This window comes from Lycium barbarum, chromosome 3, assembly GCF_019175385.1.
Source record: "Lycium barbarum isolate Lr01 chromosome 3, ASM1917538v2, whole genome shotgun sequence".
In the NCBI taxonomy this organism is placed as follows: Eukaryota; Viridiplantae; Streptophyta; class Magnoliopsida; order Solanales; family Solanaceae; genus Lycium; species Lycium barbarum.
Genome location: NC_083339.1, coordinates 3019602 through 3163780, shown reverse-complemented (window position 1 = coordinate 3163780; position 144179 = coordinate 3019602). Strand labels below are relative to the sequence as shown.

Below are 144179 nucleotides of genomic sequence, written 5' to 3'. Positions count from 1 at the left end.
GATATGGAAAGGTTCTGTTGAAGATGACATCCGGCAAAGTGCTGACTCTCAACAACGTCATGCATGTTCCATCAATTAGGAAGAACCTAGTTTCAGCCGCACTACTCGTGAAAAATGGGTTTAAGTGCGTGCTGGTTAGTGATAAATTTGTACTTAGTAAGAATGATATGTTTGTAGGAAAGGGCTACCTCACCGAGGGCCTTTTCAAACTTAATGTAATGGTTGTTGCCGGTATTAATGGAAAATCTGCTTCTTCTTACTTATTGGAGTCAAATAATTTATGGCATGTTCGTTTAGGACATGTCAATTACAAAACCTTGCGGAAAATTATTAATCTTGAAATATTGCCTAAATTTGAGTGTAATATATCTAAATGTCAAATATGTGTTGAATCAAAGTTTGTTAAGCATTCGTATAAGTCCGTTCAAAAGAATTCAAATCCTTTAGACTTAATACACACTGACATTTGTGATATGAAGTCAATACCATCTCGCGGTGGGAAAAAGTATTTCATAACTTTTATTGACGATTGCACTCGATATTGTTATGTTTACTTGCTAAACAGTAAGGATGATGCAATAGAAGCATTTAAGCAATATAAGAATGAAGTCGAAAATCAATTAAATAAAAAGATAAAAATGATTAGAAGTGATAGGGGTGGAGAATACGAATCTCCTTTTGCAGAGATATGTTTAGAATATGGAATTATTCATCAAACCACTGCCCCCTACACACCACAATCCAATGGAGTTGCGGAAAGGAAAAATCGGACATTGAAAGAAATGATGAATGCTTTACTAATAAGTTCTGGTTTACCGCTGAGCTTGTGGGGGGAAGCTATCCTTACAGCTAACCGAATACTTAACAGAGTGCCCCACAGCAAAACACAATCCATTCCATATGAACTATGGAAAGGAAGAAAACCCAACTTGAAATATTTCAAAGTGTGGGGGTGTTTAGCAAAAGTACAAGTTCCTTTACCTAAAAGGGTAAAAATCGGACCAAAAACTGTGGATTGTGTTTTTATTGGATATGCTACAAACAGCAAAGCTTGTCGGTTTTTGGTTCACAAATCCGACAATCCCCAAATTCATGTTAATACGGTAATTGAATCAGATAATGCTGAATTCTTTGAAAATATTTATCCGTATAAAATTGAATGTGAGTCGTCAAGTGAAAGATCTAAACGACCGCGGGAAGAACCAAAGGAAAGTACACCAAGTGAAAAGGATCCAAGGCGTAGCAAACGTCAAAGGACATCTACTTCCTTTGGACCAGATTTTGTGACATTCTTGCTTGAAAATGAGCCTCAAACATTTAAAGCAGCGATGTCTTCTTCTGATTCAGCATTTTGGGAAGAGGCAGTCAATAGTGAGATTCAATCAATCTTAGATAACCACACATGGGAAGTGGTTGATCTTCCTCCTGGAAACAAGCCTTTAGGTTCTAAATGGATTTTTAAAAGGAAAATGAAAGCTGATGGCACTATTGACAAATATAAGGCAAGACTTGTAGTCAAAGGTTATAGACAAAAAGAAGGCCTTGATTATTTTGACACATACTCGCCTGTAACAAGAATAACGTCCATTCGGGTGTTAGTGGCTCTGGCAGCCGTGTATGGTCTTGAAATTCACCAAATGGATGTTAAAACAGCTTTCTTAAATGGTGATTTGGAGGAAGAAATTTACATGGAACAACCCGAGGGTTTTGTGGTTCCTGGTAAAGAAAAGAAAGTGTGCAAACTTGTAAAGTCGCTTTATGGACTTAAACAAGCACCCAAACAATGGCATGCTAAATTTGACCAAACCATGTTGGCAAATGGCTTTAAAATCAATGAGTGTGATAAATGTGTTTACATTAAAAACACTCCAGGTCACGAAGTCATTGTTTGTTTGTATGTTGATGACATGCTGATAATGAGCAAAGAAATGGCAGATATAAATGCTACAAAGCGCATGTTGGCTAGCAAATTTGATATGAAAGACTTAGGAGTTGCTGATGTAATCTTAGGAGTCAGAATTCATAGAACTCCACAAGGTATAGCATTATCACAGTCTCACTACATAGAGAAAGTACTTGACAAGTTCAAGTACTTGGATTTCAAGATTGCCAGAACTCCAATTGATGTGAGTTACGCACTTCAAAAGAATGAAGGTGAAAGTAAATCACAAGGGGACTATGCGAGAGTGTTGGGAAGTCTGATGTATATCATGAATTGTACACGACCAGATATAGCATGTGCCATTAGCAAACTGAGTCGATTTACAAGTAATCCCAATTACACACATTGGATGGCAATGAAACGAGTTTTGGGGTATCTGAAACATACTCAAGACTATGCTTTGCATTATAATAAATATCCCGAAGTGATTGAGGGATATAGTGATGCAAATTGGATCACTGGATCGTCTGAAGTTAAATCCACGAGTGGGTATGTTTTCACAATTGGGAGTGGAGCAGTGTCTTGGAAATCATCCAAACAGACTTGCATCGCCCGTTCCACTATGGAATCTGAATTCATAGCTTTAGACAAGGCCGGTGAAGAAGCTGAATGGCTCCGGAATTTCTTAGAAGATATTCCATTCTGGCCCAAACCTTTGGCTCCTATATGTATACATTGTGACAGTCAAGCAGCAATAGGAAGGGCAGGGAGCGTAATGTATAACGGAAAATCTCGTCACATACGACGAAGACACAATACCGTTAGACAACTCCTCTCTAGTGGCGTTATCACGATTGACTATGTAAAGTCAAGAGATAACGTAGCGGATCCGCTTACAAAAGGCTTATCTAGAGGGGGAGTTAGTAGATCATCAATGGGAATGGGGTTAAGGCCGAGGACAAGTCATCATGGCGGTAACTCTACCTAGCAGACTGGAGATCCCAAGAACTAGGTTCAAAGAGATCAAACAAAGTTATGACTGACGGTTCAACATTGTCAAACAACTCAACCCATTCTCGGATGAAGACAATGTTCAGAAATAAGGATAAAACTTTATGGCTTGTTAATGAGTTAATAAAGCATTAAGATTTTTAATGATTATCTAAATCTGGCAGTGTATGACCAGATAATGTGGCTATAAGACCACATGTTTAGAAATCACCTATGTGAGTGTTAAGTGTAAGCCGCTTTAAAAGGGAATGATAGTGAAGGCCCATTCTCTATGCACTCATGAAACCAGGCGGTGTTCATGGCTGAAACGAACACAACCGTGAGAACCATAAATGGTTGAAGGTTGATTGTGTGATTTATGTTGTCTAGGTATACAACAAAGTTCGACGGTTCAAAGATATCAAATCTACCAATTGATCGAGTATATCCGATGTAAGTTCACTACGGAAAGTTCAAAGGGAAACCTACTTATCCAGATGCAGTCAATCTTCGCTTGTATATCACACTTGTCCGCGCATTCTTTTATATTATGGCCATTCCCCATTCATGTGGGGGATTGTTGGGTTTTTTGATATTGGTGAATGGGAAATGATGGGATGAAAAGTGAAGGGAATATAAAAGGTCCCTTTTTTTTTTTTTTTTTTTTTTTTTTGCTTTGGGAAATGTAAAAGGTTCCTTGTGCTTTGGTTAAAGCATCTGTCCCACATAGGAAAAAGAGAGAAAAAGAGAGGTGTACATATTACATTACACCTTCTCTAGTTGCTAAAAGGGTTGAGGGGGAAAGGACCCCACGCGCCGTCGTCGTCGCTCGCTCGGCTCGGCTTTGGCTTTGGCTTTGGATTTGGATTTGGTCAAATGATCTGATTGATTGATAATCTTTTTGGACCAAAATTCTTTTAAATTTTAATTTAATTATTAATTAATTAATTAATTATTTCCAGATTCTGACCCGTTAGTGACCCGGATCCGCGTGTCTGACCCGCGACCCGTTTCTCCCCGGATTAATTTAAATTTCCCTCCGTTTTTTTTTTTTTAAAACGTACATTTTCTGAAAGGTTGCAACCCTTTCTGAAAAGGTGCAAACCTTTTCCCAACCAGTGCGTTAATGGCTATAAATTCCAGTTAATATTCAGATTATTACTTACGAATTTTTCTGAAATCCTCTATTCTTCTACTCTTCTTACAAGTTTTCTTTTCTGTGTGATATACTGCCATTGAGTGGTTCGCCGCTACCAGAATTTGGAGTACTACTATTTTGGTAAGATAATCGTTCTATCCTGGGAGGGGATATTCCATCAACCTCGAGTACTGTGAGGGGAATAATTTCCTTAAGGACACACTTTGAACTAAGTGGGCTCGATTATGTTCTGAATATATTTTTTTTTTCTAACACTGTTTCTGTTCATTTGTCCATTTTCTGTAATTTACTGGTTTATAGTTTTTACAGATTGTGTAATCTGCTTTTACTAAGTGTTTTACAGATTCAGAAACTTTATTTAGACTTATACAGATTATTTTTAAACAACAATCTTAAGGAAATTATTATATAATATTATAATCTGTATTGTGTTTAAGGAGATTAAAACTTCTGTAGTTTTCTACTCCATATGAATATTAGTATTCTGACTTGAAGATATAAAAACTTCGTTGGAATACCAAAGTTCATAAGTATACTGCGATTTGAAGAAATAAAATCTTCATCGTTTAAGTTTGTGATTTAATTGCTATTCTAGTTTTATTAACTAAAACAGTTTGTCGATTTGACAGTGACAAAGAAAGAATGGCAATTGAGACTCAAACTCCCTCTGCGACTGGAACTCCCTCTGCGACTGGAACTCCTTCTGTGAACATTGCACCAGCGGTCACGCCTACAACCCGTGCTGCTGTGCCACCGGCTGAGAAACCTTCGAAGTTCACCGGTGCCAACTTTAAAGGATGGCAGCAGAGAATGTTCTTTTGGCTTACCACCCTTGGTATGCAAAAGTTCACCAGTGAGGACCCTCCCGTGCCTGCCGCCGACATGCCTGACAATCAGAAGTTCATGGTTACTGAGGCTTGGAAACAGGCTGATTTTTTGTGCAAAGGCTACATTTTGAGTGCCTTAGAAGATGATTTGTACAACGTCTACAGTGCAGTAGAGACCTCCAAAGAATTATGGAGTGCACTGGAAAAGAAGTACAAAACTGAAGATGCTTGCTTGAAGAAGTTTGTGGTTGCCAAATTCCTAGACTACAAAATGGTGGATGGAAAAACTGTTGGAACCCAAGTTCAAGAGCTTCAACTTATCTTCCATGACCTTATTGCTGAAGGTATGGTAGTGAATGAAGCATTCCAAGTGGCTGCAATGATTGAGAAGTTGCCACCCTCATGGAAAGATTTCAAGAATTATCTTAAGCACAAGAGAAAGGAAATGAAATTGGAGGATCTTGTGATTCGTCTCAAGATCGAGGAAGATAACAAAACCGCTGATAAGAGGTACCGTAAGAGTTCACCAATTGAAGGGGCAAGTGTCGTTGAAGATGCTGCTCCGAAAAAGAACAATAAAAGGAAGAGGCGTTCTGGAAAGGAGAAGTATCCTAACAAGAAAAAATTCAAGGGCAATTGTTACAATTGTGGTAAAGCAGGCCATAAAGCTCCCGACTGTCGTGCCCCCAAGAAGGACAAAGAGAAAAACAAGGGTCAGGCAAACATGGTGGAAGATGTTGATGACCTATGTGCAATGCTGTCCGAGTGCAACCTGGTTGGCAACCCAAAGGAGTGGTGGCTTGATTCTGGCGCCACTCGACATGTGTGTGCCGTTAAGGAAGCATTTACAACTTACACTCCCGCTGGACCTGACGAGGAGCTATACATGGGAAATACTGCAACAGCCAAAGTTGAAGGATATGGAAAGGTTCTGTTGAAGATGACATCCGGCAAAGTGCTGACTCTCAACAACGTCATGCATGTTCCATCAATTAGGAAGAACCTAGTTTCAGCCGCACTACTCGTGAAAAATGGGTTTAAGTGCGTGCTGGTTAGTGATAAATTTGTACTTAGTAAGAATGATATGTTTGTAGGAAAGGGCTACCTCACCGAGGGCCTTTTCAAACTTAATGTAATGGTTGTTGCCGGTATTAATGGAAAATCTGCTTCTTCTTACTTATTGGAGTCAAATAATTTATGGCATGTTCGTTTAGGACATGTCAATTACAAAACCTTGCGGAAAATTATTAATCTTGAAATATTGCCTAAATTTGAGTGTAATATATCTAAATGTCAAATATGTGTTGAATCAAAGTTTGTTAAGCATTCGTATAAGTCCGTTCAAAAGAATTCAAATCCTTTAGACTTAATACACACTGACATTTGTGATATGAAGTCAATACCATCTCGCGGTGGGAAAAAGTATTTCATAACTTTTATTGACGATTGCACTCGATATTGTTATGTTTACTTGCTAAACAGTAAGGATGATGCAATAGAAGCATTTAAGCAATATAAGAATGAAGTCGAAAATCAATTAAATAAAAAGATAAAAATGATTAGAAGTGATAGGGGTGGAGAATACGAATCTCCTTTTGCAGAGATATGTTTAGAATATGGAATTATTCATCAAACCACTGCCCCCTACACACCACAATCCAATGGAGTTGCGGAAAGGAAAAATCGGACATTGAAAGAAATGATGAATGCTTTACTAATAAGTTCTGGTTTACCGCTGAGCTTGTGGGGGGAAGCTATCCTTACAGCTAACCGAATACTTAACAGAGTGCCCCACAGCAAAACACAATCCATTCCATATGAACTATGGAAAGGAAGAAAACCCAACTTGAAATATTTCAAAGTGTGGGGGTGTTTAGCAAAAGTACAAGTTCCTTTACCTAAAAGGGTAAAAATCGGACCAAAAACTGTGGATTGTGTTTTTATTGGATATGCTACAAACAGCAAAGCTTGTCGGTTTTTGGTTCACAAATCCGACAATCCCCAAATTCATGTTAATACGGTAATTGAATCAGATAATGCTGAATTCTTTGAAAATATTTATCCGTATAAAATTGAATGTGAGTCGTCAAGTGAAAGATCTAAACGACCGCGGGAAGAACCAAAGGAAAGTACACCAAGTGAAAAGGATCCAAGGCGTAGCAAACGTCAAAGGACATCTACTTCCTTTGGACCAGATTTTGTGACATTCTTGCTTGAAAATGAGCCTCAAACATTTAAAGCAGCGATGTCTTCTTCTGATTCAGCATTTTGGGAAGAGGCAGTCAATAGTGAGATTCAATCAATCTTAGATAACCACACATGGGAAGTGGTTGATCTTCCTCCTGGAAACAAGCCTTTAGGTTCTAAATGGATTTTTAAAAGGAAAATGAAAGCTGATGGCACTATTGACAAATATAAGGCAAGACTTGTAGTCAAAGGTTATAGACAAAAAGAAGGCCTTGATTATTTTGACACATACTCGCCTGTAACAAGAATAACGTCCATTCGGGTGTTAGTGGCTCTGGCAGCCGTGTATGGTCTTGAAATTCACCAAATGGATGTTAAAACAGCTTTCTTAAATGGTGATTTGGAGGAAGAAATTTACATGGAACAACCCGAGGGTTTTGTGGTTCCTGGTAAAGAAAAGAAAGTGTGCAAACTTGTAAAGTCGCTTTATGGACTTAAACAAGCACCCAAACAATGGCATGCTAAATTTGACCAAACCATGTTGGCAAATGGCTTTAAAATCAATGAGTGTGATAAATGTGTTTACATTAAAAACACTCCAGGTCACGAAGTCATTGTTTGTTTGTATGTTGATGACATGCTGATAATGAGCAAAGAAATGGCAGATATAAATGCTACAAAGCGCATGTTGGCTAGCAAATTTGATATGAAAGACTTAGGAGTTGCTGATGTAATCTTAGGAGTCAGAATTCATAGAACTCCACAAGGTATAGCATTATCACAGTCTCACTACATAGAGAAAGTACTTGACAAGTTCAAGTACTTGGATTTCAAGATTGCCAGAACTCCAATTGATGTGAGTTACGCACTTCAAAAGAATGAAGGTGAAAGTAAATCACAAGGGGACTATGCGAGAGTGTTGGGAAGTCTGATGTATATCATGAATTGTACACGACCAGATATAGCATGTGCCATTAGCAAACTGAGTCGATTTACAAGTAATCCCAATTACACACATTGGATGGCAATGAAACGAGTTTTGGGGTATCTGAAACATACTCAAGACTATGCTTTGCATTATAATAAATATCCCGAAGTGATTGAGGGATATAGTGATGCAAATTGGATCACTGGATCGTCTGAAGTTAAATCCACGAGTGGGTATGTTTTCACAATTGGGAGTGGAGCAGTGTCTTGGAAATCATCCAAACAGACTTGCATCGCCCGTTCCACTATGGAATCTGAATTCATAGCTTTAGACAAGGCCGGTGAAGAAGCTGAATGGCTCCGGAATTTCTTAGAAGATATTCCATTCTGGCCCAAACCTTTGGCTCCTATATGTATACATTGTGACAGTCAAGCAGCAATAGGAAGGGCAGGGAGCGTAATGTATAACGGAAAATCTCGTCACATACGACGAAGACACAATACCGTTAGACAACTCCTCTCTAGTGGCGTTATCACGATTGACTATGTAAAGTCAAGAGATAACGTAGCGGATCCGCTTACAAAAGGCTTATCTAGAGGGGGAGTTAGTAGATCATCAATGGGAATGGGGTTAAGGCCGAGGACAAGTCATCATGGCGGTAACTCTACCTAGCAGACTGGAGATCCCAAGAACTAGGTTCAAAGAGATCAAACAAAGTTATGACTGACGGTTCAACATTGTCAAACAACTCAACCCATTCTCGGATGAAGACAATGTTCAGAAATAAGGATAAAACTTTATGGCTTGTTAATGAGTTAATAAAGCATTAAGATTTTTAATGATTATCTAAATCTGGCAGTGTATGACCAGATAATGTGGCTATAAGACCACATGTTTAGAAATCACCTATGTGAGTGTTAAGTGTAAGCCGCTTTAAAAGGGAATGATAGTGAAGGCCCATTCTCTATGCACTCATGAAACCAGGCGGTGTTCATGGCTGAAACGAACACAACCGTGAGAACCATAAATGGTTGAAGGTTGATTGTGTGATTTATGTTGTCTAGGTATACAACAAAGTTCGACGGTTCAAAGATATCAAATCTACCAATTGATCGAGTATATCCGATGTAAGTTCACTACGGAAAGTTCAAAGGGAAACCTACTTATCCAGATGCAGTCAATCTTCGCTTGTATATCACACTTGTCCGCGCATTCTTTTATATTATGGCCATTCCCCATTCATGTGGGGGATTGTTGGGTTTTTTGATATTGGTGAATGGGAAATGATGGGATGAAAAGTGAAGGGAATATAAAAGGTCCCTTTTTTTTTTTTTTTTTTTTTTTTTGCTTTGGGAAATGTAAAAGGTTCCTTGTGCTTTGGTTAAAGCATCTGTCCCACATAGGAAAAAGAGAGAAAAAGAGAGGTGTACATATTACATTACACCTTCTCTAGTTGCTAAAAGGGTTGAGGGGGAAAGGACCCCACGCGCCGTCGTCGTCGCTCGCTCGGCTCGGCTTTGGCTTTGGCTTTGGATTTGGATTTGGATTTGGATTTGGTCAAATGATCTGATTGATTGATAATCTTTTTGGACCAAAATTCTTTTAAATTTTAATTTAATTATTAATTAATTAATTAATTATTTCCAGATTCTGACCCGTTAGTGACCCGGATCCGCGTGTCTGACCCGCGACCCGTTTCTCCCCGGATTAATTTAAATTTCCCTCCGTTTTTTTTTTTTTAAAACGTACATTTTCTGAAAGGTTGCAACCCTTTCTGAAAAGGTGCAAACCTTTTCCCAACCAGTGCGTTAATGGCTATAAATTCCAGTTAATATTCAGATTATTACTTACGAATTTTTCTGAAATCCTCTATTCTTCTACTCTTCTTACAAGTTTTCTTTTCTGTGTGATATACTGCCATTGAGTGGTTCGCCGCTACCAGAATTTGGAGTACTACTATTTTGGTAAGATAATCGTTCTATCCTGGGAGGGGATATTCCATCAACCTCGAGTACTGTGAGGGGAATAATTTCCTTAAGGACACACTTTGAACTAAGTGGGCTCGATTATGTTCTGAATATATTTTTTTTTTCTAACACTGTTTCTGTTCATTTGTCCATTTTCTGTAATTTACTGGTTTATAGTTTTTACAGATTGTGTAATCTGCTTTTACTAAGTGTTTTACAGATTCAGAAACTTTATTTAGACTTATACAGATTATTTTTAAACAACAATCTTAAGGAAATTATTATATAATATTATAATCTGTATTGTGTTTAAGGAGATTAAAACTTCTGTAGTTTTCTACTCCATATGAATATTAGTATTCTGACTTGAAGATATAAAAACTTCGTTGGAATACCAAAGTTCATAAGTATACTGCGATTTGAAGAAATAAAATCTTCATCGTTTAAGTTTGTGATTTAATTGCTATTCTAGTTTTATTAACTAAAACAGTTTGTCGATTTGACAGTGACAAAGAAAGAATGGCAATTGAGACTCAAACTCCCTCTGCGACTGGAACTCCCTCTGCGACTGGAACTCCTTCTGTGAACATTGCACCAGCGGTCACGCCTACAACCCGTGCTGCTGTGCCACCGGCTGAGAAACCTTCGAAGTTCACCGGTGCCAACTTTAAAGGATGGCAGCAGAGAATGTTCTTTTGGCTTACCACCCTTGGTATGCAAAAGTTCACCAGTGAGGACCCTCCCGTGCCTGCCGCCGACATGCCTGACAATCAGAAGTTCATGGTTACTGAGGCTTGGAAACAGGCTGATTTTTTGTGCAAAGGCTACATTTTGAGTGCCTTAGAAAATGATTTGTACAACGTCTACAGTGCAGTAGAGACCTCCAAAGAATTATGGAGTGCACTGGAAAAGAAGTACAAAACTGAAGATGCTTGCTTGAAGAAGTTTGTGGTTGCCAAATTCCTAGACTACAAAATGGTGGATGGAAAAACTGTTGGAACCCAAGTTCAAGAGCTTCAACTTATCTTCCATGACCTTATTGCTGAAGGTATGGTAGTGAATGAAGCATTCCAAGTGGCTGCAATGATTGAGAAGTTGCCACCCTCATGGAAAGATTTCAAGAATTATCTTAAGCACAAGAGAAAGGAAATGAAATTGGAGGATCTTGTGATTCGTCTCAAGATCGAGGAAGATAACAAAACCGCTGATAAGAGGTACCGTAAGAGTTCACCAATTGAAGGGGCAAGTGTCGTTGAAGATGCTGCTCCGAAAAAGAACAATAAAAGGAAGAGGCGTTCTGGAAAGGAGAAGTATCCTAACAAGAAAAAATTCAAGGGCAATTGTTACAATTGTGGTAAAGCAGGCCATAAAGCTCCCGACTGTCGTGCCCCCAAGAAGGACAAAGAGAAAAACAAGGGTCAGGCAAACATGGTGGAAGATGTTGATGACCTATGTGCAATGCTGTCCGAGTGCAACCTGGTTGGCAACCCAAAGGAGTGGTGGCTTGATTCTGGTGCCACTCGACATGTGTGTGCCGTTAAGGAAGCATTTACAACTTACACTCCCGCTGGACCTGACGAGGAGCTATACATGGGAAATACTGCAACAGCCAAAGTTGAAGGATATGGAAAGGTTCTGTTGAAGATGACATCCGGCAAAGTGCTGACTCTCAACAACGTCATGCATGTTCCATCAATTAGGAAGAACCTAGTTTCAGCCGCACTACTCGTGAAAAATGGGTTTAAGTGCGTGCTGGTTAGTGATAAATTTGTACTTAGTAAGAATGATATGTTTGTAGGAAAGGGCTACCTCACCGAGGGCCTTTTCAAACTTAATGTAATGGTTGTTGCCGGTATTAATGGAAAATCTGCTTCTTCTTACTTATTGGAGTCAAATAATTTATGGCATGTTCGTTTAGGACATGTCAATTACAAAACCTTGCGGAAAATGATTAATCTTGAAATATTGCCTAAATTTGAGTGTAATATATCTAAATGTCAAATATGTGTTGAATCAAAGTTTGTTAAGCATTCGTATAAGTCCGTTCAAAAGAATTCAAATCCTTTAGACTTAATACACACTGACATTTGTGATATGAAGTCAATACCATCTCGCGGTGGGAAAAAGTATTTCATAACTTTTATTGACGATTGCACTCGATATTGTTATGTTTACTTGCTAAACAGTAAGGATGATGCAATAGAAGCATTTAAGCAATATAAGAATGAAGTCGAAAATCAATTAAATAAAAAGATAAAAATGATTAGAAGTGATAGGGGTGGAGAATACGAATCTCCTTTTGCAGAGATATGTTTAGAATATGGAATTATTCATCAAACCACTGCCCCCTACACACCACAATCCAATGGAGTTGCGGAAAGGAAAAATCGGACATTGAAAGAAATGATGAATGCTTTACTAATAAGTTCTGGTTTACCGCTGAGCTTGTGGGGGGAAGCTATCCTTACAGCTAACCGAATACTTAACAGAGTGCCCCACAGCAAAACACAATCCATTCCATATGAACTATGGAAAGGAAGAAAACCCAACTTGAAATATTTCAAAGTGTGGGGGTGTTTAGCAAAAGTACAAGTTCCTTTACCTAAAAGGGTAAAAATCGGACCAAAAACTGTGGATTGTGTTTTTATTGGATATGCTACAAACAGCAAAGCTTGTCGGTTTTTGGTTCACAAATCCGACAATCCCCAAATTCATGTTAATACGGTAATTGAATCAGATAATGCTGAATTCTTTGAAAATATTTATCCGTATAAAATTGAATGTGAGTCGTCAAGTGAAAGATCTAAACGACCGCGGGAAGAACCAAAGGAAAGTACACCAAGTGAAAAGGATCCAAGGCGTAGCAAACGTCAAAGGACATCTACTTCCTTTGGACCAGATTTTGTGACATTCTTGCTTGAAAATGAGCCTCAAACATTTAAAGCAGCGATGTCTTCTTCTGATTCAGCATTTTGGGAAGAGGCAGTCAATAGTGAGATTCAATCAATCTTAGATAACCACACATGGGAAGTGGTTGATCTTCCTCCTGGAAACAAGCCTTTAGGTTCTAAATGGATTTTTAAAAGGAAAATGAAAGCTGATGGCACTATTGACAAATATAAGGCAAGACTTGTAGTCAAAGGTTATAGACAAAAAGAAGGCCTTGATTATTTTGACACATACTCGCCTGTAACAAGAATAACGTCCATTCGGGTGTTAGTGGCTCTGGCAGCCGTGTATGGTCTTGAAATTCACCAAATGGATGTTAAAACAGCTTTCTTAAATGGTGATTTGGAGGAAGAAATTTACATGGAACAACCCGAGGGTTTTGTGGTTCCTGGTAAAGAAAAGAAAGTGTGCAAACTTGTAAAGTCGCTTTATGGACTTAAACAAGCACCCAAACAATGGCATGCTAAATTTGACCAAACCATGTTGGCAAATGGCTTTAAAATCAATGAGTGTGATAAATGTGTTTACATTAAAAACACTCCAGGTCACGAAGTCATTGTTTGTTTGTATGTTGATGACATGCTGATAATGAGCAAAGAAATGGCAGATATAAATGCTACAAAGCGCATGTTGGCTAGCAAATTTGATATGAAAGACTTAGGAGTTGCTGATGTAATCTTAGGAGTCAGAATTCATAGAACTCCACAAGGTATAGCATTATCACAGTCTCACTACATAGAGAAAGTACTTGACAAGTTCAAGTACTTGGATTTCAAGATTGCCAGAACTCCAATTGATGTGAGTTACGCACTTCAAAAGAATGAAGGTGAAAGTAAATCACAAGGGGACTATGCGAGAGTGTTGGGAAGTCTGATGTATATCATGAATTGTACACGACCAGATATAGCATGTGCCATTAGCAAACTGAGTCGATTTACAAGTAATCCCAATTACACACATTGGATGGCAATGAAACGAGTTTTGGGGTATCTGAAACATACTCAAGACTATGCTTTGCATTATAATAAATATCCCGAAGTGATTGAGGGATATAGTGATGCAAATTGGATCACTGGATCGTCTGAAGTTAAATCCACGAGTGGGTATGTTTTCACAATTGGGAGTGGAGCAGTGTCTTGGAAATCATCCAAACAGACTTGCATCGCCCGTTCCACTATGGAATCTGAATTCATAGCTTTAGACAAGGCCGGTGAAGAAGCTGAATGGCTCCGGAATTTCTTAGAAGATATTCCATTCTGGCCCAAACCTTTGGCTCCTATATGTATACATTGTGACAGTCAAGCAGCAATAGGAAGGGCAGGGAGCGTAATGTATAACGGAAAATCTCGTCACATACGACGAAGACACAATACCGTTAGACAACTCCTCTCTAGTGGCGTTATCACGATTGACTATGTAAAGTCAAGAGATAACGTAACGGATCCGCTTACAAAAGGCTTATCTAGAGGGGGAGTTAGTAGATCATCAATGGGAATGGGGTTAAGGCCGAGGACAAGTCATCATGGCGGTAACTCTACCTAGCAGACTGGAGATCCCAAGAACTAGGTTCAAAGAGATCAAACAAAGTTATGACTGACGGTTCAACATTGTCAAACAACTCAACCCATTCTCGGATGAAGACAATGTTCAGAAATAAGGATAAAACTTTATGGCTTGTTAATGAGTTAATAAAGCATTAAGATTTTTAATGATTATCTAAATCTGGCAGTGTATGACCAGATAATGTGGCTATAAGACCACATGTTTAGAAATCACCTATGTGAGTGTTAAGTGTAAGCCGCTTTAAAAGGGAATGATAGTGAAGGCCCATTCTCTATGCACTCATGAAACCAGGCGGTGTTCATGGCTGAAACGAACACAACCGTGAGAACCATAAATGGTTGAAGGTTGATTGTGTGATTTATGTTGTCTAGGTATACAACAAAGTTCGACGGTTCAAAGATATCAAATCTACCAATTGATCGAGTATATCCGATGTAAGTTCACTACGGAAAGTTCAAAGGGAAACCTACTTATCCAGATGCAGTCAATCTTCGCTTGTATATCACACTTGTCCGCGCATTCTTTTATATTATGGCCATTCCCCATTCATGTGGGGGATTGTTGGGTTTTTTGATATTGGTGAATGGGAAATGATGGGATGAAAAGTGAAGGGAATATAAAAGGTCCCTTTTTTTTTTTTTTTTTTTTTTTTTTTTTTTGCTTTGGGAAATGTAAAAGGTTCCTTGTGCTTTGGTTAAAGCATCTGTCCCACATAGGAAAAAGAGAGAAAAAGAGAGGTGTACATATTACATTACACCTTCTCTAGTTGCTAAAAGGGTTGAGGGGGAAAGGACCCCACGCGCCGTCGTCGTCGCTCGCTCGGCTCGGCTTTGGCTTTGGCTTTGGCTTTGGATTTGGATTTGGATTTGGTCAAATGATCTGATTGATTGATAATCTTTTTGGACCAAAATTCTTTTAAATTTTAATTTAATTATTAATTAATTAATTAATTATTTCCAGATTCTGACCCGTTAGTGACCCGGATCCGCGTGTCTGACCCGCGACCCGTTTCTCCCCGGATTAATTTAAATTTCCCTCCGTTTTTTTTTTTTTAAAACGTACATTTTCTGAAAGGTTGCAACCCTTTCTGAAAAGGTGCAAACCTTTTCCCAACCAGTGCGTTAATGGCTATAAATTCCAGTTAATATTCAGATTATTACTTACGAATTTTTCTGAAATCCTCTATTCTTCTACTCTTCTTACAAGTTTTCTTTTCTGTGTGATATACTGCCATTGAGTGGTTCGCCGCTACCAGAATTTGGAGTACTACTATTTTGGTAAGATAATCGTTCTATCCTGGGAGGGGATATTCCATCAACCTCGAGTACTGTGAGGGGAATAATTTCCTTAAGGACACACTTTGAACTAAGTGGGCTCGATTATGTTCTGAATATATTTTTTTTTTCTAACACTGTTTCTGTTCATTTGTCCATTTTCTGTAATTTACTGGTTTATAGTTTTTACAGATTGTGTAATCTGCTTTTACTAAGTGTTTTACAGATTCAGAAACTTTATTTAGACTTATACAGATTATTTTTAAACAACAATCTTAAGGAAATTATTATATAATATTATAATCTGTATTGTGTTTAAGGAGATTAAAACTTCTGTAGTTTTCTACTCCATATGAATATTAGTATTCTGACTTGAAGATATAAAAACTTCGTTGGAATACCAAAGTTCATAAGTATACTGCGATTTGAAGAAATAAAATCTTCATCGTTTAAGTTTGTGATTTAATTGCTATTCTAGTTTTATTAACTAAAACAGTTTGTCGATTTGACAGTGACAAAGAAAGAATGGCAATTGAGACTCAAACTCCCTCTGCGACTGGAACTCCCTCTGCGACTGGAACTCCTTCTGTGAACATTGCACCAGCGGTCACGCCTACAACCCGTGCTGCTGTGCCACCGGCTGAGAAACCTTCGAAGTTCACCGGTGCCAACTTTAAAGGATGGCAGCAGAGAATGTTCTTTTGGCTTACCACCCTTGGTATGCAAAAGTTCACCAGTGAGGACCCTCCCGTGCCTGCCGCCGACATGCCTGACAATCAGAAGTTCATGGTTACTGAGGCTTGGAAACAGGCTGATTTTTTGTGCAAAGGCTACATTTTGAGTGCCTTAGAAAATGATTTGTACAACGTCTACAGTGCAGTAGAGACCTCCAAAGAATTATGGAGTGCACTGGAAAAGAAGTACAAAACTGAAGATGCTTGCTTGAAGAAGTTTGTGGTTGCCAAATTCCTAGACTACAAAATGGTGGATGGAAAAACTGTTGGAACCCAAGTTCAAGAGCTTCAACTTATCTTCCATGACCTTATTGCTGAAGGTATGGTAGTGAATGAAGCATTCCAAGTGGCTGCAATGATTGAGAAGTTGCCACCCTCATGGAAAGATTTCAAGAATTATCTTAAGCACAAGAGAAAGGAAATGAAATTGGAGGATCTTGTGATTCGTCTCAAGATCGAGGAAGATAACAAAACCGCTGATAAGAGGTACCGTAAGAGTTCACCAATTGAAGGGGCAAGTGTCGTTGAAGATGCTGCTCCGAAAAAGAACAATAAAAGGAAGAGGCGTTCTGGAAAGGAGAAGTATCCTAACAAGAAAAAATTCAAGGGCAATTGTTACAATTGTGGTAAAGCAGGCCATAAAGCTCCCGACTGTCGTGCCCCCAAGAAGGACAAAGAGAAAAACAAGGGTCAGGCAAACATGGTGGAAGATGTTGATGACCTATGTGCAATGCTGTCCGAGTGCAACCTGGTTGGCAACCCAAAGGAGTGGTGGCTTCATTCTGGCGCCACTCGACATGTGTGTGCCGTTAAGGAAGCATTTACAACTTACACTCCCGCTGGACCTGACGAGGAGCTATACATGGGAAATACTGCAACAGCCAAAGTTGAAGGATATGGAAAGGTTCTGTTGAAGATGACATCCGGCAAAGTGCTGACTCTCAACAACGTCATGCATGTTCCATCAATTAGGAAGAACCTAGTTTCAGCCGCACTACTCGTGAAAAATGGGTTTAAGTGCGTGCTGGTTAGTGATAAATTTGTACTTAGTAAGAATGATATGTTTGTAGGAAAGGGCTACCTCACCGAGGGCCTTTTCAAACTTAATGTAATGGTTGTTGCCGGTATTAATGGAAAATCTGCTTCTTCTTACTTATTGGAGTCAAATAATTTATGGCATGTTCGTTTAGGACATGTCAATTACAAAACCTTGCGGAAAATGATTAATCTTGAAATATTGCCTAAATTTGAGTGTAATATATCTAAATGTCAAATATGTGTTGAATCAAAGTTTGTTAAGCATTCGTATAAGTCCGTTCAAAAGAATTCAAATCCTTTAGACTTAATACACACTGACATTTGTGATATGAAGTCAATACCATCTCGCGGTGGGAAAAAGTATTTCATAACTTTTATTGACGATTGCACTCGATATTGTTATGTTTACTTGCTAAACAGTAAGGATGATGCAATAGAAGCATTTAAGCAATATAAGAATGAAGTCGAAAATCAATTAAATAAAAAGATAAAAATGATTAGAAGTGATAGGGGTGGAGAATACGAATCTCCTTTTGCAGAGATATGTTTAGAATATGGAATTATTCATCAAACCACTGCCCCCTACACACCACAATCCAATGGAGTTGCGGAAAGGAAAAATCGGACATTGAAAGAAATGATGAATGCTTTACTAATAAGTTCTGGTTTACCGCTGAGCTTGTGGGGGGAAGCTATCCTTACAGCTAACCGAATACTTAACAGAGTGCCCCACAGCAAAACACAATCCATTCCATATGAACTATGGAAAGGAAGAAAACCCAACTTGAAATATTTCAAAGTGTGGGGGTGTTTAGCAAAAGTACAAGTTCCTTTACCTAAAAGGGTAAAAATCGGACCAAAAACTGTGGATTGTGTTTTTATTGGATATGCTACAAACAGCAAAGCTTGTCGGTTTTTGGTTCACAAATCCGACAATCCCCAAATTCATGTTAATACGGTAATTGAATCAGATAATGCTGAATTCTTTGAAAATATTTATCCGTATAAAATTGAATGTGAGTCGTCAAGTGAAAGATCTAAACGACCGCGGGAAGAACCAAAGGAAAGTACACCAAGTGAAAAGGATCCAAGGCGTAGCAAACGTCAAAGGACATCTACTTCCTTTGGACCAGATTTTGTGACATTCTTGCTTGAAAATGAGCCTCAAACATTTAAAGCAGCGATGTCTTCTTCTGATTCAGCATTTTGGGAAGAGGCAGTCAATAGTGAGATTCAATCAATCTTAGATAACCACACATGGGAAGTGGTTGATCTTCCTCCTGGAAACAAGCCTTTAGGTTCTAAATGGATTTTTAAAAGGAAAATGAAAGCTGATGGCACTATTGACAAATATAAGGCAAGACTTGTAGTCAAAGGTTATAGACAAAAAGAAGGCCTTGATTATTTTGACACATACTCGCCTGTAACAAGAATAACGTCCATTCGGGTGTTAGTGGCTCTGGCAGCCGTGTATGGTCTTGAAATTCACCAAATGGATGTTAAAACAGCTTTCTTAAATGGTGATTTGGAGGAAGAAATTTACATGGAACAACCCGAGGGTTTTGTGGTTCCTGGTAAAGAAAAGAAAGTGTGCAAACTTGTAAAGTCGCTTTATGGACTTAAACAAGCACCCAAACAATGGCATGCTAAATTTGACCAAACCATGTTGGCAAATGGCTTTAAAATCAATGAGTGTGATAAATGTGTTTACATTAAAAACACTCCAGGTCACGAAGTCATTGTTTGTTTGTATGTTGATGACATGCTGATAATGAGCAAAGAAATGGCAGATATAAATGCTACAAAGCGCATGTTGGCTAGCAAATTTGATATGAAAGACTTAGGAGTTGCTGATGTAATCTTAGGAGTCAGAATTCATAGAACTCCACAAGGTATAGCATTATCACAGTCTCACTACATAGAGAAAGTACTTGACAAGTTCAAGTACTTGGATTTCAAGATTGCCAGAACTCCAATTGATGTGAGTTACGCACTTCAAAAGAATGAAGGTGAAAGTAAATCACAAGGGGACTATGCGAGAGTGTTGGGAAGTCTGATGTATATCATGAATTGTACACGACCAGATATAGCATGTGCCATTAGCAAACTGAGTCGATTTACAAGTAATCCCAATTACACACATTGGATGGCAATGAAACGAGTTTTGGGGTATCTGAAACATACTCAAGACTATGCTTTGCATTATAATAAATATCCCGAAGTGATTGAGGGATATAGTGATGCAAATTGGATCACTGGATCGTCTGAAGTTAAATCCACGAGTGGGTATGTTTTCACAATTGGGAGTGGAGCAGTGTCTTGGAAATCATCCAAACAGACTTGCATCGCCCGTTCCACTATGGAATCTGAATTCATAGCTTTAGACAAGGCCGGTGAAGAAGCTGAATGGCTCCGGAATTTCTTAGAAGATATTCCATTCTGGCCCAAACCTTTGGCTCCTATATGTATACATTGTGACAGTCAAGCAGCAATAGGAAGGGCAGGGAGCGTAATGTATAACGGAAAATCTCGTCACATACGACGAAGACACAATACCGTTAGACAACTCCTCTCTAGTGGCGTTATCACGATTGACTATGTAAAGTCAAGAGATAACGTAGCGGATCCGCTTACAAAAGGCTTATCTAGAGGGGGAGTTAGTAGATCATCAATGGGAATGGGGTTAAGGCCGAGGACAAGTCATCATGGCGGTAACTCTACCTAGCAGACTGGAGATCCCAAGAACTAGGTTCAAAGAGATCAAACAAAGTTATGACTGACGGTTCAACATTGTCAAACAACTCAACCCATTCTCGGATGAAGACAATGTTCAGAAATAAGGATAAAACTTTATGGCTTGTTAATGAGTTAATAAAGCATTAAGATTTTTAATGATTATCTAAATCTGGCAGTGTATGACCAGATAATGTGGCTATAAGACCACATGTTTAGAAATCACCTATGTGAGTGTTAAGTGTAAGCCGCTTTAAAAGGGAATGATAGTGAAGGCCCATTCTCTATGCACTCATGAAACCAGGCGGTGTTCATGGCTGAAACGAACACAACCGTGAGAACCATAAATGGTTGAAGGTTGATTGTGTGATTTATGTTGTCTAGGTATACAACAAAGTTCGACGGTTCAAAGATATCAAATCTACCAATTGATCGAGTATATCCGATGTAAGTTCACTACGGAAAGTTCAAAGGGAAACCTACTTATCCAGATGCAGTCAATCTTCGCTTGTATATCACACTTGTCCGCGCATTCTTTTATATTATGGCCATTCCCCATTCATGTGGGGGATTGTTGGGTTTTTTGATATTGGTGAATGGGAAATGATGGGATGAAAAGTGAAGGGAATATAAAAGGTCCCTTTTTTTTTTTTTTTTTTTTTTTTGCTTTGGGAAATGTAAAAGGTTCCTTGTGCTTTGGTTAAAGCATCTGTCCCACATAGGAAAAAGAGAGAAAAAGAGAGGTGTACATATTACATTACACCTTCTCTAGTTGCTAAAAGGGTTGAGGGGGAAAGGACCCCACGCGCCGTCGTCGTCGCTCGCTCGGCTCGGCTTTGGCTTTGGCTTTGGCTTTGGCTTTGGATTTGGATTTGGATTTGGATTTGGATTTGGATTTGGTCAAATGATCTGATTGATTGATAATCTTTTTGGACCAAAATTCTTTTAAATTTTAATTTAATTATTAATTAATTAATTAATTATTTCCAGATTCTGACCCGTTAGTGACCCGGATCCGCGTGTCTGACCCGCGACCCGTTTCTCCCCGGATTAATTTAAATTTCCCTCCGTTTTTTTTTTTTTAAAACGTACATTTTCTGAAAGGTTGCAACCCTTTCTGAAAAGGTGCAAACCTTTTCCCAACCGTCCCACATAGGAAAAAGAGAGAAAAAGAGAGGTGTACATATTACATTACACCTTCTCTAGTTGCTAAAAGGGTTGAGGGGGAAAGGACCCCACGCGCCGTCGTCGTCGCTCGCTCGGCTCGGCTTTGGCTTTGGCTTTGGATTTGGATTTGGATTTGGATTTGGTCAAATGATCTGATTGATTGATAATCTTTTTGGACCAAAATTCTTTTAAATTTTAATTTAATTATTAATTAATTAATTAATTATTTCCAGATTCTGACCCGTTAGTGACCCGGATCCGCGTGTCTGACCCGCGACCCGTTTCTCCCCGGATTAATTTAAATTTCCCTCCGTTTTTTTTTTTTTAAAACGTACATTTTCTGAAAGGTTGCAACCCTTTCTGAAAAGGTGCAAACCTTTTCCCAACCAGTGCGTTAATGGCTATAAATTCCAGTTAATATTCAGATTATTACTTACGAATTTTTCTGAAATCCTCTATTCTTCTACTCTTCTTACAAGTTTTCTTTTCTGTGTGATATACTGCCATTGAGTGGTTCGCCGCTACCAGAATTTGGAGTACTACTATTTTGGTAAGATAATCGTTCTATCCTGGGAGGGGATATTCCATCAACCTCGAGTACTGTGAGGGGAATAATTTCCTTAAGGACACACTTTGAACTAAGTGGGCTCGATTATGTTCTGAATATATTTTTTTTTCTAACACTGTTTCTGTTCATTTGTCCATTTTCTGTAATTTACTGGTTTATAGTTTTTACAGATTGTGTAATCTGCTTTTACTAAGTGTTTTACAGATTCAGAAACTTTATTTAGACTTATACAGATTATTTTTAAACAACAATCTTAAGGAAATTATTATATAATATTATAATCTGTATTGTGTTTAAGGAGATTAAAACTTCTGTAGTTTTCTACTCCATATGAATATTAGTATTCTGACTTGAAGATATAAAAACTTCGTTGGAATACCAAAGTTCATAAGTATACTGCGATTTGAAGAAATAAAATCTTCATCGTTTAAGTTTGTGATTTAATTGCTATTCTAGTTTTATTAACTAAAACAGTTTGTCGATTTGACAGTGACAAAGAAAGAATGGCAATTGAGACTCAAACTCCCTCTGCGACTGGAACTCCCTCTGCGACTGGAACTCCTTCTGTGAACATTGCACCAGCGGTCACGCCTACAACCCGTGCTGCTGTGCCACCGGCTGAGAAACCTTCGAAGTTCACCGGTGCCAACTTTAAAGGATGGCAGCAGAGAATGTTCTTTTGGCTTACCACCCTTGGTATGCAAAAGTTCACCAGTGAGGACCCTCCCGTGCCTGCCGCCGACATGCCTGACAATCAGAAGTTCATGGTTACTGAGGCTTGGAAACAGGCTGATTTTTTGTGCAAAGGCTACATTTTGAGTGCCTTAGAAGATGATTTGTACAACGTCTACAGTGCAGTAGAGACCTCCAAAGAATTATGGAGTGCACTGGAAAAGAAGTACAAAACTGAAGATGCTTGCTTGAAGAAGTTTGTGGTTGCCAAATTCCTAGACTACAAAATGGTGGATGGAAAAACTGTTGGAACCCAAGTTCAAGAGCTTCAACTTATCTTCCATGACCTTATTGCTGAAGGTATGGTAGTGAATGAAGCATTCCAAGTGGCTGCAATGATTGAGAAGTTGCCACCCTCATGGAAAGATTTCAAGAATTATCTTAAGCACAAGAGAAAGGAAATGAAATTGGAGGATCTTGTGATTCGTCTCAAGATCGAGGAAGATAACAAAACCGCTGATAAGAGGTACCGTAAGAGTTCACCAATTGAAGGGGCAAGTGTCGTTGAAGATGCTGCTCCGAAAAAGAACAATAAAAGGAAGAGGCGTTCTGGAAAGGAGAAGTATCCTAACAAGAAAAAATTCAAGGGCAATTGTTACAATTGTGGTAAAGCAGGCCATAAAGCTCCCGACTGTCGTGCCCCCAAGAAGGACAAAGAGAAAAACAAGGGTCAGGCAAACATGGTGGAAGATGTTGATGACCTATGTGCAATGCTGTCCGAGTGCAACCTGGTTGGCAACCCAAAGGAGTGGTGGCTTGATTCTGGCGCCACTCGACATGTGTGTGCCGTTAAGGAAGCATTTACAACTTACACTCCCGCTGGACCTGACGAGGAGCTATACATGGGAAATACTGCAACAGCCAAAGTTGAAGGATATGGAAAGGTTCTGTTGAAGATGACATCCGGCAAAGTGCTGACTCTCAACAACGTCATGCATGTTCCATCAATTAGGAAGAACCTAGTTTCAGCCGCACTACTCGTGAAAAATGGGTTTAAGTGCGTGCTGGTTAGTGATAAATTTGTACTTAGTAAGAATGATATGTTTGTAGGAAAGGGCTACCTCACCGAGGGCCTTTTCAAACTTAATGTAATGGTTGTTGCCGGTATTAATGGAAAATCTGCTTCTTCTTACTTATTGGAGTCAAATAATTTATGGCATGTTCGTTTAGGACATGTCAATTACAAAACCTTGCGGAAAATGATTAATCTTGAAATATTGCCTAAATTTGAGTGTAATATATCTAAATGTCAAATATGTGTTGAATCAAAGTTTGTTAAGCATTCGTATAAGTCCGTTCAAAAGAATTCAAATCCTTTAGACTTAATACACACTGACATTTGTGATATGAAGTCAATACCATCTCGCGGTGGGAAAAAGTATTTCATAACTTTTATTGACGATTGCACTCGATATTGTTATGTTTACTTGCTAAACAGTAAGGATGATGCAATAGAAGCATTTAAGCAATATAAGAATGAAGTCGAAAATCAATTAAATAAAAAGATAAAAATGATTAGAAGTGATAGGGGTGGAGAATACGAATCTCCTTTTGCAGAGATATGTTTAGAATATGGAATTATTCATCAAACCACTGCCCCCTACACACCACAATCCAATGGAGTTGCGGAAAGGAAAAATCGGACATTGAAAGAAATGATGAATGCTTTACTAATAAGTTCTGGTTTACCGCTGAGCTTGTGGGGGGAAGCTATCCTTACAGCTAACCGAATACTTAACAGAGTGCCCCACAGCAAAACACAATCCATTCCATATGAACTATGGAAAGGAAGAAAACCCAACTTGAAATATTTCAAAGTGTGGGGGTGTTTAGCAAAAGTACAAGTTCCTTTACCTAAAAGGGTAAAAATCGGACCAAAAACTGTGGATTGTGTTTTTATTGGATATGCTACAAACAGCAAAGCTTGTCGGTTTTTGGTTCACAAATCCGACAATCCCCAAATTCATGTTAATACGGTAATTGAATCAGATAATGCTGAATTCTTTGAAAATATTTATCCGTATAAAATTGAATGTGAGTCGTCAAGTGAAAGATCTAAACGACCGCGGGAAGAACCAAAGGAAAGTACACCAAGTGAAAAGAATCCAAGGCGTAGCAAACGTCAAAGGACATCTACTTCCTTTGGACCAGATTTTGTGACATTCTTGCTTGAAAATGAGCCTCAAACATTTAAAGCAGCGATGTCTTCTTCTGATTCAGCATTTTGGGAAGAGGCAGTCAATAGTGAGATTCAATCAATCTTAGATAACCACACATGGGAAGTGGTTGATCTTCCTCCTGGAAACAAGCCTTTAGGTTCTAAATGGATTTTTAAAAGGAAAATGAAAGCTGATGGCACTATTGACAAATATAAGGCAAGACTTGTAGTCAAAGGTTATAGACAAAAAGAAGGCCTTGATTATTTTGACACATACTCGCCTGTAACAAGAATAACGTCCATTCGGGTGTTAGTGGCTCTGGCAGCCGTGTATGGTCTTGAAATTCACCAAATGGATGTTAAAACAGCTTTCTTAAATGGTGATTTGGAGGAAGAAATTTACATGGAACAACCCGAGGGTTTTGTGGTTCCTGGTAAAGAAAAGAAAGTGTGCAAACTTGTAAAGTCGCTTTATGGACTTAAACAAGCACCCAAACAATGGCATGCTAAATTTGACCAAACCATGTTGGCAAATGGCTTTAAAATCAATGAGTGTGATAAATGTGTTTACATTAAAAACACTCCAGGTCACGAAGTCATTGTTTGTTTGTATGTTGATGACATGCTGATAATGAGCAAAGAAATGGCAGATATAAATGCTACAAAGCGCATGTTGGCTAGCAAATTTGATATGAAAGACTTAGGAGTTGCTGATGTAATCTTAGGAGTCAGAATTCATAGAACTCCACAAGGTATAGCATTATCACAGTCTCACTACATAGAGAAAGTACTTGACAAGTTCAAGTACTTGGATTTCAAGATTGCCAGAACTCCAATTGATGTGAGTTACGCACTTCAAAAGAATGAAGGTGAAAGTAAATCACAAGGGGACTATGCGAGAGTGTTGGGAAGTCTGATGTATATCATGAATTGTACACGACCAGATATAGCATGTGCCATTAGCAAACTGAGTCGATTTACAAGTAATCCCAATTACACACATTGGATGGCAATGAAACGAGTTTTGGGGTATCTGAAACATACTCAAGACTATGCTTTGCATTATAATAAATATCCCGAAGTGATTGAGGGATATAGTGATGCAAATTGGATCACTGGATCGTCTGAAGTTAAATCCACGAGTGGGTATGTTTTCACAATTGGGAGTGGAGCAGTGTCTTGGAAATCATCCAAACAGACTTGCATCGCCCGTTCCACTATGGAATCTGAATTCATAGCTTTAGACAAGGCCGGTGAAGAAGCTGAATGGCTCCGGAATTTCTTAGAAGATATTCCATTCTGGCCCAAACCTTTGGCTCCTATATGTATACATTGTGACAGTCAAGCAGCAATAGGAAGGGCAGGGAGCGTAATGTATAACGGAAAATCTCGTCACATACGACGAAGACACAATACCGTTAGACAACTCCTCTCTAGTGGCGTTATCACGATTGACTATGTAAAGTCAAGAGATAACGTAGCGGATCCGCTTACAAAAGGCTTATCTAGAGGGGGAGTTAGTAGATCATCAATGGGAATGGGGTTAAGGCCGAGGACAAGTCATCATGGCGGTAACTCTACCTAGCAGACTGGAGATCCCAAGAACTAGGTTCAAAGAGATCAAACAAAGTTATGACTGACGGTTCAACATTGTCAAACAACTCAACCCATTCTCGGATGAAGACAATGTTCAGAAATAAGGATAAAACTTTATGGCTTGTTAATGAGTTAATAAAGCATTAAGATTTTTAATGATTATCTAAATCTGGCAGTGTATGACCAGATAATGTGGCTATAAGACCACATGTTTAGAAATCACCTATGTGAGTGTTAAGTGTAAGCCGCTTTAAAAGGGAATGATAGTGAAGGCCCATTCTCTATGCACTCATGAAACCAGGCGGTGTTCATGGCTGAAACGAACACAACCGTGAGAACCATAAATGGTTGAAGGTTGATTGTGTGATTTATGTTGTCTAGGTATACAACAAAGTTCGACGGTTCAAAGATATCAAATCTACCAATTGATCGAGTATATCCGATGTAAGTTCACTACGGAAAGTTCAAAGGGAAACCTACTTATCCAGATGCAGTCAATCTTCGCTTGTATATCACACTTGTCCGCGCATTCTTTTATATTATGGCCATTCCCCATTCATGTGGGGGATTGTTGGGTTTTTTGATATTGGTGAATGGGAAATGATGGGATGAAAAGTGAAGGGAATATAAAAGGTCCCTTTTTTTTTTTTTTTTTTTTTTTTTTTTTTTTTTTTGCTTTGGGAAATGTAAAAGGTTCCTTGTGCTTTGGTTAAAGCATCTGTCCCACATAGGAAAAAGAGAGAAAAAGAGAGGTGTACATATTACATTACACCTTCTCTAGTTGCTAAAAGGGTTGAGGGGGAAAGGACCCCACGCGCCGTCGTCGTCGCTCGCTCGGCTCGGCTTTGGCTTTGGCTTTGGATTTGGATTTGGATTTGGATTTGGATTTGGTCAAATGATTTGATTGATAATCTTTTTGGACCAAAATTCTTTTAAATTTTAATTTAATTATTAATTAATTAATTAATTATTTCCAGATTCTGACCCGTTAGTGACCCGGATCCGCGTGTCTGACCCGCGACCCGTTTCTCCCCGGATTAATTTAAATTTCCCTCCGTTTTTTTTTTTTTTAAAACGTACATTTTCTGAAAGGTTGCAACCCTTTCTGAAAAGGTGCAAACCTTTTCCCAACCAGTGCGTTAATGGCTATAAATTCCAGTTAATATTCAGATTATTACTTACGAATTTTTCTGAAATCCTCTATTCTTCTACTCTTCTTACAAGTTTTCTTTTCTGTGTGATATACTGCCATTGAGTGGTTCGCCGCTACCAGAATTTGGAGTACTACTATTTTGGTAAGATAATCGTTCTATCCTGGGAGGGGATATTCCATCAACCTCGAGTACTGTGAGGGGAATAATTTCCTTAAGGACACACTTTGAACTAAGTGGGCTCGATTATGTTCTGAATATATTTTTTTTTTCTAACACTGTTTCTGTTCATTTGTCCATTTTCTGTAATTTACTGGTTTATAGTTTTTACAGATTGTGTAATCTGCTTTTACTAAGTGTTTTACAGATTCAGAAACTTTATTTAGACTTATACAGATTATTTTTAAACAACAGACACTGGTGGCATAGTGGCGGATAACGCAAGACATGCAAAAGATACTACCACCGGTAAAATGGGCGAGTATGCAGATCATGCTGCGGAAAAGGGTAAGGACACTAAAGAATCTGCCGCAGAGAAGGCACAACAAGCTAAAGATAGTACTACTGGTAAAATGGGCGAGTATGCAGATTATGCTAAGGAGAAGGGTATGGCCACTAAAGATTCCGCTGCAGAAAAGGCAACACAAGCCAAGGACACGACGGTCGGGAAAATGGAGGAGACTAAAAATTATGCTGCAGATAAGGCCAAGGAAGCGAAGGACACAACAGTAGGGAAAATAGAGGAGACCAAAAATTATACTGCTGATAAGGCAAAACAAGCAAAAGACAGTACAACTGGTAAAGCAGCAGAGTACAAGGATTATGCAGCTGACAAGGCAAAACAAGCAAAGGATACAACTATGGATAAAGCGAAAGACGCTAAGAACACAACTATGCAGAAAAGTGAGGAGTACAAAGATTATACTGTTGACAAGGCAAAACAAGCAAAAGACAGTACAACTGGTAAAGCAGCAGAGTACAAGGATTATGCAGCTGACAAGGCAAAACAAGCAAAGGATACAACTATGGATAAAGCGAAAGAAGCTAAGAACACAACTATGCAGAAAAGTGAGGAGTACAAAGATTACACAGTTGACAAAACTAAAGAAGGGAAAGACGTTACGGTTGGAAAATTGACTGAGCTGAAGGATAGTGCTGCAGATGCGGCAAGTAGGGCGATGAATATGTTGACAGGTAAAAAGGAGGAAACTAAGGAGAAAGTGGCGGATACTGCTGAGGCGGGGAAACAGAAAGCTGAGGAAACTGCGGAAGTAACTAAGCAGAAGGCAGGAGAGACTAATGAAGCTGCCAAGGTTAGCCGCTTATAGCCCTTCTGCTTAGTTTTTTCGTTAGAATTAATTAGAATAAAGTTTTTGTTAGAATTTAGAATAAAACTATAGTATGTAGTATACTTTTATGCAAGAATGGTCGATAACAGTGGCTCTTTGTTGTACATTTGTTATCAATAAAATGTTGCACCAATTGCTCAGCTCGTGTGTTAGGGTGTCAGCTATATCCATCTTGATCGTATGTTACTGTTGGCTACTATTATACTCGTATTTGACATGCATTTTAATTTAAATTGTATGCGTAGACGGTGTAAATAAAATGTAACCCTTGTATGTTAATGGTTGGCTATCACACATTATCACATATAAGTTGACAGTATTAATATCTTATAATACTAGATAATTACTAGTAGTAGGAAAGATTGAAAAATTATAACGAACCTTATTCCCCCCCCCCCCCCCACCCCCCCCCTTTTTTTTTTTTTTTTGATCCTCAAAATCGCATGAACGTCCTTTATTTATTTTCTATTTCAATTTGAAAATTATGACAGGAGTGTACAGAAAATTTGTATGATAAATAGGAAGAATGAATTAATCAGCTGGACATAGAGAGGGAAAAAACTCTTCAATTTGATTAATTTGAAGAGTTCATTTCATTTTTAATTATGTGAACTTACAACTTTATATAATATGTTATAGCGAGTGAGCTGTCTTATTTTAAGTTTTTAGGTCATTAGCATCAACTTTGTCGAATGTTGCGATGCAAAATAATTTAGAAGTAAAATCTGTTGGCTATTTATTTTATCCTCTACATATTGTGGACATATGTTTAATTGATAGATAAATGAATAATAGTGTCATTTGCAGGAGAAGTATCATGAGACTGAAGAAGCAACAAGAAGAAAAATGGATGAAATGAAAATACATGAAACCGACGAGAATAAAGCTTCTACTGGTGGTGGTGGTCTTTTTGGTGTGCTTGGAGGTATGAAAGACGCAATTAAAGACACATTAGCACAAAAACACACAACCCATGAGACTACCGGACGAGGATCGAAGCTCGTGGTGGACGTGGACGATACACGGGGTGGTAAAACGGCGGCAACACTGAAAATGGCCGATCAGGTGACCGGTCAGACGTTCAATGACGTTGGGAGAATGGATGTCGATGAAGGCATTGCTGAAGTTGAAGCTAAGGACTCTACAGGGAAAAATGTGAAAGTGAAGTACTAAAATAGATTCTGATGAAGGATATGCATATTTTGCTGGATGATCTATTTTGGCATGTATTTTGTGCAACTTTTTAAGTGAACTTGGTTGTCTTTGTATTTGGTTTGTGTTACAAGTAGTAATTCATATTTCTGTTTTGTTTCTTGTGAGTACTTCTATTTAACTTCAAGACTTGAATTTAAATCCACATCCTTGGATACACACACTACAAGAACTATCCAAAAAATAAAAATTAGCTCACATTGAATTGTCACTAAGTAGTTTGTTGCTTGTAGCTTGTATAGCTAACAGATCACTAAATAGTTTGTTAGCTTGTAAGTTGTATGTAGCTAACAGAGTATTTGGATGATAGGTCGGTAATTTATCCCTAAATAGAATTATTAGCAATGATTTGCTAATTTACCCGTAAATAGGATTATTAACAATGAATTTTGTCCATAGTAGCGTTTAATTCCTGTTTTTCAGATATGACTAATAATTTTTTTCTTTTACTTCAAACTTTTATATTGTTGCAAAATGTTGGTTAATGGATATAGTGGGCGAATGAGACGTTAATTTTCATCTCAGAAATGTCGCGCAATGAACTTCTATATAGTACATGAAAGTTATTGTGTATAGGTGCCAAGTATGAATTTGTGTATATATGGTGTATATTTCTTGTATATTTATCATATATTAAGTATACTAACACCGGCAATAAAAAATTATGGCTAGGCGGACCTAAAAAATTTTAGGTACCTAGCAAAGATTCTAAACTTCCCTTGAAACTGTTATGTTACCAACATAACTAAAATGAATGGAAACTTACACAAATAGCTACCTTTTAATACCTTCTAACTAGTTATAGCTACAAGTTGAAGATTTACAATTCGTAGCTACTTTTGGCTGTATTTTAGTTGTATCTCGCATTTTTGAAATACAGTGAAATACAACGAAATATAACGAAATACAAAACACGTTAGAGTAAATTTAGGCTCTATTTTTGGAACATATTTTCGTAAAAAAATTCTGATAGAAAAAATAGGCTATATTTTTTTAACATAATATTCTTTTCCTTTTTAAATAGTGAGTCGTAAATCAACCCTATTTCACACAAATCACTGAAGAGTAAAATCAGGCTCTATTTGTGGAACAGTTTTTTTTAAAAAAAATTATGGGATTCAATTTAAAACTTTCCATAAATCACGCATAACGGTTATTCTTCCATAAAAGCTTACGAATCTCTCTCAACTTTTATCACAATCAAAACTTTTTGAATTCAAAAAAAAATTCAAATACAGAAAAATATACACTGAAATATAATGAAATATGGTTGATTGTTTAAGAAATATAAAGTTGTAGTATGCGTATATACAATGAAATACAAAATGCGTAAATACATTGAAATACAGCGAAATACAAAAGTGGTGAAAACAAAGTGTAGTAAAAATAGGCTCTATATTTGGAGCATTCACTATATGTACACCACAAAAAGATAAACACATTGAAATACAGCGAAATAATATACTGAAATACACTGAAATATACTGAAAATTAGATATACTGTTTGTTAATACACTGAAATATTTTATCAAACACTTGGTGGGCATGAAGCTCCACAACTCTCATCAATGGTGTTCTCATGGGAAAGAAGCGAGTCATCGAGCTGTTAGGCTCAGTCAAAAAGTATCAATCACCAAACCCCTGAAAGTCTTTCACCAAATGCCAGGTGCCCATCAATCCAAAACTAGTATATCATATCAACTGCGCTTGAATTCTAGTTGCTAAGTTCCTTTAACCGTTCCACCCTATTCAAACCAATTCATTCCAATACTAAATCAATCCAAAAATTATACATTCCAGTAGTTAATTTACTATATTTGCTCTGACTATTTAATTAATTTCAACAAAAAATACATTTCTACGGTTCCAATAAACCAAAACACAAAGTTTCACTCCGTCGCCCTTCACCGTTGTTAGAGCTCTTTTTTTCGTCGACCATGGTTGTTGCTACTACTGTAGGATTCTTCTGATTTGTAAGAGAAAATGAGATCTAGGGTAGGTGATGGAACAGAGAGAGAAAGAGGGGTGAGGGAGAAAATAAATTTGGTAGGTGAGAAAAAATCAATTTAAAAGACTAGGAGATGGAACGGAGAGAGAAAGAGGGGTGAGGGAGAAAATAGATTTGATAGGTGAGAGAAAAATATTTGGAAAAAAAAAAAAAAAATTGTGAGTAAGTGGGAGTGAGGTACCTTATTTTTAGAAAAATACATTGCAGTTACAAAAACAAGTTATAGATGGTAATTTGATAAATAATTAAGCTACCAAATATAATTAAAAAAAAGGTAGCTATTACTAATAAATAAATCTTAGAGGTAATTATGGGCTGTAAATTTTCCTAAAATGAATGCTAAGTCCATGACTCACTTTAATGTTGGAATAGCCTTTTGCAGGCCTCCAAATGATGGGCTGAACTGAATTGATCTATTGATTTTTATAGCCCAGTCCGATCCATTTTGACACTCCTACACTAGACAGTAGTTAGTTTATCAGCGTGACTTTTTTATTTTTTCGCTGAAAGAGATGTTTTATTCTACAGTACTTTCTACTATACTATAAATGAGAATAAGCACACCGCAGGTCAACATATCTTCTTTGGCATTTTTAGGGTATTTTGGTCATTTCAGTTGAAATTGAGCAATTGTATTGGTGGAGAAATTGTTTGTTGTAACTGTTAATGTGTTATATTTTGGCTGCGCAGGCCTTTTGGCCATTGTTGATTCGTGTCAATTTAAGTGCAAAGTGGAAGCTTACCTTTGTGTGAGTCCCGTTCCCACTGTTCAAATGATGTTTAATCTTTCAAGTTTCTCTTTGATAGTTTGTCATTTTTTATCACACAATCAGCAATGCACATTATTCTTTTATAAAATTATCCCAACTTAATTAGCATACTTATCTTTTCATAAAATTATTCACACAATTAGCATACATCATCCTTATGAATTATGATGGAAGAGGTTTGTCGGACAGTAACAACACTTACCATAATTCGGAAAGTACATTAGCTACATTATTGGCCTCCCGATAGATATGCTTAATTTCCATGATGTGTAGTGTCATCATTAAGGACCTGCAATCAGAAATTAAATGTGAGCATAAACCGGTGTCCATTTTGTGATGTGAGTTAGTATTCTTTTTTGCCAATGGACTAACACCACACTTGGTTAATGGATTCACAACTTATAACTCTGACAAAATAGAGAAATCAATTGCAAGCTCTCAGATGTGACTGGAGAGGATTCGATTGAATGAATGAATATTACGAGTGTTGTGTTTGCGTATATAGAATGAGGAGAAGAGGGAAACTAACTAATCCTACAGCTGGCACTAACTAACTAACCGACTCATTCAACTAAAATATCTAAGTCTGTGCTGAGCTAAGAGTTGCTAAATAAATGAATGTGTTACATTTAAATATATTTACTAGATATCTCAATACAAATACAGAATCGGTGCGCTTTTTACTAGGTTCCCGGGAATCCCCACCCAACACTCTATATGCAATGGACAGAGATTCAAATATTGTGCCAACAGGAGAGCTGCAAGTTCGCATCGAAAGCTCCGATTTGTGTTAAGCTTATCAATGTATATGTGTTGTATATTCGAGATTTGCTTTGCTTCTTATTTTTGTTTCTCTAGAGAAGATTTGAGATCAAAATTTGAAATAAGCTTAAAATTGTTACTATCAATAATTCAATATGAACTTCAGTCTTTTTTGTCATATGTGTACGTAACTGAAAATTTCTAAGCAATCCACAAATATATAAAAGCTTCTTTGGGAATTTCTTTTACAATATATTTCCAAAAATCCACCACAAACAACTGCCCCCTTGAAAATTATTGCTATTTAAACTTGTGCATTGAAATTAAAATACATGTGCTGGTCGGTTCTGCTTTAGATTAATCAGATTATTGAGTCAATCTAAGAAATAAAATTCACATATATAATGTTTCTTTTTCTCTTCATGTATATTTAATTTGCAAAACAATATTGTATAAGACAATATATTAAATTACTTTGGTAGGTTCGACTTACAACCGAAATGATGTGTGCAGTTCTTTTCTCTTAATAATGTCATCAACAAATATTATGTCACGTTAACCATTGCAAAAGATAATTCAATTGTTGATACCCACTCAAATAATTGAAACTATAATCCCCTTTTCCAATGTGTCACTTCGTTCTAACAATAACTTGTGACAAAGACTTTCTGGAGTGCCATCGGGTTGAATTTATACCTTACATATGTCTTGTTTTCTTTTTTGGTTCATTTCAACAAGTATATTTTGTTTATATATATTCAGTAAATTTTAATTTTAATATTTTTATTTTATCCTTAATGACACTGTATAGGAATGACATGACATTTTAAGATCACGAGATTAAATGAGTATTTTTGATATGTTATACAGATGTTAATTAGTTTAAGAAAATAAGATTCAAAAGCTTTCTTTCCATTCTTAAATTTGGTATCCGGTCAAACTAAGATACATAAAATGAAGCTGAGATAGGTAATCAATTCTTATCACTTGTTGCGACTTTTTTTTTTATATAAGTGTTGGTCTGGACAAGCTGATTATGTATACCTCGATTAATTTCAAGGGGTAATTGTTACCTCTCACTACTTAACTTTGTCCACTAATGATTTGATAAATGATAAGAAAATCACCTAGTATTTTTTATTTCCGCTAAAATTTAACCACCTAGTATTTCATTTAAACTTGAAATCTCATGATTATCAACTCACTTCATTTGTTGCAAAATATGTTTGCAATCCTTGTCCATATCTACTCCCAGGAATCTAGTGAAAAGGGGGAATAAAGTAGGAGAGGGTTACATGTAAGCAGAGGTGGATCCAAGATTTGAACTCGATGGTTTTATCTTTAAAGTTTTTACGAATGAATCAACTATACTTTTGAAATTATGAATCCAAAATTTGATATTTATTACAAAATTATGATTTATCATTTGTGACCGTGAAAATTCAAACTTGAAGGGTCAAAGTTATTTATTTTAGTAGTAATTTTTAATTAATGTCAAGTTTATTAGTTCCCTTAATTACTTTATAACGTTTCTTATTTTATTTCTTGGTTGACAGGTGTTAAGAACTTAAGTATCTTATTTTGGTTTGCAAAATTTGATTTCGTTACTTCACCCTTTTAAAAAAAAAAAAAAAAAAAAGTCTTAGAAGAGTCTAGTACGGAGAATACATTAATGTATGTAACACCTGTACCATCACCTTAGATTACTCAATCGTATTCTAAATAAATTATTTTACGTAATTTTCAGGCAACATTATTATTTAAAGTTTAGGTATAATGAGCTTCATCCTCTATTTATTTATTTTAGATACTACGACTAGATTATATATATGATACATCTTGCAATGTATGTAGATGTCATTTGTGACCGTGAAATTCAAACTTGAAGGGTCAAAGTTATTTATTTTAGTAGTAATTTTTAATTAATGTCAAGTTTATTAGTTCCCTTAATTACTTTATAACGTTTCTTATTTTATTTCTTGGTTGACAGGTGTTAAGAACTTAAGTATCTTATTTTGGTTTGCAAAATTTGATTTCGTAACTTCACCCTTTTTTTTAAAAAAAAAAAAAAGTCTTAGAAGTCTAGTACGGAGAATACATTAATGTATGTAGCACCTGTACCATCACCTTAGATTACTCAATCGTATTCTAAATAAATTATTTTACGTATATTTTCAGGCAAAATTATTATTTAAAGTTTAGTTATAATGAGCTTCATCCTCTATTTATTTATTTTAGATACTACGACTAGATTAATACTCTATTGAACGAACCAAAAGTTTCGTGACATTTGTTGTTTTAGACAAATAGACACAATAATTGACATCTAAGAATAATCTCACAAGTGTACCAAAAATAATGTAGTATTACGGAGGATTTATACAATATAACCTAATACATAAAATAATTCCTAATACTCCTGTTTTATGAGAAAGGCCAATCTTCTAAATTCTAAAGATAGATATCCCACTCTCTCCCTTTATCTTATTTTACACCTTTTGCGTTTACCCCACATCAAATCTTTCTAGGGATTAAAAATGATACAGTTTCAGAAAATAAAAAGTTGGAAAAAAAAATGAAGACTTCTTTTTTCTACCTACCGTTTGCGCACTAGGGAACGAACTCCGATTATTAATTAATAAATAATGATTTGAATAGCTAGACCACGTTTTAAAGCATGTGGAGACCAGACTATATTATACCTTATCACTTTATTATATGTATGATCAATTAATCATACATTAACTAAATTGAAAAGGATCCTATTTGAAGCTGGTGGCAGTTACATGCATGGGATGGACTTCGAATCCATGAATGAGAGAGTACGAGCCCACAGACCAAACAAGATAAAGTAAAAAATTATCAATTAGATATGGTCTAGCAATGAATTTATAAACAAGACACACAATTTTATTTATTGATCTAACGTAAAAATAGACGGTTCAGTTATTCATGTATTCGTCATTCTATCTTCTATTATGCATAAAATAATATATAAATTCTCTCATAACTTATATATGTATTAGTTATGCGGGTATTTAATTATAAGCCAAACACTGTAAGTGTGTTGAATTTTATGAATAACAAAATAATGCTACCAAACATGGTACTACTTATGCGTGCAATATTTAATACCTTCATAACTTAGCTCATAACTAGCTACCAAACGATATTTCATGCGAACTCAGACTAGTCAAATTATCCAAAAAATAAGGTACAAACTTCACCCCTAATAAATTTTTGATTAACATTTAAAATTATCCTCAATATCAAGCTTCTTTTTTAGGGCCAAGGGCCAAAAAGAGACTTTTTCTAACATTGGGTAGAAGCGGATTTAAACTATCTGAGTTTAACTTTTAAGATTTTTTATATTGCACCATTATATTTTTAAAATTATGAGTTCAAATTTACTATTAATTGCAATTTTAATAAATTTTTACACATAAATTTATATTTCAACTCGAAATTATAGAATTCAGCTAAACCGCTGTCTTTACCCATTTCTTTATGTTGCAGAACCAAAGGATTAGACGTTTCACCTATTCCGGCTGGATATTAAAATCTGCTGATATATTTAGATTTTGACAACTTCTGATAATTAATGGATCACCTCTATTTTATTACTTACTGTTGAGAAGAGGAAAATGTGAATTGTTTCTTGTTCTAACCTGAAATATTTCTTGTTTCACGTTGTTTGAGTACAGGCCACAGCTATTGAGATATACCCTGTAAAGATTCATGAATGAATTGATTTATGAATAATGAATCGGGGGCGGGGGCGGGGGGTTTTGGGGGGGGGGGGGGGGGGGTTGGCTGGGCTAGTAGCCGATATACAGATTCAATCTATTCAGTATAGTTCTAGTTAAAAAAATTATATTAAAAAATTTATGTGGTATATATAAAAATTAAATTTTGAACGCAGCAACTATTACTTGATATTGTTAGCCTATAATTAGAATTCATAAATTTTAAGTTTGAATCTGCCTCTGTTTAGGAAGAAAACCTTTAATTAAATAAGTAGCATGTAAAACATGGACATAATAATTAACTTCACATGCATATCCACCGCAAAGTTTCGCTATAATTCACCTAAAAAAACATTGGAGGACTCATCTATCAGAAGCTTACTGAAATAAATATTGCTTAATATTTTGTACTTTTGGTTTTTTCTTTGTGTGGGGTGTGTGTGTATTGTGGGGTTGGGGGGGGGGGGGGTGGCGGGTGAATGAAATGAAATACAGGTTTTTGGAATATATCAACTGGTTCTGCATATTCAAGTTGGTTGAACAGCTTTTGCAGAAACATCCATTTGTTTCAGTTTATTATTGTAAGTAAATATCATGTTCGTTTGTCTGTTTTTCGTCTGCAACAACCAATTGTTTGGTGCTAATTGGGCTAACTTCTTGGGTATAATTACAAGAATTGTTGCACAATCCAACGTGTGTAATTTGATTAAAAAAATTATTAAGGATTATGATAGAATTGATAAGATTTTTTGATCTTATCTAGAATTTTGAATTTGAATCATGAAATTAAAGAAATTCTTAATGGGAAGTGTTTTTCGCTAAGTGAATCTTACATCGTATATTAATCAATTAATGGTGAAAAAGAGGTTACTCCCTCGACAAAATTAGAATAAAGTTGAGCCAAAAAACTTAGATCCAATCCGGGATAAAATTATTAGGAAGCAATATCTCTTTAGGTCACACTATATGATAATAAAAATTGATAGCTTTCGGGTAGAACATTAGAACTGTCACTCCCCAATTAGGGGAACGTGCGGGCACCTACCATTCTCCACCTCGATAGGCGAAGTCGTTCCTTATTCACAACCAAACAATAAATAAAATAAATCCAATCACCCAAAATTACATAATAAGTCTAAAATAAATAGATAATTATAATAAATGCGGAAGATACATCGAATCCCAAAATCTGGTCTGAATAGTAAGCCACTACATAATGTCTAGGAAATACAAGTCTCGAATATCTACAATTATCTGTCTGAATGGAAAGAGATAAAAACAGTAATGATAAGAGGAGTCATCCGGGCTGCGAATCCGGCCATGTGCTCACCCTGGATATTTGTCAGCCAGGCCTCGGAAGTCAATCACGAGGAGTGGAATGGAACCTGTCTCAAATCTACACCCCGACAAGGAGTGTAGCAAGGTAGCATCAGTACAACAACACGTACTAAGTAGGCATCATAGGCCGACAACAGTTAGTTGACATATATAAAGAAAGAGACTGAAGAATAGACATGCTCACAATCAGATATAAACACCAAACAGTATCAATAACCGAATCATGGTCTACGGTGAAGCACCTAAACACAAGTCTTGCCATGTTTTCCACGATTTCTCATAATAACCACATCAATAGTACCACCAACAATATTACTATGTATCCTCAAGTCTCAACCTAGGAGAAAGTCTCTACTCCTCGAATCTATCAATTCCCAAGTATGTATTAATCAGGCATACGTCGATCTCAAGCAGTAACCAACCAGGAAGTCAATGTTCACGAGTACTATATAATACAATAAATAACTACAGCAGAAATCAGGTGTATGAGTGAATGAAATATGAATGCAATGCAATGATATACACACGCTTCGGGCGGACGATGTCTACGCTCCGACAATCATGACCCATGAGGGACCCGCAAAGTCCATGTACCTGCTGCGGTGTATAGCCCGATCCAATATATACATATATATATATATATATATATATATAAAATATATGTTGCGGAACGTGCAACCCGGTCCAAAATAAGTTTAATATATGTTACGGCACTCAACCGATCCAATATAGGTATAAAATATGTTGTGGCACGCAACTCGATCCAGATGCATGAGTATAAATGCATGAATGATATCAATGTCAATGAGAATCTATCAACATCAATGGTGCCTGGACACATATCACGAGAATCTATCAATATCAATTGTGTCACATATGGACACGTATCACAATACCACGAATAAATCACTTGCATCCTCTTTACAAAACAATTCCCAATAATTACAATCACACCACAATACCAAGCCCAGCTCATATCAGAGTATCATGGAAGATGAGAATGAGTACAATGCATAATATCAATGAATAATGATAATTATCAAATCAATCGTGCCACACATGGACACATATCTCAATCACAATATTAATATCCTAACTTTATTTTCTTTTCCAACAACCTCAACAATGATAAATATGCTCTCCAAATCATAAGAAATCACTAAGAATAAACTCGATAATCAATCACGTGGTGACAAGCCAACAACTCACAATAAGGCAACAAGTCATAGTACCCAATAAGGCGACAAGACATAGTCAACAACAACACCAACCTAAGTATTCCAACCCAAACTTCGTACCGGAAGGCGCACATGCTTTCTCTAACAATCACTAACTCTACATACTTTACTAACCGAAGTCTGACCATAAGGTAAGCTGTAACCTACCTAGAATGCTGAACAGGAGCCACGAACCATCACACCTTAGCCTTTCCCTTTCTTTGTGCCTCCGAGTAATCAAAGTCTAATCATAAACGTATTCTAGTTTAGAAACCAAGAAGAACAATACCCATATTTCTAAGCTTCTAATTTAGGTCAAATTCAACCTATGGAAATTTGGGAAACGGGCCCGCAAGGGTAAAATGGGAAATTCTAAGATGGAATATGCAATTCAAGTCTAGATGATCAAAACCCACTAATCAATTTCTAAATTACCTCAAGATTAAGCTAAATTCGAATTTAAAGTGAAACCCCCAAATTTTGGGTATTGTCACGCCCCGAACCATGGCCTGGGCGTAACACGGCACTCGGGCCTTGCGTGCATGTGTCCGAGCGAACCTCATGGCTTGCTTGTCAACATGGGCATCAAAACAATATAATCTATATGATGCAATTTAAATGAATCATGAAAATGTAATTTGCGGAATAAAGTCTTGAAATTATCTCATAGCATGAAAAATCATGAAAACATAATAGTCTGCATGCATGAAAACATAACTAACTCTGTGAACTAACATTTGTCTATGAAACCTCTAAAACATGTCTGAATACTAACTACCAGGACATGGCCCTGGACTACTGTCACGACCCGCCTAGGGGGCCGCGACGAGCACCCGGTGCTAGCCCACCCGGGCACCCCTTGACTCATACTTATGCTTACATCTAGGTGAGCCACATAATTAGACATGCATTTTCTTTCATTCATCAAACTAGTCCCATCGGACAATCACATCTTTAAATCATCATTGGCATTTATGCCACATCAGATGTACATAAGCCGACAAGGCTACCATAAGGTGTACAAAATATAGGCCGACAAGGCCAGACATATCTAACCGTATACACGTGACTACGAGCCTCTAAGAGTATAACAGAACATATGAGCGGGACAGGACCCCGCTATGCCCATAATTATATACACAAAAGAATAAGTACCCAAAAGCTATGGCTCCGGAAGAAAAGGAGCTCTGCTATGCAATCTCTGAATAAGCAGCTATGGATCAAGTCTATCTCTCTGTGCACCTGCGGGCATGACGCAGCGTCCACAAACAAAAGGACGTCAGTACGAAGAATGTACTGAGTATGTAAAGCATGATCAACATCGATATGTAAGCATAGTAAACAACATGTGAAGTAGCATAGGAGGGGAAGACAATAATGTCATCATCATGGCACTTACCTACCTTTCATAGGAAATTCCCATTTCTCATGCGTATTTAATAATAGTGCTCGTATTAGTATACATGCCCCTGTTCGCATTCATATACATAGTCTTTTCACATTCATATTCATATTATATACATAGCCATACACTTATATACATACATGCGTGGCGTACCCGATCATAAGGTTCGGTGTTTCATACATACTTGGCCAACCAAGGCTCAATGTTATATCTACCTGGCCCTACCAAGGCTTCAGGATTATCCGTACCATCTGCAGATGTGTGCGCGCGTTACGTAATCATATACATACATATATATAAACATATACTCTACCCGGCACCATAGGCTCGGGGTTTCATTATAGCCCTTTATAGGCACACATACATCTAATAGCCCGTAGGCACCTTTAGCATCATTATTATTATCATTATCATGACTATCATCATCATTATCGTTACATCTATATCATAGGCTTACTCGTTATATGAGGAGCGTAGTACAAACGTAGTACATATCGAGGATTGTGAGCTTATGAGCTCGGAGATCAATCATTTGGAGACAACATACTCGTATAGAGGATTTAGGAATTTGGCCAAAGAACCATGCCTTATGAAAGAAGGGTTAGCCTTACATACCTTTTTGTCGGACTATTCTACACTTGCACGTCCCCTTCCAATGTTAGCGTTTCTACCTTCATTAATATCATAACAATGGCCATTAGTCATTCACATTATCCACATTATCTAGATTTCTCAACTTGCTTCTAATTCATCCATATTCAAGGTCATAACACCCAACTTCGTCCATCCATCTAAAGTGTCTAGTTCATGATCTTAATACCATTTATAACACATTCATATCACAACACAACAACATTCGTGATTCAATTCAAACTATTCCTCAAAATGTCACTATTCATCATTCATGACCTAGTTGACCATATTTTCTACAATCCATGCATTTCAACTCTCCAATATCTTAAACATCATATAAATATCATGAATCTTACCTTAGAAGTTGTAGGAACAAGCTTTAGTTGACAATACTCCACTTTGAGCAAAACCCTAATTTTTCTCCATTTGGATTTCTTGACTTGGATGACCTTTGATGATGTTCTTACTCTTGATTCACTTTGTTTTATGTTGTTGATGACTTATGATCCTTGAAAGCTTGGATAATAAATGTAGAGAGAGGTTTTAGAGAGAAGGTGTGTAATGTGGAAATGAAATAAAACAAGTGTTGGTCCCTTTATTTAATGAATTGCAAAATCTGTGTTGCGGTGAACAGTGGTCGTAAACTCAGTTTACGACCACGTATTCCATTTTACGGTTCGTCCCTTGCGGTCGCCTTTAACCTTTTCAAAAACCAGAAACTTTGGCTGTTTGCATGGTGATTTACGACCATGGTTTACGGGCCGTAAATCACTTTACGGTCCGTAAACCAGATCGTATTTTACCATTTCCTCAACTGGCAGAAAGTTGAAGGCTTGCATGCCAGTTTACGACCTGGCAGTTTACGGACCGTATACCAGTTTACGGTCCGTATTTGCACTTTACGACCACTGGGCAGATTGCAATTCTGCAACTTTCCATATTTCTTAGACTTCTCATTTTAATCACCCATATCCATGCACATGCATTGCTCACCTCACCTTGCCTTATCTTAGCCAACTTTCTCGTCTTACGTCGGATTCCTTTGAAATCTCGCCTAAGGTCATCAAACGTCGTTTCTTGCTCATGGACATCATACACCCATACTTATCACTAGTTCGTTCACTTACGTACCAACGGAAAAATTTTCCGAGGTGTAACAACTACCATAACTGAATACTAATGCAAACTCAATGTTGAACCCCGAGAGGAGTGGGGCTCACCAATAAGCTGATAACTGAGGTGATCCTACTGCGCAGGTGTATGCTCCTGAAAACCGGTATCTGCACCGTGAAGTGCAGGCCCCGGGCAAAAGGGATGTTAATACATAGTGAATAGTACTAGTATGTAAAACCTGCTGAAACGAAGAACATGGCACAACATAGGTATAGGACATGAATTGAAACTGAATGTAACTTGAACATAAGCATGAAACGTGAGTAAAGTCTAAAAACAATAAATCAATGGAAATACATGTCTATAAAACTGCTTGTAACGTGGGGAATGCTATAGTATAACCGACAACACGATCTGGTACTTGCGTCCTACCAGCAGAACACTCACACCTTTCCAGGGATATGAGATTTAAGTAATAATAAGCATATAAGGATCCAAACTGCATAATGAAGGTGTTACCTCCTTGCTGACAACCCTTATCCTACGGTGGCTACGTAGTTTCAGGCTATCTGAGCCTTCTCGGTTAACTAAGCAAATCCCAAAAACATGAACATGAAATAGTTGACGAAGAAGCCCATGATTTTCGTGAAATAACTTGTAATCATGATTTTACGAAATAACTTGTAAACATAGTTTCATGAAATAACTTGTATTTAGCATGTATGTATCTTGAGTCGTGGCATGAAGATAGTTATATAATACAATTGCATGAAAACTTGTATACATGTAGGATATTCATGAAATAAGCATTTTTATTTAAAAACATGTATGCAATAACCCATGGAATACAAGATATAGATTTTCATGGATTACGGACGGATTCTCAATAATCATAAAGAAATATTAAGAACTCAATGATGGAATTATAACAATTCATACATAATATAATCATGGACATGGACCTAGGGTTATCATGAGCATGGTATAGAAACCCTAGTTTTAGTAGAGAATCATAATTTATGGATTATGAGGCATGGGGAAGAACAATGATGTTCTCACACGTAGATAATAACTCTACATACCTAGTAATGCTTCAAACTTAAATTAAAGACTTGAACTTTGAAGAAGATTTTCAAAATCTTGAATCTTGAACCTTAAGATGGGTTTTCTTGAAAACCCTAGTTTAGGAATGATGATTTCTTGTTTAGTTTACAAGGATATGTATTTGAATTGACTTGGAATAATTAGAGTAGGCTTACCTTAGTGTTCTTGATGATGGAAGAGGGTAGGAGGTCGTTCTAGGGCTTGAAGGACTGAAAAAATGATTTGAACTGATATGGATGAATATATACTATTCTGGAAAATTAAATTTTACGTCCAACAAAATACTGGCCGTATTTTGAAATACGGTCCGTATTTTGAAATACGGTCCGTATTCCGTATGGACTACACTGCGTCTCTTCAGTAAAATGGTCATAACTCTTTACACAGATGTCCGTTTGACCCCCATAATATGCCGTTGGAAAGGTATTTCAAAGCTCTACAACTTTCATCAAGGAAGTTTTCCCAAATTCCAAAAAATATTTGAAATACGGGCCATATTTTGAAATACGGTACGTATTTAACAATGTAACATTCAAATGCCAAATTCCAGAATGCTCAGAAATCCTTGGTACCAGTTTATGACTTGAAATACGGGTCGTATACTGAAATATGGTCACTGTTCATGGGCGTAAACCTCCATCTTACAACTGAAGAGGAAATTTCAAATTCCCACATTCTTTATCTGGTTTTCTAAGTCTAGGATCATGGTCAAAGTTTAGGTTAAAGGTACGGGGTGTTACAGGTATGAACCCTAACTTTTCAATAAACAAATTAACCTCTTATAATGGAAGGTATAAGCTTAACAACAATGCATATATCAGATTCTAGGGTTATACTAGCCAATTTCATCAACAATTTCTATTTAGAAAATCTAAAACCCATTTTAAGAATTTATCATAAACCCATCTTTCCCTCTTTGATCCTAGTGATTTCTAGCATGGATTTAAGGATTAAGGAAGGTAAGTAATGAATCCTGAGACCAAGGATCTTACCTTTATGAAGATTCAGTCCCAAAGCTCTCAAAATCGCCCAAGTATGCTTAGAAAAGGATGAAATGAAATGACAAGGGTTTAAGTGTTTTTAACTTAGGGAATAATAAATAAATTTGCCTGTAACCTGCTGCAGCGGTAGGTCGTCCGTTGCAGCGCACCCGCTATGGCACTACAAGAACCGCTATGGTAGTCACCACAAAACTCACCCAGCCGCTGACCGCTATCACGAGTCCGCCACAAACTTACAGAACACGCTACGACAGTCGTTCCCTCGTTACCGAGGTTCTGGTGCCGCAATAGCGGACACCAGACACTAGATTTTTTTTTGGTTTTTGACTAATTTCATCCCGAAATCTGACTATCACCCGAGGCCCTACAGATACAAAACAACCATGCATACACACATAAATATGCGCTACGAACTCACCCGTGGCCTCGGATTTTCCAATGGAGGACTATTTGACCAAGTCAACCCCCAATGGCTTAACGCCAACCTTCCAAACCAAGAGCCTTGGGAAATGAACCAAACCTTCCACCTAGTCACAAATGACCATCCGGACCTCTTGGAATCGACGGAATTCATAAAAACATCTGTTTACCCAAAAGTTAACTTTGAGTCAAACAGTTTTCACTTAAAGGCTCAAATTTTCAAAAGTCATACTAAAACTCGCCCGATGACCTCGGGAACCGTGCCACCTGTCCCTGCGGGTGAAAATCGTACTAATAGGGCTCGAGAAAGGGTCAAAAGAGCCATAATGATCGAACGGGTCGTTACAAGAATAGAAATATCCATTAGTATATATCAAAGCGAATACAAATTATTTATTCAACAAAGTTTTCAAGATAAATTCAAAAGCAAAATTATAAAAGCACAGAATCTCAACACGAAATATTGAAGTCAAACCTCTCTATAATTGTCATTCGATATAACAACATTTCACTATTAAGGCCTGATTTTTCCGGAACCGGTTTTTCATGTTATGTTTTACTTCTCTATAACAACATTCTACCTATAACATCAGTGTTATTCATTATAACGGTACACTCTGTGTAAAATTACCTCTCTATAACAGTCATACTCAAATATTGTGTAATTATATGTTGTAAGAAATATATTATGTATAAAATTAAATATTCAAATGTTTATGATAATCATCATTAATGTCATGTACATAGTAAAAGAGTCAACTATTAAGCCCTTAAATAGCCTTCAAGGAAAAGGCGGAAAGCTATTGATTTTCCTTTTGCTGAAAGTTTGGACAAAATTCTTCGTCAATTCAATCGTTATATTAGCACTAAGATACTGGAATTTACGAAACAACCTACAATTGTAGAATTCTTACCTCAAATTTGGAATATTTAAATTCTCAATTAATTTTAAATGCTTATGTTCCTTAGATTTTAATTTTTTATCGATATCGTACAACTAGTTATGGATTTATTAGTCTTTTCAATTTTTAACTAATGAGATATGAAAATCAATTGAGTTTAAAATTAACAAGTATATTATTTTCGTTTATAACATAAAAATACAGAAATAATTATTTGCGTACTTTTTTTATAACAAACATTAAATGTCAGTATACATACATAACAGTACCTCACTATAGCAGCTTTGAAATTTTCGGACAAACTCTGCCACTATAGAGAGGTTTGACTGTAGATTTTTTCATCCTTTAAAAATAGATATCGCATTGGCCAATTCAACAAAATAGTTATTTGATTATAGTTCAAATATTTAAGATTTTGAAAACAAAGAAAAGTTTTATTATTAAATATTTCCTGATGTAGGTTATCCTAATATTTAGTACTATTTCAAAATTGAGTTAGATTTTACCTCATATAAAAAAATTCTTATTTCAACAATGTAATATAACGAAAATTCTGCAGTAAGCCAAAGCAAATAAGCTCCTTCTTACTGAAAATACTTAGAAATTTATGGGTGCAATACTCCCTTCAAAATTTTCAAGTATGTCACAACTGAATTTTATAATTTTCTATAGCAGTTGAACAATAAAGATAATAATTGAATATGAATATTTTGTTTCATGAGAAAGCAAACTTGTGATAGAAAGATCCAATTGTTATTCATTTAACTAAAAAAAGAACTTTTTATAACTCAATCAAATTTATTTTTAATAAATATACATATGTATCTTTTAAAATCTTTATGCTCATTTACATGGTAATGAAATATTAGTCAATGTTAGTCAGCAAAAAAGTTGAAGCTAGTCTCGTAGTATATGGTTGGTGAAGTTAATTTCAAGTTTGGGTCGAGACTTGTAAGAGAGATTGAGACACTCTTTTTCGTTTCCAGTCTTTTAAAAGATGAAATCATAAAAATGAGGAATTACATGCAAAATATTTAAAGTATGTGATTTTGGGATTGGAGCAATAATTGGTATGTCGACGGTTTAAGACAATTGATTGATTTTTTAATTATTTTATTCCTTAATTGGGACAAAAGAAATCCACCTTTACATAAAGTTGAGTGGATTTTAAATAAAATTTAAAATTCAAAATATCAGCCTATTATAGAAAACTTATCAATCCGTGATTTTTAAAAAATAATAATAATAAATTACATGGGGGTGGGAGAGCGGATTACAACGTGGAAATTCGAACCCTCACCAATAAGGTGAAAGTTTAGGCAGCCTATCAACTGAGAGCCCGTTTGGATTGACTTAAAATAAGTACTCACTCTTTCCCAAAAAATTGTCATCCTTTCCTTTTTAGTCTGTCCCAAAAAGATTGTCACCTTTCTATATTTAAAAATAATTTAACTTTATGAGATGATTTACAGTCATACAAATATCTAAGACTTGTTTTGGACCACACATTTCAAAAGTCTTCCTTTATTTCTTAAATTTTGTATCAAGTCAAAAGAGAACAATCTTTTTGGGACGGAGAGAGTAGCTTTTAAGCGCCAAGTTTGAAAAGCACTTTTTAAGTGCTTGGGTTAATTTTATTAATGTATAGTTATATGTTTGGATAGAAGTGTTTGATAAACACTTTTTTTGTTAAAATGACTAAAATGGCCTTAAAGTTGTTAACACAAAAAAGGTAATAAGAAAATATAAGAGGTAAAAAAGTAATATACTTGGTCCGAGGAGTAACTTTTTAAGCTAAAAAGTACTCCCTCCGGATAAAAAAAAGAGTCTACTTAGCCTTTTTTTTTTGATAAATAAAAGAGTTCACTTATCAAATCAAGAAAGAATTAATCTTGTTTTTTCATATTTGTCCCTATTAAGTGTTATATGATCAAATTCCAATGTATATTTAATTAAGGGTAATTTAGTCAAATTACCTATTTTTGTTTAGGAGTTAGTATTTTCTTAAAAGGTATGCAAATGGCTAAGTGAACTCTTTTTTTTATCCGGAGGGAGTAATGAGTTGGGGTTTACCAACTTTTTGCTTTTGACTTATTTTAAGAAATTTTTATCTTATTTTAAATATTTTTCTATTTTGTCAAACACTTCAAAAAGTTAAAAAGGATTTATAAGCAGGTTTGACCAGTTTATAAGCCAATTCAAACACCTTTTGTGCTACAAGATCCCTACTATCGATTCCTGACTTGATTGATGCATCATCCAAATATTTGTTCTTTTATATTTCTTCACACGTAAATCACTTGCTCTCTTTTACCTACCGGCTTCAATTTTTTTTTTTTCATACAGAAAACAATATTGACTACGTGACAACAAAATTACAAAAAAATAAAATATAAAAAACCTAACATCAAGTTGTGAACCTCTTGATTATTAGCCGTGAACTTCTTGTCATGATTTTGACAGCAAATCTTTTACTCTAACCATTTTAATTTATGTAGCATAATTTGATTCGCAATAAAATGTGTGATTTTAAATATATCAAAGAATTTATGTAGTTATAAAATATTTAAAATATATCATTTTAAAATTTATAATATCTATGTGACTATAAAAATTTATCATTAAAAGTTTAAATAAAATTCTTTAGAAATTTAGTTTTAGACCAAAAACGTTTGTCCCTTTCAAGAAGAAAATCTCTTCTTCTTTTATTCAACTTAAAAAGGGGCTGCTGTTTTGGTCAAAATGATTAATAGGAAAAAAAAAATCTTACAAATTTAGACAGAGATTCATTTGTCCTTCAAATCTGTCCATATATTTAATCGTAAACGTATTCAATCCAAATTTGAATACCTTTTTGATGCCAAGTACACCCAATTCAGAAATTGCCACGAAATTACTCTTTTTTTTATTTTTGTTCTTATTCTGTTTTATACTTATCTTGCAATAACACAACGTTGGCCACCATTTCAAACTGTGGTCACAATCACAAGTGGCTAAAAGTACATCCAAATTTTGACTGGCCAGTATTGAATTTAACCAGATTATTATCAGGTGACAGACATATAGTAACTGCTTTTATGTGGAATCATATTTTGAGGTTTATATTGTGAAAAAAATAGTAATGGACATAGGTGATAGGACAATAATGTGTTGCAAAAGTAATTGCTAATGTGTTGCAAAAGTAATTGCTGTAAAGTTTTTATATTCAAATAAAGTAAAAAGGGTACGGACTTTTTGGAAACAACCAATCCTTGGGTTTTCCAAGAACAAAATCAGTGCTATGAATATAAAGAAGGCTACAAGACAAAACAGTGTGTATCACATGTTACCAGGATTGTAGTATGTGGATATAATTTCTTATTCTTAATCAGAAATTTCCGGTTGAAATTTAAGAAAAAATAATTTGATAAGGAGTGTTTTCTCTCTTAATGAATCTAACTCAATTTGAAATCAAATTAGTAATATTTGCCCCCGAACAAACCTAACATAGGATAGAAAGCTAAAAAAAAAGTGTGTCCGCATATGAAATCTAACTCAGACGTTGGGAATTGCCCGTGACAAAAAAAAAAAAACTCAGACGTTCAAGTTCTATATGTAGACGATATATAAAATATTCATAATTACCTCATTTATAAGGTAATTACAAATAATATTTTCATAAGCATTAATTTTAGGAAACTTACGCTCTATGTCATTGGCAAAGAATATTTATCCGATTTAGTCCAGTTTTCTTAATTACCTGCGTTAATCCCGTTTTTTCTAAAACACTCCTTATGCACTGTTATACAATTATATATAATGTGTGGGGAAAATTTTGTTAATGCGGATTTAAATTGAAAATATGACTATCTAGGTATAATATATATTATGTTGGGTTGTATACTTTTGTAAAAATTCCTTAATCTACATTATAATAAACGGAGGGTAGTCTAGCTTAATATTAAGCCAAGTAGCGTAATATGGACAAGTCACTTGGCAAAAAAAATTCTATTTGTCTTAATTTTAAAGAGAAATTAATTGACATTATAAATCTTTTGGACTTATATGATTTCTTTTATTAATTGTGACAGAAGCTTTTCAACTAAGAAGAATGAATATGTTTTTGAAATTAATCAATGACTATCATTTGTACCTAAGGTTAATACTATTTTGACATAAAAAATATAAGAATCAAAATATAATGCGTTAATTATGATTATCAATTCGAAAATTTCGGTATTTATCAATTTTCCATTTGTGGAAGTAGATTTTTACTGTTTGACAAAAGAAAAGAAGGATTCCTATATGAAGAGACTTCTGTAACTAAAATATTCTTAAGATTACCATTAAAAGGATTATTAGAGTAATATAAGATATGGAAAACATGATCTTATTAAAATATAATTGATTTTTTAAATAAAGTGATATGATTTTCAAATTTGAATTTAAATTAAAATATTTGGCTTCTTATATGTACCTCTTCAATAACACATGCATTACTGTTGAACTTTCTTCTTCTTTTTTGTCATTATCAAAGTTTTTCATTATGAATATGTTGCAATAAGAATTGTAGCTTTTTTGTCAAATATTGACTTTGATTTCCTTCATGAAATCAATTTAAAATTTAGCTCGGATCTATCCAATTTAAAGTTAGACAAAAACAAAGATATTGAATAATGAAAATATTATAAAATGTATAATATTGAATCATTAAGGAATTTTCATAAATTAAATCTTTATTTATAGTAATTATTATTTTGTATTACATGGGTTAAATATATGTTTAAAAGGTTTTGGTTCTCTTTTATTCTCAATTAAGTAAATAAAATTTTGAGTTTTGATAATACTATTATCAAAATTATTTATACGAATACCTTATTCTAATTAAATTATTATTGTTCTCAATATCAAAATTGAATATGTTTGAAAATTATTTTTTTACAATTTTACCTTATAAATAAGATTTATTTGTTCTATAAGTATAAATGCAATATGTAGAAAGAGAAAGAAATAATTATATATTCAAAAAGGAAAACAAGAAAAAGGTTAATAATTTAGAGAATAAAAAGCCAGTTAAAAGGTGCAATTGAGACAGAGGGGTATTGTTCAAGTTGGGGAAAATTGTCTAATTTCTAAAAGCAAAGTTGAATGGGAAAATGACTTTTATCTATAAAAACTATGATATTATTTTGAGCGATAGATTAAATATAAATACTAAAACAATTATTAAAGGACTAAAAGAAATTATATATCTTTATGAACGCGATATTCTAGCACTATATATAGTTCTTTTTTCTAATTTCATTGAAATTTTGTTATTAAATACATTGCATTAAGAAATAAGATGACAATTAAATTTTTATTAAAGTAATATATTTACTTAAACAAGTCATTGTAGAATTTGTCATAATTACGCTTTTTAATATTTTTTGGGCATCGCGCGCAGTACGAATACTAGTTTGAATCGAATAAAGGAATAACTAACATACATTAACAATTAAAAATTTACTGAATTTTATATAAAAATCATTACAATGTAAATGCATATAACTTAAATTATTTTCCTTTTTTGTCTATTTGAGAAACTGCCCAGCTGTTACCATGTGCTTCCATTCATTTATGGCCCCACCCTTAACAAAATATATATATATATATATATATAAAAAAATCACCACCCACCAAAAAAAAAAAAAAAAAGAAGATATTTTATTTTCTTTCAAATAAGATTCTCTTTTCATTCTTATAACGTGCCTATATAAGTACTATGTGGTTCCTATCTTTTAGGCTACACATATAAACATTTTAGCAAACTTCTTAGGAGTTTTTGTTTTAATTTGGCTATGGCTACAAAAGGTTTTGTAATTTATTTGTTAGCAGGTTTTTCTGTGGCAATTTTATCAGTTTTCTTTGTCCAGAATAATTTGAAAAATGGAGATTTTGAGCCAAGATTTTATCAAAGTTCTAATCTTTTGCATCAACCTATTGGATCTGAAGATAAAGTTTGGCCGGTAATTAATCTTTTCTTGTTATAATCTTGTAAATATATCTGTTATATATGCCTTTCTTGTTTTTGTTTGTCAACTTTTGGTTTTTCTTGTGATATATATATATATGTGGTGCAATAAAGGGTCTTGAGTTTACTTTAAATGGTGTTTAGTTTTTTGGTTTTTTTCTTGTTTTTCCTTTGTCAAGTTATGGTTTTTCTTGTGCTATATACATGTGGAGAAAAAAAGGGTCTTTAGTTTATCTTAAATGGTGTTTTGTTTTTTTCTTGTTATTCCATGTCCACTTTTTTCTTATGTGCTGTATACATGTGGAGCAACAAAGGGTCTTGAGTTTATCTTAAATGGTGTTTGGATTTTTGGTTTTTTTTTTTCTTGTTTTCATTTGTCAAGTTTTGGTTTTTCTTGTGCTATATACATGTGGAGCAAACAAGGGTCTTGAGTTTACCTTAAATGGTGTTTGGTTTTTAGTTTTTCTTGAGTTTATATTAAATGGTGTTTGGTTTTTTGGTTTTTTTTCTTGTTTCTCTAATGACCTTTAATTTGCTTTTTTTTTTTTTGGTCCATTGTTGGTGATGTATGTTGCAGAAATTGGAGTTTAGTTGGAGGATTGTTGTGGCAACTGTGATAGGATTTTTGGGTTCAGCTTGTGGTACTGTTGGAGGTGTTGGTGGAGGAGGCATTTTTGTCCCTATGCTTACTTTGATTCTTGGATTTGATACCAAGTCTGCTGCTGCTCTTTCCAAATGTAAGCACTTTTCTTCTCATTTTTTTTATGTAAAAGAAACACAATTTGAATGTTGTGCCATAATTAAACGTTGTGGCAATGCAAGAAATTTCGTTAACGATGTTCAAGATTTAATATATATGTATAAAAAGTAAATTTTGACCTATAAACACATTTTACTATAATTTTCCGATAAAGGGTGGTCAACTGACCACCACCTTTCAGTCTATGTGGCTCAGCCACCATCCTAAACATACCATGTAATTCATATAAGAAAGTGTCAGTAAAGGAAAACTGAGAATAGTGGAATTTTGAACTTGTTAAATATAAAAAGATAGTAACATTTTTGAGAACTTTTTTAAGAAAGTCTCTTGGACGAGTGAAAAGACAGTAAAAGATATGGTAGGGGTTAGCAGATCTGAATTTGCTTTTTTACTTTTATAGTACTACTTGTGTTGTTTGTTGTGTTGAAAAGTTGATTTGCTTTTTTACAGGTATGATAATGGGAGCATCAGCATCATCAGTCTGGTACAATTTGAGGGTACCACATCCATGCAGAGAAGTACCAATTCTTGATTATGATTTGGCTCTGTTATTTCAGCCCATGCTCATGTTAGGCATCACCATTGGTGTTTCTCTAAGTGTTGTTTTCCCTTATTGGCTCATCACTGTCCTCATCATTATCCTCTTCATGGGTATTTTACTAACAGTAATTAATTTCATTAATTATTGGTACTTAGTCGTAATCAAGATTGCTTTCTAATGCAAGATTTAGATTTGTAGTTGTTAATCTATTGGAAAGTAACTCTAAATTTTATCTTATTGTTTGGTAATAGGGACTTCATCAAGATCATTTTTTAAAGCAATTTTGATGTGGAAAGAAGAAACTATGCTCAAGGTTAGCCCAATACTAATTCAATCATTTACAAGGGCTTTTGCTTCCAAATGTACTTAACATATACTATTTGTTATCTTCAATTACCAATATTTTAATAGCAGTCAAGTAGTTACATTTGATGGTAACTAATTATTTTTTTTATCTTTGTCATTTATCGGGAACCTGCAGAAATCGATGAGAGAAGTTCCAGTTAATTCGCGTGGTGAACGTATGTCTTCGAAGAACTAAATACTTCTCTTTTGTTTCTTTTAACTAAGTAGAAGTGACTAAGATATGATCATTATCTAAATTGGGCTAATATTTATTAGTTTTACTTGCTTGCTTTCAGTTGTTATTGATACAGTTTATGAGCCATTGGTGCCTAAGGAGGAGAAAACAGCATTTGTAAGTTAATTTACTACCACATCAAATGGAGCAAATTTTTACATTTCTTTTTTTGGCTCCGCTTAGTATGCTTTATTGCATTGATTTCAATTGCCTAATTATGGTTATCTCACAGGAAATCTTTAAGTTCAACCTTAATTTGAAGAGAATCATGGTGCTCTTTCTAGTATGGTTCATATTTCTGCTTCTTCAAGTTTTCAAGGCAAGTGAATTCTCGAATAACTTCTCCATTAAATGTCCCTTGGTGTGCATCTAAACTTAACTGTTTTTTGACATGTTTACAGAATGATCTAGTGGCTTGTAGTCCATTGTACTGGGTGCTCAACTTAATACAGGTACATGAATATCTTACACATTGAACATTATTTTATTCAGTATGATTATTTGTGTAGAAACTTTTACATTTTTATATGCATTTACGAATATTGTGGAAACAACGCCACTTTGTCACTTACATTACCCTGTCACGTATTTAAGTCATATCTGTAATATTATCTTTGTATGGTGGTGTTGAGTCTTATATAATATATTTGTGTTTTCAGTTTCCAGCAGCCCTGGCAGTGTTTGGATATGAAGTTGTCAAGTTGTACAAGGAAAGCAAGAAGAGGAGACTAGAAGGGAACCCAGAGTCGGTATGTGAGGCTGACATTCAATGGACTGCCACAAATCTTATATTCTGTGCCCTTTGTGGCATATTGGGAGGCAGTGTTGGAGGATTGCTCGGATCCGGTGGTGGATTCATTCTTGGACCTCTTCTTCTTGAGATTGGAGTTATCCCTCAGGTATAGCCGTTTCCTTTACCTTATTTATTAACATCTTGATTAGGATCACTTTATGATGAAAATTCATATAGCCGATGTTAGCTTACCTTGGATTGAGGTGCAGTAGTTGTTGTATTAGGATATTCAATTTGCATATTTTCATCATTGGAGTATGATTAGGTTGAGTGACAGAGTTTGCAAGAAGTCAACACCAGATATGAACATGCTTTGGTAATTAGTGCACATGGTGTATGCCAATCACAGAAGATTCTAAAAGAATCTGTACATCTTTTTAGTCTCACTTTTTTAGGTACATCTTTTGATTTACTCTCCTTTCTGTCTCCTCCTTTTTTTAAACTAATCATTTTCTTCTAAACTCGATTGTGATTTAAGTCCATTACATGTGGTGGGGAACAAATGAGTAGGAGAGGGTTTGGTAAGGGGCCTTGTAACTTCCAACAACTCTAATAATGCAAAAGAGTTAAGTTTCAAAATAACAAACATTTACTATAAATTTCATCTAAATCGGTGTCTTTCATATTGTGCTGTTGTGATTTTATTACAGTGAAATATCGCTGTTTCAAAATTGACAAAAAGGACTTGTTTTTACTTCTACAGGTAGCTAGCGCGACAGCAACATTTGTGATGATGTTCTCGTCATCTTTATCAGTAGTGGAATTCTATCTCCTCAAGAGATTCCCAATTCCTTACGGTATATTCTTAATCTCAACAAGTTTCTTGAAATTTGCAACATTATTTACAGTCCTAACTAAACTCCTATTGCAGCTTTATACCTTATGAGTGTATCTATTCTTGCTGGATTTTGGGGACAATGCTTCATTAGGAAAGTTATCGCGATTTTAAAGCGAGCATCCATCATTGTGTTCATACTCTCTGGTGTTATTTTCGCCAGCGCTCTCACAATGGGTATGTCGATAAACAATTACACAAATTCCATACAACCATCTTGAAAAACAAGGAAAAGACTGATCTTTTTCTTCTTGTTTGTTAATTTGTTCAATGGTTACAGGGGTTATCGGGGCAGAGAAGAGCATCCATATGATACACAACCACGAATTCATGGGGTTCTTGGATTTCTGCAGCAGTCAATAATTGTGTATTTCAACTAGCAAACTATTGTTGAACAAGAACATATACATGTAAAGAGCAGCAGCACAAGAACCATTTCAAGAAGTCATATTTATAGAACTAAGTACAGTATGTCATTGGAAAAAAGGTGTAATTTGTCCGAGTGTTAGCTAGCGCTAACACCGGCAACCACCACCATTTTTCTTCCGTCTGCTTTAGAGTAAAATGTTTAAGTGTCAAAGTGTGGCTATTCTGTTTGTGAGTTAGCTAGTGCTAACACCGGCCAGTTACCACCTCTATTTTTCCATTTATTTACTGTAAAATCTTGTGGTTGCTTGGGTGTCTATTTGTTGTAACTGAGTGTTAGCTAGCGCTAACACTGGTGCATTATTTCGATTTGCTTGATTCTTGTGTTATGTGAGTTGGTTCTGTGTCTGAGGGTTAGCTAGCGCTAACGCCAGCAGAGTCCCAACACCACCACCATTTGTATTTTACCAAGTTATTGGGTCATTTGAGGTGGAATGAAGTTTATGATTCTTTCTAGGCAAAATACATCAAAAGACACTTAAACTATACCCGAAAAGTCGAGTTCACACTTAAACTTCAGTAGTGATCTATTACACACCTAATATAAAAAAGTGATATTATTTGCTCCCTGAGACCTGATGTGGCATAAAATGTAAAAATAATTAAAAAATAGGCGCGTTTTAATTAAAATTAATTCATTTTTCCTTTTTTTTAATACTAAATTTATATTTTTTTAATCCCAACCCCCACCCGTCCCTTTCTTCTTCATTTCCCCACCCGTCCCATTCTTCTTCATTTCCCCACCCCTCCCTTTCTTCCAACCCCCACCCATCTCTTTCTTCTTCATTTCCCCACCCGTTCCTTTCTTCCAATTTCAATTTTTTTGCATCAGTACATGAAAATAAGCCAAAAAAAAGAAGAGAACAAAAAGAAGCTTTTTATTCAAAAGACAAGAATGAAAATTTATGCATACCAAAACCGACACCGGTTCCATTGTAGTTGGTCAGTACCATTGCTTCCAGTTGAACAAATTACCAATCAATAGAACAAAGATTTACAACTTTGGAGCAGTGTCACTGGGAGCAATATTCTTCACTTTTTGGTTTTCTGATCCTAACAATTTATGTTACCTTTTAAATATTGGCAAAATACATCAAAATTTGATTTCTTCTTCTTTTTCTTTTCGGATTGTTCTAACATGACTTTCTCGCTTTTGTTATTCCTTGATTTCATATTGGTTTTCGATATGCTTGATCCTATCTAACCTTTTGTCTTGTTTTTCCTCTCTTGTTCTCCTCTCTTGAGCCGAGGGTCATTCGGAAACAGCCGCCCTACCTTTCAAGGTGGGGGTTAGGTCTGTGTACACTTTACCTCCCCAGACCCCACATGGTGGGATTGTACTGGGCTTCTTGTTGTTGTTGTTGTTGCTGTTGTTGTTCTCTTCAACATTCTTCTTCTCTTCATCATCTTTGGTATGACATTCATGTGAATGTTGCTGGGGTCGAAGAGAGGTGTTGGCCGTCGTTTATGCCTTTATAGTGGTCTCTGATTGGGGTACTTTTCGGGTGATTCTGGCTTGGCGGAATTATTTGATGGTCATAGTGAGCATGAAAGAAGATTAGAATGAGAGATTGGAATGTGGTAGAAGATTAACGGTGGGTGGTCTGGGGCTGGCGGGCGGTAGTGCGGCGGTGCAGAAATGAAGAAGGAGGATTTGGGGTCTGGGGGTAGGGGCGGCGAGACGGTGGTGGTGGTGGTGTGAAGGATTTGGGGGGTGGGGGTAGCGTGAAGGTGGAAGGGAAGGGCGCGGGGGGGGGGGGGGGGGGGTGAAATGAAAAAGAAGAGGGAAAATTAGTTTTTAAAAATTTTAATTTTGTTAATAAAGTAAAAAAAGCAAAATTGTGAAAGAATAAATAAAATAAATAAAAACTAGAGGATTTTTTTTATGTGGCACTGACGTGGCATTGACGTGGGGAGAGAGTGTGTACACTCTCCCCTAATGCAACTGGTCATATTGTATCAGGGAGCAAAAAATATCACTTTTAAATATATTAGGTGTGTAATAGGTCGCTCTATAATTTATGTGTGATATCGACATTTTGGATATAGTTTAGGGGTGTTTTGATGTATTTTGCCTTCTTTCTATTAACTTTGTCGTACAACAGACCTAATGTGGTCCAATCCTTCTCGGGACTTCACGTATAGTAAGAGCTTAGTGTACTCGATGCTGTCTTCATTTGTTTTTTTTAGTCATCATGTTGGGTCACTTGATGTTGACTGCACTTTATTATTCATTCTATCAAGTTACTAAACAATAGATCTAATGTGATTCGAAAATTCTATGGACTTCGTATATTGTTAGAGCTTAGTGCACTGAATTCTACCCTTATTTATTTATTCTTCACTATGTTATGGTGGTCACTTGATGTTGAAGTAAATTTATGATTCTTTCTATTAAATTAATGTAAAATGGACCTAATGTGGTCCTACAATTCTCTCAATTACGCCTATAGCAAAAACTTAGGGCATCAAGCTGATTTTATTTATTTGTTCTTTAAAATTAGGAGGAGAAAAAACCGAAGCTAGTGTTACCCGTGTCACTAGATTTTAGTAGCAGAAAAATCCTAAATAAATTCGAAGTAGCAAGATAATGAGAATAATTTAATTTCTTTGTAATGAAGCATCTAAGTAGCAAGCTTACGTCAAAATTTGTGCTCTCCTATTTCAACTTTCCTAGAGCTTTCGGTAGCACAGTCGATACAGCGGAATGGAGTTTTTTTAGAATTCAACAGAAGGTCCGAGACAACCATTTATAATAGGTTTCAAGTGAACGTGTAGTGTTGTGTGCCGCTGAGCCATTCTAACGAACTGGTAAACTTGAACTTTGTTCCTACATCAATTCCATCAGCCATTTTTACCACTTTCTACAAGAAAGTTCAAATCGAATCTATGTTTTGATGTGTTTTTTGGTCAAACTTTCTCTTGAACTGTTTTAGTATTTGACTATTTTTCCCACTATAACCGCCAAATAAAATTAGTCAACTTATGTTGAATCTTCACAATACCAAAATTGGACTAACGTGAGTGTAAGTTGACCGACCTGAACAATGATAGATCCGTACAATTTATAACTACAACTTGCTTATGGATTAAGTCGTTGTTATTGTATTCAAACACGTCATCCCCATGTAATGTTTGGTTAACATCACAGTGATTAAACTAATTGAATTGGTGTGATGTATGATTGTTGAGTCGTGTGGCCAAGGCCTTAACACTTGTCTTTTGGCCTGTGCTTTTCGTTCACCTTCCACATTTATTCTGATACCCCAAGAAAATGAGGTTGAAAAGACTTGGTTTAACTTTAAAGAACGGGACAATAATTGTTTTTTCCTTTTTTTATTTTTTTCCTCCTAGGTATACAATGCTCGCTTTGGGACTTGACTAATTTATATTTACGTAGGGAAGTCTCATTTTGGGGATAAATCATTCTCTATCAAAGACGACTCCACTCGTAAGGCTCGAATCCAAGACCTATAATCAAGGACGAAGAAATACTTACCAGTCCACACAATGTTATTAATTTCTCTTATTTTTCTCTTTTTTTGTTCGGTGTGGTATTTCCTTTGGAAATTCTTGCCGGAAAGTTTCACTTTGGTGAACAATATGTTCTTTATCACAAATGACTCCATTTCCGAGGCTTGAAATCAAAACATTTGCCGAAGGATGGAGGAGAGTACTTACCAGACCACCTAATTTTTTATCGTCCAATAATTGTTGTGTCCTTTGATAACAACTTGTATAACGTGATGCATCACATGTACCGTTCGTCATCCCTCTTGTCATTTGGGACAATTCATTTGATGATGGAAAAGTTGGAGATTGATGTGTTTGTACTCAATTGCAATTCTTGCTTGAGAGTTGAGAATGCTTCAAGTTGCAATTTTGTTATTTTTTAAAATCTCGATCGGAAGGGGTTTAATAATGATTTTCAGTTAAAATCATCAATTTTTTGCAATTTTAAAAAAAAAAAACGAGGGTAACCCGCTAATTTAGGCAAGGGAAAAGGGTAAAAGTTGAAACGAATTTGAGTAAGTTTAAAATCATGCACCGAAGTGATGTGAGATGAAATTGTAGATAATGGTTAAGTTGTCTTGGTGTGACTTATAGATTACGAGTTTGAGTTGTGAAATAACTACTGATGTTTGTTTAGACATTCTTTAGATGTAGTCTTTCCCTGTAACTTACGTGAATACATTTTTTGTTGATGCATTTTCACTCCCATTTTGGGTGATAGAAAAAAGAATATTTTTTGTTCTATTTTTCTGAAACCTACAATGAACTTTGTAGATTTAAGCGTCTTAGTTTGATTTGTCACAAAGTTTAAGAAATAAAGAGAGATTTTTTAATCTTATGATCTTAAATTAAAGATGGATAATGTAGCAAAAAATACTTTGAATCTTGTGGTTTTAAACTTGCCACATAGGGTGTTTGAATTGTCAACTTATTAAATATAGAAAGAGACATTACTTTTGGTACGATCCAAAAAGAAAAGTAAGACACTTAGATGGAACAGATGGAGTATTATTTTGGGAAGCAATTTGGAACGACCATTTCATGTTTGTCCATTTTCCACGTCTAGTGTTTTCCTTTTTGTTCTTTATCACCCAAAATCAGAAGAATTATGGAGAACACTTGTGTACGCATGTGTAGAGCTAGTGGAAGGAATTTATTTAGTCAAAATAAGTGATTTCTGTGATAATCAAGCACATAAATTGACTATCAGAGTCATTAATTGCAATATTGACATATAAAGATTCCTCTAGAAAATAACATTTTCAACTTTGTTGCTTCATGTGGATGCCCAGATTAATACTATACTAATGAACTGATTAAGTACATTTCTTGATTTCCCCTTGACTTGAGATCATGTTGCTAAGTGCTAATTAGCTCTAATTAATCACCAGAACTCCAGAAGTCGTCAATGGTGATATAATTATAATTTGGCCTTACTTGTAGTTCAAATACTATATTTTCATTTGGTTCACACGCATTTTTTATTATTCAGATTAATTCATTATGAAAGTGACAGGGATTTTAGGCTGTCTTCTCGTAGCTCTAAATTAAGATGCAAAAGTTAAATACAACTAATGGAAAGCCAATTTGCACCAAAGGATACATTTGGGACGATATTTTAAATTTTATCCCTGCTTTTAAAATTTACTGGGAATTGATCGTTTTAAGTTCAATAAATAAAATTCTAGTCTAAGACACTCTTAAGTTGAGCGACAAAAATGGTAAATTGATGTTGTTAAGCGGAATCAAAATTAGTGAACTGTGGCATGCAAGTCATGACAAAACGGTGTGACTTCATGTTATATTCAACTAGCTATCATGTTGGATTACTCACAAATCATGCTGAATTATCGTGATATTAAAACTAAAACAATAAGGAAGAAAAAAAAAATCAGAATTATGGCACGCAAGTCATAACAAATTATGTTTTCATTGGATTGATACAAATACCGAGTGTAAATAAATTTTTACTCCTAATAATTGAAGTGAATGTGGCTCATGGGGCTGTTTAAATCTTTTTCTTTACACCATGTGATTGTGTGAAAATGCTACATAATCCTCCAAATTCACTTTGTGAAGTCGATTTCTCCTGTCTTACCTTTTGGATTTCCATTTCCAGTTTGTTTTCTGTCATTCACAAGTCCTTAAAAATGTTTACTTTCTTTTACCCTACTTCCAGTGTTGTCAAAGGCAAAGAGCTTTAAAAAGTGTTGGTCTATTGGCTCTTTAAACACAAAGCGCAGTTTGAAGTGTGGACTTCAATTGAAAAAAAAAAAAAAAAAAAAAGTGATGAAGAAAAAAATAAACATATACATATATGTAATACAAGAAAAAGTAACAATTTCACTCATGATGTTTTCCTTAACAATTAATATCTCTTTGCCGGTTATATCTATTGTTTAGTGCCACTCGATTAAAGATACAATGCATGGTAAAGCACACACCTTAGCGCCTTGCCCATACTTACGTGCAACTTAATTCCTCCTCCCAAGCTTTTCTGAGCTTCAGGGCTTAAACACGTCTCAAATGAGCCTTTGATGACATTATAACAACAACTTATGTAGTGTAATTCCACAAGTGGAGTCTGGGGAGGTAGGATGTACGCAGACCTTTAGCCCTACCCCTACCTTCGACAACATTGCCTACTTCTAAAGATTGAAAAATACAAAAGGTTCAAGAGAAGTTCTTTTTCAATAGATCTAAATCATAAAAACACAACCAGATATGTGTAACTGAATAAATTGTGAAATAGAATGGCTGTGAACAAATGGACTTAAAATTAAAATGCTCGAGACAAACATCATATCAAAATCATTATGAGTTTTATGTAGACATGACAAGGATTCAAGAAAGTGTGCCATAGAAATGGTCCTTATTTGTACATGTTGATAAATTGCTTTCATCTGCAGTTGCTCTTGCATGCTTGTTCTGGAGCAGCTCATATATTTGGTCCCCACACACCATTTTTTTCACTTTCACATTTACCTTGTAATATCCTCATTGTTCAACCACAGAATTCGTTCGACGAGAAGATGATTGAATAGCAGAAGTGCTACTTAGTATTAGAAACTCTGAGAGACAGATACAGAGGGGACTCTTTTATATTGGTCCCCACACACACCTTTTTCACTATTACATTTACCTTGTAGTATCCTCATTGTGAAACCACGAGCTCCATTTAACGACAAAATGATTGAATAGCAGACGTGCTACTTAGTAGTAGAAACTCGGAGAGACAGATAAGAGGAGACTCTTTTATCGGCTAACACCTAGGATGTGAAGTATGTTTCTGGAAAGAAGAGTTAACATGTTTCCCTATGCTAATGAGTCGTAGAGCACGTCGTTAAACATCATCTTGACAATAGAGCATGTTCATACTAGGGTAGTATAGATTCGACATCTATTGAGATGAACGGGTAAAAACTTATGTTTGCTTGGACTCTCCAAAAATGTTGTTGCACCCGTGTCAGATCCTCCAAAAATGCACTACTTTTGGAGGATCAAGCCAGCACCCATCGCCACTTTTGAAGAGTCCGAGCAACCTAGGTTAAATCTTAAAATTGCTAAGTATCAGAATTTGACCGAGTAACTTTTGAAATTTTTTATGTTCTTGTTGATAGCTAGTTTCCCAATTCCAACCTCAATTGCCTCCCTCTCTTCTTCATTCTGTTTCTCGGTTTTCTCAGAGTTTAGAGTATCAATAGTTTTAGATCGAATATCGGGCAAGGAAGGTTCCAAAAGGCGTGGACCAGCATTGATCCAAGGATGAAGAAGCAACTGAGCTGCAGTAGGCCGTTTCTCTGGGACGAAATCAAGTATTGGGACCAAGAAATCAGACAATTCCTTTGCGTCTTGCTCACTGAATTCATACTTCTCTGCTAGAACCTTCTTTAAGGGCCAAAAACGCAACCGTCCGATGTGCCTCAAGTCACCATGTCTATTGAAGAGGTCGCGTGAATAACGACCACCCAAAGCAATCTGAGAATAAAAAAGCAAACTTTATAAAACTACAAAAAGGATAAAAACATGATTCAAAAAAGTTTGAAGTGATTACACGAATTTTCTTACTTTTCGTGGCATCGTTCCTAGAAGCTCCATCATTAGTGCCAAGTGATCCTGCAAAGAAAAGAGGTATAGTTTTGATATGCAAATCATTACTGAAAGATTGAGTACTAAACTAGCACAAATTGACCATAAGAACATGAAAAGTGTGGCTTGCCATTTATCATGAAATGGCATAACTGATGTAGCTGATTCACAAATTCTGGTCATCTACACGGTTGATAACGAAATATCCAAAAGCAAAACTAACCAGACAAAGAAAGGACTTTCAAATAGAAAACAGGGTTCACTTAGCAGAAAACAAATAAAAGAACTGATGAAAACAAATAAAAGCACTGATGACTAAGAGTGGAATAACTAACATGATCCGCGTTATGATGAAAACAGAACCAAAACATCGTCAGAGAAAGATATGTGACGTGGTATGGAAAAAGATAAACAATAACTTGGAAATAATGCTCAGAAGAGCATGTACGTTTTGTTCTCCAGATTTTACATTTAAATGCAGGGATTAGCAAAAACCACGCTTTCACTGTATCTTTCTCTAGTTTTTTGGTCGATTTGTTCACATAAGCATCTATCACTTAATGTCACATAATTGACTGACTAAAACTAAAGCACCAGAGGAGCTGATAAAAGAGTACCTCCCTCATACAACAATAAGAGTTTCCTTCTCTTTTAAATCTTTTGCCATGTTGTACAATTTGTTCCCTTTTTAGTCTTTTTTACTTCCTCCATCCACAGTGTCTGAATAACCTTTGTTGAGTTATATTACCATACCAAATGGATTGGGTAAGGGCTTCCCAAGGGGTTTATAAAGATATATTTCATCCGTTGCCTGTAACTTTTGGGTTAAATGCCAAGATTCTCTCACATTGTATCAGAGCAACCTTTGGCCATGGAGAACTAAAGCTCCAATTAAGGTAGCTTGTTCTGGTTGGATTGCAGCTCGGGGAGCTTGCCTTTTACTCAGGATAATCTTCAGAAGAAGGGCTTTGCACTGAGTAATAAATGATACTTATGTGAAGAAGAGTTGGAGACCGTGAATCACCTTCTTATGCACTGCTGAATAACTAGACAATGTTGGGAAATTTCTTTTCCAGCATTTGTGGGATCTCTTGGATCATGTCTCACAGTAAAAAGGAAATATTGGAGAGTTGGCAGCACCAGGGAACACATAAAGCTTTGAAGCAAATCTGGAGAACTGTACCTTTGTGCATATTCTGGACTATCAGGCTAGAAAGAAACAACGCTTGTTTCGATGGGCAAAAAGACCATATTTCTAGAGTTAAAAACAAGTGTTTACATAATTTGTTTTGTTGGTGTAAAAGTAGTTTCATTGATAATATAGATCAATCTATGGACTTTCTGGAGTTGCTAGGGAGATGTTGTAATTGACCGTGTGGATATTCCCAGCAATCTTTTGTAACTCTTGGTAGTCAATAAACCTTTACCCCATCCAAACACACACAAAAAAAAAAAAAAAGAGTCTGCAAAAAAGTTCACGTGTTAACCCAAGAAACTACTGAAGGGTGCCCATTATATTCTTGTGACAAGTTATTTAAGGATCTTCAATATGGGTTTATAAGGGTATTGAACTACTCCATCTATTGCCTCAAAATTTTAGGTTAGATAAGATACTCAAATTTCTTTCACAAAAGTATTACTTCTTTCCCTCTCTAATCATATTTTGGACTCTAACAAGTATTTGGAATCTATATCTAGGGTTTTCCGCGTAAGGCTTTTGAATTGCCAACAACAAAACATAAACATAAAGTTCCAACCAAAAAAAAAAAAAAAGTAATAATGAAGTAATGCACAAGTACCTCATCTCTATCAAAGTTATCACCACTATGAGGATCGAATAACACGTCACCAGTTGCAAGCTCGAAACAAATGCAAGCTAAGGACCAAAGATCTGCCGAGGTTGAATATTTAGATCCAAGGATAACTTCAGGACACCTGTACTGTCTAGTTTGAATATCATCCGTGAACTGTTTATACGTCCAACAAGCACTCCCAAAGTCAACCACTTTGCACTTTACGTCGACCGACTCCAAAAGCTTCCTCCTTGTAGAACGGCTGCCTCTCTTAGGACCCTCGTATTCTTTCCCATTGCCTGTTGCAGCATCAGCATTTGACAATCTATTAGTATTAACAGAAGAATCGGTTGAGAACCATGAGGTCTTGGGTTCAATCCTAGCAGAGACAAAACACTAGGTGATTTCTTCCCATTTGTCCTAGCCTTGACGGAAAGAGTTACCTGGTACCTATTGATGGTGCCTGGTGGGAGGTGATAAATATCCCGTGAAATTAGTCGAGGTGCGCGCAAGCTGGCCTGGATACCACGGTTATCAAAAAAAAAAAAAAAAATCAAACATACCATTCACCATGTCCACATTTGAATTTGCATTGGCAGATGACTCCGCAGAAGCTGAGCTATCTTGTCCAGCGTCTTTTTCCGCAAAACATTGAGCTGCTTGTTTGGCCTTTCTTTTAATCTTCTTACTGTTGTTCCTAATCAAAATTTCATTCGATACATAACCCTTATCCTTATGATTAGGAAGTATAAGAGGTTTTCTAGATTTTCTTGGATCCTTAGACGGGTTGATTGTGGAACAGAGAAGTAAATTCTCAGGTTTCAAATCGGTGTGTATGATAGAAAGCTCTCTATGCAAATAATCCAATCCCACTAGAACATGAAAACAAAGCTCTTTAACCATATGAATAGGCAGTCCATGATAATCAGTATACTTAAGAAGTGTCAAGAGATTATCACCCAAATACTCAAAAACCATACACACATGTTGACCATTCGGACCCGAGTGCTTAAAATGATCCAGTAACTTCACAACACATTTTTTATCATCGGGATCGCATTCTGCTATCAGTTTTAGAATAGTGATCTCGTCCGTTGCTGCCTCCGTGTAGTGCTGCGCACTCTTTTGTACTTTCAATGCTACAAATTTCTGCATAATTAACAAAAATATACACATTAAAATTACGACCAATTCAGAATTGCTAACCTAAGCTCCTATTCATCACGAATTACTGAAGGTTGCTGCTATGCACAATTAGTTAAATTCAGCCAAAAATTATACTCGTGAGCCAGACTGCGTGCACCGCTTGTAGACCACTAAGATTATTATTGTTATGATTATTTTGAAGAGCTATAACATAAAAGCTCAATAAAAAGCAATTAACTGCAAAAAAGTTGTTAACTAACTTAAAGATTCAACTTTTGTTCCCATCATATATCACACATTAACATCAAAATCACAATATACGCCTCAATTCCAAGCTAGTTGCATTCAGCTATATAAATCCTTAACTTTCTTTAGCCCCATTTGGATAAGATGCTAACCTCACACAACTCATAAGAGTTATTAACACCAAAGTAAAGCAACAGAAATCCAAAAGATGAAGCTAAGAGCCACAAGGAAAGAGGAAAACTCAATTCTTGATCACCCACAATTCTAAAACAAACAGATTATGACAATTCCAACAAAGGGTTTGCTCTAAACTAGGACCAAGATGAACAGAAAGGGCTTGTAGACCACTACGATTATGATTATTATTATTATTATCTTGAAGAGCTATAACGTAAAAGCTCAATTAAAAGCAATTAACTGCTAAAAGTTTGATAAGCAACCTAAAGATTCAACCTTTTTAACATCAAAATTACAACATGCACCTCTAGTTTCAGTTGGCTATATGAATCCTCAAGTTTTATTTAGCCCCATTTGGATAGGATGCTAAGCTCACACAACTCATTAGAGTTATTAACACCAAAGTAAAGCTAGAAAATCCAAAAGATGAAGCTAACAGCCACAGTGAAAGAGGAAAATGCCATTATTGATCACCCACAATTTTAAGACTAACAGATAGAGACAATTCCAGGAAAGTGTTTCCTCCAAACTAGCCCAAAGATGAATCAAAAAGGCTTGTAGACCACTCTGATTATTATTATTATTATTATTATTATCTTGAAGAGCTATAACATAAAAGCTCAACTAAAAGCAACTAACTACTAAAATTTTGATAAGCAACCTAAAAATTCAACATTTGATCCATCATATATCACACATTAACATCAAAATTACAATATATGTTTCAATTCCAAACTAGTTGAGGTCGGCTATATAAATCTTCAATTTCTTTCAGCACCATTTAGACAGGGGTGGAGCTAGAGCTTCGACAATAGCTTTGGCTCAAACCCTGTATTTGTGTTTAAAAATCCACTTAATATGTATAAATAATTTATCAAGAAACCCGTAAGCTGCATTTTCTAGAATCTAGAACACAAACTCAAAATCCTAGTTCTGCTCTGCATTTGAATAGGATTCTAAGCTCACATAAGAATCATAAACATCAAAATAAAGCTAGAAAATCTAAAACATAGAGCTAAGAGACACATGAAAAGAGCAAAATGCAATAGTTGATCTCCCTAAATCCTAAAACTAACAGATTATGACAATTCCAAGAAAGGGTCTAACGAGTTGGGCCTAATTTAGTAGCTTTTGCTAAGACAGTTTACTTGTTACTTGTGTTAAGAAATTCATTAAATATGTAGACATATTAAATTAACAACCCTGTTATTAGCACTTGAAAATCATCATTCTTAAACTCAGAACAGAACTCATAAAATTCAAATCCTACCTACGCCTTTTTCTATACTAAGCCAAAGACAAATACAAAAGCAAAAGGGGTGATTAGAAAACGTACAGACATGAGAGTATCCCAAGCCAACCAAACAGTAGAGAAATGACCCCAACCAAGCTTCTTTTGAACAACATATCTACCTTCATTAAAACTATCACCAATACGAACAGCATGATAACCACCCCTTCGATAATCCTCAGTACCTTCATCATCCGAACTACAATCATCACTACTCTCCTCCACCTCCTCCTCCTCCATCGCCGCCACCATCGCTGCAACGTTAACCCGCCGTTCTTGATTACACCCCTCCATTTTTTTCCCAATCAAACACAGTAAAAATCAACAAGTAAGTAAGAACAGCTAGCTAGTTCTTGAATTCTGTGAAATCAGTCTACGAAAAATCCAATCTTTTCCCCTTTTTCCAATCAAACACAGTAAATCAACAAGGACTAGTAGCTGGTTCTTGAATTCTATGAATTGGGTCAAAAAACCAATCTTTTCCCCTTTTTCTTTTACAATGCAGTGTTCACCAAATGGGTTCACACCCCTCCTTTTTTTTTTACCAATCAAACACAGTAAAATCAAGAAGGACCTACTAGCTAGTTCTTGAATTCTGTTAAATGGATGTAAGAAAAAACCAATCTTTATGGTTCTTGATTGCACCCCTCCATTTTTTTTTCAATCAAACACAGTAAACCAACAAGGACTACTAGCTAGTTCTTGAATTCTGTCAAGTGGTCTGCAAAAAATCCAATCTTTTCCCAAAACACAGTAAATCAACAAGGAACTACTAGCTAGTTCTAGAATTCTATCAAGTGGTCTGCAAAAAATCCAATCTTTTCCCAATCAAACACAGTAAAATCAACAAAGAACTACTAGTTGGCTCTTCAATTCTGTGAAAAGGGTCTACAAAAGAACCATTTTTTCCCCAATCAAAAACAGTAACCAATAAGGACTACTAGCTAGTTCTTGAATTCTGTAAAATGGGTCTAAGAAAAAACCAATCTTTACCTTTCTTGATTACACCCCTCCATTTGTTTTCCCAATCAAACACAGTAAAAATCAATTCAACTCTCTAGATAAACAGGACTACAAGTTGGTTCTTGAATTCAGTGAAGTAGCGTCTAAGAAAGAACAAATTTCCCCCCTTTCTTCTGTGTTCACATGGAAACTTTATTGAATCATATGTTTGTGAATTAAATTTGTGGTCATAATAAACTGATTATTGTATTTAAAATCTTGGGATTTGATCAGAGTCCATACAGGAACATGTGGTTATTGTGATTGTGAGTGAAGAAAAGTCTAGAAATCAGAAACAAAGGAGTGACTCCCATATAGATAACGACGAGGAAGCAGGTAAAAAAAAGTCTAGTGTTTAGTCTTGTCATTTGAACTCTTACAAGTTCCAACGTTTGCTTATGGATTCACTCCACATGTTAGGACTCTCCGCAAGTGGGTCCGGAACCAAAATACAACAACAACAACAACAACAACAACCCAGTGAAATCCCACAACGTGGGGTCTGGGGAGGGTAGAGTGTACGCAGACCTTACTCCTACCAAGGTAGGATGGCTGTTTCCGAGAGACCCTCGACTCAATAAAAACATAAAAAGAGGTCCGGAACCAAAATGCCAAAAAAAAAAAAAAAAAAAAAAATCAAAATACCCCAATAAAAAAAAATTATCAAAATGCCTTTAGCGCAGCAGTTAACGGGGACGGCTCCGTTAACTACTATAGCGCAGTAAATTACTGCGCTATAGTCTCTCCCTTTTTTTTTCGGTCCTTTTGGTTAATTCTTCTTCCATTACACTTTTTAACATACTTTGACCATAGATTAATCATGCTTCGGGACCCCGAAACTTCAATATTTTATATAGAACCCTACTTATTTTTGTGCGATTAATAAGGTAGGATCAATACATCAAGGATACACAAAAGTTCGGATGGTCGTTTTAGTGGTTGAAAAGTGCTCGAACGCCATTTTCGTTTGAAGGCTCGGTGACATTAGCTTGAAGTTCTTTACGAATACTTAAACTTGTTCATTAATAATTAATCTGTTAGTCAAAATGGCAGCATTCATACAAAAAAAAAAAAACTTAATTAAATTGCATCATTCATAACCTTGAGTAGATGAAAATACTTAACATACTAATATTCTTCAAAATAACAGCATAATCATAAATTAAACTTAAAATTAAAATCACAATATTCTTAATCATCATCAGAGTATAAGTCCTCAATATCGTCTTCAGAAAAATATTGGCGGTTTCTTAAGACACGTCTTTTTTCAGTAGCAGTTAATTCACTACCGGTTGATGATGCTTGTTCTTCGGCCAACTTTAGCATGTAAAATCTACATCGTCTTGCCAACATTCTGTTGTTTTCTTTTCTAATCCTTTGCACGGCAAGCTCGCAAGTTTCTGGACCTACTTGAGGCACGGTTAAGGAGTACCTTGTTGGGATTGGAGCGTTGAGATTTTCCAAGTCACGAACAAGACGTTCTGATTCGGCAAGCCGATGTGACCATAATCGGCGTAACCGCAATAATATTCCCACGGATCTGAATATTTCACACTACAGAAATCATCATTACGCTCTATAAGAAGGTGGGGATTTAGCTCATCTAGTTTGAAATCACTGGTATCGCTCAAAAAACTGCTATGATTTGAACTCTCATCATCACTGCTATTTGGTTCTTTTGGAAGGAGGAAAGACCAAGCTGAGTTTCTACTACTCGACATTGAATATGGTGTAGTCTAATAACAAAAGAAAGGGCTACTTATATAGTTACAAACCCCCAAGTACCCTCCGGGGGGGGGGGGGGGGGGGCGAGGGGGAGATTATGCTGTTATTTTGAAGAATATTAGTATGTTAAGTATTTTCATCTACTCAAGGTTATGAATGATGCAATTTAATTAAGTTTATTTATTTTTTTGTATGAATGCTGCCATTTGACTAACTTTTTATTAATTATTAATGAACAAGTTTAAGTATTCGTAAAGAACTTCAAGCTAATGTCACCGAGCCTTCAAACGAAAATGGCGTTCGAGCACTTTTCAACCACTAAAACGGTCATCCGAACTTTTGTGTATCCTTGATGTATTGATCCTACCTTATTAATCGCACAAAAATAAGTAGGGTTCTATATAAAATATTGAAGTTTCGGGGTCCCGAAGCATGATTAATCTATGGTCAAAGTACGTTAAAAAGTGTAATGGAAGAAGGGTTAACCAAAAGGGCCGGAAAAAAAAGGGAGGGACTATAGCGCAGTAATTTACTGCGCTATAGTAGTTAACGGAGCCGTCCCCGTTAACTGCTTTAGCGCAGTAAATTACTGCGCTAAAGGCATTTTGGTAACATTTTTTTTATTGGGGTATTTTGGTTCAAAATGTTTTTTTTGGGGCATTTTGGTTCCGGACTCCTCCGCAAGTCCACTTGTATACCAACCACTTAAATTGTTTAATAATTTTTTAAAATTTTTAACAGGATAGTAATATTTTTTTGGAAAAAGGGTCAAAAATACCCTTTTACTATAGGAAAAGGATCATATATCACTTATATGCCCTCCGTTATAGTTTTGGTTCATATTTGCCCTCAAATTTACACAAATGGTGCAGAAATACCCTCCATTAAAGTCCTCCAACATGGCAAACACCAATCCACGTGGCCTGATATTTCACTGAGGTGTATGCCACCTCACTGTCCCAACCCCATTTTACCCCTCCCATACTTCTTCTTCCACACTATTCCAAACGCCCCCCCCCCCCCCCCCCATTCCAACTTAGGGTCTGATTAATCTCAGATTTTCACTGAAATTTTTCAAATTGCTGGTTAAATTTAACAATTTTTTTTTACTTGTGCCATTACTTTTAAGGTTCTGGATTAAAATAATCACTTTTTTCTTAAGGATTAAAATGAATATTTTTCCAAACGTTAAGGATTATTTTGATTACGTGATATATAAGAATGACTAAAATGATATTTCTATACATTAAGGACTACTTCGATTACGTAGTACTATATATGAAAACTAAAATAATCCAACCCCTAAGGACCATTTGGACCGTTTTCTAGGTGAAATGTCTATCAAAAGCAATTTTATTTCTAGAACTCGAAGTCGAAATTTTTAATTAATGACTAAGAGTACTTATCACTTCAGAGTTTAAGTTATGTTCAATGTAAATGTAAATTCTTTTCCACTGATCACATTAATAGCCTGTTTGGTCAAGTTTTTGGGGGGTCAAAAGTGTTTTTTTTTTCTTTTTCTTTCAAAAAGTGTTTATTTTAAAACAATGGGTATTTGGTCAAGCCATTGAGAGAAAATAAATATTTTTAGGGGTAGCTAAAGTTGTTTTTCAGAAGCTAACAAAAGTAGTTTTTTCCCAAAAACGCTTTTTTTAAAGCACTTTTGAGAAAAATACACTTAGAAGCACTTTTTAAAAGCTTGATTAAACAATAATTAATGCTCAATAGTGCTTTTTAAATTAATTATTCAAACATAAACTGTTTCTTACCAAAAGTACTCCCTCCGGATCAAAAAAAGAGTCCACTTAGCCTTTTTTTCTTGGATAAAAAAAGAGTCCACTTAGCAAATCAAGAAAGAATTAACCATGTTTTTCCATATTTGTCACTATTAAGTGTTATATGATCAAATCTCAATGCCTATTTAATTAGGGGTATTTTAGTCAAATTACCTATTTTTGTCTAGGAGTTAATATTTTCTTAAGGGGTGTGCAAGTGAACTCTTTTTTTAATCCGGAGGGAGTAATATTTTGAAAATCACTTTTCAAAATAAACTGATAGCACGGATATATATATAAAACTTAACTCTAGCATTCCGCCCTAATATTTGATGATCTTCAAGGGTCGATAAAAATTTTGGATGATAATATGGATGGGATTAAAGAGGTAATGCCTATGGACTATGGTCAATTAAATTAATTTTGAATAATGATATGGAGAGGATAAAAGAGGGAACGTTTAATTCTTTTTATTTTTCATGCCACGGAAATTAGTAAAGTAACTAAATCATCCGCTTGAAATTACTAGTTCACTACTAGTATAGGATGAAAATACATACTACTACTTGTATTGATAAGACATTACATTTGTAGGAATTAGAAACATTAATTAACCGGGAGAAATTCACTTCCCTCGTGTATATACTATACCAATCTTAGTGATATATTTTTCTTTTTAGTCCATCCAAAAAAGAATGATGTATTTTCTTATTTGTCAGTAATTTAGCTTTAAATTTACCTCTTACGTTCAACGAGATGATTTATAACCACATAAATATCTTTGAATTGTTTAGACTTTAGACCATAAGATTTAAAAATCTTACTTTATTTCTTAAACTTCGTGCCCAGTCAAACAATATAACATAAATTGGGACGGAGGGAGTAATACAAACGATGTGTACTATTATCTACTAAACACCTTTTCTTATTAATCATTAATCAATTGTAATCGAACCCATTTATATAGGAAATAGAATTGATTTTTCAACTCATCCCATATATAATAGATGTAGAACAAGAAGAAAAAGTAGTAGATCTTTCCTTTTGAAAAAAAACGTTACCATAAGCTATGTGTTAACATTTAACTTTTACAACTTACAAGTCATTGTTCAACATTTATTATTTCTGTTACACTTCACCAGGTTGACCAAGTTCAAGATGTCTTTGTGTCATACCAAGCAGGCTACAATATATTATATTCCAATTGTCAATTTTGTCCTTGTCACAAATTTAAAATGATAAGATTGAGTTGTTTAATCCAATATCATTTCACATTTATATATGTATATCATTATATAAAACCTAAGTACTGAAATACTAGAAGATGTTAGTTGAGGGCTTTCTTGTTGGATAAACTTTACTCTTTTGGAAAGTTAACTTGACCAAGTTCAAGATGACTTTGTGTCATACCAAGCAGGCTACAATATATTATATTCCAATTGTCAATTTTGTCCTTGTCACAAATTTAAAATGATAAGATTGAGTTGTTTAATCCATATCATTTCACATTTATATATGTATATCATTATGTAAAACCTAAGTACTGAAATACTAGAAGATGTTAGTTGAGGGCTTTCTTGTTGGATAAACTTTACTCTTTTGGAAAGTTTACTTAAATAGCAGCCCAACAAAAAATATAGCCGGCAGATGTATAGTCTATGTATAATTATCGTATAATGTATGTGTATTGTTGAGCAGTCAAATGTGCAACTTCCACTAAACTCTTTGTACTCGAAGTACTCAAACTTCTACTCAATAAATTGACTATCTGCATTGAGTATGCTTCTCCTACAACAAGTCTAAGCACTTTTTAAATTCCTACCAATATTCGATATCCACTATGGGGTTCAATTAATTAGGATTTCCATCAAAATGTACCACCGAGAGGGGAATGCAACGCTCTCTAATATTAAAGGTGACTTCATTCTGAGGCTCAAACTCATAAAGTTTAATTAAAAATGAAGGGGCACATAATTTCAAATAAAAATAAAAAATGAAGGGGCACATACCACCCACCAATAACCTGGGGCTCAACTAAAAGAGAAAGCTCAAATGTTCGAGCCTAAGCACTTCCGATATACATTGAATGATGATTAGATTCACCGGTGAAATGATGATTAACTAAATAAAATGCAGACCCACCGGAATCAAGACTAGTAGAATCAAAACTTCAAAATATTATATTTTCAACTTGTACATATTGATTAAAACTTTGCATACACACAACTCCTTCCAATTACGAGTTTGGAATAGAAAAAGAAGTACTAGAAAGTAACCAAGGTGCTCAAAAGTCAAAACTTCAAATCCTAATAAAACACAACATTTCATTTACCACGATTCTTATCCTTCTTATTATTGGGCAAGGGCTTATTAAATAGCCCAATAGACGAAGGACAAAATTCCTTTTGCGTCGCGTGCAATTCTTAGAGGTTGTTCCTTTTTGATATAACAATTTAGTACATGACCTTTTTTTAAAAAAATAATAATAAATCTTTTAGACTACAGTTAAAGATCTTTTGCAGACAAATGAGAAATCATATGGGGAAATGTTAAATCTATATATTATTAAAAAAGGATAGTTTTAGGACAAAAAGTAGTTAATTAGTTAATAATTAGTTATTAGTTATTGTTTGAATTTAAAAATAATTAAATATCTATTTTTTTTAAGTAGTGGTTGTAGTGTTACCCATTTCTTTACAATGAGGAAAAAAATTGAAGACCACGTTTCTGCCAAATCAAGTTTAAGTTTTACATATTTGCAATTCATTTTCTTTTAAATTCTACTTAGAAAAATGAAAAATGAAGGTGGAAATTGCTATTCTTAAAAATTGCTAAAAATGCTATCCATGTTATACTATTCCTAAAAAATTATTGCTAAATTACAAGTCTGGAGCACCAGTTGTGATTGCATTATTGCAACAAAAGCAGAAACTTAGAAACCAACTAGACTCCTCCTTACCCAATTCTCTCAACTGCACTTACACATCTATATATAAACTCACATTTAAAAGACCCCCCCACTCCCCCCCCCCCCCAAAAAAAAAAAAACAACCAAAACCAACCCCAAAGCCCACGTTTGTAACTTCCCCATTATCCTCATTTTACTCTTTCATGATCACACACAACCTTCAACTCACAAATATACACCATTAGAGTCTTTCAAGTTTCACGTGGCAACTACAATGGAATTGAATTAATTTTCAAAAGTTTAAATTTTAAATTTTTGATTGAGAGTGGTTTTTTTTTTTTAAATTCAAATTCACTATAAAGAAGGGTTGCAAATTGTCCACTTCCACGATTAACTATTAATTAACTGCTACATTTAAAACAAATTTAATTTATAAGAGGGCAACTTCTCTATTTAGATGCAGACGTGCTTTCATAAAAAATATTTTTCTTTAAAAGTTATAGAATAGTATGGTTGGCTCTTCATGAGAGCCCTTTCTAAGGAAAAAGTGAGAAACTTCTCTCCCATGGTAAAAGAAGTAGGTAGTTATAGCAGTACTCCTCATGTCACCATTGAAGAACTCCCAGAACTTTTTGGAAGCATCGGACAAGTAATATGTAAATACTTTTGGCTATATGTTTCAGATTTTTTTTTTTCCATTAGTAGTACATTAACTTTTTTTTTTTTACTTCACAATTCCATGTTGTTCTGTGGTATTAGTACTTGAAGCAAGAAGATAACATGTCTGGATACTTGGTATTTTTATGTTTATCATAGAAATATTGCCCTGACTTTTTATCATCACAATGAAGTTATTGACTTTTGTGACTAGTTGTTAGTCCATGCCTTTGAATGACGCTTAATTCCTTTTCCATTAATATGTAGGTGGCGATGATATAAGACCCGTGGCCATGGAGCATAAAGTTATACATATGAAAAAGGATATAACATTGGGAGTGTTGTTTTGTCATATGAAGATGCTTCTGCAGCACTCTGCTAGGGGCTTTTAACATAGTAAGAACCTGTAGTAGAATGATTTCTTTTATGCACTATATGTCTTAACTGCTAACCATGAATTTATTCACCAGATTATGACTTCAGAGGTTAATTATAATATCAGTGTTGCAATGGCTGAGAAGTCTTCACTAAAGGCTCCTCCAGCATATGGTTTCTGGGTAATTCATATAGTGTACTTTGTTCATTCTTCTTTTTGAATTTTTTTTCTTTCATATTCACATGACTTCCATTTTATCTACTGTCCACTTAAGAGTACTTAAATGTCTTTTATACTTGTGCCTTGGCATGCATGGGAGTAAGCAATTTCAGCACCACTAATTGTGCCTTGGCATGCATGGGAGTAAGCAATTTCAGCACCGCTAATCACTCGATTTCCTCTTCTATTGGACATAGTAGTTTTTTTTCTCCCTTTATAAGTTGAAGTTAATTAATAGTAATAGATTTGGAAACTTATGACAAAAAAATCAAATAGAGGTTTGAAAATTCTATTATTTTTTGTTTTACATTTGACAGGCAAAAATTTTGTACGAAGTACTACCAAAAGTTTAAAAAGCTGGAGACAAATTTAAATTGTATTTATCTGTATTCTCTTTTGTCCTCTTTTATTTAAGAGAGGAATTGTTCAGAAGATTGTTAATAAAATTAAGTCATATTATCATAACATTGTAACTTTTGAGCCATTAAGCAAATAAAAATGCACGCTAACTCATAAAAATCGAGATTAGTAAAAAACTTTCTTTATGCAGCAATGAACACACAACACATAGCCAAATTTTTGTATGAATATTTTGAATTTAATATGATTAATTTTAAATTTTGAATGAAAATATAAACTCTTTGAATTAGATGTGGTCAGTTTTTAATTTGAAATTTGAAGATGTAACATAAACCTAATAAGAGTTCTTTGTAACTGAGATTAAAAAAAAAATAACGATGAATTAGAAATGAAAGATAAAGTTATTTGATTTTTCTATAATTTACCTTAAATTGATGTTGCCTTGCAATTATTCCTAATACATTTTTTACCTTTTCAGACTATTTACGGAGCAGAAAAAAGTTATTTCTCTGTTTATATAGACTTTAGCTCATTTATTTTTTACTTCTATGGACTCTAATAATTCTTTTTTTTAGAACAACAACAGAAAAGGAATATTCATCCTTTTCAATTTATTGCAACTCTGAATATATCATGTTCACATGTTATGCCTTATCATCATATGTGGTGCAAAGTTAAAAGTAGATAATTCTATGCTCGACAAATATACATCATGTGGTTGGGTGCTCAATTGAAGTAGCAATTTCACCTTCCAAAGTTTCATATATTGTAAAGGATACATGTAATATAATGATTTGAATTGTGTATTGCCTTCCAATGAATGGGAGCTTTTGTCACTCAAAGATTTATTTCTTTAACGGGGTAATTTAAACCAATATGTAATGGAATGTAATAGGATTTGTGGTGCGATTATCACATGTTCCATAACATGATAACCCAAACATGTCTTTCCCTCTCTAATTAGGTAAAGAGAAATATTCATCCTTTTCAATTTACTGCTGCTCTGAATATATCATGTTCACATATTTAATTAGGTAAAGAGAAAAAGATACAAAAATATTTTTTAGTAGATAATACTTAACTGAGTTTGAATTGAAGAAGTATTTTGAACCGGCAAGAGAAAAGTTATACTATGAATAAGATCATGTAACTGAAATAAAAGATGGAAAAACAAAACAAATGCCAAGCAACAAAATAAAATTATAAAATATAATAAAATTTCTCAAATAGAAAATATAAATAAATGCTTATTGCATATAATACTAAACGAACAATTATTAAAAATATTAATAGATTTTATGATAAAATAATTAAAAAACTTCTCTATTTATACATTAAACAAATTTGGAATCACGATAATACATAACATTGTTTGGACCATAAGTAAACCACTTACTGGGAAAACCTAAATCATAATTTACTATGATTATATTATAAATTAAAAAATATGAAAATAATTAATGTTTAGTGATAAGAATGTATATGAAGTCATGTGTAATTTTTAGCACTACTGGTCTAATCCAATAGCTTGAGATTTTTATGATTTTCTAACATCACAATATGGAGAAGTAAATGAAGATGTTCCTCTTGCTGATGTTATTCATACAGTACCAGCAAACGGGTACAATAGAGCTATTAGACATTATTTCTTTGGTATTATTGGTGCTAAATGTTGGCTTCTATATGGTCTTTTCAATAATACTTGATTTTGGCGTTGTCTTACATGGGGATTGTTACGCTTACAATTATTCGAATGAAGATAATGATCACAGGAACAATTCATCAAGCAAATCATCATCTTCTTTTATGCAAAGATCTTTAACTACCTCTTTTAATACTTCAACAAAGGATGCATTGGAAGCTCAGGGATATTTTCAGGGTGAAATAGAAGTCTGTGAAGTTTAAGTTTCTCCAAAATTTAAAATTTCGGTTTAAGATGATTGTTGTAACAATTTCACATATTAGTTACATACAAACATAGAAGAGATAACATGAAAGTTGTGTACTCCCAATATCTTCTTCGTATAGCTGTTTTGTAACTATAAGTATTTTTACATGCATAATTTTTTTTCTGATATGTGAACTTCTGAATTTAAATTTCTTTGGACAATGATATAGTTGAGAGAAGCGCTTTGCACAATGCTATAAAGAAGATTTCACTGCAAGATGTCGGATCACAAATTAATTTGATTGGATAATATAATGTTTACAGTTGTAAGTGCATGATGCTCATGTCTTTGTGCATTCTCCTTTATCAAATGATTTATGGTCACTTTGACATCAAATTTTGATGCTAAAAAGTAATTCACCCACGTTAAAATTATTATGCTTCAAAATAAAGTTCTTTTGTTTCCCCAGGCCCCACCCATTTGTGTGATTACACCGGTATATCGTTGTTGTATAAAGTTCTTTAGTCACATTTATATTACAATTAATTATGTTGTACCTAAATATATATTGTTTAAGAAGAGTACACTTATGTTTTGTTAGCTCTATTCAAAATCATCAGAACTTAAAGATAAGATTGTTACAATTATCTCCCTCCGCTTTTTTTTTTCTTTCTTTTCTTTGAGACAATCCACGCATCGTGCGGGTACGTATACTAATTATAGTAAAAAGATTTGTAGGTTATTACAAATGTTAAACGATATTCTAATCTTTTATTTATAAGATTGAGCAAAAAAGAAATGACGCATCGTCTCCCTAAAAGTGTTCAGTCTTAAAATTTTAGTCCCCATCTAACAAAATCTTTAAAAGATGATCTTAACTTGAAAAAAAATCGCTGGGAAGAGCTTTTTTTTTTCCATCAGGCATAAATTCTAGCTTTTGCCTATAAGACATAACTTGTGGTCAAACGAGCAGATTCATTATCTTGAACAATCCCCAGCTTCAACCATATTGGCAAAAACTAGAACTTATACTTGATGGGCAACAAAGCTTTTATCTTTATTCCCCATCAAACATAAGTTTTAACTTTTAATAAGACAAACTTGTGGTCAATTGAGCACGTTCTTTGTTTTGAAATATCATGAACTTCTGCCCTATAGGCAAAACTAATTTATGTCCTCAACTTATGCCCGATAGGCAATAAAAAATTTCCTAGCAATTTTTCTACTTTATTTTCTGAAGTAGAGACTGTTTTTAAAAAAGTTTGCTAAGCGGGGTCAAAAATCAAGACGATCCCTTATGAAGGCCATTGGGCAATTCGCAGGAATGCCCTTCTTTTGGGGTGGTCTTTAATTTTTTGCCTATTAAATTGGTGGTCTTTAATATTTGGCCTTCGCCTAATACAATGAGGTTTGAGGTTCAAATTCCGACTCAGTCAAAGAAATAGAAAAAATTCGCAAGGCATAGCTTGTAGCAAAACTCTACCTGCAGGCAAAGTTTCAGGTAGAGTTTGAAACTCTGCCTGCAGATAGAGTTGGCATTCAAAATTTTGCCTGAGGCATAGCAAAGTTAGGCCTCAAGCAGAGTTTTGAATGCAAAACTCTACATGCAGGTAGAATTTGTATTCAAAATTCTGCCTTAGGCATGCAAAACTTTGCCTTGCAATTTTTTTACATTTTTTAATTGACCGGAGGTTCGAACCCGAAACGAAGGGGCTTCTAGCGAATGCCAAATTTTAAGGGGCCAAAAATTAAAGACAAGTGCTTTTGAAGGACAATCCAAAAAAAAAAAGAAGACATTTGTGACTTAAGCCCTTTTATTCTTGTATGCAGGCCCATTTTAGTTGGGCTGGATGACAGATCTGATATTCTATTGGGCCATTAAAAACCTAACAACAAATCCCAATATAAAGATAGTGTCACTAGGGTTTTATTCTTCTTCATTGTGACCGGAGGCAGCTCGCCACATCAACAGCAACAAAAAACAACAACAAACAAAAACAGCCATGGTTCTAAAGTAAGCAAAATCATCTTTAATATCTTATGTTGTAATTTTCCATAATGATAAGCCCATATGATATTTATATTGCAAGAATTTTTTATTTATGCCCTGTTTTTCATTTTCATGGAGGTACATCAGAAGTGTGCCAAGATTGATCCTTTTTTGCTAATCTGAGTTTTGACTACTTGGGAAATGGTTAAAAATCAAATCTTTATTGTGTTTGCCATCCTTTTTATGAGATGTATGTTCATTTGTAATACAATTGGAGTCCATTGTGGGAGAAAAGTCTATTCTTGAAACCCATTTATTGGTAAAAAGTTGCTATGCTCTTTTTTTTTTTTTTTTTTTTGGGATCTTGGGTATGGCTATTTGTGGTTTTGTTACTGTAAAGGTTGTGTCCTTTGTATATTTTGATACAAAAAGGGATAAAATTGGATGTTCAACAAATGATCTTAACAAATAAAATAGTGGGGGAAGAATATTGAGCATTGTTTCTTGATTGATGTTAAGTTAGCTTAATTGGTTGCCCTTTATTAAAAGAGTGCTTAATGCATAGTCAATTATGGATTTGAGGCTCAGTTGGTTGGTTGAGCATGAGGCTTTCATAATGGAGGTCTCAGGTTCGAAACCCCCTGCCTACAACACTAGGGGCTTTGCTTTCTGTGTTGAGCACAAGGCTTGCCTAGTGTGGGTTATCTCTCCTGTGTGGTTTGCGAGCTATTGCACGGGAGTTGTGTTTTCCTTGTGCGCAACCGTACGGTAGCGGCTGTGGGTTCCCATGTCATCGAAAAAAAATTAGAGGTCCTTTAAGCCTTGTTTGATTTTATGTACGATTGAATATGATATTACAAATAGTTTTGTACTTCTCGAGGTGTCTCTAGGAGGAAATTTAATAGATATATGGCTGCCTCTAGCTTTATGTTATTGAGAAACCTTGTAGAGATGTTATGAAAATGACAGGCTCGTGGTGGATCATGGGTTCGCTTGCCATATATAACTGATAGCTTAGCACTTTGTCGGAAAATGTATACGCTTCCTATGATTAATTTTGCTGATTATACAAGCGTGCATGATTTATGCACTGCCTTAATAGGGAAGGTATTTGTTTGCTGAATTTGTTATGATTCAACTTGACTTCAACAAATGGTTTTATAATATCAAACATGCCTCTTTTTTTTTGCGCCGGTTAATTGGTAGCACTTGTAAGTGATGATTCATTAGTTTTACTGTTATTTCCATTGCAGGACAGAACTCTGCCGTTTCAGCGGTGCCAAGATATACCCAGGGAGGGGCATCAGATTTATCCGTTCAGATTCTCAGGTAACATATGAATAACATTTCCTTGCTGATGGCAGTTCAAGTGATTTGTGTACTGATGGTAAGAGGTTAAGTCATGATTGCTTATAGTATTTCCCGGTTCCTGTAGGTGTTCCTATTTGTCAACTCAAAATGCAAACACTACTTCCACAACCGCCTGAAGCCTTCCAAGCTTACATGGACAGCCATGTACAGGAAGCAGCACAAGAAGGTGAGTCTGTAATAAAGCATTGACAAGCTACATTTTCTGAACTTAATGATCTGCTTTCTACTTTTAACTTTGCCACTAACATTCCAACTTGAAGGATAGAACTTTTTCATATAAAGTTGTACCCTGGAATTAGGGCTGGCAAGATGGTTAAATAGAACAAGTAACCATCCAATCCGACCATTAGACATGGGTTGGATAACTGACTTTTTAAAAATGGATCAAATATGGATATTATCCACTAAAAATGGATATCTAGATGGATAATATGGATAACTGACTTGTGTAATTAGAGCTTTGTTTTGGAGGCCTGGTCTTTTCAACAGAACCCTTCCTAGAAGGTGGCTGTCGGAACTAGGTGCTCTTTAGGTGTTTGTTCTGTGTTAGTAATGGTAACGTTCGCGGTTTACCCAAAAAAATGGGCGGGTTGGATATTTTATCCGTTTTCGACCAGCCCAGATCAGACTTGGCCCCCTGCCCGTTTGCATCTCCTACCTGGGATGCACTTTGTTTTCTATAAAACTAAGTGTATTAAGAAAATTTGGAATAACAGATGACTTGCCTTTTTGCTATTTCATGGGCACTTTTTCAAAATTAATTGTGTTTTCTTTTATGTGCTTCGTAACATTAGGATATTGCACAAGAATCTGTTAGGAAGAGGAGACGCGCCACAAAGAAGCCCTATTCTAGGTCCATTGTTGGTGCAACCTTGGAGGTTATCCAGAAGAAGAGAGCTGAAAGGCCAGAAGTTCGCGATGCTGCCAGGGAAGCCGCTCTTCGGTATGCATTCACCAAGCTCTTAGCATTTACTATCAGTTTATCTATGTAAAAGAACCCTGCCAAGGTGAAAACGGACCCCTTAAGTTGTAGGGATAACTACCATTTTGGAGAGCTCTAAAAAAAATAGCCGGCAAATTTATATGTAATGTATATTAAGTATAAATAAATGTACATACATACATCATCAGTGTATTGGTTTTGTATATTTTGGCTAGCGCCCGTAATTAATTTCGGCTGATGGGACAAAAATGCAAAATTCCTAAAGTTGTATCTATTGACGATGGACTGATTAGTTTGTTTATTGGGTTTCTGCAGTGAAATCAAGGAAAGAATCAAGAAGACAAAGGACGAAAAGAAAGCCAAGAAGGCAGAGGTGATGGCTAAGTCACAGAAAGCTGGAGGTAAGGGTAACATGCCAAAGGGAGGAAAAGGCCCTAAGCTTGGCGGTGGTGGTGGAAAACGCTAAGCGATTGTTTATGTTGTTTTTCCTAAGTAGTACTTAGAGTGGTTTTGCATCTTGACTGAGTGTAGCTATATTCTGATCAGATGGTAAGCTGCAGACCAGCAGTTAGCATAGCACACTTCGAAACAATATGTTGTCTGAATTTTGGTCTTGTCTTAAATATGCAGATTGTTTATTTTCGATCCGTTATGATAATTATAATTTTGTTCCATTATTAGAAATTATCATCGTTGCAAAATACTGGTGGTTAGTATTTGCCGATTTCACAACTGGTCATGTGCAGCTTTCGAGTTGTATAGCAATCTGTTTCTGGTTGAAACCCAATTTAAGAGATACTTCGCGCTACATCGGTTTGATATTTTAGTGGCTTCTCCTAGATAATAATCATGGAGCTTTCTCCTTTCTTTGCTGAGATTCAAAAGTAGAATTATAGATGCACTTCTTTGCTTTTTGTTCCTATAAGGATGTGGGTGAGCTGAAATGTCATTGAGTTAAATGGAAAAACCTCTTTTTGAAGGGCTTACCACTCTGTTTGGTATCTGTTTTGGAGCTTCGATTAATTCAAAGTCGTGACCTGCCATTAAAGAGGATCCCCACTCCCTACTTGTCTTGCCGAAGGTGGTATGTCATTTTGAGAACTTAGATAATATATCCGCAAGTCCTTTGCCAACAATTGTTGTGGCAAATGCAGATGCAAAGCCTCATTTGTTGTCTAGATTTCTTCATGCCAAATGCTTATGTACGACTCAATTGCAAGAGCGGAGTTTTACCAATGTGTTGGACCTAATTGTAGGAGTGGAGTTCTACCAATTATCTCCCGAGCCAAGTGGAGCATGCATGAAATAATCAGATGTTTTTTTCATTTTTTTTTTCATGCGGAGCTATGCCATTTTGGACTTGAACCAAAGATCTTGCGAAGTAAATCATCGCACCTATTATCTGAAAAAATTGGAAAGAATGTCCAATATTAATTCTGAATGCCAAATGCATTTTGTGGTGGACCTCAAAATGTTCAAGCACAATGGGAGACTGAAGAGCAAGTTAGGAACAGAAATTGTCTTTCAACTCTTGGACCAAAAGACGCAGATACCTTTGAAAGTAGCAGATTCTGTGGAAGTTTTCGCACGGACCGCCCTTCAAACGCACCGCTTTTTAAATATGCTCCACAACCCCCCCCCCCCCCCCCTCCCCTCCTTATTTGTTGCTACTCATTTAATGAAAATATTTAGATATGTTTCGCTCGGCATAAGTTTTGTAACGTTTATCTTCAGAAACTGAACGTTGGCATAAGTTCTGTAACGATTATCTTCGGGAACTGAACGTTAGCCTTGTATTTACACTATGACGAGTAGAATCTAAACTTACGTCGTGCAAAAAGTTTTGAAGAGCAAAAATTAAAAACCGCAAAATTGAGGGGAAAAAAAAAATTAAAAATCACCCCTGAAATAGGGGCATTCTGTGCGAATGACCCATGATTCTATGATCCAATGTACAATTTCTCTCATATTCGGAAAGTGAACATAATTTTGCTCAAATTTGACCCAATCAGCCTATTGTGAGATACTATGAGGCCAACAAAATAATATTGAAGTTGAACTAGAATTTAGTATAGAGACACTGAATTTAGGAAGCATAATTTGGAAAGCCCTTGGCAACTAAAAGCCATCATAGAAGATAAAAGGCTGAAGCTTAAAAACTTCCAAAACTGGATAATTATTTCTCAATATTGCTTTGGGGAAGCTAATGCAAAAATGGATTCACCAGCAAAGAGAAGCATAGAGTTGGCGGACCCAACATGGTACTATAACATCAACAACTTCCAGAGCCTGCCAGGTTCTATTAAGGTTAATTTTCTTTACAAACTTGTGCATTTAACGTCAAAAAGATTAGTCAACTCTATTATCAAAGAAAAGGAGTGACAATTTGGCACCAATCATAAAAAGTGACGATTGTTTTGCGGAGGTTTTTACAGAAAGACCCTTGATTCTGCCAAACAAATCACAATTACAGATACCAGGGAGCGTACTGAATGGACACGTTGCAACTGCCTATCTTTAAATTTAGGCACATCAAGAGTTGTTTAATATAATCATGTACCCTTGTGTACGAAAACTTGTTTTTTTTTTTTTGGTGAACTTGGAAATACACATTGTAAATGAGAGAAGTCCTCTCACTGCGACATTCTGTATACACGCATATAAAAGTTCGAAAATTCTCTCTCTCTTTTTTTTTTTTTGGTCTGAATAATAGAACATGTCCAATTTACTTAGAATGAGAGAAGGTAAAACTTTATTCTCCCATTTCATGTACTCCACTCTTGGTTATTAGTATATTGGATAGGGGTCAGTGCCAAACACCTACTATATATTTAGGTTTAGAGAAAAGTTTAGCCATGATCATTGAAAATAAACAGAAAGAAAAAATCATGCTGGTATTGTGAATTTCCTTTGTTTAGATTCTTTAGAATTTAAGTAAAAATTGAAAAAGAAAAAAAAAAAAACGTTAAAATCCTCCAACGAGACCTGTTCTGATGCACGATAAATATTCAAAATTTGTAAGGTATTATAACTAATGGCGTTAATTAACATCAACCATCTTATAAGACTAATGACATTAATGTCAATACAACAATAACAGTACTACCTTAGAATTACACTAATGAAAAACACTTACTCCTAATCCGAAATATAACATAAAGTTATCAAACAAACTCTGCTAATTACCCTATTCTTCTAGTACTCTATCTTAGTGCTAGTTAATGAGAAAATTAAACCTAACAAATTAATAGAAGTAGCAATCGAGTTATCCCTTAATTAATCCCTCTTCATGGATATGAAGGCAAAGAAGCCCAATATGGTGGCACCACTGGATTAAGCCCATCTACAACATTGAAAACATAGCTACATTCAGCCATATTATTATTGTTATTGTTATTCTGATGGTTACTTGTAGTAATTCCTCTTGTAATTGTCTTGTTGGAACTTGGCATTGATGTGCTTTCCACTGTCTCTTCACCTGATATATCAGTGTAAACTGTGGAATTTACTTGTTTCTTTGTGGCTTGTTCCTTCAAAATTGCTTTCAATGCATATACCTGTGATTAAAAAAAAGAAAAAAAGAAAAAAAGAAAAAAAAATGAGTTTAGCCTTTATCCATTGACGTGTAAAAGATGTGTATCAAGACACCTAAAAGATAAATTGTTCGGACTCTTCAAATATATTATCGGGTGGGTGTCGAATCCTTCAAAAGCTATGCATTTTCTAAGAATCCGACATGGGTGCGACTGCATTTTTGTATGATCCAAGTAGCATAGCCTTAAACATGGTAGAAACTATAGCGACCATCCATATAAAAAGTTAGATTTTGAAACAACCTCAAAAATACAGGGCAAGATAACATACAATAGATACAATATGGTCCCCTTCCTTAGTGAGATAAGAATTAAAAAATAACCATTTTCCAGACTTGTAACTTAGGAAAGGCCACAAATTCAAAAGTTATTGAAAAATAACCAATTTCTGGAATCCATGATAAAATTCATGACACTATCCTAGTTGTTTCACTTTTTTAAGTTTGAAATTCATGGTATTGTTATGGTGTTTCCGCATTAAAAGTGGCTATCTTCAAAGAATTTCCAAAACTCTAGTTCTTTTTAAAAAATCGGTTCGAAAAGCGGCTGACCTATACAATTTTTAAAAAACACTGGTTCGAAAAGAGGGATAAAGCTGTATGAAGGGTCAATTTCAATTTTATTACAAGGTATTATAAGGAGACACAAATTTATTTATTTGCATTCAATTTATAAGCCGACCTTGCTTTAAGTGATGTGGACAACTGAAGTTAAAGTTGTCTCCATAGTTATGGCTCCAAATATGGGGAGCCAAACAGACAATTATTCCATATTACCCTTAAGTTTCACGAAAATTGTTTTTTTTTTCTTCTTAAAATAACAAAAAACATTATTCTAGAGTCCTATTTGAACTTAGAAGATGGATGAAATAAGAAATATATGAAATATGGATTATCTTATGATTAGACATAGGTCTTACGAAACCCCAATCATTTGTTTAGTAGTTGAAAAAGCTTCACTGGTATACACCAAAACCCCTATTGTAATATTCACCTGTCGCCTATTGACTACGTCTTCTTGGTTGATAATAGGCCCTGACTCACCTTCCGTAGACAAATCTCATGGAGGAAGTTTAGATTTTCTAAATTTTCATTAAAATATTTGACATTTTAGAAATATAAAAAGTTTATTTATTACTTTTTTAAGATTTAATCTTATACAAGATCACACGAAGCAACTTTAACATTGCTTCAAGGCTCCCGTCATATAAAATTCTACATCAAGAATGACTGATCAAGAATAAACACACAAAAACTTTTAAAGTTTTGCATGAATTGCATGGATATGCAAGAAATTAAGCTCACCTCATCTTGTAGCTTCTGCTTTTCCCTTGAAACAACATCGTAATCTTGTTTAAGAGAATCATAGAGTCTTTCAAGTTGCTTAGCCTTCCATCTAGCCCTTCTGTTTTGAAACCAAACAGCAATCTGTCTTGGCTGCAACCCAAGTTCTTTGGCCAACTTCATTTTCCTGTCAGGGTCAAGTTTTATCTCTTCTTGAAAACTGTTTTCTAGTGACTCTAACTGATCATTTGTCAATCTTTTCTTTTTGTCCAGATGATGTTGATTAAGTACAAAGTTGTTGTTCTTGTTATTGTCCATTGTTGGGAGCACTCCACCATGTTGTGTTTGCATTGCATGCTTCATTTCCATACCTTCAATAAGACAAAAGAAAGAAAATATTACAAAATAAGTAGCTAATCAAAAACGTATTTAAGTTCTATGCATTGACAATTTAAAAAAATTATTGGCTGCATTAACTTACCGTGGCTAGCAGGGACAGCTTTAATGTAGTTATGGATCCATGAAAAAAAGAAAAGAAAAAAAAAAAGGAAGAAGAAACTTGGGACCAGCCGCTCTAATTCGAAATATGTCTTTTTATCTATTCTAATTCCTATCCCTCTCAGTCTTTACTCTACAACAGATACTGTCACACTGGTTTTTCACTGGACATTCAACCAAGTCGGGTGATGGCTGCTCATGTAACTCTATTTACTATTGGTAACCTAAATAGTAAGTGATTTGTTATATTATCAGTCTATATAACTTACTAAATCCTTGAAAGATTATAAGTATTAGCATGTAAACATGGTTTGTGAGATAAAATGGGCAATCATAAGGCTGATATGACAAAGTTGGTAAGTGGCACTTGTTTTTTTTACTTTCTTTAGGAATTAAACTGATAAAAGTTCCAATTATTGGAGGCATCAAAGGAAGAAGAAAACTGCTTAATTATGATATCTCCACACCTATCCCCAACAAGATATACATACAAAGAAACCACAAAAAAAACATCAGTTTAAATTGAAAAGAACACTATGAAGGAATGAGACTGGACAATTTCCGGAAGTCCATAACATGTTATTGCTAATTGACCGAAGTGAAAAAACAAAAATATTCCGATAAAGACGTTTGTCAGTAATAAGTATCATAGGATAAATGTTGAAATCATATAAAAGTAAAACACACAAAAATAATATATCAATGAACTAACATGAATAATTACAAGACACCATAATTCTTTTTCTAATATATTTACCTGGATATTGGTCATAATTGTAGCTGTAGAGAAAATTGAAAGAATTATCATGAACTGGTCTTGAAACAAAAGGTCTAATATTCCCATTATTCCAGTCCATTTTCTTGGACCCTCTCTTTTTTCTTCCTTCTAAACAAGGCAAAGATCAAAATTCTAGCCCCTCAATATATATATTGATAAATCTTTTCTAGTACTGGACTATAGTACTCAAGACTATGGACCACCTACAAAATAAAAATATAATTTTTTTTAGGGTATTGTCCTGTTGAAAAGGTTTGAAAACTTTCTTGGTTTGTCTTGAAGAAACAAAAGTGAAAAATGAGAAGAAGATGTTGTAGGGAGAGTTTGCTACACTTGTGGATATTGTGTCAATTTGTGAAAGAGATAGTTAGAGGATAAGAACTTGTGAGGGTTCTATATATGCTTCACTTTTGGGAGCAACTCATAAATATGACTTCCTCTTTAGGTTTTTGATGTTTTTTGGGGAACTTGGGTGGGTGGGGTACTATATAAATATTAATTAATGAGGTTAATGCATAGTAGTATATTTCTTTTTTACATTGACAGATATTTTTACCTATTGTAACAAATAACTTGTCTTATTTTTAGGATCGCATCTACTTTTTTTTTACGAAGGCTTACTTATAAGTTATGAATATCATTTGGATAACTTGACAGTGTAACCTTTTTCTTAACACTGACGGTGTTGCATAATTTAACTTCCTAATTTGGGTTTTCATTAGTGTTAATTTTCAAGAGGAGAATTTGAACTCCATTGATGTATATTAAAAGAACCATAAAATTTGCGCATACTTCATTAACTAGCTGGGAGCAATTCATTGAGACTTAAATCATATATGGAGTGAAAAAAATCCACTCCACATATTTAATTGGGGGGGTTTAATCTAGTGTTACATTTCAACACGAAAAATTTAACTCCAACGGCATATTTATTTTTTAATTAAAGAACCATAAGATATGCGCTTACTTCATTAACTAGCTAGGAGTAATTGAGACTTAAGCGATGTGAAAAAGGTTTACTTTATTAGTTTATTTAGTGAAGTGGTATTTACCTTGTATGGATATTGTAACGTGTTGTTGTAAGTAAAGACGGATTCACAATGTAACTTGTGCATTCACATGAATCTAGTAGTTTTTGTCCCGACCTTAAATATATGTTAAAGAAATTTACTAAATATCTATAAATATTTTAATTTTGAATATAATTGTCACTGCTGGAAGTTGAAATCTTTAAATTTTAAATTCAGAATCCACCTCTGATGACAGGTTTTTTATATCCCAATTCCATGTTACTGGTCCTGCTTATTATAAGCGTACTTATAGTTATCTTAAATGACCTGATGGTGCAAACTCTTCCTACTTTATTATGTGTGTATAAAAGTTCGCAAAGAAATTATTTCCATGTTAATGCACCTTAAGCGGAGCAAAGCTAGAGGGGCAGGAGGGGATTCACCAGAACTCTGTCGGAAAATAATCACATTGTACATATATATGAAAATTAATATATTAATTATGTATAATAATAATGAATTTCCTTCGTGTAAATGTTGTCTTCGCCACCACCTCAAGTAATTGAGTTTTGATAGTAAATTAAGTTAATTGGGAGTGAAAATAGCAAAGGATACATCAAAAGTCACCATCTAAGGGGAGTACATGGTCCCCTTAAAGGCCTAAGAATACAGACAAGATGCCTTGATCTATTTTCACGCCTCACTTCCTTTTCTTCTGACAAATTTATCTTTTTTCTTCTCTCCTCGGTACTACCACTTCTTGGTATAGTGCAGCACTTGTTTTCTTCTATATGCACCATTGAGGACTCTCTCTCTGTCTATTTGTAACAAGATCAATATGAGGGTAAACTCTAGTAAAAAGTATAGTAAGAGACAAAAAAGTGTCTGCTGGGATGGAGCTAAAGGGAGGCAAGAGGTTCATGCAATTTTGAGTTCGGTTCGTTGGAAAATTATATTGTGAAAATAATGCAAAAAAAACATTTTTTTCTTGATTATATATAAACTGCTGATTATATATGCAATTTTGAGTTCCATTAGTTGGAAAACCACGTATTTTTAGCAGTGTTCCATAGATTGTTTTTGACCGCATGTTCAAATTTTAGGTGTGATATTTATATTTTCCTGAATCTTCTTCATCGAAAAATTGTACTACAGTGAGATAGAAATAGTTTTTTTAATTATTAAATATATACTGTTGAATCACCTTTGACATATATAAAAGAATATCCTAACATACTGGCAAAGGAGTTTCAAATTATTTCCTCACACGTTCAAATTTTAGGTGTGACATTTAATATTTTTTTGAATTTTCTTTGCCGGAAAATTATACGGCGCAAATAAGTGTAAGAATGAACTATATTTTTAATTTATATAAATTGTTCAATCCCCTTGATATATGTAAGAGGATATTCTAGTGTAGTTGCAAAGGATTTTCAGAATTTGTTTTTTATCACAAGTTCAAATTCTAAGTATGACATTATGACATGCTATGCCTTAGGAACAAAGACGGAGCTAGGCGTGTAAGGGGATTCATCCATACACGCTTCAGCCAAAAATTAATCTTTATCTATAATACAGTAGAAGTTGAATCCCTTTACTTCATGCACTGGCTTAGGAAGATGACAAATTGATGAAAGGGGTAACATTAATTTAACCAAAGGGAAAAGAAGAAGTGTATATTTATTAGATATATGGTAAAGAACGAGGTAGTAGTGGCTAATAAATAAATAGAGTAATGAATTAAGCTGCTGCTGCTGCTACTTCCTGCTTAATGGCATATGAATAGCTCTCCTATAATAAATGGACTTGCAGTACAAATATACCAGAAGCCTGAATATATAAGGTCCAGTTTGATGAACCTTCTTTTTCACTTCACAAAATTAACACACAGAGAAACAGGTCTTTTTTTGGCTATTTGTGCAAAAAGATCAGTAAGTGGACCTGCATCACCAACCAATGTTATGGTAGAGCGCTAACTACTATTTCATTCTAAATTAAAGATCTCGGGTTCGAGCCTGGAGTATGGAATCGTCTTTGTTAGCAGAGACGAGCCAGAATTACAACATTATGGGTTCAACATTTTAAGACGACCACTTCAAGTATTAATAATTGTGTTCTTAATTTAATATGTACAGAGGCGGCTAGATAATTAATTATGGGTTCAGACGAATCCAATAGCTTTGTCTTAGATCCTTTAATTTCTTTGTATTTGAAAATTCATTAAATATGTATAAATATTTAGTTGTGAACCCAGTAACGAAGACAAGTTATGAGTTTATAATGATTTCAGAACCCATAAACTTCATCCGACTCCGCATTTGAATATATACACATTCAATGATTTTCTTAACACAAATACACTATTTGAGCAAATGCTAGCGATTCTGCCGAACCTATATGTGAGCTTCTATCTCTGCCGTCTTCTGTTAGAGAGCGTTTTACCTAACATGCCAGTACCGACACAAATTTAGATTTAATCGAGTCCCAATATAAATAGTCGATAAAGAAACAACCTTTTTTTTTTGCTATCTGTGTAAAGATAGTAAGTGAAGCTGTATCATGAGCTCATTTAATATTCAATGTAGCATATAACAGAGAGGAAGAAGAAATTAAATTAAAGGGTACTGTTAGCTGCCGATCCCCAAAAAAACGTGAGAGCAGACTGAAAATGGGACTTGACAGGTATAGAACCTTGAACTGTACGGCATAAACCTTCCTTAATTAAAAGTTTAACTTTTATATACAAGATGTTATAAAAAATAACTTTGACACTATAGGTGTCATTAAAAGGATACTGAATTTAATTAGTTTTATGTACTGACGGTGTAAAAGTATCAGGTCACCTAATAAAGATTATGAGTTTAAGTTCTATGTTCTGATGGTGTAAAAATATATACACAAGATATCATCAGGTCACGTAAGGGGTAATATATATATATATATATACACACATATGTGTATATATATACATCAGTCATCCGGTCACATAAAAGGTAATTATGGCTCTATTTTATAAATATTATTTGATTGCTAACATAAATAAATGATAATGATAAGTAATTATATATAACAAATTACATTACATTACTGAAGTAAAAAATTCTTATATTATAGTGCATATAACTTAAATGCTAACCTTATATACACCGACGGTACTATAAAAAGGTTTACACTAACGCAGGTCACTTTTCTACTAGTTGTAACAAGTCATCTATCATATTACGTAGGTCACCAATCCATGTTTGCTATGGAAAGTGAGTCATAACAAGTAACTTTCAAGTCATGACTTGATAATATAGAATTCTTTTATATTGTTAGTGTAGAGACGGATTAAGAATTTGCAATTTATAAATTTTGGACGGATTAAGAATTTGCAATTTATAAATTGTGGCAACCGCTCTTTTACCATAGAACCCACAACCATGCATTTATGCTACTGGTTTCGCAATGTATTATATATACGAATTTAGTAAATTTCTCAAGATAAACAGGATCTGAGCCAATTGTTTTGTTAACCTGTAAGGCTGTAACATATAATGTGCACTTGCCATTGTGTTAGTGTAAATATTAGTTAAACTCAATAATCGGAAAAAAAAAAAATAGATAACTTACTTGTTGCGATAAGTTACGCCTTAAGTTATAATCTTTTACATGTTTATCCCCTTCCGAAGTGTCTTACGTATAATATATTTTTTTTGATAAATAAAGGTCAATTTTTTCACTTTTAAAGCACCCGAGAGGTAAAAGTTTTACCCCGATTCAGCCATATGAAATTTCAATTTTTTTTTTTTAAACATAAAGTTCATGCAGGTAGAGTATTAATGTCAAGTTTCATTGCTACACTAACTTCGTATCAGACTATGCTCAAGTTTGAAGTTAAGCTCTATCGAGCCTAACTTTAGACATACAAATTTGAAGTTAATCTCTGTCAAGCCTAACTTCAGATATACGGGTTTGAAGTTTTAAGTCTTGACAAATTCAACTTCAAACTCGTATATTTAAAATTTAAAATTTTAAAACCACGATTTTCAGCTATAGTCTACTATGTTTGTATTTGATTCCTAAACAGCTAAAGTTCTTATAAACTTCAGGTTTTCTGAAATAGCGGTCTTAAAACGGCTATTTGTGCACTTTCCCCGTTACTATCTATTAAGATTATTATTTTTGTTACAAAATTTGTTTGGACCTGAGTGGTCTTCCTTGTGGACACATCATTTGACTTGCCAAGCTAGTTAGCTAAGAAGCATAATTACAAACTTGAGCAACTGTGGTGGTGCTTAAATGCCATTTATTTCCTCAATTTCAAATGCATTTCCATAGTTTCCTCTACAATTAATTCATTCTGGTACGTTTATCTATTTCATTCTCATACAAATTTGGAAAGAGTTTATTTACGATAGAAAAGGAAATTTCATCGAATTCGAAATTATAATACACAGAGACCTGGCCTTCTTTACACAAGAAATTAAAAAAGCTGGTGAAAAGAATAAATTAGTACTACAAACGTAGCTGTATCAAACTTTCAGGACCTAGTACAGTACTTCAAATGATTAAGAATGCATTGAAGGAAAAAGAAAATAGAGTGTCAACTCCTACATAAATAGTGAAAAAAAGAAAGAAAGAAAAAAACCTCTCACACAAATGATATTCGTAGTAATTGAACAAAAATATATAATGTGTATCTTTATATAAACTGTTTTCAGTTTAATTAATAAACATTTCTACCTCATTTCGTATTACAAATCACGGTAAAGTTAATGTGTTTGGTGTAAACATCGACGAAGTCAGGAATTCTAATTAAAAAAATGCAACCTAAAGTAATTTTTGGACTTCCTTACTGCTCCACTAAAAGCGTGTCTTGTGTCAATACTATATTTTTACCCTACTTATATGCAGTGGTGGAGCCAGGATTTTCAGTAAGGGGGTTCAAAAATATGAAGAGGTAAACATACGAAAAAGCCAAGGGGGTTCAACACCTACTATAGATACATAAAAAAATAATTTTAACCTTCAATATACACTGTAATTTTCTGCCGAAGGGGTTCGGATGAACCCCCTCGGTTACACTTGGCTCTGCCCCTGCTTATATGGTCTATTTGTTTGACTAAAGGGATTAAATTCAACCTTTCATTTCTTTGGTTTATCGCCTGGATCAACCCAATTAATCTGAATTCGCACCGAAAAGCAGAGCTACTCGCCGCAAGGGAGTTCCAGGAAAATTAAATTTTATATACAAAGTTAAAATTATCTTTATGTATAGATATAACTAATTCTTCATTTTTTTACTTTTTAATATTTTAAATTCTGTTGGTGAAAATTTTGATTGTGTTTTAATTTCATGTCTAGGGCTAGGCCCAAACTCTCTAGTTGAATGAATGGTAATATGGGTTACAAAGGGTGATTGGCATTGCTTTTAAGATTATTTTTTATTTTATTTTTTAAAAAGTTTTCAAGTTGTCTGTAGAGAATAGTGTTTGTTCCATTTATTTCAGTGAAATTGATTTTGCGGGCTAAGAAGCTAAGTATATATAGGGTATTGGATTCTCAGTTTTAGAGTCAACACTCAAAACAGTATTTTATAGGTACAAAAACTACTTCTATAATATCACTTCTAAATGAGGCGGTAAGTAATTAATTAATTAGGCAGTAGTTGGATTCCCTAGATAAGTTTTTCCCCTCCAAACCCCCCTCCCCCTCCGCCACGCTTAATTGAGTCTCGTCTCGTATTAAGTAAGACGTTTTATCTCACACTTCTAGGGGTCTTTTAAAATACTAGTGAGGATAACCCATCCATTAACATCCACAATCGCGATATAGAGAACCCATATTACCTGCTTACTAACATAGCAGATGAAGATATACATTAACCCCAAATTAATCTTAGCTTAGTACTAATCCATAGTTGAATTCACCTAAAAAAACAAATTATTAGGCTAATCCTTACTTTAGCATAGGGAACTAATTCAGATAAAATATTTCGGACCATATATTTAATCCAAATCCAAATCATACAGCTAAGGAATCAAAAGGACTATAAAAATCTAATTAAACTGTGACATTTAATTTAATTAACACGTGTTCCCTAAGGTTAGAGGCTTAATCCAACTGTAAGAAGTGACACACTTTTAGAGCCTACAACAAGAATGGTCCACGCAACTTCAAGTGTTTAATTATCAACCATAAAATTAAGCATTCTACGAAGGTACATATTTGAAAAAACCAAAGTACATATTTTGTTAATTACTTCACTGGAATTACTGCTATTTATTAAAAAAGAAGTTCAAAGGATCAAATTTTAAATGTGTGTTCTTTATTAATGAGATGTTATTATGCGCCTCAAATATGCAGTAGCCGACACCATGGCCCTCCCTTTGTACGAAAGAAATGTTACCCCATCTTATAGTAATTATCACGAGTTCATAATTAATCCATCTCCAAGATTAACATTACATTTCAAATTATACATCAATATGGGATAGTCCTGAGACTGGAGAACTTCTTGGCGTGAGGAGTATTTTACTCTGGTAATGGACTTATCCGGTACAATTTTGAGTTAGTCCGGTCAGTAAGCTTCAAATAATAGATCATAATTCATAGGTAACCGATTTTGGGACTCTTATTTAATGTATAGCCGAAATTTATAAACACTTTGGAATCAACTTCAGGCATACACGACTAAAGTCGGAAAAGATCCGATCTGAAGTTACAAATTTTGGCTGGAGTTTGTCTTGAAAACCTAATCGTCAGACCAATTTATTTAAAGTTTGAACTACCAATTCTAACTTCAAATACCGGTTAATGCTAGTCAGAGAGATTTATATAGCGTTTTAATTTCCCTACATGAATGGTATAGACAATATATTTTATCTTGTCAGTAGATTTTGTGAAGATATAGTTCTAATCAGTAACAAACGATCAAGCGAGGTAGAAATTTTTAGGTCGAATATTTCTAATAGAAAAAAGATAGCAATCCTGATCATAAGTAGGGCTGGGCATAAATACCGAAAACCGAACCGAACCGAACCGAACTAGTTTGGTTCAGTGTTTGGTGTCCACCTTCAAAAAACCGAAACCGAAATAGCCGAACCGAAGTTTGATAAAACCGAACACACACCGAAATTTAATACATTACCCAAAAAAATTAAAATAGTCCAGGCCCATTAAGTTTAAAGCCAAAAAAACCCAATTGTAATAAGCCCTCTTTTGCATTTGTATCCCTAATTTTCTACTTCAGTTGAGAAAATCAAATATGTTAAGGAAGGCAACTAGGATGTGTCTTTAGGATTAATGTATGTCCTTTATGTGTTTTATTAATTATTCTTACAGTATGTATATAACACCTAGTAATCCTATATCATGGTTATAGTTTTCTATTCTTGTATATCCTGTTTGTTTGATTTTGATTTCAATTTATCAGTTTTATGTTTTATTGCTTTTGAGAATATGAATTAGTGTCAAGGGAATCGCTTCTAATATTATATCAAAAAAACTGAATTGAAAAAACCGAAACCGAAAGAACTGAACCGAACTAGTTTGGTTCGGTGTTCGGTGTTCACCTTCAAAAAACTGAACCCGAAATAGCCAAACCGAAGTTTGATAAAACCGAACCGAAAAACCGAACGCCCACCCCTAATCATAAGAGGAGTTAGGATCTAAAGTTATGGACTTATGGATCTTGAAGTTGTCATTGAATACATAGCTCGTCTTTGGTTATTGGGTTCGTCATTAAACACTTATACATATATAATAATTTTTCTAATATAAATAAAGCGTCTAAGCAAAAGTTTCGAAATTCGTCTGTACCCATACCGAATGCTCTACCTCCGCTTATGTTCATGATTATTCAAACCTTTATCGAAGCATATCTAATGATCAGTATAATCTCATATATTCGACTATTCTCCGCGAGAAATCTGAGTTTACAGTTAGAAGGAATTTAGTTGCAGCATATAATGCAAAGTTGTCCTGGTCATAGCTAGTAGTAGCCATTTGCCTGTCCTCTCATTTTATTATATTTATTACTTAATATGTGCAAGTATATATGCCTTACAAATATCAAAGGACAGGCGGCGCCTTTATGATGAAAACTTACCTACACATTTAATATTATTACAATCTTTTTCTTTCTACTCTCTTGGTATTTCTATGGTACTTCAAGAATATTTATCAAGCAGTAAATGACTAGCTAATGCAAATCCCTTCTTCATATACAACACTTCCACATTAATAAGGCACATGCCTGCTACATGTAAGGGTAAATTAATAAGTTGTAGTTTGAGAAAAGACATGTTTTAACCCCTGAACTTAGCACGAAAACTCGCTTTAGCAACTAAACTTAAGTTGTATTTATATACCCCTTTAACAACTTTCATTTCAATTATTTTCCACCCTAAAAAAATAATATCACTCTCACAATGTGAGGTGTATTACACTTGCGCCACGTCATTGCCACGTCAATGTCACATCATTGCCACGTCGTTGCCACATCATTGCCATGTCAAAAAAAAAATCATCACCATCATCTTTAACCCACACCCACCACCACCACCATCATCTCCCCACCAAATTTCATCAAATGCCTTCTCAAATTAGTCTCACTTACACTCAAATTCGTCCAAATTGATTGTTTTTATTGTTATTGTTGGCCATCATTAGTTTGGACAAAATGCCCTTAAAAGAAAAAAAAAAATCACCACCACCATCTTTAACCCACATCCACAACCACCACCACCACCATCATCTCCCCCAACAAATTTCATCCAACTCCTTCTCAAATTAGTCTCACTTACACTTAAATTCGTCCAAATTGGTTGTTTTGGTTGTTATTGTTGGCCATTATTAGTATTATTATTAGCAAACTCATTTCTTCCATAACTTTATTTTTGAAATCAAAATCAAGAAACCAAAAAATGGTGAAAATGAAAAGAAAAGAATGATGAGAATATAGAGAGAAAGAGGGATTTGTGAAGAAGAAGCAGCAGCTGGGGGCGGGGCTGTGGAGGGGGGGGGGCTGTGGAGTGGGAAGAAGAAGAAGCAACTGGGGGCGGGGCTGTGGCGGGGGCGGGGGGGGGGGGGGGGGGGGGGGGGGGCTGTGGAGTGGGAAGAAGATGGTGGGTGAGGTTGTGGAGTGGAGGGGGATTGTGAAGAAGATGGTTTTTATTTTTTAATTGTATAATGTTTATTTTATTTTTTAATTGTATAACCTTTATTTTATTTTTTTAATTTATAATTATATATATATATGAGCGGGTCCACTTTTTTTGCTTTTCACTCTCTTAATTATTATTTTGTTGTTGTTTTTGCCACGTCAGCATTTGGGGTGGAAAATAATTGAAACGTAAGTTGTTAAGGGGGGTAAATAAATAGAAGTTAAGTTTAGTTTCCAAACTGAGTTTTCGTGCCAAATTCAGGAGTTAAAACATGTCTTTTCTCTTGTAGTTTAGTGATAAGAGTGTATGTGAAATATGTGTCAGACATATATATGTATTGAATTAGTATAAATACCTGGTATGGATAAGTTTTTATCGCATGAGAGAGTATACCTTGATCTTGGTTGGTGCTCTGCCCAGGGTACAAATAATTTTTTTTTATAATGATGATGTTTGAATCCACTTATTTATCAATCGACTATTTAATCGATGATAATTGTAATGTCTAGGTTAGCATACACCAGATGGGGATAAGTTTTTACTTCATGAGAGGGTATATATTGATCTTGGTTGGTGCGCACCCTGGGGACATATAATTTTTTTTAATAAGAGTGATGTTCAAATCAATTTACTCGTACCTTGACTATTTAATTGGTGATGAAGAAATGTCTAGGTCAGCTTACTTGTATCTTGACTATTTATTTGGTGTATAATGTTTGTCACCCTACTCATCATATCTCAATTGTTTATCAGTGATAATTAATGATAATGTCTAGGCCAACTTACTCACACGTCAAGTATTTAATTGATAATAACGGTAAATATCTACGTCAATTTATTAGTGCCTTGATTATTATTTAATCGGAAATCTACTTCTTATACCAGCATGTGTACCGAATAACTCTGCATGCCAAGGTTTAAAGCAAATAAAAAAAAAATCACCCAACATTTGTTTTTGGTCTTAAATAGAGTTTTATCATCAATTTTTCACCTATTTTGTTAACAACTAGGCTTGATGAAAGAAGAAGAAAAATTGCTCACTGTACTAGAACAGATACTTTTAAATTAAACAACCCAATTCCAGCACATTAGAAAGACAGCTGTCACATGCACTGTACAATTTTCTGAAATCTGAATCACATTTCAAAAGGGTTGTTACAGTCTTACAGATTGAACACAAAGGTTTAAAGTAGATTTTTTTTCTAGATACTAGATGGAAGTACCCCTACCTAGTTTCTGTAGACCTGACCAGTGGACCTATGTCATTCTCAAAGTCTCACACAGTGACAATGGACATGTGCTAATCACTTTCATTCCTCTCGTTAATCATAAACTTTTTTTTTCTCATATTAAAATTACTTGTATACATTATAACAGTAAAGTCGCAAAATTATTTATGTAGCATTAAAGTAGCTGAACTTTACCTACTATTACCCACCAATCATCGGAAATTTTATAGTTTCCACTTTGCCATCAAGAATTTCAAGTTTTGTCAAGGGGAACATGGAAACACGAAAAAGTGTAAGATCTAACTCCAATTTTCACATACTTCCCATTTGAGAAACTAATGGAATGATTGTTTTGATGAATCCATTTCTCCATGAGTGTCGTTTGCTTCAAAGGTTATCCCAATTATAATCCATGGATAATTGGATAGATAAATTATGTTCCATTATTAGACTTTATCGCATATTACAGAATGTCACTGGACTTGGTTAAAGATTAAACACATTTCAGAAAGGTACTATAAACTCAGGGGCTAACTTTTGCCATCATAAGTCTCTGAGGCTATTTATAAATAACTCAACTGTGACCCTTGCCATAATACACAATAAAATAAGTAGACTATTAGTAAAGGCAAAACTTTTTAAGTGTAATGGAAGCTGCATTTTAGTGAAAGAGAAACGAACGCTAATATTCAGCACCAGAAAGTGATAAAGAAAAGAAAAATGAAGGCCTTCTAATGTCAAAAAAATCAGACACAGGGTTTCCTGCAATTGACATGCAATCAAAATAGTAGTGACCCAGGCACAACATATAAAGAAGGTTGCTAGCGATGAAGATAAGCATCAAGAAAGCAATTAAAGAACAGAAGAACAGCAGGTACGCTTTTACAAAGAGGGTGAATTCAACCTAAGCAGGCTTCAATCGCAGAGAGCAAAACCGATAATACAAGTAGCAGTAAAGACATTTGAAAAAGAATTTCTCGAATATTTACATGTACATTGAGAACGTTAAACCTTTCCTCGTGACAGATGAGCAAAGTACATTTTCTTGATCTTTCCATTCTGGGACAAAACTAGACCAAAGATAACATAGTTACATTTACACGGACACAGGTACCTAAGGCAAAAAACTACAATGACTATCCTCCACGAAACCAAGTTTTTAGACAGTATAAGCCGTATTACAGGACCCCAACCAAAACTTTCTGGGAGCAGTGGAAAAAATTAGAAACAGATGACTTAGTGGTACTTCAAGACCCTTTTTCTTCTACGACCTTTCAGATCGCTTGGGACAATCGATACAGAATCTACACAGAGCCCACCTTTTGAATGTGTGCAATCAATCTGTTTCATTGAAAATCTAACTTCAGTAGCAGGGTCGGACCTACTCACAATAAATTCACCCACCTTGTACTCTATCCAGTTGCCACCTTGATCGCTATCATGTATGGAGGACTCACTCACTATATGCTGCCCATCAGATGTAGATAGTTCATATCGCACTGGCCCTAAATCCCATCCATGAGTGTGCTCAAAGTTGCAAACACGTCGACCAAGTCTCTTGTAAAATTTCCCAAGGTGGACCCTGAATGTTAGCGTGTATACATCCGGAGGAAATGGGAATTTCACTGAACCACCTACTTCAAACCACCATACTTGCTGGCAATACGCCACAACGTGGAACCTATGGAAGCAGAAATATTAGGAATCAGACTTTAGACATCCTTGACAATAAAATCTTGGTTACTTTGTTTGAGAAAAAACTAAGCATTATATGTGTTGACCTACAAGAGGTAGTCTAACATAACGAAAAAAGTGAAGGAAAAAGGAGGAAAATCACAGGTCTTTTAATAGTCAGTATTATCCAATGACTAAGAAGAAAAAAGGACGGCAGTGCACCACCACGAAACTGACCTTCTTTTACTTCCCAATAAAACCAACAAAGTAAAGCTTGAAGGCCATGAATTATCGAATATTGCAAGGAAAAGGTTTAATATACCCATTATCCTTTTGCTCTATGGGATTAGTGTCTGGTGATAACATTATCTTAAACAGCATGACAATCATCTTTTAAAGGTCTCATATTTTATGAAATTAACAGCATTAATCCTCAGTTGCCTGATAGGAGGAATTCAAAGTTTCAAATTAGATAGCAATAAACATGGCGCGTAATTTCTCAAATTTTATTAACAGATATAGAATAGTGAAGCCTAAATCTGTTAAATTTATTAGCAAGAAATCGCAAGGAAATACGTGTTCTTAATTCTGAAACAAATGATCTGGTCTTATACACTCTATAGAGTAAGTTTACCGGCCAAGTGCTGAGTCAGAGAGAAAGAAGAATCACCCGTTCCCGATACTAAATCCGTCAATATCATCACAAAATAGCCAAGAAATAACTTTTGCATTGAGCAAACGAGTAAATTCTGAACTTTTTACCAAAATCCTTATTAGAAATTTGCCATAATAAACTAATAAGTCCTCTATATATCTTCTTCCTCATTCACAAATAGGAATTTAGAACTTGTACTATCCAGCAAAGGCACATCGACCTAGACAAACTATCCACAAATTTATCCAAATCTTATTGCCCCGTATTATCAACTGAGAAGTTCATGTGCTATAGTAAACAAGGCCTTTTCAAAGTGTGAGGAAGAAAAGCATGGTTTTGTTGTCTTCTATTTTACCCTCAACAACAACTATGCCTCAGTCATAAACAAGTTGGCACCAGCTATATGAATCATTACTGCTTCATTTAAGCTCAACTCATGTCATCATCATACCAAATAAAATAAAAATCAAAAAGAAGTTAAATATAGATATAATAACAATAATGTTAGAAGTTCTCTAACAAGTCTAAAGTCTATTACAAACTAGTAGATATCATTAATATGAATCTTTTTTCTTCCATTGTGTCCTATCTTTAGCTGCGCCTATATATTCTACCCTCAGGCCCGTAAAATAAGAAAATCAAAAGAACAAGAAAACAACAAAGAACACTTCCAAAGAAATCCTGGAATACTGCATTGACAGGTTTAGGACAATAACAAACACCTGTCACTTTTTTTAATATTACTTTAAAAAAAAAAAAATAACATACAAAGAAATGAAATTTAGGCCTCATTTGTTTGCACTTATGAAGGTTTGAATCTTAATCATTAAGATCTCAATCATTAAGTGTGTTACAAAGAAATGAAATTTAGGCCTCATTTGTTTGCACTTATGAAGGTTTGAATCTTAATCATTAAGATCTCAATCATTAAGTGTGTTTTGTAAAACTAGACCTTGTAAAAAGTTTAAGACCTCAACCTTTGGAATCCAAGAACTCCTGAATTACCAGCTAGTGTTGTTTTATCAGTTATAGCTAATAAGTTATAGCCCATCGCTCATTTCTTCTAGTCTTGAATAAGCCACCCTCTCCAGGGGTGAATTAATTACCTTCCTATCAGTAATTGCATGATTCTAAGTTGAAATCTATTTTTTGTATGTGCATATTCTAGTGCCATTGAGAACAAATCCAAAGAATAGCTTCTATTTTTGACATCTCCAGGATCTTGATTTCATTGATTCGTTCACCTTGTAGAGAAAAATAATGAAAAAGTGGGTACAGAGGATTGCTTTGGCTTCGGAGTTGCCTGTTGCTTCTCCATCCATATCCATACTGTCTAAGAACTCTAGCTACTCCTAGGCCAACTAAAGCTTCTCACCCTACATCAAGCATAACGGTCTGACTTTTTCAATCATGTATGTCTGAAGTTCAGGCATATGGTAAGCCAAACTTTGTCTGAAGTTCAACAAAATGTCTGGATTTTGTTTGCACAAGCCATATGCCAAAGTTCAGAAAAAAATTATTACTTCGGAGGCAGATTTTTACAATTTCAGTGGCGTATGTTTGAAGCTAATTCTGAAGTAGCTAAACTTACAAAAATTTGTAAACTTAGGCCTTAAATAGGGGACCCAAAATCTGCTATGTGTGCACTTGCCCCACCAACAGATCGCACATGGGTTTCAAGCTGTCAAAACTCTTCTTTCATGCCTTTACACCCAAATCCCATTCCAGCTGCAACCCATTGTCAGCAGACGCCCCCATATTATCTGACATTGGAGTTTATGGTACTTTGTTTCCAAATTTGAATGTTCTCATGATAAAAGTTTCAAAGTATTTATGATATTAAATGAGTTTTGTAGGTTTGATATTATTTTTCCTAAAACAAATTCAGGTAGATATTGTTTTGATGAAGAATTCAGGTAGATATTGTTCCGCAAAGGAAGATGAAAAATGTCCAAGTAAATGTTAGGCTGATCAAGCACAAAACCCAATATCTTCTAAGAATTTACAAGATTAATAACCCCCATTAGTCAACTTCTGTTGCAGTACAAATTGTTTGATTATAGTAAAAGGAAGACTTTGATTATAATTTAGCCAGTATAATGTATTTCAGTTAGTATGCCGTCTGAGATTCATAATTAGGAAGAACCCAAATTTCTAAATTTGTTTCAAATAATCAAAAGGCTACATCATCTCACTCCTTTAATTTTAAAGAAATTAGTTATTAGTTTATGTTTGTTCCTTTTTGGTGGCGTTTGATTGAACGAAAATTTGAATTTGCAGGGGAAAAATCAATCATGAAATCTTGTTTGTTTGTGTTGTTTTACCCAAAAAGGAAGTTTACTATTTCAAAGCTTTCCTAATTCATTTTCGTTTTACCATATGACATAGAAAAGGGAATTGCAATATGGGTATCCATACTATCTGTCACTCTACCCGTTTCTTACCCGTATTAAATACGGGGTCGAGTGTTTTATCCTTTTTTCTTTTTCAACCTGTCCATATCCAACACCCCCATGGTAACGAAACTAGCGGATGAACTGAAAAGCTAATGCCAAATAAACAACTACTCTAATCAAGTGATCTTTTTTTATAGGTACTCTAATCAAGTGATCTTAATAATCAGTTAAGAGATTCATTGCATATAATTTGAACATACTAATCTAACCTTGACTCATCAGTAGGAAACCAGTTCCAATGTCTTCTGTCTTCACCACTAGTTATCAACATCGCTTTCGTGGAGATAGACATGCAAATCCTTCCACTAATTCTATCCAACCATACTTCCTGCAATGTCTCCCACATAAAAAGAAAAGCACATATTAGCAAAACAAAGCATATTTATATTTTATCACCACAATTTTCAGCCACAAAGCAACACCAACCCGCAAATAGAATCTAATAATACTTCTTTCCCATGTATTTGACACCATTACTATTTGGAAACTGAAGCGGTTTCCTCTTTGACTATGTTTTCTTCATAATCATTAAGAATGTATAACTATAAAAATTTGTAATTCATAATACTTCTCATGTAGCTTCTAAATGTGTAAATATTAGTTTAAAAAAGAACAGAATTGGATGTCTGAATCCAACAACAACTACGCCTCAATCCCAAACAAGTTGGGGTCGGCTAACATGAATCCCCACTTTATTAAAGCTCCTTTCATATCAAATTGGATCTCCGAATTCCCACAGAAAATTGGATAAGTTCTCTCATACTTTGAACACTATTCTTATTGGTATGGAGATTTCTAACATGAAGGGGTCGTTTTTGGTTGCTGGTTAGAGTTATATAGGTATTAGTAATGAGGGATTAGTGATGCAGGGTTTAGTTATTCATGTATTATTATTCCATCTTCTATCCTGCACAAAATAATACATAAATTCCTCATAACTTATACATGTAGCAGTTATCCGAGATTCTAAATAGCTAACCAAGCACCGTATTTGGTGTGTTTAATTTTATACATAGCAAGAAAATGCATGGTTCAAGTTATATGCAGGATTTAATAAATGAATAAATCGGTGGATCTATCGATCGGTCATGTCATATAGGTCCGAGTTGGTCATGTCAATGCTTGATATATATCAAAAAGATGGCCTCCTATCAGGCAATCAAACGACCCCTAAGTAAATAAAGTACTTGAAAATACCCATCTCAACATGAAGCTCTATTTGATTCCAGCAATTACATTAACACAGCATAGTTACCTATGTCAAACAGCTACATCAAGATTCCCACTCCAATTGTACTTGAAATTTACACACATTTCTTATCAGAACATAATAATCATTCCGAAAATAAAACGCACTTAACCATTTACAGTCAAAACAATAAAAAAATACTCCCTCCCTCCCAATTTAAGTGTCTTAGTTTGACTAGGCACGAAGTTTAAGAAATAAACAGACCAAACTTGCGGATGTTTGAATTGTCAACTTACTAAATATAGAAAAAGGCACTCTTTTTTTAACAGACCAAAAAGGAAAGTAAGATACCAATTTGGGACTGGGGAGTAGCTTAATTAAGATTCTTATTAAGATCCTCACTTCATTTCTACTTGAAATTTACACACATTTCATTATAGGAACACAAAAAAACATTATCTCAAAGTGAAAATCCCACAAAAAAAAAAAAAAAAGAACCCAAGAATCTACATACCTTATTGCCATCATCAAATGGAACAGGCCTAGATAACAAAGCAAATATATCTTTCTTAGAATCCCAAACGGCGTCGCTTGATGTAGCACGACGAAAAGCCCTATTAAGCCTAGCTAAATTACAGATTTCGGGTGGATTAAGGTACATAAACACACATTCCACGAAATTTTCCGGTATGTCACCAAGACTTGGTTTTCCCGTCGTTGATTCGTTATCTGTTAGACTGGATAATGATGCGCCCATGCGAAATTACCTTCTACTCCTTAAGATTTTTGTGGGATTGAAGAGAAGAGGAGATATTAATAGGGGGAAGTAGGAAGAAATTTCAAAGGACCCATTTTTTGTTGGGAAAATTTCACATATAAACAATTTATGGGTCGAAATTACATATTCATAGCCCATATTTTAATTACAAACCTACAGCCCACATTTCATGGCCCAACTTGACTATTCACTTTTATGCAACATTATACAACTCTATACACCTACTGTAGACAATATATATAGCTTGTATAAAAGTGAATAATAATGTATAAGACTAGTATACAATATTATACAACAATATATAACTTTATACATCTAATGTAGAAAATGTATAGACCTTGTATAAAAGTGTATAATAATGTATAAGACTAGTAAAAAACTGAAGAGGAAAAAAATGGCTATGGCGGGTAATTAAAAAAGATGGGCTAAAACGGGTAAATATTTTTCCATAATTGGCATACAGTGTAAAATTCCCTTCTTTTTTTTTTGTTTAAATTTACCCCTTCCGTTATACTTTCGGTCCAAATATACCAATTTACTCTTAATTTTAAAGGGGGAGGTAAACCCGTCAACCGGTTCGGGTTAACCGGTAACCGGACCGGTAAAACCGGAACCGGTTAACTGTTTATTATATACCGGTCCGGTTTCAATTTTTTTGAAACCGGAACCGGTGGAATTAAAATAAAATAAAAAAATTGTAGCCGTTGGGCAACGGTCCATTTGCAAAAATGACCGTTGCCAAACGGTCCCAAACCCATTTTTTGCCCCCCCCCCCCCCCCCCCCAAACTTTTTTTTTAACACTTTAACCCATCCCCCACCCCTATATAAACCCCTCTCCATTTCCAGTTTAATCCACACCAATTCACTCTGCTCTTTCTCTCAAATCTCAATCTCTCAATTATAGTTACTTTGCAACAATTAGCCACTTTAAATTTCTCTCAAATAAATATTATAAAGTCTTATTATAGTTTCAATTATTAATTTTGCAATTATAATATTGTTGGTGGAGTTGGTGATTTTGCAACAATCCGAAGTAACTTTGGTGGATTTGCAATTCTAGCCGCCTTCACTTTGTTGGAAATTAGTCCGGAAATTTAGTACCTTTATTCCAACTCTATCTTTATTTTTCGCAATTTAATTTACGCAATTTAATTTGTTGCAATTTATTTTCTTGTGATTTATTTGAGTGTGATTTAGATTAATTCTATTTAATAATGGCGAAGAGATACATTTGTGGAAGAAACACCTAATTTAGGTATTGATGTTGGTGGAAATAATCCACTTTTAGGTCATGAGGCAATGCAGCAACATTATACCGACACTTTTAATGAAATTGATGATGATGATGATGAAACACAACCCTCCGAAAATCCCATAGGAGATACATGTCCTGCACAATCACATACACATGGCAAACCGCCTAGAACTCGTAAGCCAACCGCTAAAATTTGAAAATTTATGACTAAGGATAGGGAAAGCCAAACAGCTAAATGTACCCTATGTGGACAAGTATTTACTTTTAAGCAAGAAACTAGTAAGGATGGTGGAATGGGTACACTAAATGGTCATATGAGAAAGAAACATATGGATGTTTGGGGAGAGCAAACGGGTTCAAATGTGGGGGGTATTCAAATTACGATAGACCCACGAACCGGTAAAATTTTTAAGTATGACAAGAAAATAAAGCGTGTAGAAATAGCTAAAATGGTAGCTTATGATTGTTTACCATTTTCCTTTCCTTCGGGTTTGGGGTTTGTTACTTACATTCAACGTTGTTATAATCCGTTATTTGAGGGTATTCCTAGAAGTACTTGTAGAGCGGATGTTATAGATTTGTATAAAAAATATAAATTTTATTTGCGCCATGTATTTAATTCTTTAAATTGTAATGTTTCTCTTACCGCTGATTTGGGTCTTAGTCTTAACAAGTTAGATTTTTTTGCTATTACATGTCATTGGGTTGATGACAATTGGGTTATACAAAAAAAAATTATAGCTTTTTTATATGATGAAGGAAAAGATCGTCACGATGGAAAAATTTTAGCGGATTCAATGTCTACTATTATGAGATTTTTTTACATTTATAGAAAAACACTTTGTATTGCTTTAGATAATGCTTCTAATAATACAAAGGCGATTGGTCTTTTAAAAAGAGAATTAAACACTCCGCTAAAAAAAAAAAATCATGTAAGATGTAGTTGTCACATTTTAAACTTAATTGTTAAAGATGGTCTTGTGCGTTTTGACGATTCTATCCAAAAAGTTAGAGATGCGGTTGCGTTTCTTTTATGTAATGCTAATAGGGGAAGAATTAGAGATTTTAAGAATGCTTGTGTGGAAAATAACCTTAGACCTAGGAAAATTCAAGTAGAAATTGAGACTAGATGGAACTACACTTACATTATGCTACAATAAGCATATGAGTATAGGATTCTCATACAACAAGTTCACAACAAATATAATATTAATAGTGATGATTGGTTAAATTTTACGGATTGGGAAGATGTTAAGGAATGTGTTGAACTCTTAGAAAAATTTTATAATGCAACTCTTGCTTTTTCTAAACAATTCTATCCCACGGTAACCGGAATTTTAGCCTACTTAGCGGAAATAGCTAGAGTTTTACAAGAGTATAAATATAAACCCGGTTATCAAGCGGCTATTTTTGATATGACAACAAAATTTAAGAAGTATTTTTTCCCATCCCAACTTTATTTATATTTGGTTCTCTTTTAAATCCTTATTTAAAAGTGTTTTATACTAAAGCATTGGTTGGTCAAATTTATACATTTTTAGAAATTGAAGAGGGAGTTCAACCATCTTTAGCTGAAGCCGAACTCGCTATTGATGACGAGTTTAGAAAAGTTTTTACTCATTATTCTAATTTGGAAGAACATGCTACACCCGTTGCTCCACGCCCTACTACTTCTCGAAGTAGCAAAAAGGGCTTGTCCGCCTTGTCGGGTTTAAAAGTTTTACATTCACATCCAACTTCTTCTTGTAATGCAAACTTTGATGAATATCACTTTTATTTGATGCAACCAAATGTGGATATCAAGGAACTAGATGAGTTGGACGTCTTATCATCGTGGAAGAAATACAAGGTAAGTTATCCGATACTCTCAAGAATGGCTCGAGATATCCTTACGGTTCAAGTATCAACCGTGACTTCGGAGAGTGCATTTAGCCAAGGAAGACAGCAAATTGGAGACCATAGACACTCATTATCCGGCTTTAGCTTGCAGATACTAGTGTGCATTCGCGATTGGATTAGATCGGAGCAACGCAATCAAAACTTAGAAACGGAGGAAGGCGAAGAGGAGGAGATTGAAGATTTGATAGCAAGTGGACCGGACCAAATGGAAGACTTTGAAGATATCTCCATGGCCGAATATGATATGGGGGAAATTAACCAAATGATTGAGAATTGGTGATTTTATTATTCTACTATTTCTTTGCAACTCATGTATTATTTGAAAGTTAAAAAAACTACATCTTGCAAATAAATGTTATCCAAAAATGAATAAAATATATAGCTCATTGAGCTTTCTTCTATTTACTTGTGTTCATATTTTTACTTATATTAAGTTAGGAATATACCTAAAATATACTGAGAATATACTTATAATATACATCTACTTAAATTAAAAACTAGAAAGTTATATACTTGAAAAATAACTAAAATATACTAAGAATATACTTATAATATAAATATACTTAATTTATAAAATACGAATTTATAAACTTAGAAAAAAATTAAGCTATAAATAACTTAAGTTATAATATATAAGTATATATAGTATACATATAACTTAAACATATATATATATATATAAAAGTTATAAGTCAAGTTATATAACCTAAGTATATTGATATATATAAGTATATTCTTAGTATATTTTAAATATATATGTAGTATAACTTAAGCATATAACTTAATATATATACACGTATATGGCTATATGCTGCCTGTATTGCTTGCTGTTAGTCAGTTAATATATAAACCTTACTTATAAATAAATATAACATATGTAAATATACCTACAATATACTAATAAATACTATAATATACAAAAAACAAAAAAAAAGAGGTTTTGACACTTTTGAACTGGACCGGTCCGGTTTCGGTTATTTAACCGATAAACCGGAACCGGTGGCCGGTTCCGGTTTTTGAACCGGAAACCGGCCGGTTACCGGTCCGGTTCAAACTGGTTAACAGGCCTAGGGGGAGGGACACGTAGCAAGCTCAGAGTCAAATATTAAATGACGCAACCCAAATTACTTTATAACACAGCATAATTTTATTTTATTTTTGAAAATTATAACACAGCATAATTACCCATGTCAAAACAGCTAAATTAACATACCCACTTCCATTCTACTCGAAATTTATACACATTTTCACTATAGAAACATAAAAGAAACAATATCACAAATATCATCGAAGTAAAAATCCCATTAAAAAAAAAAAAAAAAAAAGACAGACCCAGAAACCTAATTAACCATTTACAGTCAAAATAACAGATAAATCCCAAGAATCAAAAATATTTTAAAAAAAAAAAAAAGCCCAATGAATCTAAATTACCTTATTGCCATCATCAAATGCAACTGGACGAGATAACAAAGCAAATATATCTTTCTTAGAAAACCCCTCGTATTTTTTTCTCTGAGGCAATACGTCGAGCAGTTGATGAGCATTAACCCGAAGTTTAGAATCCCAAACGGCGTCGCTTGATGCAGCACGACGAAAAGCCCTATTAAGCCTAGCTAAATTACAGATTTCGGGTGGATTAAGGTACATAAACACACATTCCACGCAATTTTCCGGTATGTCACCAAGACTTGGTTTTCCCCTCGTTGATTCGTTATCGGTTAAGCTTGATAATGATGCGCCCATGCGAAAATTACGTTTTACTCCTTGTTGGGTTTTAGAAGAGAAGAGGGGTAATTTAGTCAATTCATAGGTGTTGTTGCTGGTGCCGGTGAGTTGAGAGATGGATTGGATTTGGGGGAGATATTAATAAGGGGAAATTTCTAAGGACCGGTTTTTTGTTTTTGATTTGACCCATCCGATAGACCCTCGACTCAAGAAAAGATAATTTAAAGCAGTTTGAAAAAAGAAAAATAAATACATCAAAATATTTCTGAACTATACCCGAAAAGTCGATATCACACCTAAACTATATGAGCGACCTATTACACATCTTAACATCTAAAAACTGAAATTATTTACCCCCTGCAAACTGATGACCACTTGCACAATGAAAAGTGTAATACACTCGCCTGCCACGTCAGCGCCAAATCAGATTTCTTTAAATTTTAAATTATTTTTCTTTTCTTTTAGTTAATTTATTGTAAAATATAAATACCCCCCCCCCCCCCCGCCATTTCTTCTTCATTCCCTACCCCCACTACTGCCTTCTCCCCGCCCCTTCTCCTCCTCCTCCCTTATCTTCACGCCCCTGCCCCTTTCCTCCATTTTTCTCATCACATTGTTTAATTGGACAATTAATTGTTACTTTCTAATTTCATTATTAAAAAAAAAAAAAACACAATCCAATGGATTTTGCAGAGATTTAGTAGTAACCTAGGTTTCATGGCCACAAAATTCCAAGTTTTAATGGCTCTAAAATCTGAACCTTTTTTTGTAGTATTTTGATATTCTTTTTAAGAAAGGAAGAGAAATGGGTGAAATTGATGGCAGTGGTGGTGGTGGCTATGGTGTTTTCCGGTGAGATGAAGAGAAGGAGGGGGCGTGGAGATGGGGAGGGAGGGGGGAGAGAGGTGTTGTCGCCGGAGACGAGCTCGTCGGAGCTCCATTAATGGCGGAAAAATGAAGAAGAAATGGGAGTGGAAGTGAGACTACAATTGAAGGACTGTTCGTGCACACCATTCTTCCAGTCCATTTGAAGGACTGTTCGTGCAATTTCTTCATAAACTTGTGCCCACCAAAAGGTTTTCATGGAGTAACAAATTTATCTAAAATTTTGATTTTTGTCTTTGCTATGGAGGAGGGAAGGAAGATGGAGATGGAAGAAAAAATGAAGATGAATTTGGTGGGTGGGGAAAATGAGGGGTGGGGTGGGGGTTAAAAAAAATTGAATTTTACAATAAAAAAAAGGAAAAATAAATAATATATAATTAAAACGCGCCTCTTTTTAAAAAAAAAAAATATTGTGCCACATCAGCTTTTAAGGAGCAAACAATATCACTTTAAAATATATTAGGTGTGTAATGGGTCGTCTGTATAGTTTAAGTGTGATATCGACATTTTGGGTATAATTTAGGGGTGTTTTGATGTATTTTGCCAAAATAATATGCTAAGTGAAGAACAAAAAGCAATAGTCGGTAACATAAATCGACCGATCACAAGGAACGGAAGGAGAAATACTATGACTACTAATAAGGAAGGACAACGCTCTACTATCTACCAACCTCTTACCCTAATATGTGTCCTTCATTCTTATCTAAGGTCATGTTCTTGGTAAGGTGCAACTGCGTCATGTCTTGTCTAATCATCTCTACCCAATATTTTTTCAGCCTAACTCTACCTCTCTTGAAGCCATCCATAGCCAACCTCTCGTACTTCCACACTGGGGCATCCATACATCTCCTCTTCACATGTCCGAACAATCTCAACCTCGTTTCCCGCATCTTGTCCTCCATCAAAGCCACTCCCACCTTGTCGCAGATTTCTTCATTTCTAATCCCGTCTCTCCTAGTATGCCCACACATCCACCGTAGCATCCGTATTTCTGCGACTTTCATCTTCTGAACATGAGAGTTCTTGACAAGCCAATACGACATAGTTGGTCTAACCACCACTCTATAGAACTTACTCAGGTTGGAGATAAATAAGAAATTATCATATTAAAGAGGATGGAGTAGAGGTAAAGATAATTATCGTATTTAACTTGTTATTGCGAGTAAATATTAATGGAGATATAGAAATACGTTTATATTGATTATGGAAGACAAACTGATAGACTTGATTGATAGATTATTTTTTTTAATGACAAAGGAATCCAGCGCACAGAGTAAATCCTGCTCTAGTGTAATGGTCGGCAAACCACACAGGAGAGGTAAATTGTTCAACTAAAAAAGCATGCAGGGAGTCTCGAACATGAGATCCCCATTTGGGAGATTGCCTATTCAACCAACTCGTTCCCTTACGGGTTTCTTAATGAATAGGATTATGAGATTCATATGTCGATTTGCATCCGATGAATTAATTGAAGTTCGTATAAATAAACCTGAACATCACGTTACTAGAAAAATATTTCAAATTTATATCGATATATGGACGTTCAATTTGAAATAATGTGAGTCTTAAAAAGAGGAAAATGAGTTGGTTATGTATCTCATTATTATATATAGTATTTTTTGGTAAGACAAATTTATTTTCTTCTCTTTTTCTTCGCTCGGTGTTTAATATTTATTTTGAAATCTGACTAATCTAAATTTACGGTAGATAATTCTACTTTGAGAACGAAGTATTCTCTATTAAAGAAAATTCAATTATCAAAGTGCATTACTCCATTTTAACGAGTCAGTAGCTTTAATTTGTCCACAAAAGAACAAGTCATTTAAATAGATATATTCACAATAAGTTAAAATGAAATGACAAGAAAAATGATAATTGTACGATGTAATGAAATGACTAGCAAATTGATAATTGTACGATATTATATCTCGCCCACCACTACAGTCTCAATACGACAAGTTATTTTCACTTGGATACGTGCAATTTTGTAATGCATCGATAATTGACACGTTTTTTTCCTTTACTAGATATCATATGTTTTGAGAGTCCGGAACCAAAATGCCCCAAAAAAATACATTTTGAATCAAAATATCCCAATAAAAAAAATGTTACCAAACTACCTTTAGCGCAGTAATTTACTGCGCTAAAGCAGTTAACGGGGACGGCTCCGTTAACTACTATAGCGCAGTAATTTACTACGCTATAGTGTCCCTCCTTTTTTTTTGGCCCTTTTGGTTAACCTTTCTTCCATTACACTTTTTAACGTACTTTAACCATAGATTAATCATGCTTCGGGACCCCGAAACTTCAATATTTTATATAACCCTACTTATTTTTGTGCGATTAATAAGGTAGGATCAATACATCAAGGATACACAAAAGTTCGGATTGCCGTTTTAGTGGTTGAAAAGTGCTCGAACGCCATTTTCGTTTGAAGGCTCGGTGACATTAGCTTGAAGTTCTTTACGAATACTTAAACTTGTTCATTAATAATTAATTAAAAGTTAGTCAAAATGGCAGCATTCACACAAAAAAAAAACTTAATTAAATTGCATCATTCATAACCTTGAGTAGATGAAAATACTTCATTAATAAGAAACCCAAACTTTTTAAAATACAATCATCAAAGTAAGAAAAAAACTTAAAAAACATTCATCAATTAATGCCCTTGAGTTGATCTTCCGCCACCACTGCGAGATGTGCCACCACCGCAAGATGTGTCACTACCACTAGAGGTACTTCCACCACGAAAGTTTCCTCCACCACGAGAGGTACTTCCACCGCGAGATGTAGTTTGACCACCATGCCGTAAGGGACACTTGCGCTTATCATGACCAACATAATTGCAAAATGAGCATTTTCGAGTGTATCTCCCCGGTGGAACATCCATTTCATTATGAATACGCGAGTATGCATTCTTTCTGAATTTACGGATAAATGCTTTATTTGCAACCATTGAAAATGGATCTGGTGGCCAATAACTCTCACTTCCAAATGGGTAGAACCTTCCAGCATACGTTCTTGCATAATTTTCAACTGTATATTCCTCAGCCATATACGGGGAGGTGTTCTTTCCCATTGCGATAAAACACTTGAAGGCATGAGAACATGGCATGTGATATGATTGCCACTTGCCGCATGTGCATGTTCATGTTCTTGGAATCTCACAAATTATGTGGACGTTACCTCATTTACCTTGGTGCACACTTGTTGTGAGTTCAATTATGGGCTCTGATACGCCTAAATTACACCTTTGATATCAGGAGTAAGCGGTCGTTATCAAATATAGAACCCAACAAGGTTGGGGTCGAATACCACAGAGAATACAATGAAGAAGTATACTTGACAAGTGTAACACCCGACTATTAGTCTATATTTTCAGGGGAAGGGAAATATAATAAGAGTTTGATTGTTGTTTGTTCATTAAAAACTGAGATTGGTTATAGGATGTAAACAATTGGTGAATGTGACTAAGGTTGTGGTTCCAATGGAAAGTAATGCGATTGGGTATCAATTCAACTTATTTATATGCCTAAGTGCATTAAGCCAAGGGTCACGCGATTCTTGCCAAAAGTTTTCCAACCAAATCAGCAAATTTCATCCTAGGCTTTTCCAAGCCCTAGGATATTTTATAAGAGAACACCCATGTAGCCTCAACTAGCTTTCCTATTCCTAGCTCAAGCTATTAGATGGATTTGATGACCCACATTGTTGTTATTAACTCTTTTCCTAACCTCTACTTTCTTTTCCAAGCAAAGTAATGGTATTAAGGCACAAGTAATGTTGTACACCATCACAAGACATTGATGCTTGAAGAGTTAATAGAAAACATCATTAGCATATAAATGTAGTATGAATATGAAACTCAATCACATAACTAACACATTGGATCCCACAACCTTAGCTGAAAGATTAGCTACTAATATTCATTAAAGGTAAATCAATCAAGTAAAATGATTTCATAAATCTTACAAAAGTGTTGGATGAAGAAGATGACAAAGCCGAAAGGAATCTCTTAAATGCTTCACCAACCAACAATAAATGAACTCCACAAGAGTCTATGCTAAAAACTTCAGAATAATTGAATCCAAAACCCTAGAAAATCTATTTATAGCATGTCCAAAACGGGAACAATTTCCAGACTAAAATGCCCCTGCGCATTTGGTGCGAATTTGTCACGACCCAACCCCGTAGGCCGTGACTGGCGCCCTAGTTGGGCACCCTGACGTACTTATTCAATCAATCACACACAAATAGCATATACGGCCATAAATACTATATGCCGTCTAAAACCATATCAAACTGTTCCAAACACATCTCAACGCAACCGTATGCGGATATATATATATATATATATATATATATATATATATATATATATATATATATGTGTGTGTGTGTGTGTGTGTGTGTGTGTGTGTGTGTGTGTGTGTCAAAAAGCCGGCAAGGCTATCAAATGTATCAAAAGTCGACAAGGCTAACAGATGTATCAAAAGCCGACAAGGCTAACGGATGGCGCAACGGCCCAAAACATATACAAAGTGCACGCCGACAAGGCTGCCATAACGAATAGGGTCATACAAACACATCTATGCAGAAGTAGGCACACACACCCACAAATACGTCTACAGACCTCTAAACAGACCAACAGAAACATATGGCGGGACAGGGCCCCGCCGTACCCCTGAGCAAATATATACGTACATAGCGAACAAAATATATATACCAAAAGTGTATGCTCCGAAATGAGAAAAGCACTCCAAACGGCAGAAGAGGGTGTCCTAGACTGGTGGATCACCAAACTGTGCGTCTGTACCTGCGGGCATGAAACGCAGCCCCCGAAGAAAGGGGGTCAGTACGAAATATGTACTGAGTATGCAAAGCAGAATATACAGAAGCAAACCTGAGACATAAACGAAATAGTAGTACAGAGAATATGTACAAATCCAACGTATCAAAATGTTTACTTTAAAAATATGCAAGTCATGCAGGAGGTACAGAGGAATATGGTCGCCCACCCGTCGATGGCGCCATAACACAGCATAACACCAGAAAGGTTTCAAACCTCCGAATCCCCGTCACATATCATAACACAACATAACGCCATACACACCATAACATCATATATAAGTGGAACCTGACCCTCTTTGGCGAGTAGCTCAGTGAACCATAAGCACAGCATAACTCCGGAGTATATCAAAGTGCGCACGACAACAGAACCGGCCCGGGACTCGGCGAAGGGAATAACAGAATGCACGAGTAGAGTCGTGAGTAGTCATATGCATAAAATCATTATCATAACCTCAAACATAAGTAAAATGATCATACTTGCAAATCGAAGTAATAGTTATATCAAATTCTTTCAAAAGTTCTCCGAATTACATAAAAGAACGTCGCGGGACCCACAGACGGGTATTTATCCGAGTCGGGCCCGCCTATAGAAATCATACTCATCATACATCATGCAAACTCCTATGAAAATGTTGGGACAATCCGAGCCTTTATGCGAAAGATATGGCATTCAAAAATTACGAAATTCATTAAAGTGAAACCTTTTGTACAAAGTTTGGAAATCCCTTCTTTCAAAAACATAATGGTTCATTTTTCATCAAATCATACATAGGAGTGCCAAGGAATATATAGATCATATCATGCTCGGATGTCGGATTTGGAATTTCCTTAAGGCTCTAATCTAGCCTATGTGAAACTAAGGCATGCCAAGAAAAGAAGGTTGCTTTACATACCTCGTACGCACTCCAAGATAGCCAATCTAAAGTAAATCCCAATCTATGCCTTGGGCTCCCCAAGGTCTACAAATACGCCAACGAATACCAAACATTAGCTAAGGGCACTTAAGCCATTCATTCCAACTATTTATTAAATTCTACAGAAAATTTGGCAGCATTTCCCCTGTAATTAGGCCAACCCGAGAATTTAACTCGCTCAAAATCAACAACAACAACCACAATAACCAACCTAGCAACATCGATAATCAATTCGAAAGGCGAAGTAATAATAGTAGCTCTCTTTTACATCATTTAACAACTTTCCAAATATTCAATTCAACGGCTTACCACATTATTGCTCATACATTCAATTATCAACCCGAATCCTTACCCACAATATTAGAGGACTTCTAAACCATTCACATAATTTTTTCCAACAATCCAAAAAATTTCTCCAAGCTGGCCGAAACCAGTCCCTAGCCGAGAGCAACCCTCTTTTCACTTTCCTCATTTTCAAGTCATGTTTTGTATCAACAATCCACAATGTAGCGATATAATTTTCATAGACATACGAACTACATCAAACATACGATAAGCCTTAAAACAGCCCACACAATCTCAACATAATTCTTGAGTCATTAAACACTTATTTCCAACTAGAATTCATATCGACGATAACTAAAGCGCTAAGCAATATAAATGCGATCTTCGGCATAATAATAAGATCCATATTCGTCTACACTACACATATACATATGTTGATGGTTCTCGTAAATAAGGATTGCATTAAATGCACAAAGTTCTCCAAATCAGTCCGCAACGCTTACTATATCAATTCGGGACATTTAAATCTCATTTCCAACATACAAGTCATCACAACAACCATTACGACGCTAAGCGATATTGATTCATTCTTTGCTACAATTTGGAGGCTATAAACACGGCTAGAACACCCATCACACAACCCACTTCTAATCATATTATATTTCATAATTTCCATCCCTATTAACATACCATAACATGAATAAAATGTTCACAACACATAAAACAAGAGCAAACTTACCTTTCACCTTCACTTCCACAAATGGCTAGGGTTTGTTATTTGACACAACGGATGGTTGGATGACCCAAACAATACTTCCACGTTATTTAGGGACCTCTAATTAGTGGGTTAACACCAAGGAAATAATTTTTGGGAAGCTAAAAATGGGGGTTGATTTTCCTTGCTCTTGGCCGAGAGCCTTGGGGCTTTGTTGCTCTCAACTTTCTTGATTTTTGTCTAAGTATACAATGCTAGAAAGATGACTTGAAATCCTCTTTTAAGTCCACAAATATCTCTACTAGTTTATGGCCCACACATGTGTTGGACCAATTAAAATTGGCCACACAATGTGTGGAACCATTTCAAGTCCACACGGCCACAATGGCATTTGGTGCAAGATTTTTAAATCCCAAATTTATGAATTGTGGTCCCGATTTTCCCTAAGTGTTCAATACCAACAATTTCATATATAACTTATGTCTCAAAATAAAATCAAAGGTCAAAAGTACTGACTTCAAATCCCGGAATAGTCTTGGTCCTAAATTTATCATGGTTAATCCGGGTTGTCCCAATGTATAAAAATACGGGACGTAACAGAATTGCAGATGGTGTCGCATGTGCAACATGCGAGTCGCATATTGCATCACATCCTCGCAGGTGTCGCGTCTTCAATCATCTGTTGAGCAGCATCTGCGACACCAGATGCGATTCGCATGTGCCACCTGCGACTCGCATGTGGTGTCTTCTTTGGCCATCTCTGTCAACAGATGCTGCACCACTTGTGACTCGCATGTAGTACCTGCGATTCGTAGGTGATGCCCTGGTTCAGTTCTGCTAGGTTTTTGCTTCATTTTGCTTCAAGTTGCTTCCGGCACAGGTTATTCTACAAATTGACACAAAAACATGAGAAACGACATCAAAAGTACATGGGGATTTACAAAAGACTAAGTAGTTGGCGTCGAATGAGCCGTAATTTCACGACTCATCAAGCTCTGCGGAGTTGTACTCTATCCGGTCATGTTTCTGAGTCTTATATTTGTGGTACTCGAACAGTTTTGACGGTTTTGGCATCCATCTTAGACCTGCCGTTGCATGTGCTTTGGCCTCTTTTGATCTATTGACGAACCACTCCACAACCTGCTTAAATGTCATTCTCACCATTGCGGTGACGGGTAGTCCCCGTGCATATTTCAACAAGTCATTGAATGACTCAGAGCTGTTTGTTGTCAGCATACCCCATCACCTACCTTCATCCTGGTGTAATGTCCATTTGTTTTTATCAATTGCATTCAACCAGTGGAAGGCTTCCTCATTCGCCCGCCTAATAATGCCCATCTGCAGGTTAAACTTCTTCTCCTGATGCTCTGTTGTAGCCGCCCACATCCAATTGCAAAGTGCTGGGATTCGATATGCCTTTTGGAAGTTTGCCTTCAAATGCCTTAAACAATAACGATGGTAGGCAAAGGGTGGTTGTCACCCCTGCAAATTCAACATATTGTGCAATATGCCAGCATGTCTGTCTGATATCACACATATTCCCATGCGATCCTTAATAACGTGTTGCCTTAAGTAGTCCAAAAACATACCCCACGTACAAATACTCTCACTAGATGATGATGATTTTCATTACTCAAATAACCCTAACGATAGATTCAATCGAGAATACAATAATAAAATGAGAGAGGAGTGGGATTGGTGTGTTAGGGAGGCTACAACACTGGAGCACAAGTTAGCATCAGTAGGGCTTAAACGCCCAAAAAAACGTGCTATGTCAATGCCTCGCGGAACTCCACAAGAGTTTAATTTGGCTCTTAATCGTTTTCGCGAAGAGAACAATCGGATGCAAATACGTTACCATAGGGTAGAATATGGTATACATGGTAGCACAAGATTTAGATCCAAGTGGGATTCGGACTGTGAAATGTCCGATGAAGATTAATATTTTTCTTACAATAAGGTAAGTAGGTAGGGTCATAAAGACCCTCCCCCTCCCCCCCCCCCCCCCCCCCCCCTTCGAGGGTACTTGGGGGTTTGCAACTATATAAGTAGCCATTTCTTTTGTTATTAGACTACACCATATTCAATGTCGAGTAGTAGAAACTCAGCTTGGTCTTTACTCCTTCCAAAAGAACCAAATAGCAGTGATGATGAGAGTTCAAATCATAGCAGTTTTTCGAGCGATACCAGTGATTTCAAACTAGATGGGCTAAATCCCCACCTTCTTATAGAGCGTAATGATGATTTCTGCAGTGTGAAATATTCAGATCCGCGGGAATATTATTGCGGTTTACGCCGAGAATGGTCACATCGGCTTACCGAATCAGAACGTCTTGTTCGTGACTTGGGAAATCTCAACGCTCCAATCCCAACAAGGTACTCCTTAACCATGCCTCAAGTAGGTCCAGAAACTTGCGAGCTTACCGTGCAAAGGATTAGAAAAGAAAACAACAGAATGCTGGCCGAAGAACAAGTATCATCAACCGGTAGAGAACTAACTGCTACTGAAAAAAGATGTGTCTTAAGAAACCGCCAATATTTTTCTGAGGACGATATTGAGGACTTGTACTCTAATGACGATTAAGAATGTTGTAATTTTAGTTTTAAGTTTAATTTATGATTATGCTGTTATTTTGAAGAATATTAGTATGTTAAGTATTTTCATCTACTCAAGGTTATGAATGATGCAATTTAATTAAGTTTTTTTTTGTATGAATGTTGCCATTTTGACTAACTTTTAATTAATTATTAATTAACAAGTTTAAGTATTCGTAAAGAACTTCAAGCTAATGTCACCGAGCCTTCAAATGAAAATGGCGTTCAAACACTTTTTAACCACTAAAACGGTCATCCGAACTTTTGTGTATCCTTGATGTATTGATCCTACCTTATTAATCGCACAAAAATAAGTAGGGTTCTATATAAAATATTAAAATTTCGGGGTCCCGAAGCATGATTAATCTATGGTCAAAGTACGTTAAAAAGTGTAATAGAAGAAAGGTTAACCAAAAGGGCCGAAAAAAAAAGGTGGGACACTATAGCGCAGTAAATTACTGCGCTATAGTAGTTAACGGAGCCGTCCCCGTTAACTGCTTTAGCGCAGTAAATTACTAAGCTAAAGGTAGTTTGGTAACATTTTTTTTTGTTGGGGTATTTTGGTTCAAAATATTTTTTTAGGGGGCATTTTGGTTTCGGACTCTATGTTTTGATCACTAGACATGACATGTTGTTTGTCTGATTTTCAGAATATCTCAATTTCTCTTTGTATTTTTAAATATTCATGATGATTCTAAGGCTCATTTATTTTCATTAAGATTAAGACGTCTAAATTTGAATGCACATCTGAATAATTAAGATGTTATCTCTAGATCTAGATATTGAATGATTAAGATTGTTTGTTTTTCAACATCTGAATGTCCATAATATATTTATTTAAATATTATAAATATAAACGTCAAATAAAAAGTAACTACATATTAGAAAATAAATACAAATTTAATTAAATAAAATATTATTTGATAAAACTGAAACATTTATGTTCGCTAGTAATGACGGAGATGCTTTGTACTGATTGTGGGTGGGGTAGGTGAGTGGTGGTGGTGCCATGGTTCTGGGTAGGGTGGGGGTGGTTGGGGGTAAGGTAGGTGGGTGGTAGTGGTGAGGGTGGGAGGTGGTGGGTAGGTGGGGGGTTAGGATGGTGTTAGTAGTTAGTGGGTTAAGGGTAGGGGGTGGGTGGTTGGGGGTTGGTATAGGGGTGGGGTAGTGGAGGGTTGGGGTGGGTGATGGGTGGTGAGAGTGGGGGTGGTTGGTGTAAGGTAGATGGGGGTGGGGGCTGGGTGGTGGTGATAGGTGGGTTGTGGGGATAGAGGTGGGTGGGTAGTGGTAGGGGTGGTGATGGGTTGGGGTAGTGTTGGTGGTGGTGGTGAGTGGGGCGTAGGGTTAGGGGTAGTGTAGGGTTGGGGTGGGTGGTGAAGGGGTGGGGGTAGTAGAGGGTTGGGGTAGGTGGTGAAGGCCGGGGTAAGGGAGGTTTGAGGTGGGTGGTGAGAGTACGGGATGGGGTGGAGCTGGTGTTAAAAATTATTCATACAAAGTGCTCTTAATGATATTAAGACTTTAGTTCAAGATCTTAATGAATAAGAACTATTCAGATCAAATAAGTGCTTAGATCTTACTGTAAAACAAATGCACTTAATGACTTAAGGTCTGAACCATTTAGATTCAGACCTCCATTAAGTGCAAACAAATGAGGCCTAAGACTTTATTAAGAATTTCCAACTAGTACGTCAGTTTTGTTGGGTGCGCAATAAAGTCCTATATTAGAGAATGATTATAAAAATTTATAGATAATGCACAGATACTCTTAGGGGTCGTTTGGTAGGTAGCCAAAATTATCCCAGGATAAGTGGAATAAGAAGGGATATCCCATCTTTTAAGTTGGGATGCATTTTATACCTTGTTTGGTACAAGGTATAAATTTATACCTTCTATCAAACATAGTATAAAAAATTAGTGTTGGGATATCGCAGCTTATACCATGCACCAAACGACCCCTTAGGGCTAGGAGATCTTTTTGAAAGATTATGCAAGTTTGGCAAAGAAGGCAAATATTACACTATATTAAGAGTGCCTTTGCAATATTTGGAGCCAATATTTGGACTTTATACTCATGTCCTATTCTAGAAGAGGTGATTTTAATATTTTATTAAGAAGTTTTCAGCTAGTGCGTCGATGTGATTGGATGCGCAAATAAAAAGTCTACATTCAAAACTAATTTAAAAAAAAATTACAGATAATGTCAGGATATTTTTAGCACAGCGAGATTTTTTTTTTCAAAAAAACTCGTGCTAGTTTGACAGATAATGATTAAACGGATAATATTGGCAACATTTTGGGCGAGAAAAGGATCAAAATCATACATTATGTTTTGGTTTGGATCAAAATCATACATATTTTTTCACATGGAGCACTAATAATACATTATGTTTGCATAAGTGGTGCACTTTTAGTCAAACTCAAAAATATTTTTTTAGAAATTTAACGGAAAAGAACAAAATGCCCCTAAACTTTTAGAAAAGGTATAAAAATACCCTTTATTCATCTATTTTGCTAAAACTACCCCTCAATTCAACTTTTTGGCTCATTTATTCCCCTTGACTAACGGACAACACTAATTTTTTAAAAAAAAAAAAAAAAATTGCACATGACATTTTATTACTGAAAAATTGATTTTTTTTTTTTTTAAAGAAATCTGAAAAATCGTTATTTGTAGAATAAGGAAAAATAATTTTTCAACATCCGTTTCTTTAAAAAATAAATGTAGTAAGCCTTTTATATATATGAAAAAAAAAACAGAATTGGATTTTCATTAAAACATGTGGAATTTTTTAAAATTTGGAAAACTTTTTTTAACGAGTAAAACCTTGACTAACGAACAACACTAATTTTTTTTTCTTTTCAAAATGTGAATAACTGGATTTTTATAAAAATCTGAAAAAAATTAAAATTTTTATGGAAAAACTGTGTTTAAAAAAAAAACAGAAAACTATCTTTTTTTAAATCTAGAAGAAAATTATGGAGTATTAGTTTTGCACATTTTACTAAAAAAAAACCAATCAGTTTTCAGATTTAAAAATTGAATTTTCTAAAAAAAATGGGGTTTCCACCCGTTAAAAAAAAGTTTTCCAAATTTAAAAAAATTCCACATGTTTTAATGAAAATCCAATTCTGTTTTTTTTTTATATATATATAAAAGGCTTACTACATTTGTTTTTTAAAGAAACGGGTGTTAAAAAATTATTTTTCCTTATTCTACAAATAACGATTTTTCAGATTTCTTTTTAAAAAAATAAATCAATTTTTCAGTAATAAAATGTCATGTGCAATTTAAATATTTTTTTAAAAAAAATTAGTGTTGTCCATTAGTCAAGGGGAATAAATGAGCCAAAAATTTGAATTGAGGGGTAGTTTTAGTAAAATAGATGAATAAAGGGTATTTTTATACCTTTTCTAAAAGTTCAGGGGCATTTTTGTTCTTTTCCGTTAAATTTCTAAAAAAATATTTGGGAGTTTGACTAAAAGTGCACCACTTATGCAAACATAATGTACTATTAGTGCTTCATGTGAAAGAATATGTATGATTTTGATCCAAACCCAAACATAATGTATGATTTTGGTCCTTTTCTCCATTTTGGGCTCATACTCGTGTCCTATTCAAGAAGAGTATATTCGTCTTCCGTACACATTAATCATTTTGGTTAATCACTTGATTTTTCATGCATGGTTAATTGGTTATCCATTTTTGTTTTCAAGTAATTGATCCAACATGTATATTCTCCGCCATTCATTTCAATACTAGCCATACATGCACGAATATTTATTCACTTTAATTAGCTTGTCTTTAAGGTTTGTATTTTGTAAATAATTTTTAAAAATTTGTCATAATCATGGCAATGAAAGTTGTTCATCAATGTGAAAAAGAAAATTAGTAAGAAGGTGGGGAAAAATTAATATTTTGATTTTAGATTTTTTTTTCTTTTAAATTGTTTAATATCTTATATGTATACCGACAAGTTGATATCCATCTTAATCAATTAACTGTTCAGATCCAAACATAAGAACCATTGTTGTATATATTGGATTTTTTAAAAGCAAAACTAATAAAATATTTTTATTAAACTAATTAAAAAATATGAGGAAATAAATGTGTCGGATAATTAAAATTGAAGTGCATACGTCTATGGAATAAATATTATATGACATATTAGAAATGTAATATGTTATATCGTAAATCACCAAATTTTAATTCCGAAATGAAAATATAAAGTAATAAACTTTATAAATGTAAAGAAACAATAATCAGAGAATGCAAAGGAGAGTAAGATAAGTAAAGTATTGACAAAGAAGAAAACGGGTTTTCCTTCAATCTTAATACTTTAAACGTGAAAAGAGGACGAACAATAGCAATGCAAATTTGTACCAAAAGTTATATAAAGTGTACACTTTAACCAACTACTTTTTTATCCCACTTAGACATTTGTCATAGTCTCTCTCGAATAGACTATTTTCAAGAATTTTTATTAGAAAGGGTTAATTTTATTTTGGTTTTATAAATGAACAAGTAATTTGGACACACATATATTATATTTTTTAAGAACGTGAAAAGTCAAGAGCGAACAAGTAAAAGTGCACGGAGGAAATAAATGTGTCGGAGAATTAAAATTTAAGTGGATACGTGTATACATGAGAAGAGAATACATATTCAGTACTATGACATATGTCCACGTGGGATAAAGAAGTAATTGATTAAAGTGTACAATTTATGTAACTTTTGGTACAAGTATTCATTGTTGTGTTAAAGTGTACAATTTGTAATGCTTACGATACAATTTTTGTATACATGAGAAGAGAATACATATTCAGTACTATCACATACGTCCACGTGGGATAAAGAAGTAAAATTGAAGTGCATACGTCTATGGAATAAATATTAAGTACTATGACATATTAGAAATGTCTACGTGAGATAGGAAAATAGTTGGGTAAAGTGTACAAGCTATATAGCTTATGGTATAAGCATTCATTGCGGGTACAATCTGTGGGCTTTTGGTACAGCTGTTTAAAGCTGTGTTCGTCCCTTTAAAATTGAAGTGCATATATGTATACATGAGAAGAAAATAAATATTCAACAAGAACGTGAAAAGTCAAAAGTGAACAAGTAAAAGTGCACGGAGGAAATAAATATGTGTCAGAGAATTAAAATTGAAGTGCATGCGTGTATACATATTCAGTACTATGGCATACATCCACGTGGGATTTACTAATTCTTAAAGAACGTGAAAAGTCAAAAGTGAACAAGTAAAAGTGCACGGAGGAAATAAATTTGTGTAAGAGAATTAAAATTGAACTGCATATGCCTATATATCAGAAGAGAATAAATACTCGGCAAGAACGTGAAAAGTCAAAAGTGAACAAGTAAAAGTACACGGAGGAAATAAATGTGTCGGAGAATTCAAATTGAAGTGTGTACTTCTATACTTGAGAAATGAATAAATATTAAGTATTATGACATATTAGAAATGTCCACGTGAGATAGGAAAATAGTTGGGTAAAGTGTACAAGTTATATAGCTTATGGTATAAGCATTCATTGCGGATACAATCTGTGAAGCTTTTGATACAGCTGTTTAAAGCTGTGTTTGTCCCTTTAAGGGACTTATATATAATAGAAAAATGTAAAAACCCATAAGTGAACAAGTAAAAGTGCATGAAGGAAATAAATTTGTGTAGGTGAATTAAAATTGAACTGCATATGTCTATACATGAGAAGAGAAAAAATATTGGCTAGAACATGAAAAGTTAAAAGTGAACAAGTAAAAGTGCGAGGAAATAAATATGTCGGAGAATTAAATTTGAAGTGCATACGTCTATACATGAGAAGGGAATAAATATTAAGTATTATGACATATGTGTACATGGGATATAAAAATAATTGAATAAAGTGTACAAGTTATATAACTTTTGTGTAAAAAAGCCAAAAGTGAACAAGTAAAAGTGCATGGAGGAAATAAATTTGTGTAGGAGAATTAAAATTAAATTACATATGTCTATACATGAGAAGAGAATAAATATTCAACTAGAACACGAAAAGTCAAAAGTAAACAAGTAAAAGTGCACGGAGGAAATAAATATGACGGAGAATTAAATTTGAATTGCATATGTCTATACATGAGAAGGGAATAAATATTAAGTATAATGACATATGTCTACGTGGGATATAAAAATAGTTGAATAAAGTGTACAAGTTATATAGCTTTTGGTACAAATATTCATTGCGGGTACAATTTGAAAAGCGGTGGGTACAAGGAGGGACTGCTGTGTTCGTCCCTCCTTGGCACTTATTATATATACTAGCCATATATGCCCGTGCGATGCACGGACCGAACATGTTTATTCACTTTAATTAGCCTGTCTTTAAGGTTTGTATTTTGTAAATAATTTTTAAAAATTTGTCATGGTCATGACAATGAAAGTTATTCATCAATGTGAAAAAGAAAATTAATAAGAAGGCGAGGGAAAATTAATATTTTAATTTTAGATTTTTTCTTTCAAATTGTTTAATATCTTATATGCATACCGATAAGTTGATATCCATCTCAATCAATTAAGTGTTCAAATCCAAACATAAGAACCATTGTTGTATATATTGAATTTTTTAAAAGCAAAACTAATAAAATATTTTCATTAAATTAATTAAAAAAATATGAGGAAATAAATGTGTCGGATAATTAAAATTGAAGTGCATACGTCTATAGAATAAATATTAAGTATTATGACATATTAGAAATGTGATATGTTATATCGTAAATCACCAAATTTTAATTCCGAAATAAAAATATAAAGTAATACATTTTATAAATGCAAAGAAATAATAATCAGAGAATGCAAAGGAGAGTAAGATAAGTAAAGTATTGACAAAGAAGGAAAACGAGTTTTCCTTCTTTCTTAATACTTTAAACGTGAAAAGAGGACGAACAATAGCAATGCAAATTTATACCAAAAGTTATATAAATTGCACACTTTAACCAACTATTTTTTTATCCCACGTAGACATTTGTCATAATCTCTCTCCAATAGATTGTTTTCAAGAATATTTATTAGAAAGGTTAATTTTATTTTGGTTTTATAAATGAACAAATAATTTGGACACAAACATATTATATTTTTCAAGAACGCGAAAAGTCAAGAGTGAACAAGTAAAAGTGCACGGAGGAAATAAATGTGTCAGAGAATTAAAATTGAAGTGCATACATCTATGGAATAAATATTAAGTACTATGACATATTAGAAATGTTCACGTGGGATTAAAAAATAGTTGAGTAAAGTGTACAAGTTATATAGCTTATGGTACAAGCATTCATTGCGTGTACAATTTATTAAGCTTTTGGTATAAGTTTGGACAGCTGTGTTCGTACCCCAAAACCACTTATATATATATTAGAAATATAGAAAAGTGATTGATCATTACTTTTAGTTTTAAGTGATTGATCCAACATTTTGTAAGCTCGATTTTTTCACTTCTAACAATTTGGCCCGTTAATTTTTTTTTTTTTTTAAAACTATATTTGAAGAGCCAGTCAATCCAGTGGCTGCTTCTTTCCACAAACTTTCATATTAAGGACATAAATTAATTTAATAGCGCCTAACCAACGTGCTTGACAATGAAACAACAGCACATTATCTTTTAGTTTTTACCTTCCCTTTCCACTTGGTTCTAAATTCTTCTAGATCTTCTTTTCACTATTTTTTTAACGGAAAAGGCTTAAATATGTCATCCAACTATCAGAAATGACTCATTTATGTCATTCGTCAATAGTTTGGCTCATTATGCCATCGAATTATAGGAAATGACTCATTTATGCCATCAAATAATAGGGAATGACTCATTTATGCCACTCATCAATAGTTTGACTCATTTATGTCATCGCCTGTTATCAAAATGACTCATCCATGTCATATTTCATTAAAGCTGATTTTTTGGTAATTTTAATTTCTCGTTGAATAGACCTCACTATATATTGGTATGACTCTTGATTGTCTTTTTCTTGCGGCTCGTCATAAGCAGCAGATTGCGACTTTTGTCACATTATCGCACGATTTATCATATTGAAGAGGGTGGAGTGGAGGTAAAGATCATTATCGTATTTAACTTCTTTTTGCAAAGTAAATATTAATGAGATGTAGGAATACGTTGATATTGATCATGGAAGACAAACTGATAGACTTGATGGATAATTTTTTTTTATGACAAAGGAACCCAACGCACAGAATAAACCCTGCTCTAGTGTAATGATCGGCAAACCACACAGGAGAGGTAAACTGCTCAACTTAGAAAGCATGCAAGGAGTCTCAAATATGAGATCCCCAATTGGGAGATTGCCTATTCAACCAACTCGGTCACCCTTACGGGTTTCTTAATGAATAGGATTATCAGATAAATATGTCGATTAACATCCGATGAATTAATTGAAATACGTATAAATAAACCAGAACATCACGTTACTAGAAAAATATTCCAAATTTGTATCGATATATGGAAATTCAATTTGAAATAAATAATGTGAGTATTGAAAAGAAGAAAATGAGTTGGTTATATATCTCATTATTATATATAGTATTTTTTGGTAAAACAAATTTTCTTCTCTTTTTCTTCGTTCGATGTTTGATATTTATTTTGAAGTCTTAACTAATCTGAATTTACGGTAGATAATTCTACTTTGAGAATGAAAGTATTCTCTATTAAAGACAATTCTATTGTCAAGGTGCATTACTCCATTTTAACGAGTCAATATGAAAATATCAAGGGAAAAGGCTAAGAACACTACACTAGCTTTAATTTGTCCACGAAAGAACAAGTCATTTTGATAGATATTCACAATAAGTTAAAATGAAATGACAAGCAAATTGACAATTGTACGGTGTTATAACTCAATCACCACTTCAGTCTCTATACGACAAGTTATTTTCACTTAGATACATGAAATTTTGTAATGCATCGATAATTGACACATCTTTTTTTCTTTACTCGAAATCATATGTTTTGATCACTAGACATGACATGTTGTTTGTCTGATTTTCGGATTATCTCAATTTCTCTGTGTAGTGTTAAATATTCATGACAATTTTAAGACTTTATTAAGAATTCCCAACTAGTATGTCAATTCTGTTGGGTGCGCAATAAAGTCCTATGTTAGAGAATGATTATTAAAATTTATAGATAATGCACAGATACTCTTAAGGCTACGAGATCTTTTTGAAGATTATGCAGGTTTGGCAAAGAAGAAGACAGATATTAAACTATATTAAGAGTGTCATTGTGATATCTGGAGCCAATATTTTGGGCTTTATACTCATATCCTGTTCCAGAAGAGGTGATTTTAATATTTTATTAAGAAGTTTTCAGCTAGTTCGTCGATTTGATTGGATGCGCAAATAAAAGTTATCATTCAAAACTAATTAAAAAATAAAAAAAAGTTACAGATAATGTAAGGATAATTTTAGGGCAGCGAGATTTTTTTTTTCAAAAAAACTCGTGCTAGTTTGACAGAAAATGATTAAACGGATAATATTCGAGAAGAGTATTTTGGGCTCATACTCGTGTCCTATTCGAGAAGATTATATTCCTCTTCCGTACACATTAATCATTTTGGTTAATCACTTGATTTTTCATGCATGGTTATCCATTTTTGTTTTCAAGTGATTGATCCAACATGTATATTCTCCACCATTCATTTCATAAGTGATTGATCATTACTTTTAATTTTAAGTGATTAATCCAACATTTTCTAAGCTCCATTTTTTCACCTCTAACAATTTGCAGCCAGTCAATCCAGTGGATCGACATGGCTGCTTCTTGCCACAAACTTTCATACATTAAGGACATAAATGACTTTAATAGCACTTAACCAACGTGTTTGAAAATGAAAGAACAACACATTATCTTTTAGTTTTTACCTTCCCTTTCCACTTGGTTCTAAATTCTTCTAGATCTTCTTTTCACTATTTTTTTAATTAAAAAACGAGTTAATAAACATTTAAAAAGATTTATATATATTAATAAAAACACAAATAATTTACATGTTTAAAGCGTAGGAATTATTATTAATAGTTGTATAATTTATTAAGTTAAATTGTGTTCATTTTTTTATTAATAAGTTTCGAAATATACATGTTTCAAAAAATATTTTATCCTCTACTTTAATCAAATGTGTGAACAAAGATATTCAAAAATATATATTATCTTCTTTATTAAATTTCGTAAAGATAATTACATAATAGCTTCTTATTATAATTTTAATTTACTTTTTATTAATTAATATTCTAATAGACTTAGTTACAGATATACCTCTTAGGAGGTGCGCACTTAGAATTTTCATTGCATAGGGAGTATAATTGTTTGATTTTAAAATATAAACGGTGTATCCAAAACTGAGTCATAATAAATTCATAAAATAGCAAAACTAAACTTAAAGAAAATTAACAGAAGAAAATAAAAGAAAAATGAGGATTTAGATTGAACCAAAAAAACACTAAGATGTGTAATATAACAAATGCTATTTGAATTATAATTATGGTTAAATAATAATACTTTCATATTTCATTACTAAATGGCTCATTTTCCATGTTGGGCCCGTGCTTGCACGGGCTTTCGATATATGTATCGACGAGATTTTGTTCACTACTTTAAATTATCTGACAATTGACACCTTGAGGCCATGTATATGTTAAAAATAATGATCACAACACTGCAACACGATAAGCCAAGGTGGATGTGCAATATGGATTTTAAGGCTTCAGTTGAATACAATTTCATATTTTTTATACAAAATTTAGATTCATATGTGAAAAATCAATCAAAATTTTGATAGATAAACTACCATATGATCATCCTGAATAATCAGAAATTAAGAACGAGGAAACGTACTTGCATTTTGTTTTCACCTGCATGGAATAAAAAGTTATGTAATTAACTATTAAAAGTACATTTATCTTTTCTTCAAGTTTAAGTTTTGTGCACTTTCGATTTTAAAGATATTTGCACAATCAAATCACTTATCATATATTTACAAGTAAATATTATTTATTATAAATATTAATTAACAATCTGAAAAATGATAACTAATCTACTATCACAAGTAAGTTAAACAAATTCTTCTGCTCACATAAAGCCATGTCATCACATATGATGTTTGCCAGACTTTGGGAAGATCTCAATTTCTAAGTACACTACTTTTTTTGGTGAAATAAAGCGTTGCAGATGCATATCTTCTATGACGGGTTGATTCATATCCAATATTTTTTATGCGAAGTATAAATATATATACGAAAATTTATTAAAATATCAATAAATATTATTCTTTCATACCAATTTATGTGGCACATTTCAAATTTCGAGATTCAAACAAGTCTTTCTTTGACCGTTATATTTTTCATAAATCTTTTAAATATTTTGAATTATCAATCATTGTAGCTTATAATACTTTATATGTAGTTTTAAAATATGTAAATTTTATTTAAAAATGTTTGAAGATTTCATGCCCCAATTCACAGTCAAAATTAAATTGTTTGACTCTCAAAATTCAAATTGTGCCACATAAATTAGGACAAAAGGAGTATATTTAAATCCACAACTTTAAAATAAAACATTAGTTCAATATTAAAAATCTATTTTTGTAGTTTGACTTTACCGAGTGGGATTATAATTTGTATTCTTAAATGATTTTGGGCGATTCTCACATTTTGAGTTGGCCTTTAAGGTTGAGTTAGGTTCGATGTCCATTTTCTTATCATGATATTAGAGTAGAGCCCACCCAAAACTTATTTAACTCGGTGTTAGGCCCTCCTATTATCTTGTTCACACTCTTTTTGTCTAAGTCTATGCGTACAGAGGGATGTTAATAGTCTTGCATGATGCATCGGTGAGCGGGATGGTAATTGATTGTCTCCTTATATTTTAAATAATTTTCACCTCTTGAACTACTTTTTTAGGTTGAGTTAGAAACTAAAATCCATGTTCTTATCAATCTTAAAGGTTCAATTAAATTTAAATCCTTTAATTAGTCTCGAAAGAATAAAGTTTGTTCCTAAGTACCAAAATCCCACCAGGAATTCCTTTAGGTTAACCACTTCATTTTCAAAAGGTGGAAGACTGGAAGCATGTCTCCACTTATTTAAGCATGTCTCCACTTATTTTTCTAAGGTTGGTAGGGAACTAGTGATTGATTTTTCTCATTGCTGACATTTATGGCCCATTCATTTAATTATTATGACCGACATCACTATACATTTTTTCACACGTAATTGAGACCATAGGTTAATGCAATAAGTAATAGAAACACTACAAACTTGTGCATGATTTTCATGAACATTTCTTTGAGGTTCTACGTCCAGCTCAAAAAGTGAAAGCAAAACATAAATAAATACTATTTTGTTCTCTCTTTCTTTTTTTGGTAATTTTAATTTCTAGTTGAATAGACCTCACTATATATTGGTATGATTCTTGATTGTCTTTTTCTTGCGGCTCGTCATAATCAGCAGATTGCGACTTTTGTCACATTAACGCACGATTTATCATATTGAAGAGGTGTGGAGTGGAGGTAAAGATAATTATCGTATTTAACTTCTTATTGCGAGTAAATATTAATGAGATGTAGGAGTACGTTGATATTGATCACGGAAGACAAACTGATAAGACTTGATGGACAAATTTTTTTTTTTTTTTTTTTTTTATGACAAAGGAACCCAGCACAGAATAAACTCTGCTCTAGTGTAATGATCGGCAAACCACACAGGAGAGGTAAACTGCTTAACTGAGAAAGCATGCAGGGAGTCTCGAACATGAGATCCCCGTTTGGGAGATTGCCTATTCAACCAACTCAGTCACCCTTGCGGGGTTTTTAATGAATAGGATTATTAGATAAATATGTCGATTAACATCCGATGAATTAATTGAAGTACTTATAAATAAAACAGAACATCACATTACTAGAAAAATATTCCAAATTTGTATCGATATATGGACATTCAATTTGAAATAATGTGAGTATTGAAAAGAAGAAAATGAGTTGGTTATATATCTCATTATTATATATAGTATTTTTTGGTAAGACAAATCTATTTCTTATCTCTTCGCTCGATGTGTGATATTTATTTTGGAGTCTGACAAATCTGAATTTACGGTAGATAATTCTACTTTGAGAATGAAAGTATTCTCTATTAAAGACAATTCTATTGTCAAGGTGCATTGCTCCATTTTAACGAGTCAATATGAAAATATCAAGGGAAAAGGCTAAGAACACTACACTAGCTTTAATTTGTCCACGAAAGAACAAGTCATTTTGATAGATATTCACAATAAGTTAAAATGAAATGACAAGAAAATCGATAATTTTACGATGTTATAACTCAATCGCCACTTCAATCTCTATACGACAAGTTATTTTCACTTAGATACATGAAATTTTGAAATGCATCGATAATTGACACATCTTTTTTTCTTTACTAGAAATCATATGTTTTGATCACTAGACATGACATGTTGTTTGTCTGATTTTCGGAATATCTCAATTTCTCTGTGTCGTGTTAAATATTCATGACGATTTTAAGACTTTATTAAGAGTTTCCAACTAGTATGTCAATTTCGTTGGGTGCGCAATAAAGTCCTATGTTAGAGAGTGATTATAAAATTTTATAGATAATGCACAGATATTCTCAGGGCTACGAGAACTTTTTGAAGGATTATGCAATATCTGGAGCCAATATTTTGTGCTTTATACTCATGTCCTATTCTAGAAGAGGTGATTTTAGTATTTTACTAAGAAGTTTTCAGCGATTTGATTGGATGCGCAAATAAAAGTTCTACATTCAAAACTAATTAAAAAATAAATAAAAAAGTCACAGATAATGTAAGGATATTCTTAGTGCAGCGAGATATTTTCCAAGTGATACTTACACATTAATCATTTTGGTTAATCACTTGATTTTTCATGCATGGTTATCCATTTTTTTTTTCAAGTGATTGATCCGACATGTATATTCTCCACCATTCATTTCAGTAAGTGATTGATCATTACTTTTAGTTTTAAGTGATTGATCCGAAATATATACATTCTCCACCATTCATTTGATAAGTGACTGATCATTACTTTTAGTTTTAAGTGATTAATCCAACATTTTCTAAGCTCGATATTTTCACTTCTAACAATTTGCAGCCAGTCAATCCAGTGGATCGACATGGCTGCTTCTTGCCACAAACTTTCATATATTAAGGACATAAATGACTTTAATAGCACCTAACCAACGTGTTTGAAAATGAAAGAACAACACATTATCTTTTAGTTTTTACCTTCCCTTTCCACTTGGTTCTAAATTCTTCTAGATCTTCTTTTCACTATTTTTGTAATTAAAAAACGAGTTAATAAACATTTAAAAAGATTTATATATATATATTAATAAACATTTAAAAAACGAGTTAATAAACATTTAAAAAGATTTATATATATTAATAAAAACACAAATAATTTACATGTTTAAAGTGTAGGAATTATTATTAATAGTTGTATAATTTATTAAGTTAAATTGTGTTCATTTTTTTATTAATAAGTTTCGAAATATACATGTTTCAAAAAAATATTTATCCTCTACTTTAATCAAATGTGTGAACAAAGATATTCAAAAATATATATTATCTTCTTTATTAAATTTCGTAAAGATAATTACATAATAGCTTCTTATTATAATTTTAATTTACTTTTTATTAATTAATATTCTAATAGACTTAGTTACAGATATACCTCTTAGGAGGTGCGCACTTAGAATTTTCATTGCATAGGGAGTATAATTGTTTGATTTTAAAATATAAACGGTGTATCCAAAACTGAGTCATAATAAATTCATAAAATAGCAAAACTAAACTTAAAGAAAATTAACAGAAGAAAATAAAAGAAAAATGAGGATTTAGATTGAACCAAAAAAAACACTAAGATGTGTAATATAACAAATGCTATTTGAATTATAATTATGATTAAATAATAATACTTTCATATTTCATTACTAAATGGCTCATTTTCCATGTTGGGCCCGTGCTTGCCCGGGCTTTCGATATATGTATCGACGAGATTTTGTTCACTACTTTAAATTATCTGACAATTGACACCTTGAGGCCATGTATATGTTAAAAATAATGATCACAACACTGCAACACGATAAGCCAAGGTGGATGTGCAATATGGATTTTAAGGCTTCAGTTGAATACAATTTCATATTTTTTATACAAAATTTAGATTCATATGTGAAAAATCAATCAAAATTTTGATAGATAAACTACCATATGATCATCCTGAATAATCAGAAGACATATACTTGAATAATCAGAAATTAAGAACGAGGAAACGTACTTGCATTTTGTTTTCACCTGCATGGAATAAAAAGTTATGTAATTAACTATTAAAAGTACATTTATCTTTTTCTTCAAGTTTAAGTTTTGTGCACTTTCGATTTTAAAGATATTTGCACAATCAAATCACTTATCATATATTTACAAGTAAATATTATTTATTATAAATATTAATTAACAATCTGAAAAATGATAACTAATCTACTATCACAAGTAAGTTAAACAAATTCTTCTGCTCACATAAAGCCATGTCATCAGTCATCACATATGATGTTTGCCAGACTTTGGGAAGATCTCAATTTCTAAGTCCACTACTTTTTTTGGTGAAATAAAGCGTTGCAGATGCATATCTTCTATGACGGGTTGATTCATATCCAATATTTTTTATGCGAAGTATAAATATATATACGAAAATTTATTAAAATATCAATAAATATTATTCTTTCGTACCAATTTATGTGACACATTTCAAATTTCGAGATTCAAACAAGTCTTTCTTTGACCGTTATATTTTTCATAAATCTTTTAAATATTTTGAATTATCAATCATTGTAGCTTATAATACTTTATATGTAGTTTTAAAATATGTAAATTTTATTTAAAAATGTTTGAAGATTTCATGCCCCAATTCACAGTCAAAATTAAATTGTTTGACTCTCAAAATTCAAATTGTGCCACATAAATTAGGACAAAAGGAGTATATTTAAATCCACAACTTTAAAATAAAACATTAGTTCAATATTAAAAATCTATTTTTGTAGTTTGACTTTACCGAGTGGGATTATAATTTGTATTCTTAAATGATTTTGGGCGATTCTCACATTTTGAGTTGGCCTTTAAGGTTGAGTTAGGTTCGATGTCAATTTTCTTATCATGATATTAGAGTAGAGCCCACCCAAAACTTATTTAACTCGGTGTTAGGCCCTCCTATTATCTTGTTCACACTCTTTTTGTCTAAGTCTATGCGTACAGAGGGATGTTAATAGTCTTGCATGATGCATCGATGAGCGGGATGGTAATTGATTGTCTCCTTATATTTTGAATAATTTTCACCTCTTGAACTACTTTTTTAGGTTGAGTTAGAAACTAAAATCCATGTTCTTATCAATCTTAAAGGTTCAATTAAATTTAAATCCTTTAATTAGTCTCGAAAGAATAAAGTTTGTTCCTAAGTACCAAAATCCCACCAGGAATTCCTTTAGGTTAACCACTTCATTTTCAAAAGGTGGAAGACTGGAAGCATGTCTCCACTTATTTAAGCATGTCTCGACTTATTTTTCTAAGGTTGGTAGGGAACTAGTGATTGATTTTTCTCATTGCTGACATTTATGGCCCATTCATTTAATTATTATGACCGACATCACTATACATTTTTTCACACGTAATTGAGACCATAGGTTAATGCAATAAGTAATAGAAACACTACAAACTTGTGCTGATTTTCATGAACATTTCTTTGAGGTTCTACGTCCAGCTCAAAAAGTGAAAGCAAAACATAAATAAATACTATTTTGTTCTCTCTTTCTTTTTTTGGTAATTTTAATTTCTAGTTGAATAGACCTCACTATATATTGGTATGATTCTTGATTGTCTTTTTCTTGCGGCTCGTCATAATCAGCAGATTGCGACTTTTGTCACATTAACGCACGATTTATCATATTGAAGAGGTGTGGAGTGGAGGTAAAGATAATTATCGTATTTAACTTCTTATTGCGAGTAAATATTAATGAGATGTAGGAGTACGTTGATATTGATCACGGAAGACAAACTGATAAGACTTGATGGACAAATTTTTTTTTTTTTTTTTTTTTTATGACAAAGGAACCCAGCACAGAATAAACTCTGCTCTAGTGTAATGATCGGCAAACCACACAGGAGAGGTAAACTGCTTAACTGAGAAAGCATGCAGGGAGTCTCGAACATGAGATCCCCGTTTGGGAGATTGCCTATTCAACCAACTCAGTCACCCTTGCGGGTTTTTTAATGAATAGGATTATTAGATAAATATGTCGATTAACATCCGATGAATTAATTGAAGTACTTATAAATAAAACAGAACATCACATTACTAGAAAAATATTCCAAATTTGTATCGATATATGGACATTCAATTTGAAATAATGTGAGTATTGAAAAGAAGAAAATGAGTTGGTTATATATCTCATTATTATATATAGTATGTTTTGGTAAGACAAATCTATTTCTTATCTCTTTGCTCGATGTGTGATATTTATTTTGGAGTCTGACAAATCTAAATTTACGGTAGATAATTCTACTTTGAGAATGAAAGTATTCTCTATTAAAGACAATTCTATTGTCAAGGTGCATTACTCCATTTTAACGAGTCAATATGAAAATATCAAGGGAAAAGGCTAAGAACACTACACTAGCTTTAATTTGTCCACGAAAGAACAAGTCATTTTGATAGATATTCACAATAAGTTAAAATGAAATGACAAGAAAATCGATAATTTTACGATGTTATAACTCAATCGCCACTTCAATCTCTATACGACAAGTTATTTTCACTTAGATACATGAAATTTTGAAATGCATCGATAATTGACACATCTTTTTTTCTTTACTAGAAATCATATGTTTTGATCACTAGACATGACATGTTGTTTGTCTGATTTTCGGAATATCTCAATTTCTCTGTGTCGTGTTAAATATTCATGACGATTTTAAGACTTTATTAAGAGTTTCCAACTAGTATGTCAATTTCGTTGGGTGCGCAATAAAGTCCTATGTTAGAGAGTGATTATAAAATTTTATAGATAATGCACAGATATTCTCAGGGCTACGAGAACTTTTTGAAGGATTATGCAATATCTGGAGCCAATATTTTGTGCTTTATACTCATGTCCTATTCTAGAAGAAGTGATTTTAATATTTTACTAAGAAGTTTTCAGCGATTTGATTGGATGCGCAAATAAAAGTTCTACATTCAAAACTAATTAAAAAATAATAAAAAAAAGTCACAGATAATGTAAGGATATTCTTAGTGCAGCGAGATATTTTCCAAGTGATACTTACACATTAATCATTTTGGTTAATCACTTGATTTTTCATGCATGGTTATCCATTTTGTTTTTCAAGTGATTGATCCAACATGTATATTCTCCACCATTCATTTCAGTAAGTGATTGATCATTACTTTTAGTTTTAAGTGATTGATCCGAAATATATACATTCTCCACCATTCATTTGATAAGTGACTGATCATTACTTTTAGTTTTAAGTGATTAATCCAACATTTTCTAAGCTCGATATTTTCACTTCTAACAATTTGCAGCCAGTCAATCCAGTGGATCGACATGGCTGCTTCTTGCCACAAACTTTCATATATTAAGGACATAAATGACTTTAATAGCACCTAACCAACGTGTTTGAAAATGAAAGAACAACACATTATCTTTTAGTTTTTACCTTCCCTTTCCACTTGGTTCTAAATTCTTCTAGATCTTCTTTTCACTATTTTTGTAATTAAAAAACGAGTTAATAAACATTTAAAAAGATTTATATATATATATTAATAAACATTTAAAAAACGAGTTAATAAACATTTAAAAAGATTTATATATATTAATAAAAACACAAATAATTTACATGTTTAAAGTGTAGGAATTATTATTAATAGTTGTATAATTTATTAAGTTAAATTGTGTTCATTTTTTATTAATAAGTTTCGAAATATACATGTTTCAAAAAATATTTTATCATCTACTTTAATCAAATGTGTGAACAAAGATATTCAAAAATATATATTATCTTCTTTATTAAATTTCGTAAAGATAATTACATAATAGCTTCTTATTATAATTTTAATTTACTTTTTATTAATTAATATTCTAATATACTTAGTTACAGATATACCTCTTAGGAGGTGCGCACTTAGAATTTTCATTGCATAGGGAGTATAATTGTTTGATTTTAAAATATAAAGGGTGTATCCAAAACTGAGTCATAATAAGTTCATAAAATAGCAAAACTAAACTTAAAGAAAATTAACAGAAGAAAATAAAAGAAAAATGAGGATTTAGATTGAACCAAAAAAAACACTAAGATGTGTAATACAGTCAGATCTCTCTATAATAATATCGTTGGGTCCGAAATTCATTTGTTATAGAGAATGGTTGTTATACACCAATAACAGTACTGACATTTGAATAATATTTTGCTGTTATAGGCAAAAAAGATGCATAAAATCTAATTTTTATTTTTAATTGCCAAATTCTAAGCTTAATCACATTTTTTATAATGAAGGAAAATCGTTTAATGATGAAAATATATATTCATATAATATTTTTTGTTGTTGTAATAGTGTATTAAATGATCAAATATTTGGTCAAAATTGCTACACTTATTATTATTAATCATAGGTATTCTATTTTTATGAAGATGGTTAATTATTATATTACCAAAAAAAAAAGATGATTGTTATATGGGAGGTAATTTTACAAAGAGTGTACTGTTATAAAGTTGGTTGTTGCTGTTATAGGTGAAATGCTCTTATAGAGAAGTAAAATATAACATACAAAATCGGTTCCGAAAAAAGTTGGCTATTATAGAAAGGTGTTATTATATGCGGGTGCCGTTATAGAGAGATCTGACTGTATAACAAATGCTATTTGAATTATAATTATGGTTAAGTAGTAATACTTTCATATTTCGTTACTAAATGACTCATTTTTCATGTTGGGCATGTGCTTGCACGGACTTGACATCATCTACTTCAATATATGTATCGATGAGATTTTGATCACTACTTTAAATTATTTGACAATTGACACCTTGAGGCCATGTATATGTTAAAATAATGATCACAACATTGCAATACTGTAAGCAAAGGTGGATATGCAATATGGATTTCACGGATTCAGTTGAATACAGTTTCATATTTTTTATACAAAATTTAGATTTATATGTGAAAAATCAATCCAAATTTTGATAGATGAACTACCATGTGATCATCCTGAATAATCAAAAGATATATACCTGAATAATCAGAAATTAAGAACGAGGAGACACGTGCATTTTGTTTCCACCTGCATAGAATAAAAAATTACGTAATTAACTATTAAAAGTACATTTATCTTTTTTTTCAAGTTTAAGTTTTGTGCAATTTCGATTTTAAAGATATTTGCACAATCAAATCACTTATTATATATTTACAGGTAAATATTTTATGATAAATATTAATAACAATCTGAAAAATGATAAATAATCTACTATCACAAGTAAGTTACACAACTATATAATGCAAGGCTTCAATAGAGTCTGGAACCTAAATGACCCAAAAAAAAAATGAAATGAACTAAAATACCTCAAGAAAAAAATGTGAAACCAAAATATTCTTAACGCAATAATTTACCGCATTATATAAAAGTGACTTAATGTCCCACGTTAAAATCCGTCACCCGATTTT

The 144179-nt window shown here is 34.3% G+C and overlaps 5 protein-coding genes across 7 annotated transcripts; 2 read left to right on the top strand and 3 right to left on the bottom strand.

Annotated features, from left to right (window-relative positions):
• The first annotated feature begins 52288 nt into the window (after positions 1-52288).
• On the top strand, positions 52289-56973 carry LOC132629933 (sulfite exporter TauE/SafE family protein 4). Its single transcript, XM_060345360.1, has 12 exons — positions 52289-52570; positions 53153-53312; positions 53786-53986; positions 54128-54189; positions 54358-54397; positions 54518-54573; positions 54689-54775; positions 54858-54908; positions 55116-55355; positions 55953-56046; positions 56121-56261; positions 56365-56973. Exons 1-12 carry the CDS (start codon positions 52403-52405, stop codon positions 56445-56447), a joined length of 1383 nt encoding a protein of 460 aa, XP_060201343.1. The 5' UTR covers positions 52289-52402; the 3' UTR covers positions 56448-56973.
• A 5757-nt stretch (positions 56974-62730) lies between these two features.
• On the bottom strand, positions 62731-70151 carry LOC132629932 (uncharacterized). Its single transcript, XM_060345359.1, has 5 exons — positions 68811-70151; positions 66469-67054; positions 65912-66204; positions 64092-64139; positions 62731-64001 (listed from the first exon to the last, which is right to left on the bottom strand). Exons 1-5 carry the CDS (start codon positions 69057-69059, stop codon positions 63594-63596), a joined length of 1584 nt encoding a protein of 527 aa, XP_060201342.1. The 5' UTR covers positions 69060-70151; the 3' UTR covers positions 62731-63593.
• Positions 70152-81543: 11392 nt separating this feature from the next.
• LOC132629931 (large ribosomal subunit protein eL24-like) lies at positions 81544-84627 on the top strand. The gene is made up of 5 exons (XM_060345358.1): positions 81544-81690; positions 82920-82995; positions 83102-83203; positions 83832-83980; positions 84296-84627. The coding sequence occupies exons 1-5, from the start codon at positions 81680-81682 to the stop codon at positions 84444-84446; spliced, it is 489 nt and encodes a 162-aa protein (XP_060201341.1). The 5' UTR covers positions 81544-81679; the 3' UTR covers positions 84447-84627.
• A 2360-nt stretch (positions 84628-86987) lies between these two features.
• LOC132629930 (putative homeobox-leucine zipper protein ATHB-51) lies at positions 86988-90534 on the bottom strand. Its single transcript, XM_060345356.1, has 3 exons — positions 90112-90534; positions 88878-89227; positions 86988-87537 (listed from the first exon to the last, which is right to left on the bottom strand). The coding sequence occupies exons 1-3, from the start codon at positions 90209-90211 to the stop codon at positions 87268-87270; spliced, it is 720 nt and encodes a 239-aa protein (XP_060201339.1). The 5' UTR covers positions 90212-90534; the 3' UTR covers positions 86988-87267.
• Positions 90535-102458: 11924 nt separating this feature from the next.
• On the bottom strand, positions 102459-113354 carry LOC132629929 (F-box protein PP2-A15-like). Of its 3 annotated transcripts, none has more exons than XM_060345353.1 (3): positions 112859-113354; positions 106515-106642; positions 102459-103201 (listed from the first exon to the last, which is right to left on the bottom strand). In XM_060345353.1, the coding sequence occupies exons 1-3, from the start codon at positions 113168-113170 to the stop codon at positions 102757-102759; spliced, it is 885 nt and encodes a 294-aa protein (XP_060201336.1). In that variant the 5' UTR covers positions 113171-113354; the 3' UTR covers positions 102459-102756. The 3 variants fall into 3 exon arrangements, with proteins under 3 accessions (XP_060201336.1, XP_060201337.1, XP_060201338.1); XM_060345354.1 differs by having other exon boundaries at positions 106515-106633; positions 112859-113351; XM_060345355.1 differs by lacking the exon at positions 112859-113354 and adding an exon at positions 108009-108606 and having other exon boundaries at positions 106515-106633.
• Between the last annotated feature and the right edge of the window lie 30825 nt (positions 113355-144179).

Excerpts from the sequence above, each read along its gene's own strand:
- LOC132629933 (XM_060345360.1), top strand. The coding sequence starts at position 52,403 with ATGGCTACAAAAGGTTTTGTAATTTATTTGTTAGCAGGTTTTTCTGTG. Across the intron at positions 53,987-54,127 it reads CATCATTATCCTCTTCATGG|GGACTTCATCAAGATCATTT; the intron begins GTATTTTACTAA and ends GTTTGGTAATAG. Across the intron at positions 56,262-56,364 it reads CGCCAGCGCTCTCACAATGG|GGGTTATCGGGGCAGAGAAG; the intron begins GTATGTCGATAA and ends CAATGGTTACAG.
- LOC132629932 (XM_060345359.1), bottom strand. The coding sequence starts at position 69,059 with ATGGAGGGGTGTAATCAAGAACGGCGGGTTAACGTTGCAGCGATGGTG. Across the intron at positions 64,140-65,911 it reads ATAACTTTGATAGAGATGAG|GATCACTTGGCACTAATGAT; the intron begins GTACTTGTGCAT and ends TTTTCTTTGCAG. Across the intron at positions 64,002-64,091 it reads TAGGAACGATGCCACGAAAA|ATTGCTTTGGGTGGTCGTTA; the intron begins GTAAGAAAATTC and ends TTTTATTCTCAG.
- LOC132629931 (XM_060345358.1), top strand. Across the intron at positions 82,996-83,101 it reads TTATCCGTTCAGATTCTCAG|GTGTTCCTATTTGTCAACTC; the intron begins GTAACATATGAA and ends CGGTTCCTGTAG. Across the intron at positions 83,981-84,295 it reads GCCAGGGAAGCCGCTCTTCG|TGAAATCAAGGAAAGAATCA; the intron begins GTATGCATTCAC and ends GGGTTTCTGCAG.
- LOC132629930 (XM_060345356.1), bottom strand. The coding sequence starts at position 90,211 with ATGGACTGGAATAATGGGAATATTAGACCTTTTGTTTCAAGACCAGTT. Across the intron at positions 89,228-90,111 it reads CAATTATGACCAATATCCAG|GTATGGAAATGAAGCATGCA; the intron begins GTAAATATATTA and ends GTCTTATTGAAG. Across the intron at positions 87,538-88,877 it reads AGCAGAAGCTACAAGATGAG|GTATATGCATTGAAAGCAAT; the intron begins GTGAGCTTAATT and ends TTTTAATCACAG.
- LOC132629929 (XM_060345353.1), bottom strand. The coding sequence starts at position 113,170 with ATGGGCGCATCATTATCAAGCTTAACCGATAACGAATCAACGAGGGGA. Across the intron at positions 106,643-112,858 it reads CATTTGATGATGGCAATAAG|ACATTGCAGGAAGTATGGTT; the intron begins GTAATTTAGATT and ends TTTATGTGGGAG. Across the intron at positions 103,202-106,514 it reads TTTCCTACTGATGAGTCAAG|GTTCCACGTTGTGGCGTATT; the intron begins GTTAGATTAGTA and ends CTGCTTCCATAG.